The sequence below is a fragment of the Gobius niger genome, assembly GCF_951799975.1.
Source record: "Gobius niger genome assembly, chromosome: 1".
Lineage (NCBI taxonomy): Eukaryota > Metazoa > Chordata > Actinopteri > Gobiiformes > Gobiidae > Gobius > Gobius niger.
In genome coordinates, this window is record NC_136852.1 from 7743378 (window position 1) to 7858298 (window position 114921).

General features: G+C 41.2%; 7 protein-coding genes across 7 annotated transcripts; 6 read left to right on the top strand and 1 right to left on the bottom strand.

The window, feature by feature from the left end:
- Positions 1 to 2047: 2047 nt before the first annotated feature.
- c15h3orf52 (chromosome 15 C3orf52 homolog) lies at positions 2048 to 13743 on the top strand (the record flags this gene model as incomplete). The annotated part of the gene is made up of 6 exons (XM_079565282.1): positions 2048 to 2128; positions 7181 to 7264; positions 7344 to 7479; positions 8962 to 9125; positions 11413 to 11483; positions 13483 to 13743. The coding sequence occupies 6 exons, from the start codon at positions 2048 to 2050 to the stop codon at positions 13670 to 13672; spliced, it is 726 nt and encodes a 241-aa protein (XP_079421408.1). The 3' UTR covers positions 13673 to 13743.
- An 8600-nt stretch (positions 13744 to 22343) lies between these two features.
- Positions 22344 to 26629, top strand: guca1c (guanylate cyclase activator 1C; the record flags this gene model as incomplete). Its single annotated transcript, XM_079562880.1, has 4 exons — positions 22344 to 22538; positions 23289 to 23438; positions 24449 to 24536; positions 26395 to 26629. The coding sequence occupies 4 exons, from the start codon at positions 22344 to 22346 to the stop codon at positions 26529 to 26531; spliced, it is 570 nt and encodes a 189-aa protein (XP_079419006.1). The 3' UTR covers positions 26532 to 26629.
- Positions 26630 to 28681: 2052 nt separating this feature from the next.
- thrsp (thyroid hormone responsive) lies at positions 28682 to 29179 on the top strand. The gene has a single exon (XM_079576167.1). It carries the CDS (start codon positions 28688 to 28690, stop codon positions 29081 to 29083), a length of 396 nt encoding a protein of 131 aa, XP_079432293.1. The 5' UTR covers positions 28682 to 28687; the 3' UTR covers positions 29084 to 29179.
- An 11744-nt stretch (positions 29180 to 40923) lies between these two features.
- slc37a4a (solute carrier family 37 member 4a) lies at positions 40924 to 53653 on the top strand (the record flags this gene model as incomplete). Its single annotated transcript, XM_079574625.1, has 10 exons — positions 40924 to 41220; positions 42418 to 42518; positions 43715 to 43880; positions 48841 to 49073; positions 50152 to 50395; positions 51946 to 52101; positions 52183 to 52268; positions 52377 to 52490; positions 52574 to 52712; positions 53487 to 53653. The coding sequence occupies exons 3-10, from the start codon at positions 43739 to 43741 to the stop codon at positions 53651 to 53653; spliced, it is 1281 nt and encodes a 426-aa protein (XP_079430751.1). The 5' UTR covers positions 40924 to 41220; positions 42418 to 42518; positions 43715 to 43738.
- Positions 53654 to 54421: 768 nt separating this feature from the next.
- On the bottom strand, positions 54422 to 57453 carry trappc4 (trafficking protein particle complex subunit 4). The gene is made up of 5 exons (XM_079575160.1): positions 57268 to 57453; positions 56625 to 56799; positions 56449 to 56552; positions 54717 to 54843; positions 54422 to 54642 (listed from the first exon to the last, which is right to left on the bottom strand). The coding sequence occupies exons 1-5, from the start codon at positions 57440 to 57442 to the stop codon at positions 54564 to 54566; spliced, it is 660 nt and encodes a 219-aa protein (XP_079431286.1). The 5' UTR covers positions 57443 to 57453; the 3' UTR covers positions 54422 to 54563.
- A 205-nt stretch (positions 57454 to 57658) lies between these two features.
- Positions 57659 to 59626, top strand: rps25 (ribosomal protein S25). Its single transcript, XM_079572829.1, has 5 exons — positions 57659 to 57736; positions 58199 to 58288; positions 58376 to 58559; positions 59294 to 59398; positions 59479 to 59626. Exons 1-4 carry the CDS (start codon positions 57734 to 57736, stop codon positions 59392 to 59394), a joined length of 378 nt encoding a protein of 125 aa, XP_079428955.1. The 5' UTR covers positions 57659 to 57733; the 3' UTR covers positions 59395 to 59398; positions 59479 to 59626.
- Positions 59627 to 61607: 1981 nt separating this feature from the next.
- On the top strand, positions 61608 to 110484 carry sgcg (sarcoglycan, gamma). The gene is made up of 9 exons (XM_079574999.1): positions 61608 to 61684; positions 61770 to 61945; positions 77321 to 77522; positions 84819 to 84923; positions 89059 to 89146; positions 94307 to 94426; positions 96690 to 96762; positions 100360 to 100483; positions 110223 to 110484. The coding sequence occupies exons 3-9, from the start codon at positions 77328 to 77330 to the stop codon at positions 110388 to 110390; spliced, it is 873 nt and encodes a 290-aa protein (XP_079431125.1). The 5' UTR covers positions 61608 to 61684; positions 61770 to 61945; positions 77321 to 77327; the 3' UTR covers positions 110391 to 110484.
- Positions 110485 to 114921: the final 4437 nt, after the last annotated feature.

The following is a 114921-nucleotide window of genomic DNA, read 5'->3' on the forward strand; positions in this document are numbered from 1 at the left end:
CATTTCATACTTGCAGGGTCACTTTTCAGGGTCACTTTCACAAGAATGCTAGAAAACTCGCCTCCAAGTTCATGAAATTGCTACAAATGCTTTATAATTAGATCTTAAGTGTTTTCCCCACAAATATCTGAGTTTACAAAACAAATTTCATTCCATTAAAGAAATCAGGTATAGCTCCTTTAACCGAGCACTTTTTTTTCCAGTTTTACCCACATCTAAAAGCTTCTTGACCTGAGATCTAACAGCCTATAGGCCAGTGTAACGGCTGATGAAGATCTTCAAAAGTCATCTAAGCTTCTTCCTTGTCTTTGTTTTCATTTTTTCGTCACATTTTTGTCACATTTTCATTGCTTTTTGGCAGCGTCTTTTGTTGTTGTGTAATATAACTGTGATCAAGCCACAAAAATCCACTATTTGAAGTAGCCTTTGAAATGTTGTTGGTTAAAGGGATGTTGTTGGTTAAAGGGATGAGCGTCAAAGCAAATGATTTACAAAAGGCCAAAATAGAAACTGAATGTGCACTGGTTTGGAAAGTATGAGCAATCATTCTCAACATTCTCATCATTCTCATCATTCATCATCGAAACGCAGAAATGAAGCAAGAGAAGCCACAGAAAGCGTCTGTGTCTTCGGGTAAATTGAATGAAATAGTCCTGTGGTTTTAATCATTTGTTTAATCACGCCATTATTCTGCTATTTGAGGGTTGTAGCCTAAGGTTTAACCCCTTAACCCCCACCTGAACCGAGCACATTGTCTCCAGTTTGGCTCTACCCAAATCTAAAAGCTTCTTGAAACAAAAAAAACACGTCAAAATAGCAATAAAAACAAAAGGAAAACAAGGATGAAAAGGCAACAAAAAAGCAGCGAAAAAAGTGACCCAAAAAAAGGATGAAAACGTTTTTAAAAAGTACAAAAAATTTACAAAAATGCAATAAAAACAGAACAAAAAATTGACAAAAATGCAATAAAAACAGAACAAAAAACTGACAAAAATGCAATAAAAACAGAACAAAAAATTGAAAAAAATACAATAAAAACAGAACAAAAAATTGACAAAAATGCAATAAAAACAGAACAAAAAATTGACAAAAATGCAATAAAAACAGAACAAAAAACTGACAAAAATGCAATAAAAACAGAACAAAAAATTGAAAAAAATACAATAAAAACAGAACAAAAAATTGACAAAAATACAATAAAAACAGAACAAAAAAAATGACAAAAATACAATAAAAACAGAACAAAAAATTTACAAAAATGAGACCCCCCCCAAAAAAAGCAATATAAGAGTGGCAAAAAAGCGATGAAAAAATGGCAAAAATCCTATGACAACACGGAAACAATGCAAGGAAAAAGATCCATTCAGTTTGTAGATCTGTAGAGAGGCTGTAACCTTTTAGATTTGGGTAAAACTGAACTGGAGAACATGCACTGGAGAACATGCACTGGTCAAGGGGGTTAAAGCCAGTGTGATATATTTTTTTGTCTACAAACAATGCAAGAGAGCAGTAACCCTGTAATTACATATATACAAATGTTTTTTTAGGAACAAACCACAATACATTTTTAGGAACAAACCACAATAAAGGAGGGGTTGGATGAGTTGCCCATGTCAGTCCTGTCTGTGGTGGTGGTGGTGGTGGTGGTTGGTGTTGGTGGGTGTAAACAGGGAAGCAGCCTCTCGTGCGCGCCATGACTCCCACGGACCGACACCTATCGCTCTAGACAACGCCTTCTTCCTGCGTCAGCGTGTCCCGTCTCGATACTCACCTGGAAGACGCGCTACGGGACGAGCGAGCGAGCACCCCCCCCGCGTCAATGGAGGCGTCCCGGGAGAGAGTATCCCCCAAGCCCTTCCCGTAACCCCCCCTCAGATAAGGCGACGTGAAGGATTGTACGAATGCCTTTATAGTGAAACCTATCGCGCCCTGGATACTTGGAGACTCCGCGCGGCGCTACTTTACGCTTTACGCAGAGGCAGTTCCGGGTTCTCCGCAAGTGAAGGCAACTGGACTCGTGTAAATGACTCCCATTGGTGTCTTAACCATGGAGGGAGACGCAAATACTGACATTGAAATGGTGCCGATGTCTAATGGAAGTGAAGGAGCAGCGCTGGCAAATGGACAGGTGAGTGCACGCGCAGAAAAGCGGCTGTACAATATATTTAACTGGAGCCATGGGCAGAAGTGGGGAGAGCAGCCAAAATATGTACTCAAGTAAGAGTAATGTTACTTTAGAATATTTTTACTCAAGTAGGATAGAAGTAAAAAGTAGTGGCCCAAATATTTACTCAAGAAAGAGTGAAAAAGTATTTAATTTAACTGAACTAGTAACTGTTTGTGCGTAAAAGTCTGTCAATTATGAGAAAGAAAACACCATAAAAACAAATTAAAAGTATAAAAAACGAAGTAAACAAAACAAGAAATCATGGTGGCATTTTTACACAAGTGCAGATACTTCATTTTAATATTAAGTAGAAGTAAAAAGTAGTACGAAAAAAGGACTTGCAAAAGTACAATTACATCAAAAAGTTACCTAAGTATATGTACTTGAGTAAATATAACTGAGTACGACGACTACTCACATCTGAGCTGGGTAGTAGAGCTGAAAGATATATCAGTTTCAGTTTCAGTTTATTCGGTCAAAATTATGACAAAAGATTTACATTCAGTTAAGTATACTTCTTCATAACATAACATACAAAAATGACCGAAAAGGTATAGGCTGAAGCTAATGCTTATTTTGCCTACCCTTGTCTTTTTAAACTTACAGCACGTGTTTTTGTTAACTTTCCAACATAACATCAAACATTCATATATCGTTACCGTATCGATATGGAGATAAAAAGATTCAAAGCATTAAAATAGAAGAAGCAAAATGTAAACGATAGAGATTTTCATCAATAAAACTGCGCTCTTTTGTGTTATGTTTTTATTTTGTTGGAAAATGCTTGGTTTTTACCTAACCTATAGTTATATCGCATCGTATGGAGATATCTGGCATGAATATCGAGATATGAAAATGTGTCCATATCGTTCAGCCTTATTGGGTACTACCATTTACTCACAATTACTTGGGTAAGTTTTGAGGAAAATTGTACCTTATAGTTGTGGTAGGTACTATAGTTAGTATTATATATTTACAGCTTTTCTGGGGCTACTGGAGTAAAATTATTTAAAGTAGTAATTGAAATATATATGATTTCTGGTTGCTGTAATTGTTCAAGTGTAGGTTCAGCAACACTATGAGCCCAAAGAATGAGCTGAATACATGAACATGAATCACCAGGGGCCTCAGTTATCGAGCTGCTGCGCACAAAATGAGGCCAAAACTTTGCGTAGCCGCTCCTCTGCGCCAAAGTTGGTATTTATAGAAAGCAAACTGAACGTGAAACATTGCGCTCCTCCACGCAAACTAAAGAGCTCCCGTACGAGGTCCGCACTTTTCAGAAACACTGAGAGACGGGAGAGCAGCGACATTGAGGAAGTCAGGTTTGGTTTGGTTTGGTTTGAAATGGCTTGAATTTACTTTCTTCAGCAATGACAAAGATTAGAATGAAATAAGCAGCTTATCACGATGTTTGTGAATATTTGTGCGCACATAAAGCAGGAATGACCCCGCTGTCCTGTGCTTTGAGTCATCTCTGGACATAAGTCTGAGCAACTGGGTTTAGGTCCAAAGCTCGGGTCACATGCCCTTCAGACGAGGCGTCTTTACGCAGTGCGCACCGGCACCGCGGCTCTACTGCGCGCCCTCCTGAGACACCACCACTGACCTCTCCTCACTCACTCCACCCGGACACTGACCTCTCCTCACTCACTCCACCCGGACACTGACCTCTCCTCACTCACTCACACCACCCGGACACTGACCTCTCCTCACTCACTCACACCACCCGGACACTGACCTCACCACACTCACACCACCCGGACACTGACCTCTCCTCACTCACACCACCCGGACACTGACCTCTCCTCACTCACACCACCCGGACACTGACCTCTCCTCACTCACACCACCCGGACACTGACCTCACCACACTCACACCACCCGGACACTGACCTCTCCACACTCATACCACCTGAACACTGACCTCTCCTCACTCACACCACCCGGACACTGACCTCACCACACTCACACCACCCGGACACTGACCTCACCACACTCACACCACCTGAACACTGACCTCTCCTCACTCACACCACCTGAACACTGACCTCTCCTCACTCACACCACCCGGACACTGACCTCTCCTCACTCACACCACCCGGACACTGACCACACTCACACTCACACCACCCGGACCGAACCGCTGCTTCATACCACACAGAACATGACCTAATGTACAGCGTGCGCAGTCTGGAGTTTGACTGAAATGCTCCACAGTTTATCGTGTTTTATTGGCAAATCCAAATCTTGCTATTGGCAAATCTAGCCGACACTTAAGGCTCTTCTTTACCTTCTAAACATGTGTTTTGAAAAGTTTTATTGATACTTATATGTAGAAAGATGCCAATACGTGTGATCAGAGAAGCAGAGTTCACTCTTCAGTAAATCTCCTCGAGCCCGTGTCGTCTCTGCCCGAGCTGCAACTGATCAAGTCGGCTGCTCTCGTTGGGGTCTCACGATCTTTCCGTGCCCCACGTGCCCGTGACATCAGAGCCCGTCTGGAGCAAGTCGGACAGAAATCTAACCGGCCCTGTGCGTCTGCAGTCGGCTGTCAAAACTGCGTCCGTCTGGCTCATCTCAAACACACCTAATGCCAGGATTCATATGGCTGGTTCAGGGAGACATGATTTTCACTCATACAGAGTCCAGATCTGAACCCCATTGAGAATCTTTGGGATGTGCTGGAAAAGACTTTGCGCTGTGGTCACACTCTCCCATCATCATTACAAGATCTTGGAGAAACATTAACGCAACACTGGTTCTTTTGACATTGCAGAAACATATTTAAAAAAACGCCACAGCGAGCGTGTGCTGTAACCAAATATTAGAGCGTGTGACCTTATTTTTGTGGCAACTGTTTTTTGGTCTGGGAGTGTGTTTGGGTTTAAAGGCTTGTTTATTCGTACGACTGGTGACACTTTGGGTTCATCGTGTCTCAGGGTCATCTGCAATTGACTCTGTGCATAACTTCAAATCATAACAACGCTGCTCAAGAAGTGACTTCCTGTTTGGATCCAGCACGCCAAAATAAAAGCACACAGCTCGTCTCATTGATTAGTATCAGCGGGTACTTGCAACATAACAAGAATATAATTAAATACACACATTTCAAGTGTTTTGTCTGTTAATGGTTAGGCAGAAAGAAAGTTGAACTAATGAATAATATGGTGCTTTTATTTTGTCGTGCTGGATCGAAACAGGAAGTCACTTCTTGGGCAGTGTTGTTATGATTTGAAGTTATGCACAATTTCATTTATGTTTAGTCATGTGTTTAAATGTAGGCCTATATATTTTTCTGGATTTGTCAAATATTGGTTAAATAGTGGTTAAACATAAGCCGTTTATGGAACATTTTAACCTTGATTTAAACATTGTAGGCTGGGTTCTTGACTTTTTAACTAAAAGAAGTCAAAGAGTGAGAGTCAATGATGAACTCTCTGATCAGTGCACTGTTTCGACAGGCTCACCCCAAGGTTCTGTTCTCTCACCCCTGTTGTTTATATTGTACACTGTGTCAGAGTGACCATGAAAACCGAATCATCTCAAAATACGCAGATGACTCAGTTATTGTAAGTCTACTTCACAAAAATCAAAGTCAGCATGGCCCAGTTGTTGAGGATTTTGTCAAATGGTGTGATGAGTCTTATCTTCTCTTGAACGTTGCAAAAACAAAAGATATGATCATGGACTTTAGGAAGAGCGCTCTCCCACATGTTGTAACATATATAAAGGGACAACAAGTGGAGTGTGTGGAGTCCTACAAGTATCTTGGAACAATTATTGATTGCAAACTGAATTTTAATGAAAACTGTGCTGCTGTTTTTAAAAAAGGGCCACCAACGACTGTATTGCCTTCGGAAACTGTCCTTCTTTCATGTAGATAAAACTGTGATGACACTTTTCTATCGGGCATTCATGGAAGCGACCCAGCTCTTTGCCTGGTCGCCTGGTACGGGAGCTCTTCTGTTAGAAACAAAAACGCCTTGAATCAGCTCGTCAAGTGGTCAAGTAAAGTCATTGGCCTCAGACCACTTTGGACTTTCTGCATGATAGACAGTTAGAGAGGATGGCACGAAGCATCGCAAAAGACACAGAGCATCCTTTGCACTCAGAGTTTCGATCGCTTCCGTCTGGGCGTCGGTTTTTGATGCCAATGAGCCACACAAACCGTTTTAAGAAAAGCTTTGTTCCCGCTGCCCTTTCCTTTATGAACAAGTCGGGATCAAATTGCCCCGACACGGGTTTTTTATCTTTGTTACTGTCAAGTGGCTTAAACTTCAGTTGTTTTTGTACCAAAGGCACATCCTGTTAGTATGTGGAGCACTTACAAGTTTTATATTTTATATGTGTGATGTTTTATCTTTGTATAATGTGTTTTAATGCGTCGACTAGTTCTCAGAATTGCAAAACGAATTTACCCACGGGTACAAATAAATTAACCTAACCTAACCTAAATTTCACCCCTTGTTTAGACGAGGTTGACGTCGTGATTTGGAACTTGGAAGATCAAATATTTTATGAGATTGTACTTGAAGGGTTTAACAATGTTGAAATTAAATATTTTCCTCCCCCTACATGTTCCAGCCATGAATGAGCTCAGACCTGTTCCCCACAACTGCCTCTAAAATCCTGCACTGTTACTGTCATATGTGTTAATATAGAAGCTGCAGTTACACGTATGGCCTGAGGTGGCACTAATGAGTATAAAAATGGCCAACTTTCATCTAGCCCCTTTAATTTAAATATGTATGTAAATCTATTTTAAAGAAACCTCACTTTTACTCTGGTAACTGTTTCGGCAATACTCACCTCTCGTTATAACATATTTATGCCACATTACGACAACTTGCCTTTTCTAATCTAGCCGGACGTTCCTCAAGATGAAACAGATGGTTTTCCACGAAGGAGAGATGAGCCGGAAACAGAGAGGTTATTAGAGGTACGTGTTAACATATGTGGATCATAATGCTACTATTATTAAACTTTGTCTATTTCTTCTTCTTTTTGTAGAATGATGGCCACTCTAATGGAAATTCTGTGGTCTTAGACGGTAATCCTGACATTGAAGGTCAGCAGATACCAAGTCAGCAAAAGGTAAGGCAAAATGAGCATTTTACTTAACTTTAAATTCTTGTTGAACTAATCTCTTGTTATTATTATTTTATTTTTTTAGAAAAGTGCTGTGTGCCAAGTGAAAGAAGAGCTAACCCAGAAAGTCTGTAATAAAAGGCTTCCACTGTGGGTCGTCCTCATCCTCATAATCGTCCTCCTCATTGGCATCATTTTTGTATCTCTGGCTTTGTGCAAAGGTAAAGCGCTCAAACACACACAGAAGACTTCATGGGGTTATTTCTAGTAACCGAACAAAGAGAGTTGGAAGTAATGGAAGTATGTACAAGTTGAATAAGAGGGGTCCCAAGATTGACCCCTGGGGGCTCCACAGGTCAGGGCAATTTTCTCTGAGACACAGTTGCCAATTTCGACAAAGGTCCTCGAGGTAGTACTTGAACCAGTTTAGAGCATTTTCACCATTTTGCATTTAAAATAACTTATATTTGAGCAGCATCAGCTTCGTGGTTTTATAAGCTACGCAGCGGCGGAGTGATCTGCTAGAAAATAGTCCCTCAAAATGCGATCATTCGTGTGATGCAAGGTCAGTTATGTTCCAAAAATGGACATTTATATGGTTAGTCTGGCGTTATAAGTGATTTGCCTCAGGTGCACTGTGGAGCGGGGATGGGCGATACCACTTTGTTTGGAATCGATACGACACCGATACTTTTGGGGTCATTTTTGTCGATACCGATACTGGTCATTTCATATGGGTGAATGTTTTTCAATCAATATGCATTTCTATAACTGGTTATTTTATATAATTAACTGGTCAATTAGAATGATACTACTTAAACTGGTTACTTAAACAATACTAATGTGAAATTAAATGCATAAACAACATTTTTAATTAATACTTATATGACAAATAGAACCTAAACCAGAATGATATACCTGGCTCAGTTCAAGCCTTTGCTGCTGTTGTGGACTGTTTTGGCTCAGAACAAAGAAATAAATCATCCTTTTGTGTTGATAATTGCTGCCCCGCCTTCTTTTTACAGATGCAAATTAGTATTGCTACTTTTTGCCGAATATCGATACTTAAAAAGTAGCCGTATGGTATCGATGCATCAATACTTTGGTATCGATCCACCCATCCCTACTGTGGAGTGTGTAAGGCTAGCTGATACCATAGAAATACGCTAGCCTAGCACTAGCCTAGCGCCACGAAACTCGTCAAATATAAGAACTGCATGAATTACAAAAATAATATCTCCAGAAATCACACTCTGGATAATTAGGAAATGAGGCCCTATGTCAAAAATCCTGAAATATCCCTTTAAGAAAGAGGCAGAATATGATTAATCAACCTTAATCAAAAGTGGATTCAACTAATTTTTGAAACAAATGATTAATTCAGTTTGGACAGTGGGCTGCTGTGATTTTACTCTACCTCAACCCAGATTTTATGCCTCTTTAACCTTGAAACACACTAATTTTCACAATAAGGTGTTTACTTATCGCACTGAGGCACCGTTTCTCCATGGATCTAAATCGGAAAGACTCTCAATTAGTATAACCAGTGACTTATCTTTACAGAGAAGTGCATTGTGTAAGAAATGCCGGCATCTCAGGGTCAATTGGCCGGTCATGTTGCAATACTGTGTTGGTTGGGAATATCTTCTGTGCTTTTAGCGTTTAAAGGGAAGTTAATATTTCGCTTTCTTTTTCCATGACAGTGATTTACAATGATCCAGACGAGAAGTACGATAAAACGCAGTTCAACAAGCAGAGAAATTTCAGCGGAAGTTTCCGGCTGCCCAATGTGAACTTTACTGAAGAGCTGCTTAACCTGACGACCTCCAACGAGAGTCGAGCGCTCACCGCGGAACTCAAGAAGAAGGTTTGGTTTGATATCGCAGTGTTTCAGCCACAGAAATGACGAAAGTCCCAAATTTAGAATGTATGTGCTTATTGCTTGTAGTCAAAAAACATATACTTATTGATATACTTAACTATATACTAAACCATATACTTATTTAACTAGCAGAGAAACACCTCCCTGTCTGCGCTGATGAAGACCTGAACAAGATCAAAACACATTAGTTCATGTCTCGTCTAAAATCATTCTTTTCAGAGGAGACTTCTGTGTTTATAGTTGTAGCTGTTTGAGCCCTGAAGCTAAAGGCTAACGTTCATTTGATGTTAACGTAGCTCCATCTGAAATTACTTTTTGAAACACGCTCAGCTTGACGTTAATGTAAGTTGTCTTCTTTTTCTAGTTTTTCAAATCTTATTTTATTTTCAATTTGCGTTAAAATGTGGACAGGAAGTAGCCTTCACTCTCCACTGGCTAACAGGAAGTTAGCCAAAAACATTAAATGTCCAGAAACTATTAAAACAGGATTACTTTGATAACATTTTAGCAGCCTGGACAATTAAATTAAACGACAGACAAAGTGATTGAGGTACTACTAAACACAGAGCCTTTACTTTGTAAAATATTCTCAAATGAACCAGTATGACATCGTCCTGTCGGCTGGATGCATTTCTTTCAAAAGTATACAAACATCAGAATCTGTAAAATTGACTGTTGTTTTGGTCATAATTAAAATGTATAAGGTTTATTTAAAGGGGCTAGATGCAAGTTGGTAATTTTTATACTCACTACTGCCACCTCAGGTCATACGTGTAACTGCACCTTCTATATTAAGCTTGTGCATGCAATTCGGAAGTAACAACTTTTTGAGTGACAGTGCAGGATTTTAGAGGCAGTTGTGGTGAACAGGTCTGGGCTCATTCTGCACATTAGGACAGGGGTAGACAACGTCAGGCCCGGGGGCCAAATCCGGCCCTCCAGCATAGAACCTTTGGCCCACAAGATGATAATAACTTTACACAAATACGGTTACTACTTTAACCGTTGTAGAGTTTAGCCTCTTAACCCCTGCCTTAACCGAGCATATTTTCTCCAGTTTGGCTTTACCCAAATATAAAAAGCCTCTCGACTGCAGCCAATAGGAGTAATGCTTAGCTTAAGGGGGTAAGTACTGCAAAAATGTGAGAAATACTGTCAATTAATTTCCAAACAGACCACCAAATTAGGTCGTTTATATTATGCACAGCACTGGCATTTGTAAGCTTTACCTTTGGCTAAAATTGTCAGGTTCAGCCCTTGGTCTTTTTACAATGAAGAAAATCGGCCCTCCACTGAGAAAACTTGCCTACCCTAGCCTTAGGACATTGCTGGAACATATAGAGGGAGAAAAAATATACAATTATAGCATTTTTAAACTGTATAGTCCCGTTGATGTTTGTTCAACATCAATTTGTGGGAAAATACAGTATTTTACTTCATTTATTCATTATAAATTAAAATCTACTTTGGGTTGTGGCTTGCTAGTTTGTGGCACTGGGCCCATGTTCCAGACTGTTTCCATTCCAATAAACTCTGTATCGATGAAACATAAACAAGGCCCGTCTGCTGTGCTTGTAATGTGCGCTGTCACTATAGGAATGAATGTCCTGAAATGCAAAGTAGGTAAACAGAGCGACACAGGCAGCTCGAGGCTTAAGCAAATAGAACATGAAGGAAATGGCTTCTCAGTCGGGCTCCATCTGCCAAACGGTAAACACCCCGGCAGCAGCAAACATACCTGAGAGCACAAAATATTAACCCGCTCCTTCAAGATCATAATGAAGCTTTAGATATCGTCGACCGGACTATTTACTGTACATGAACGACAGCAGTATGTTATGTTTGTTCCTCAAGACATGATATTGTTCGTGGCGTTCCACAAGGCTCAGTCTTGGGGCCAAAGCTGTTTTTATTGTTTATTAATTAAATCTGTGAAGAATTGCAAAAAATATAAATGGTGATGGTCGCAGATGATAACGATGCTTTTTGTTCAGGGAAAAAATAGATGCATTTTTTGTTGAAGTCACAAAAGAACTGAGTAAAGGGAAACATTATACCTTTCAGGAAGTCGATTGAAAAACAGATCTTTAAAAACCTGAAATAAACTACAGGAACAGTGGGAATTACTTATAATGAGGAGTTCCCACCGTTCAGGGTCATCACTACTTTTCCAGCCAACGCCACAATGCTATGAATTCCAGGATAAAGTGTTTTGCAGGGCGTTTTCCAAAATATGTGAAAGCTTATGTTGTTTTTCCTCTCCCTGCACCAGCTGGACGACCTCTACAGGAACTCCTCGGCCCTGGGAAGATACTACTCCACAAGTCAAATATACAATTTAAGGTAAGCTCTTGTGAAGTTTGGGAATTATAGGGTTGTCTAATGGTTCCAAACGATAGACTATATATTGCTACATTAGCAGAAACATCACAATATTGTAAAAAATGTATAACTGCACAAGGCAATATCACTTTGGAAACACACACTGCAAAAAAACTACTGTAAAATAAGTAACATTTTCTTGAAATAACAATAATATGTGTAAGGTCAAGGAAATAAATATCAATGTTTCACTTTGACTTCCGTAAAAAGAATCTGTCAATAGAATAACTTGCGATTGCATTCTAAAATATGAATAAATACCTTTATAGCACTGTGCATTTAGATAGTAATGCATCTTATTTTACTTGAAATAAGAAATAAATCTTTTGTTTTTGGCAGATATTTCAAGTGGCTTATCAGAATTACTCAAAGTAACGTCAAATATTCTTAATACCTGTAATTTTTACCGTTTTTCTACTGTAATTTCATCGTCCGATCACTATTTACTTTTACAATTTCACTATGTACAGTTTCATTGTATTGTGAATGACAAAATGTATGGATCTGTCATCCTAAGATTATCAAACATAAAGGTCATTAGGCCAGGCAAGTTTATTTATAGAGCACAATTCATACAAAAGAAAGCAGATACAATAAATCCATAAAACATCAAAAATGATTAATTACAGTAAAAAGATCGATCCACTCATGGGAGATCACACTCGCTCATAGATAACATGTCTTTGAAAAAGCATGTATTCTGGCAGGCCAAGCGAGTAAAAAGCAAGAGTGCAGATAAAGTACTTTCAGTTGTCATGCTCAGGTAAAAAGAACTGTTTTCAGCCTGAACATTGTCAGTGTTGAGGCCTTTCTCACATCCAGTTTTTAGCTACATGAAACTGAAACGCAGCCTCTCCGTGTTTATTATTGACTCTGGGAATCACCTGGATGGTTCTCAGTTCTCATTACACATTATTATTATGTTACTTTCTCTGGTCCAGCTATTCAGTTCACAAAGACATGACAAAACACACAGAACAACACCTTAGTTCTACAGAGAGAAGCCTCTATATCAGGGGAAGGCAACGTCAGGCCCGTGGGCCAAATCCGGCCCTCCAGCACAGATCCTCGGGCCCTCAAGGAGATTTTGAGAAACATAATGACACAAATCAGAAACATTTTTTAGGTGAAATGGGAGAAATACTGTCAATTCACCCAATTAGGTCATATCATGTACAACTCTGGCATTTGTAGAAAGTGCACTGGAAAAAAATAAATACAAAATTATAGAAGAAATGACAGAAACCTACTTGACTTAAGAGATTCAATCTAACATTTGAGTAGATTTGGTCTGGTCTTAGATCAGATAAAACATCTTATCGCCAATGGAACAAGTCATTATTCTCTTAACAGATTATATTGTATAATTTCAAGTGAAAAACAAATCTTTTTAAAGGGACTATACAGAGTTTAAAAATGGTAAAATTATCTAATTTCCTCCCCCTAAATGTTCCAACAATGTCCTAATGTGTAGAATGAGCCCAGACTTGTTCACCACAACTGCCTCTAAAATCCTGCACTGTCACTCAAAAAGGTGTTACTTCAGGTCCGAATTGATGGTGCAGTTACACGCATGACCTGATATGGCAGTAGTGAGTATAAAATGGCTAAGTTGCATCTAGCCCCTTTAAAAGTAAAAGTTCATTTGTCTGATTTCAAAATGGGTTTTATGCTTGTTCCATTGGCATTTGTATCTTTATCTTAGATTTGTCCAAACAGACTCAAATTCAACATAAAGAATCTTTATTCAAGCAATTTTAAGTCATTTATCTCATTTAAGATGGTCATTTTTCCAGTGTAGTGCTTTACCTTGGCCTAAAACTGTCGGCTTCGGCCCTCAGTCTTTTTACAATGCCTACCCCTGCTCTACATAGTCCAGTGTCATGCCTCCCCATAACCAAAGGAAAACATTGGTGTTTGTTTTAAATAATATTGACAGTTCTCCTTCCTCTGCCCACAGCGATGATCCAGTCACGGCCTCGTTCCACCTGATGTTCCTGATGCCTGAGGCCGAGGAGAGTCAGCTGATCCGCTTCACTCTGAGCAGAGCCATGGTGTACAACGTCCTGAGGCAGTTCCTACTTGACCAAGAGGAAGACGTGTCTGACCGCGTCTACATACAGCCTGCTTCTCTAAACATGTCGGAGTAAAGCAAACACACGGGTCAGCAGGTCAGCGCGGTCAACTCCAAATATGACCGTACTCAAGTCTCAACAGGTCACGCAGTCGACCAGTCCTGAGAAACTGAGGCTTGAAACATGGATACTTTAAAATAATGTCTATGTGAAGAAATCCAAGTAAGAAGGGAAAGACTTTGCAGGTGGTTATGGAACTGACACATAAACAAATAGTAAAAAAGCTGTTTTTTAGTGAAGTGAATAGCGTCCTGATGAACAAACTTTGAGGGCCTGTTTGCTCAGAACAGGCCCAGTGATGGAGAACTGGCTTAAAAACATGGAGTACAGTTTTGTGTTCCATCTCCAACACAAAAAATCCAGGAAATACTTAAGAGAACACTACAGCAGAAGAGGGAACGACCAAGCTAGGTTTTTGGGTGTGATTTGTGTCTTTGAGAGCTACAGCAACATAATCCAAGGAAATAAGTGGATTACAACAACATTACTGTCAATTTTGCTCTTTTGAAACATTGGACAAAACTTAAAGGGACTATACGGAGTTTAAAAATGTTGAAATTAAGTATTTTTCTCCCCCTACATGTTCCAACAATGTCCTAATGTGTAGAATGAGCTCAGACCTGTTCACAACTGCCTCTAAAATCCTGCATTGTCACTCAAAAAGGTGTTGATTCGGGTCCGAATTGCCGTCATGAACGAGCTTAATATAGAAGCTGCAGTTACGCATAAGACCTGAGGTGGCAGTAATGAGTATAAAATGGTTGCAAGTTGCATCTAGCCCCTTTAAAGGAACAGGCCACCGTTTGTCCATAGTGAGATATGTTCTTACCTGAGCTTAGATGAGTTGATGTGTACCTGTCTGGTCTTTGTGATGTTGTTAGCATTAGCCTCTCCCAGTATATTCCTATGGCTCCAAACGGGGGTGAGGTTGGAAGCTACCACGCTCTTCCATGGGCACACACAAAGACCAGACAGGTACGTATCAACTGGTCTGAGCTCAGGTAAGAACATATCTCAGTATAGAAAAATGGTGGCCTGCAGCAAACTCTGTGGATATTTGATTCTTTTTTATATTGCTGTAACATTGTGCAGCTCATGTTGCTTTTGAACAGGACTGTTTTTAAAAGTCGTCGAGTTGTATTAATTGTCCAAGGTTATTGCAGTGTTTTGAGGCTTAACAGAATTGATAAATACAGGCATGATTAATCACATTTATCACAATCTCAGTTTGAGTGGCAGCAGTTTGGACATATTTAGAGTCTGGGAGCACAGTGTCCTTTCCAAACGACAACATATCCTGCCTCCATGAGCTCTTATTATGTTTAAGATTATATTCCTACAAACATGATCTGATATTTTTACTAAATAGAACCACATGACGAAATGTGGGATATTTTATTGCATTGTTTCTCAGTATTTTCTATTTCGACTACAGCTGACCACAAGTGTCACAAGCTCGTCACTCTTTTAACAAACCACAAGGGCTTTTCCCAGATATTTCTTCCACGGTATTTTATCAATTCAATTTTAAGGTGTTTTTTTAGGTGTTTATCTGATTATTACATTTTATAAGGAGGCAGTATGTGCAGAAAGGTATTTATTTGTGGTGTGAGGGAGCACTGACTTGATGAGTTAATCAGTATCATGTTTTGTGATTTCAAAGAATATATGGGATATTTTTATATTTTTAATAATTGTGTTTTTAAACAAATGTGAAAACTGTACAGAGAAAGACATAACTTTGTTTTTAAACCTATTCATATTTGCACATGAGCTAAATCCAAATAGACAAATATATGAATAAAAGGGATAATTTTTCAAATCTTCTTTATTATTTCTTGTGTTTGTTTGTAAGAGACAATTTTTTATGTGTTTTATATTTTACACAAAGAAATGTCAAAGTGGAAAACCTGTCGTTTACTGATCATCAGTGGTTCAACACTAGAGGGAGCTACTGATCAAGGTTCAAACTCTGCATTAAAAGAACTGTAATGTAAGGCTCTGTACCTGATATCTTTTCAGGTAGCAGAAATGAAATTGTTTTTTTCTTCCTAAATTGAACTGTGAAAGTGGACATTTGTGACAAGACACGGTTCATTTAATTATAATGTGTTTTTCCCCCTCAAGTTAAGTTGCTGTTATCATTATTATGCTGTAAACTCTGGTTATAAATTCATCCCTGTGAAGAACTGGGATGTTAGAAATACATTAGGAATGATAAGAATTACTTTAGACACATCTAACAACTCAAAATATACAAATAATGAAAGTGATAAAATCAGGCCTTTCAAGAAGAGGAAAGAAGAAGAAAAATGCCTCTTAGATTATGAATACAAGACTAACTTTATGTACAAAACATTCATTATAACAAAATTGTGTTCACTGACTCTCTGAACCCCCCAGAAAGTGACCTGAACATCCTGAATGACCAGGTTATTGTGTCCCAGGATTCACCGGGCTCATCAATGCAAGATCTTGGTGAAAAATAAATGCTCTGGATGTTTTGACATTGCAGAAACTTATTGAAACAACGCCACAGCGAATGTGTGCTGTGATCAAAGATAAAGGCGGTTCAACAAAACACTAGGGTGGCCAGGAAGTTGTTTCTTATAGGTTTAAAACAGTGCTTAAGTTTGCTGTTGTAAATGACAGATGTGTAAACAAACTACATTTTGGAATTTCTCGTCGGTGCACCAGAAAGTTCCAGTCTTTTATTGCCACTGCAGCTTCAATCTTAATTCAATACAGGGGTTGATGAACTGAACCCTCAACACATCAACCCCTGTATGGTCAATACCCTTATTTGCATTGCATGAGCCACATTTATGAGCACCAAGAATCACTTTAAAACAGTGGATACTCACAGCTAACTCTTTGTTTCCATACAGTAGCGGTAAGACCCTGTCCTTAAGGTAAACTGGATTAGCCTCACGTCGGTGTCTCGCGGCGCTGGCCTAATTTCCTCTCACACTTTTCTTTCCTCTCTGCTCTTTTCTCTCTTGTCCACATCAGAGGAGGCTCCGCCCGTAGGCCCCGTCAGCAATCCAACATTTCCCAGAAGAAGCCAATCAATTTGTTTAATGCCATTAGTCCATCGCCTGAGTGAGTGCGTCAGATCGTCCTATTGTTGGCAAATAGAAACCGAGATTAGGGCCACAGATAATGACGGTTAATGGCATTGTCGCCCCAAAAGTCTGCAGATATTGTACATGACCGTCCTTTATACGCACAGAAGGCAATGCTGGTGAAGTGTTTTGCCCAAGGACACCACAGCAGATCAAGCCCTCACTTTTGGATTGGCTGAGAGAAAATCGAACCCTCCCTAAATATCCCCAAAAACAACTGAAGGACTCCAGGGGTTGTGCCAAGTGCGTGAGCTAACTTTAGCCTTAAGCTGGAAAAACATCCTTGATACTTTGACGTAGAGACTTTAATTCTGCGAACTGGGAGTTAGGGTGTTTTTCTCTGTGTCTAATTAATTAATCTAGATTAAGATTTTAAGCCTTGGCTACAAAACGTCGAGGTCAGATGCACAATGGGCATTTTTTTATCCCTTAATTGATTATGACTTTGCTGAAATAAGTGAGCACATTATATGCTTTAAGTGTGATTGATTTGGAAGTGTCGCACTTAAAGGAACAGAACAGAGACTTTTTAACGTAACTGACTGTTTGTTTTCAGCATTTTTACTATTATAACAAATATTGAATCATTAATGTGTAAGACTCACTTTGGGAATTTGACATTTTGGCATTGGTGACGCCGCCGTACAAAATGTGCTTGTAACTGTGCATGATCATTTTAGCTTTAGCTGGAGATACAGTATTATCAGGCCCATTGTTTCCTTGTTCTTTATGTCCAATGCACTCATCATAAGCCTGTAATACTATGAGGTTTGTCGTATTTCAAGCCAATCGCAAAATACGCAAAGCACGGAGAGAAAGGTGGGAGAGGTGAAGCCATGGAGCGGGACTCGGGAGCATCAAAAACGCATTTTGGAGCTGGTGAATATCGCCCTCTGTGTTTCTTAAACAAGCTGAAAATGAGGAAATGCAGTAAATAATATATCTGAGCCGTAATATTTACAAGCAGAGGATGTTCTGAATAACTCCACTCAACATAACTGTTCCACGATTCGGTAATTATGTTTAGTTTAGCTCCATTTATCCTGTTGTTTCCTCATTTAGATAATAGGCATATATCTCTAGAAAAAAAGAGAATGTCATGAGAGATTTATTAACCTCTTGCCACCCGCCAAAACCAAATCCATTCCCTCCTCTAGCCATTGTCGTCACTTTTTATTTCCCTTATATGTTTTTGTCACTTTTTTATTACTTTTTTGCTGCTCTTCTGTCACTTTTTTGTTGGATTTTTGTCTTTTTTCTGCTGGATTTTTGTCAGTTTTTCTGCTGGATTTTTGTCATTTTTTGTGTTGGATTTTAGTCTTTTTTGCTGGATTTTTCTTATTTTTTTCTGCCGGATTTTTGTCATTTTCATTGTTGGATTTTAGTCTTTTTTTGTTGGATTTTAGTCTTTTTTTCTGTTGGATTTTTGTCATTTTTTTTGGTGGATTTTTGTCATTTTTTTCTGCTGGATTTTTGTCATTTTTTTGTTGGATTTTTGTCATTTTTTTTGTTGGATTTTTGTCATTTTTGCTGCTGGATTTTTGTCATTTTTTCTGCCGGATTTTTGTCTTTTTTTGTTGGATTTTAGTCTTTTTTTGTTGGATTTTTGTCATTTTTTTCTGCTGGATTTTTGTAATTTTTTTGTTGGATTTTTGTCTTTTTTTTGTTGGATTTTTGTCATTTTTGCTGCTGGATTTTGGAAATGTGACAAAAAAGTGAGAAAACATTGACAAAAAAGTGACGAGAAATGGCAAAAATGTCACAAGAAATTGACAAAAAATGGACGTGTTTAAAATGTCCACAGAGAAACAAATCGTGATCTTTAAACTTAAGTCACAAAACGTTTCCATGGGGCAGTGTAAAGCATTGACTTTCTCGATAGTTTAGTTTAGTTTATTGATGGAATTCCCCTTGAGATGGGCCATCTCTCTTTTGAGGGGGTCCATAAACACAAGACACGAACAGTTAACAAGACACAGGACAAGACAGGATACAGACAAAACAAACTTGAAGATACTTAGACAAGGTTTACAAAAAAAAACAGCAACAGAAATATAGTCAAAAGGAAACAGAAAACTTTGAGACAAGTAACAAAACAGAAATATACATTTTCCAAAAGATGAGCTAAAAGAACAAAATTACAGATACACAGTGGCATAAACAAGGAGCTATACCTGATTTTACTTCTAGAAATGGAATGAAACTAATGGTATCCTTCTTTAGTATATTGTAAACTCAAATGCTTGTAGGGAAAACGGCGTGCATCAAATTATAAAACATTTGTATCAATTTCATGAACTTTCAGGCTATTTTTGTGAACGTGACCCTGAAAAGTGACCCTGCAAGTTGTGAAATTTGCCTATAAACTTGTCCCTGAAAAGAATTTGCATGCTACAAATACATTAGGAAAGTTTCCAATGAGTTTGGACACAACTAAAATTTTAATGTAATGGCTTCACCTTTAATTGTTTGCAATAAAAAAAAAATCAGGTATACAGCCTTTAAGGTGAGAAAATGAGGCTCTAAACAAACCAAACAATGTTAAAGAACGAATGGATAAAGGTAAACTGTTCCAATCAGAGGGAGCTTTGAACTGAAAAACTGCATCCTATTTCTTTAATATTTGGGACAGTTTGTTAAACATGTTTCCAGGAGGCATTGAATCAAAACTTCTTTGAAAAATAATGACATTGTGTGATGTTTTTCACCATAAATTCATCAAAACTGCAACAAAAAAGGTCCAAAACACATTCAAATGCAAAATTTCTGCCATCCCTTTGATCCATTTATCAACTGTTTTGCTCAAAAGTTGCTCATTTTGATGAATGCACTTTAAAATATACTTAATTTACATCGTTCCACTGCTTAATCTAATGCTCACAAATCTTTAAAAAATACAATTGCATAGGTTTGACTTGTGCAGCCCTCATTGTAAACAGTGCGATCCACAGGGTTCCATTTGTTTATCCACTCTGGCCAGAATCAGCCGCGTTAAGCCGCTTTCTAAGGTCACTCAGAGTACATCGAGTGGCACGGCACCCACATGTTTTGTCTGACCGCGTTGGCATCACCACCTCGCTCCCGCAGACTCCTCCACCATCGCCGCCTTAGACCTGCCCCTGGTGGGTCTTCTTCGCCGCAGTCCTATTTTTAAGCTCCTCTAATCGTTTCAAGCCAGATTTGCTAATAAAAGCACCTCTCCCGCTACTACAGGCACTCCCTCTGCACGGGCCTTTCAGATCACTGCAGGGTGAGCCATAGGTCAAACTCCACCGTTTAAATCTAGGAATCAATCAGCAGCAAATATCAAGGGAAACAGGCAAAATGCAGACGGGACTAGATTCTTTTACAGTGGTGTGTGAAAGTTTAGGCAACCCCGGATCAAAACGTGAGCATGAGATGAAAAGGTCCTACAGATGTGACACTCGCATAACATTTCCAAACAAATCTGGAAACATTTTTTAGGTAGGACAAGGAAAAGATTAAATTAATTTCCAACAAATTATCAAGGAAAACGATTTTTTTTTTTACTGCAGAGAGTTCATAATGGTCCTGAAGAAAACAACTTTTTAAATGTCAACAAACAGCTTATGAGCAAAAGACATTTGAGACCTGCATGTTCACACCCCACTGTATGTGTTGGGCCCTAAATGACAACTACAAACAAATCATCATCGACTCTACTCTATAAATAAGTAGGTAAGTGCTTTATTTGTCATGTACAAGGAGGTAACCTGACTGGCTGCCTTCAGTCTCCTATGAAGCGGTGTATTGCCTCTTGGGTTTGTCCCTGTTTCAGAGCGTGGTGTCCTGCACTGGTCAGCTCCTCCCCCTCCTCCTTCTGCACAGCTCCCTCCGCTCAGCAACAGTCTTTCTCCATCTGCTGGGAAGAGCGTTTAATATGTTTTATTCTCCAGTGAACGTCCATTGGCCAGAACAATAGAAGGCATGTGTGGCTTTTCTGTGAGTCTTGCCCTGATACCTCCTTGTTTGTCCCTTTTCTTGTTTCCTGTAGCTCCTCTTGTGACGCCTCCACTGTTCTGCTGCTGTAGGGGGGCTCTTGGTGCCTCAGAAGGTGTCTCAGAAGAAGAAATATGCGCTTATAAGCTAGCTGTTTACTTTTAAGAAGCTGGACCATTATGGACTCTCTGCTGAATAAACTATAATAAACGTTTTTTGACCAGTAAAACAAGAGAATCATATTTAATTATGTTTGAAAATGAAATATATAGAGACAAATGTATTGAGAACCCCCAGTCTTTTCTGTACAGAGGAGGATCACCCTCGTCCATTCATAGAGGAAGGTTTTAGCTGCTACTCCTGAGAAGTGGGAGATTAACCTGGGCAGTGTGTGTCATGTGAAAATTGAGCAATGCTGGGATTTCTTAATCTTGATTTTCAATCTTTGCTAATTATGTAATTCTGGGAACAGACAGGGGTGTTGTGTAAGGCGTCCCTCAACTGTGGAACACACTAAATTTCTAATATTTACTTAAGTATTACACATATAGTTCGTCCAAAAGTCCAAAATTGCTCTATAAGTTAGTTTGGACGTCAGAAACAGAAAAAACGAAGTGTACTTGTCTGAAAAGTCCCAGTGAGTTGTGTTTGAAGAGGTTGAGGTTCTGAATTATGAGCCGTGACCTGGATCCTATGAGTCTATGAGGCTATACTTATCCCCTCTGCTCCCAAATTACACACGTTTGTAATTAACCTGGACAATAATAGCTGGTGTTTTATATATTTTATAAGGAGCTTAAAGCACGCGGCAGAATTGGAGTAACGGAAGGATTATACGGCTGTTCTGAGAGGAACTCCCCTTCGGAGTTTCCCCGAGGAACTCCCTCAGGGCGACCGCGGCTCAGGTCACGGGTCTGTCGGGTCAGCTCAGGATTTAAGAATGTGTATCTTTTATCTTTGAATAGATTCTTTCATCAGCCTAATTGAAACCGGGACAGACTAGTTAAGATGTATTTGGGCATTTTTACGAGATAATTTCACTTGTTCTGAGAAGTTTCTGACTTGTTTCAGCTAATTTTCTCTTTATTTGATATTAACTGATTTGCCAACGGGGCAGTTCTCGTCCTATTGGCAACGTACTGTCTCATTTCAACACGATAACCTTCGAACCAGGGTCACAAGCATATTCTTGGTCCGATCAGGAAAAAAGTCTACATGAGTTAAAACCGCTCAAAACAATTCTCAATTCAAGTCATTTAAACCTATGCTTGATGCCATTAAGATTCTCAATGGGCCTTTGATCTGGACTATGTGTGAAAATTATCTCTCTTTCACAATGTGAGCCCCATAAATCCTGGCATTGTCATCCTGGAATATGCCCGTGCCATCAGGAAATACGAAATCAAATTGCATGCAGTTGCTGTGGAAACTCCTGTCCGCTGCCGTTTTCTCAGAAGACTTATCCCATTAGGAGGTAATCTCTGCTTTGGGCGGGTCAGGACTTAAAGATTAGAGGTTGTTCCTGCCCCGAGGCTTCAGTCAGTCCTCAGTCACTCCTCACCTGCCCCGATTCAGAGCACTGCACTCGCCTCTGAGTCACCATGGGCGGCCACAGCTCCAGCCTGGACGACATCCTGGAGGAGGACATGCACCACTGGTACACCAAGTTCATGAGGGAGTCTCCGTCCGGCCTCATCACGCTGTTCGAGCTCAAGGCCATGCTGCAGATGACGGGCATGACCGAGGAGGCGAGCAGCTACGTGGACCAGGTCTTCTTCACCTTCGACATGGACGGGGTGAGACACACGCACACAGCACATCTGCAAGAACAAAGACGCTAATGCTAAATAAACGACCTTCTAGTGTAGTCAAAACAATGATCATGTTGATTTAAGGACAGAGATATTTCACATGAGGGAAAAGCTGTGCATGTTTGCATTCTTGTGTCGGTGCTTCAGACAGTTATGCAATCAGAAACTTAGGGTTATGCCACATCTAATGCTAAAACCAGTTTGGAAATGAGCATAAATGGACTCCCAATACTTCCATCTGACCCCAATCTAACCCCAGTTGTTAAAGCTTAGTCTTTCAAATGAGGACTGGCACGCTTACATTATAGTGAACTTGTGCTTGTGTCTTCATATAAGGCAACACAAGCTCTTTATAAGCTATTTAAAGCACAAAACCTGCAAACATTACCTTCAGTTTCAATGCATTGACAGGTCTTTTCTGCATAGGGAGGCTAGGTCTTGTGTAGAGTCAATGACATTGATCCTGCAGCAGGATTCAAAGGCCTCAACACTGATTGATAGATTATTTCCCCATTTTGTTCCTTTCCCAATAGGCTGAAAGCTATTGTGTCTTGTTCTCGAGTTTGAAAGTGGATTTAAAACAAAAATGAGGAGCATAGTACAGCAGAAACGCAGATGTACACCTTCACCTGTAGATTTGGCTTCACGATTTCCCATAATGTGAATGCCTTGATTATGTTTTTTAACTTTGAAAAGTCCTCACACTAACGATACTCTCCCCTTCTCCCTTCTCAGGACGGCTACATAGACTTCGTAGAATACATCGCCGCCATCAGCTTGCTCCTCAAAGGCGAGGTCAACCAGAAACTCAAGTGGTACTTCAAGCTTTTCGACCAGGACGGAAACGGCAAGATCGACAAGGACGAGATGGAGACGATATTCAAGGTACAGCGGATTTTCCTGAAAAAGGCCCTCAGATCGCGGGCCTTAATCAAAAGGTGTCGTGCCAAGCTCCCGTAGCTAAAGCTTAGTCCGTCAGAGAGCGGAATTAGCTTTAGCGGTGAACTAGACATGACTCTTAATCCCCCGTGTTCTTACCCAACCCCGGGCTCTAAATATGGCACGGCTCACACATACATAACCTACTTTACGTTTACAGCAAAAGGTGATTATATCTATATCTGTGCAAACTATATTACACACACTTAGACACACAGAGAAGCAAAGAGGTCAGTTTTCCTTTAACAAAGACCCTTAAAACCCTTATAAAAGCCTTAACTTACACATAGGCCTGTCACGATAAGAACATTTGAAATCCGATACATTGAGGCAGGAAAATATCGCGATAAATGATATTATCGATGACCTTTAAATGTCACAGAAACATTTCCACATTCAGACATTTTCCTTATCCTCATGTAGTAAAAACGTTGATGCAAAACAGATATATAAGTGCAGACATGGATAAGAAGGGCTTCCTGGAGTGGGAGGGGACAGGAACAGAAGGTAGAGGAGGTTTTAATGCTTATTTAGAAGGACAACATCAGTTGCATAATCATCATTTTATTTCAGTGAAGCAGCGATTTTAATGAAGAAATGTTGGGCAGAAAAGTTATTTTTAAGCTGCTGACGGGAAGTGACATGGATAAAGGTAAAGTTTCACAGGAGTTTGACTCATTTCCCATTGACTTTACATTGGTCGGCACGACAACAGTCAAAAATTGTTGTCTTTTATCTATGTCACTTCCTGTCGGTGTCCAATCAGGAAGTGAAAGTATAAACATCACAGAAATGGCCAAACTAAAGAAAGCGTCACAAACCCTGGTACATGTTTAAATGGGAGATGAGCTTTGTAACATGGGAGAAAGTCAAAATGAGTGCGTGATATCGGCCCTTTAAGGAGTAGCTTTGCTTGTAATGCGATGCTAATGTCGGCTTTCTTTGATCGTCTCCAGGCCATTCAAGACATCACGCGGATTTACGACATTCCTCCAGAAGAGATCGTGCATCTAATATACGAGAGGATCGACATACACGGAGAAGGTACAAGCGTTTTAATTTTTTTTTAAGGAACTCCTCTAGTGGTTCTCAAGCTGTGAAAGTGACTAGTGATCAAGATGCTTAAGTGCATAATTTAGCCAAATTTAGGTGTACTTTAAACCCTTTACACCTGGTTTAGAACTGGTTTCATCTTGATCTAGGCCAGCATAGGTCTTGGAGTGTGAAATATTCTATAGAGTGGCACTTGGTGCGAAAAGTGTGAGAAACACTGGGATCATCTTCTTCAGTAAGGTCTATGTTAAACTTTGTTTTCTTAAAGTGACACCATGTAACATTTAACCCATCCACCCACCCATCCATCCATCCATCCACCCACCCACCCATCCATCCATCCATCCATCCACCCATCCATCCATCCATCCATCCATCCATCCATCCATCCATCCATTTTCTTCCACTTGTCCGTTGCCGCAGCTGTTGGAGCTGCCCAAACCACACTGCACCAGCCCCTTATGGCTCCTCCTGTGGTGGTGGGTCCACGGGAGGACGGCCTCATGATTCTCAGGCCTGTTGGTCTCACATAAGGGGCTTCTGAACATTTACCCCAATAAATAAAATAAATGACAAGTATTTACTTTATTACCAATATTTTTATAGTTAAAAAATCCCCCGAAACATGTGTTTGCTGTAAGTGTCTCACCTCTCCTCCGACCTGACTGTACTACACTCTACACACTACACTACTGGGAGGCTCGTTTCCATGGAGACATTGACTAAACACAGTTAAATATGAGATATAGGTTAGGTCCTGATCCAAAACTATGCTTTGATTACCCGCTACAAAATGACAATTTTTTTGTGTCTCGCTGGTCATTGTTTTGTAAAACTGGCAACAATAGACTCCAACTGTTACGCAGTGTGCCTTTAAAACAAAAGGTATGGATGGTGTCAGCATTTACCTTGATGTGGTTTGCCGTTCCACTCGCCAGAAGCCTCATTTGACTCCTGTGACGTGCTGTTTATCACATTACGTTCGAGAACATCAGCTTAAACGTGTCACAGCAGTCGGATTCCCCTCCAAAACAGGTTCAGGTTATTGTTGACGGCACATATACCTTTTTCCTCAAGAGAAATCAGAAAGTAAAAAATTTGGCTTTGTATTTATCATCAGATTTTTTATACAGTATTGACACAACTGTTGTCATTTTAATATAATTCACATCATCTCATTTTAATATAAAATGTAAAAATGAAGAAAAGATTTGAGCAGTGTTTGCTTTCCAATACAGACCTCAACAACAGTGTAACATCTTTATTTTCCTTATCATGATTATAGACAAAATGTTACTGATCTTAGAGCTTTTCTTCACTTGATGTGGTGATACACCTGTTTCTATTAAAGCCACACCGCGTAGAATTTTACCCAATAAATAAAATTGAAATACAAGCATTTATATCATGACAGATATTTTCATCACTAAAGAATACCTCATAAATGTACAAACAAACATTTATGAGGCTCACCCCTCCTAAGATATACTGTAAACTTTATTGGGAGTGGGTGCGTCTCCAGCTCGTCTCCATGGAGATGTAACAAAAGGCAGTAGAATTTGAGAGATGTGTTGGTCATTAGGAGCATGTTTTGTTTAGCCGTAACAGTATAATCCAAAATGTTACACAGTGTACCTTTAAAGATAACCATAGTAGTAAAGTATCCATGGGTTTAAAGAGATGAAAACAAGAGGAAACATTGCCACAGTGATTTATCAGCATCCTCAAAGATAAAGTTTTGTGAATAACATCCATTAGTAGTATTCAGGAGTGAGAGCAGAGTTTATCTACTGTATCTATTGTACATGTTTGTACTTTGCCTGTGCTGACTGTGCTCTTGTTGCTGCAGGCGAGCTGACTCTAGAGGAGTTCATCAGCGGGGCCAAGGAGCATGACGACATCATGGAGATGCTGGGCAAAATGATGGACCTCACCCACGTCCTGCAGATCATCCTGAACGGACAGAAGAGGACGTCCGTCAGCTGAACACAACAGCCTGAACTGGACTTTGTTTTGTGCATTCCCAAAGCTGCCGGCCGGCCCTCATCGTGACAAAGTGACCTGAAATGGCCGAGGACGAGGAAGGTGCCAGAGCGAGCCGCGGTGAAGGGTCGGGTCAAGAGAGAGACTGACGCAGCTCGGACTGAATTCATTATGAGCTGATCGAGCGCTGACCTCTGGGTTTACAGAACTGTCCAGGACAACGTGGAGGATATGTCCTTGATGTCTTGGACAGCTTTGGAATCACTGTCATTTAGCTAGATTCATTTATTCAGTTTACTTGAGCAGCATAAAAAAACAACATCAAATGTTTACAGCAGGAAAAGGAGTCCGCTTGTTGCTCATGTAATGTCTCCACAGGAACCTTTGACATGTTGAAAAAACTCAGTGGTTCATTATACATCCATGTAGTACAGTTTGTCATTGAACAAAAGTGAAAGTTGCCTTATTGATTGATATAAAATGTGTTTTTTAAACCATGCAGTATTGGGACTGCTTCATTCATTCATTTGACATGCGCATTTTGTCACCTATGAAGGGTTTATTCTCTTATGAGCTCCAGCGTCATAAATGACATCAGAATTATGGCTCTATAAGGGGGGAGGAGGGACATGGGCCAAACAAAAACATCAGGAAGGGCAAATGAAGGCTGGTTTGTCTGAAACGTGTTGGAGGGCTATTGGCCCATTTTGACATGCTTTAAAGGGACTATACAGAGCTAAAAAATGTTAAAATACATATTTTCCTCCCCCTGCATATTCCAGTAATGTCCTAATGTGAAAAATGAGCCCCTGCCTCTAAAATCCTGCACTGTCACTCAAAAAGGTGCTCATGCACGAGCTTAAAGGGATATTTCAGGATTTTTAACATAGGGCCTCATTTCCTAGTTATCCAGAGTGTTGCTGATTTCTGGAGATTTTTTTTTTTTTTTAATTAATGCTCTGTTCTTATATTTGAAGAGTTTCGTGGCGCTAGGCTAGTGCTAGGCTAGCGCATTTCTATGGTATCAGCTAGCCTGCATTAAAAACAGTCTGACCCGCTCCACAGAGCACCTGAGGCAAATCAGGCCAGACTAACCATATAAATGTCTGTGTCGATAGAGGAATTTTTGGAATATAACTGACCTTGCATCACATGAATGATCACATTTTGAGGAACTATTTTCTAGCCGATCACTCCGCCGCTGCGTAGCTTATACAAACACGAAGCAGATGCTGCTTAAATATAAGGTATTTTAAATTTAAAATAAATTATTCTATCGACACAGACATTTATATGGTTAATCTGGCCTGATTTGCCTCAGGTGCACTGTGGAGCGGGTCAGACTGTTTTTAATGCAGGCTAGCTGATACCATAGAAATGCACTAGCCTTGCACTAGCCTAGCACCACGAAACTCTTCAAATATAAGAACTGCTTGAATTACAGTATTCTGGACATTCAGGAAGCACTTCTCTTTTGTGGGAAAAAAATGGAGAAATTGACACAAAAGGCACAAGACCTGTGCTTTACGCGACCAGAATTTGAGTGATAGTGAGTAGAATTTAAGTTACAAAATTCTTCACATCTGTTTAAACCCTTGAGACTGGTGGTCCTGGGGCCTCTGAGGTCTCTAGTATAACTGAGTGCCCTGCTGTGCCACGGGTATCTGGAGTAACCCTGGATGACATGACAGACAAAAATAGTAACAGCACGCTGTCAACTACTGATTTCCAGAGATCAATGCCACAGTGTAATCCAGTGTAATATTTGAAGTTCAGTGGGTGCTTGATAAAAAATGACACAATAGTTTGGCCAAGATGAAAGTCAATCAGTCTCAAAGATGCTCCAAGGGAAACTTTTATGAAAAGTCTATTTTATTAAACCTAAGCCAAAGTCAACTTGGCCCATCTTAGACTCAACAAAAACATTTCCCCCGAGGTCATTTAAAACCCATGGCCTGTTCGATTACACATTTACCAAAAGGCCACTTTAGTGCATTTCAGCTCGGTGTCTATAAAAGCGAGGTCACGTAAATCAAATAAAGATAAGACTTTGCCTCCGATGCTTTCTAAACATATCGGGTGATGTTCTGACGTAATTTCTACTATAAATCATAAGACCGTGCTGGTTCTTTGCCCTGCAACAACACCCAGCCTGAACCATGCAGTCGCCCGAGGCTCGACTCTACAAGAACAGCCTGGCGTTGGCTCTTCGGAGATACAGCGCGGCGGTGAGGGACATGGAGCAGACCGTTCTCCTGCCCAGCCTCCTGCGGGACGTGCCCTCGGATGAGCTGTGGGACTGCGAGGAGTCCTGCCGCGACCTGTACGAGAACTACCTGACGCTCAAGGCCATGAGGAACACCGTCGAGGGCGGCCTGGTCTCCCCCGAGGACAGGAAGGCGGCGGACGGGTCGGGTTTGGAGCCACTGCTGCTGGACATGGAGGGACTGTTCCACTTCCACCTGAGAGGACTGTTCTCCGTGATGAAGGATCTGACCACCAGGACCGAGAGCCTAACGGGGAAATACAAGGACATCATCGGAGTGGCAAACTGAAAAAAACAAACAAACAAAAAAACACTGTGCAGAACCATGTGGACATTGTGCTGTGTGTGAGAAATGAGAAGGCGGTGAATAAGAGTAAATATTAAAAGTGCATTGCCAAAAGCAGCCATGTGTGTGTGTTTTTTTTTTACTATTTTAAGATTTAGAAAAAAGTGTGTAAGATGATTAAATAAAAATGTAAACTTTCTCTAATCATTCAAAAACAACTTTAACAAATGCTGATTTATGAATATAGTTTTCTACTAAATAAAGAAACAAAGACATGGAGAGGCGCAAAGTGGTTCAACAGCCCATAAATACATAAAAAACGGAGAATGCTAACTTGATGCGACATGCTAGCATCGGGCTAATGCTAACGGTTAGCTAGCGTGAGCTACAACTGCCGTTTTTTCACTTCTACTGAACAATCTGCTGTGAGAAAATATCCACATGGGCCTGATTTACACTTGACTTTATTTATGTGTGGTAAATAAGTTCATATTCCACCAGAAAATGGCTTAAAAGAGTGAACAAATGTGTTTCTCTAAAGATTCTATTTTCCCCCTCGGCGAAGCCACGCCCCCTTCTATGACAAGATGCCGTCTGTATCTATGCTTGTTACTATATGAATACACCCTAACCCTAACCCTGACCCAATTTGTAGGTAATATTTCATGGAAAAATATATGGACACTTCCCAACAAATTTCTGATAACAGTAACAAAGTAAGAGGTTTCATACAAAATCATCCACAAATATTATCCAGTTAATTCTTTTATGACTAAATTCAAAAGGGACATTGATGTGAACTACTCTTTTTGTGGAGATCATCCTGAGACAATACAACATTTCTTTTGGACATCCCAAGAAATTTTGGAAAGACTTATGTACTTGTAGTGTACTCGGATGATAGGTGAAATTAATTAATCTCACGCTCCATTTTAAAAGATATATTTTGCCGTCTTTGTTTTTTTTTAAATATTTGCAAATGTCTTGGTACAGAACATATAATGTCCAGCGTGTCTTATTTGTCCTTTACTTTTGACAGTGGCAGAGCTCTTTGTTTAGTTCATAATAGTGGCTCATATAAGCACCAAAACAGTTTACTCACAATGTCGGTGGCTAATTTTCAGCCCTTATGTTTATCTTTGCAGCATTTGTTTTCAGGAAAAGCTCTTACTGAAGCATCCCAGTCGTAATGATGAAGCATACAAGTGGATCTCGTGTCTTTTTTCTTTATTTCCATTTTGTACAAAGTAACCACCGTAAGAGCTAAAAGCAAAACAATTTACGATATAAACATCCATACACAAATAGTACAAATACTCCATTAAATGAATCCAAATATTACCTTTTCCAACTTGGAGCTAAAAACCATAACCATAAGGTGCCATGTTCCCTCCCGCAATGACAATCAGATTTAAACACTTCCTTATTCAGCACACAGGATATTATATCATCAAACAGGAAGTACTTCAAAATAATTAAATTATTATCAAGTACATTACAACTACTATAGACTAAATTTGATAGATTGCAAAATGTAATCTATGATGGACAAGTAGAGGTGGTCAAAGTACTTCTTTTCATTTCTTCAGTTAAAGCATTTTTGTAGCTTAAAAAACACAGTTCCTGACCAGTTTCCAAAACCAGCAGCTCCCATTCATTTCCTCTGCAGGCCTGAGGTCTGAGGCCACAAGCGGCCGTCCTCGGAGGAGAGTGTCCCAACACAGGAGACTTGAGCCCAGACCGTTGAGCTGAAGAAACAACCTAAATGCAGGTGCACGGCGGTGCTGCCCGCGACAGCAGCCACAGAACGAGGTCCACTGCAGCTGCCTGGAGCCCTGCCCCGGGCCCTGCACACGGGGTGGTTTGGAGACACATCTGTACCGGAGCTGAACTCAGAAAAGCTAATCTGTCGCTGCCCAGTCCGTTAAGCGCAGTACCCCTCGCTAAGTTGCCCCGCGCAATGTCCTACCCCTGACGATTTTATCTCGCAATGTCCTACCCCTCGCTAAGTTGCCCCGCGCAATGTCCTACCCCTGACGATTTTACCCCGCGATGTCCTACCTATCGCTAATTTGCCTATAAAATCTCTAGCGAACTGAGCTGAGAGAAAGCTAATTTGATGCCATTGGTGTGAGTGAACCTCCCCCCCCCCCGCCCGGTCCTAAACCCACCACCCCAGCCCCACTCCCCCCCATCCTCTAACCACCGCCCTGTCCTAAACCCCCCCTCCTAACACCGGTCCTGTCACACCAATGGCAGCAGATTGACCGCTCTGATGACAGATCAGCTTTTCGTTGGTTCAGCTTCCCTCAGATGTTCCCCACCCCCCGTCGTGCAGGACTCCGGGGTCAGCGGCTTCCAGACGCAGCTGCAGGTCCTCGATCTGTGGCCCGCCGTCGTTCGAGCAGCATCGTCCTTGCACTTGCATTAAGTTGTTTCCTCAGCTCAACGTTGTCTGGGCTCTGGTCTCCTGTACGGGACGCTCTCCTCCTGGGACGGCCGCTTGTTGCCTCAGTGCTCCGGCCTGCAGAGGAAACAAATGGGAGGTGAAATATGTGTTTAGCCCTGAGAAGTATATTTTAGAAGGCACTGTTACTCATCCATCATAGATTACATTTTGCAGTCAAAGTACTTCTTTTCATTTCTTCAGTTAAAGCATTTTTGTAGCTTAAAAAATATGAAGATATACTTCTGAAGACAACACAGTTCCTGACCAGCTCTGCACATTTTTCATACATTCCTAAACTCTGTATAGGTTTGCAAAACCAGCAGCTCACATTAATTTCCTCTGCAGGCCTGAGCTCTGAGGCCACACTGCTCCCGTCCTCGGAGGAGAGTGTCCCGACACAGGAGACTTGAGCCCAGACCGTTGAGCTGAAGAAACCACCTAAATGCAGGTGCACAGCGGTGCTGCCCGCGACAGCAGCCACAGAGCGAGGTCCACTGCAGCTGCCTGGAGCCCTGCCCCGGGCCCTGCACACGGGGTGGTTTGGAGACACATCTGTACCGGAGCTGAACTCAGAAAAGCTAATCTGTCGCTGCCCAGTCCGTTAAGCGCAGTACCCCTCGCTAAGTTGCCCCGCGCAATGTCCCACCCCTGACGATTTTATTTCGCAATGTCCTACCCCTCGCTAATTTCCCCCGCGCAATGTCCTACCCCTGACGATTTTACCTTGCGATGTCCTACCCCTCGCTAATTTCCCCCGCGCAATGTCCTACCCCTGACGATTTTACCTTGCGATGTCCTACCCCTCGCTAGTTTCCCTCGCGCAATGTCCTACCCTTGACGATTTTACAGCGCGATGTCCTACCCCTCGCTAATTTCCCCCGCGCAATGTCCTACCCTTGACGATTTTACAGCGCGATGTCCTACCCCTCGCTAATTTCCCCCGCGCAATGTCCTACCCCTGACGATTTTACCTCGCGATGCCCTATCCCTCGCTAATTTCCCCCGCGCAATGTCCTACCCCTGACGATTTTACCTCGCGATGCCCTATCCCTCGCTAATTTCCCCCGCGCAATGTCCTACCCCTGACGATTTTACCCCGCGATGTCCTACCCCTCGCTCATTTGCCTATAAAATCTCTAGCGAACTGAGCTGAGAAAAAGCTAATTTGATGCAATTGGTGTGAGTGAACCCCCCCCCCCCCCCCCCCCCGGTCCTAAACCCACCACCCCAGCCCCACTCCCCCCCATCCTCTAACCACCGCCCTGTCCTAAACCTCACCCCCCTCCGCCTAACCCCTCCTGTCACACCAATGGCAGCAGATTGACCGCTCTGATCACAGATCAGCTTTTCGTTGGTTCAGCTCCCCTCAGATGTTCCCCTACCCCCCGTCGTGCAGGACTCCGAGGTCAGCGGCTTCCAGACGCAGCTGCAGGTCCTCGATCTGTGGCCTGCCGTCGTTCGAGCAGCATCGCCCGTGCACTTGCATTAAGTTGTTTCCTCAGCTCAACGTTGTCTGGGCTCTGGTCCCCTGTACGGGACGCTCTCCTCCTGGGACGGCCGCTTGTTGCCTCAGTGCTCCGGCCTGCAGAGGAAACGAATGGGAGCTGAAATATGTATTGTCCTGGGAAGTATATCTTCATATTTTAGAAGCCACTGTTATCATTTAACTGAAGACATTTTTATCCAATTTGTATTTTAAAGTACTTTTTAATTTTTTAATTTAAGTAATTTAGACCTTTTTACATATTAATTTGTTGAAAGTTAAAATAAAACAGCAGTATGGCCTTATAGGAGGTGAACTCTCACTGTCTTCACGTCTCTCTGCTTATTCTGGCCCTTCTTCCCTTTTCCTTGTGTTTTAGTGGAGCAACCACCGTCACTGACGGATCGTTCAGAACGCGTTCGAGCTCTGAGGGAAAATCCCCAAATGTGACCAACGTGTGGTTAGTGAGGCCAGAGTTAATGTTGGCACTTTCTGTCTCACAAACTTCTTTTACTTCAGCAGCTTGCTTATTTGCTTGCATTTTTCTGAGATTGTTCTTTCTTCTTTGGGTGGAGAACGTTTCAGACTTCATAACTGTCTTGGGATGTTCCTCAGAAGATCTTAATGGCTCCATTTGGACCACCGTCACTGACGGATCGTTCAGAACGCGTTCGAGCTCTGGGGGAAAATCCCCAAATGTGACCAACGTGTGGTTAGTGAGGCCAGAGCTAATGTTGGCACTGCTCATTGGCTCAGAAACTGTTTGTTGAACTTTGACTTCTCCTAACCTCTGCGTGTTTGAAGTCTGGGGGATCAAAATGTCAGACGTTCTCTGAATTTTGATTATTTGATGCTGCTTCTCCTCTTTCAATACTTTTAACAGAACCTCCTCCCGCGCTTTGGACTCTTGTGCGATGCTTTCCAAGTGTCGTATTTGCTGGTCATGTAGGACTTTCCATTCACAAAAGCGTCTTTGATTCTCTAACTGGGCCTCTGACCACTGTTTCTCTCTGGCATCAAACACAGACAGCCAGAGCCTGTCCCGCTCCTGTCGCCATTTTTCTCTCTGGAGGAGAATTTCTCTCTCGTCTCTCCATTGTCGTTCTCTGAAACGCAGCGCCTGTATCTCCTGCATCAGCCTCTCGTTTCCCCAAAAGGCCTCAGTGCTTTCTGTAGCGCTGTAAGACTTGTGGCTGTAGCTAATGTTGTCGGTGTTCGCTGGGCCAAAATACATTTGCTTAACCTTGACTTCTTCGAACCCCTGCGTGTTTGTCGTCTGAGGGATCACAATTTCAGAGTCAATTTCGATTATTAAATGCCTTTTCTCTTCATGCAACACTTTTAACAGTAGCTCCTCCCGTGCTTTGAACTCTTGTGCGCAGTTTTCAAAGTCTTGAATCTGTTGGGCATGTACGGTTTTCCAGTGAGACCAGCGTCTTTGATTCTCCAGCTGGGCCTCAGACCACTGTCTGTCTCTGGCTTGAAAGGTGGACAGCCAGAGCCTGTCACTGTCCTGTCTCCATCTTTCTCTCTGAAGGAGAACATCTCTGTCCTCTCTCCACTCTCTTTCCCTGGCTAGAAGCCCCTGCATCTCCTGGATCAGCCTGTCAGATCTTAGTGGCTCCATTTGGACCACCGTCACTGACGGATCGTTCAGAACGCGTTCGAGCTCTGAGGGAAAATCCCCAAATGTGACCAACATGTGGTTAGTGAGGCCAGAGCTAATGTTGGCACTTTCTGTCTCACAAACTTCTTTTACTTCAGCAGCTTGCTTATTTGCTTGCATTTTTCTGAGATTTTTCTTTCTTCTTTGGGTGGAGAACGTTTCAGACTTCATAACTGTCTTGGGATGTTCCTCAGAAGATCTTAGTGGCTCCATTTGGACCACCGTCACTGACGGATCGTTCAGAACGCGTTTGAGCTCTGGGGGAAAATCCCCAAATGTGACCAACTTGTGGTTAGTGAGGCCAGAGTTAATGTTGGCACTTTCTGTCTCACAAACTTCTTTTATTTAAGCAGCTTGCTTATTTGCTTGCATTTTTCTGAGATTTTTCTTTCTTCTTTGGGTGGAGAACGTTTCAGACTTCATAACTGTCTTGGGATGTTCCTCAGAAGATCTTAGTGGCTCCATTTGGACCACCGTCACTGAAGGATCGTTCAGAACGCGTTCGAGCTCTGGGGGAAAATCCCCAAATGTGACCAACGTGTGGTTAGTGAGGCCAGAGCTAATGTTGGCACTTTCTGTCTCACAAACTTCTTTTACTTCAGCAGCTTGCTTATTTGCTTGCATTTTTCTGAGATTTTTCTTTCTTCTTTGGGTGGAGAACGTTTCAGACTTCATAACTGTCTTGGGATGTTCCTCAGAAGATCTTAGTGGCTCCATTTGGACCACCGTCACTGACGGATCGTTCAGAACGCGTTTGAGCTCTGGGGGAAAATCCCCAAATGTGACCAACTTGTGGTTAGTGAGGCCAGAGTTAATGTTGGCACTTTCTGTCTCACAAACTTCTTTTATTTCAGCAGCTTGCTTATTTGCTTGCATTTTTCTGAGATTTTTCTTTCTTCTTTGGGTGGAGAACGTTTCAGACTTCATAACTGTCTTGGGATGTTCCTCAGAAGATCTTAGTGGCTCCATTTGGACCACCGTCACTGAAGGATCGTTCAGAACGCGTTCGAGCTCTGGGGGAAAATCCCCAAATGTGACCAACGTGTGGTTAGTGAGGCCAGAGCTAATGTTGGCACTTTCTGTCTCACAAACTTCTTTTACTTCAGCAGCTTGCTTATTTGCTTGCATTTTTCTGAGATTTTTCTTTCTTCTTTGGGTGGAGAACGTTTCAGACTTCATAACTGTCTTGGGATGTTCCTCAGAAGATCTTAGTGGCTCCATTTGGACCACCGTCACTGACGGATCGTTCAGAACGCGTTTGAGCTCTGGGGGAAAATCCCCAAATGTGACCAACTTGTGGTTAGTGAGGCCAGAGTTAATGTTGGCACTTTCTGTCTCACAAACTTCTTTTATTTCAGCAGCTTGCTTATTTGCTTGCATTTTTCTGAGATTTTTCTTTCTTCTTTGGGTGGAGAACGTTTCAGACTTCATAACTGTCTTGGGATGTTCCTCAGAAGATCTTAGTGGCTCCATTTGGACCACCGTCACTGAAGGATCGTTCAGAACGCGTTTGAGCTCTGGGGGAAAATCCCCAAATGTGACCAACTTGTGGTTAGTGAGGCCAGAGTTAATGTTGGCACTTTCTGTCTCACAAACTTCTTTTATTTCAGCAGCTTGCTTATTTGCTTGCATTTTTCTGAGATTTTTCTTTCTTCTTTGGGTGGAGAACGTTTCAGACTTCATAACTGTCTTGGGATGTTCCTCAGAAGATCTTAGTGGCTCCATTTGGACCACCGTCACTGAAGGATCGTTCAGAACGCGTTCGAGCTCTGGGGGAAAATCCCCAAATGTGACCAACGTGTGGTTAGTGAGGCCAGAGCTAATGTTGGCACTGCTCATTGGCTCAGAAACTGTTTGTTGAACTTTGACTTCTCCTAAACTCTGCGTGTTTGAAGTCTGGGGGATCAAAATGTCAGACGTTCTCTGAATTTTGATTATTTGATGGTGCTTCTCCTCTTTCAATACTTTTAACAGAACCTCCTCCCGCGCTTTGGACTCTTGTGCGACGCTTTCCAAGTGTCGTATTTGCTGGTCATGTAGGACTTTCCATTCACAAAAGCGTCTTTGATTCTCTAACTGGGCCTCTGACCACTGTTTCTCTCTGGCATCAAACGCAGACAGCCAGAGCCTGTCCCGCTCCTGTCGCCATTTTTCTCTCTGGAGGAGAATTTCTCTCTCGTCTCTCCATTGTCGTTCTCTTAAACTCAGCGCCTGTATCTCCTGCATCAGCCTCTCGTTTCCCCAAAAGGCCTCAGTGCTTTCTGTAGCGCTGTAAGACTTGTGGCTGTAGCTAATGTTGTCGGTGTTCGCTGGGCCAAAATACATTTGCTTAACCTTGACTTCTTCGAACCCCTGCGTGTTTGTCGTCTGAGGGATCACAATTTCAGAGTCAATTTCGATTATTAAATGCCTTTTCTCTTCATGCAACACTTTTAACAGTAGCTCCTCCCGTGCTTTGAACTCTTGTGCGCAGTTTTCAAAGTCTTGAATCTGTTGGGCATGTACGGTTTTGAAGTGAGACCAGCGTCTTTGATTCTCCAGCTGGGCCTCAGACCACTGTCTGTCTCTGGCTTGAAAGGCGGACAGCCTGAGCCTGTCACTGTCCTGTCTCCATTTTTCTCGCTGAAGGAGAACGTCTCTCTCCTCTCTCCAATCTCTTTCCCTGGCTCGAAGCCCCTGCATCTCCTGGATCAGCCTGTGTTTTGCTGAAAAGGCTTCAGCACCTTCTGTAGCGCTGTAGGACATGTTTTGGGCGTTTTCCATTTCACTAATGTCACAAACGTTCGTACAAACGGAACAAAACTGCTTCAAAACTGTTCGAGATATGCTGCACACAACTGCACTGAACGGCTCGCGATGTGAACTGAACTTTTGGGACAGCACATGTGACCAGGTAACTATAGCGATATACCAACATTCCAGTATGGAATTGTGTCATGTCATTTTGGAAAGGCCATATATGGGCACATATTGGAATTATATGTCCATTGTACTGTTGCTAGGTTACAAGGTAGATTCCACTTTCCCAGGTCAAAGGTCATGGTACATTATGTATTACACCAAATTTACATGGGATTTCAGTCGACAGAAAACTAGGCTAAAACTGAAAGTAATTATTTATTTTGATCAGGCCCAACCTGAGCGTTTTAGAGGAAGAGGAGACCGGAGTACTGCCTTCAGTGCTCCTCTGAAAATGTGCAACAAACAGCAGGAAAATAGTTTGTAAACGGGTGTATCTTGTGCAGAATATCAATAGCTTTAAAAACATTGAAACAGTAGCAAACAATAAAGTAGAAAGCCCTGAGTGCACCAGAATAGTGTTGCTGAATCTAGTTCTGACCAGCAGCAGCAAACCCAGATCAAAACAGTTTTTTCTTTCTTTTTTCAAATATATTTATTAAAAAATAAAACATATTTTTAAAAAAAATATATTTATTTAAAAAAATACAGTGATTTTAACATTTCTCTGAGTTTTTAAATGGTCAAAATCGGTCCAAGGACGGCTGAGAAACATCCTGATAAAGTCTTCAATCCGAGAACCAGGCTGTTTAAATACACACACGATAAAAGCGATCGATCTGTGGCAACACGTGGTGTTTCAAAACGTGTCAACAATGTCTTGAAAATTGACTTGAAACTGAGATATTTAGGCATTTGCCTCTTCACAAAACGTCCATCCAGAGAGGAGAGAGGAGGAGAGAGGAGGAGAGAGGAGGAGAGAGGAGTTAATCAGAAAGGAGAGTGTTGCATAAAACACTAATCATCTCCGAATCTCCAAACTTGCTGTGTATATTTGAGTAACTGAGCGTAAAAGTCAGATTTGTGTTTCAGTTGTGAAATAAATAATGAGACACAAAACTTGTCATTGATAATAAAGAAAATTCCCCAAATATGTATTAGAAATACAGATTTCTGAAGAAAAAGGGGCACAAACGCCAAAATATTTTAGGTCGACTTGACCTATATATATATATATATAGGATTTAGCTATAGAGTGCCAACAATCCAGACCATTTTTTCTTTTTTTCTTTTTTTGCTATGGCTCATTTGAAAGCTGAGACTCTAAGCTCTCCATAGGTGAAAACGGTTTAATTCTAAAGCTAAAGAGAGGCTAGTTTTGGTCAAATCCTAGATTTTTTTTCTAGCAATGCAATGACACTCAGCTAGGAAAAAGATATTACTCTTGCCTCGCTCTTATGTGCTTTTATTTAACATTAGGCTATTCTAGCGGACCTTAGATGCAACTGACAGTTAAACATGAAGTGAAGTTGTTATTCCCAGCACAAATATCCTATGTCCCATACCACATTAAACAGTCCTCCTGTTTAATGTGGTATGCTAATAACACATTAGATAGTACCACATTAGATAGTAAGATAGTTTGTACCCAGGGCCCAGGATTTTGTGCTACACCTCTGGTTCCACGCCTTTTTTACGCCTTTTTTTCTCTCCACTTTTTAATGTTGGTCTATGGAAAATCTTTGCTAGCACCAACAAACATTTTCTTTTACCATAACTTCTCATTCAATAATTCTGTAAGGCATGAAATTTGCAACCAAAACCCATCCTTTTCAATTCCACCTATTCAGAATTTCTCAATAAAACATGAATCAAAAAACTGAGAGGGTTAGAAAGAGTTAACGTCATACAGTTAAAGCAGTAACTCATGCCCCTAGAGGCCATAAGCGCAACTGCAGGTGTCGTAGCAAGTTGCGATTTTTTAACTTATTAATTGTCTGTGAGAGTAAATACTACGCTGACAGAAAAGGCGAAGGGAGAGATTTTTTAATTTTCACTCAAACTTGGCTGTAAATACTTTTTAAGTGGCGCTAGCCCGCAGTTAGCTTTGCCCATTAACCTCATTGACAGATAGCTTTTTTATTATTAATATTATTTTTTATTATTTTATTATTTGACTTCTTTTACATTGTAGCCTGTTAGCCTCTTCTTCGTGAGTTCGGGAAATTCTACAGTTACCATGGAGATCCGCCATCTTTGCAGCTGTTAGCATGAACTGTTAGCACACATTTTCCATAGACTTAGCTAAAAACAGTATAAAAAGTGGCGGAAAAGCCGTGGAACAACTCGGTTAGCTGTTGAGCTACTATGGGTAAATACATTTATTACACTGTGGTGTCCAAGTGTTTTAATGTGAACAATAACACCAGTATTTTACCTTTTAAAATCTCCATTAGTTTATTATAGGTGCTAATCCCCAGTGGCAGTCAAGTTGCAATTGTGGTTTTCTGGCTCGACACATCAGGGGGAGACGAAAAACCCTCCAATCATCCCATTAACACTTTTCCCCCGGACGGACTACGAAAAGGATGTATAGAGTTCGGGAATGTGACGTCATATCGCTAAGCATTATGGGATTAGCAGCCATTGTAAACTAATGGAGATTTTAAAAGTTAAAATACTGGAGTTATTGTTCACATTAAAACACTTGGAGACCACAGTGTGTTAGATATGTTTACCAGCAGTATCTCAGCAGCTAACGGAGTCGTTCCACTGTTTTTTTCTCCACTTTTTATACTGTTTTTAGCTAATGTTAGTCTATGGAAATGTATGCTAACAGCTGCAAAGATGGCCGATCTCCATGGTAACAGTGGACATTCCCGAACTCTATAGATCCATGGTTAGGCTATAGAATTCGGGAATGCGACGTCATATCGCTAAGCATTATGGGATCAGCAGCCATTGTAGACAAATGGAGATTTTAAAAGTGAAAATACTGGAGTTATTGTTTACATTAAAACACATGGAGACCACAGTGTGTTAGATGTATTTACCAGCAGTATCTCAGCAGCTAACGGAGTCGTTCCACTGTTTTTTTCTCCACTTTTTATATTGTTTTTAGCTAATGTTAGTCTATGGAAATGTTTGCTAACAGCTGCAAAGATGGCGGATCTCCATGGTAACTGTGGACATTCCCGAACTCTATTAAGGTAAACAAGCTATTTAGTATTTCTTTAATTTTACAGTCTATGGTTGCAGAAGGTTAAACGTTACCTGCTAATGTTAATGAAAATATATATATATGCTAAAATGTACAGCTTTACACATGAAATTACAGACTTTAATCCACTTCTTCAGGTTTCACTTTTCCAGGCAGCGTTGCGTGTGGACGGCGCTCTGCTGCCCTCTACTGGTTGTTCCTGTACATGCGCAGATGCAGGATCCAAACCTTCACGGATGAGAGGCGGGGTAAATATTCAAAAGGCATAGCAGACGTAACCAGGAAACTCCACCGGACTCCACGAAGAAAGTATGCGCACATTAAAGACTGTCCAAAACGCGGTTGGAGTTCAGGGAGTGTGAGAAGATGCGCATTTTGTTTACTCTGGCTTTGAAATCTCAGCCAGATCTGAATCAGGGAAAAAACCCGTGCCTTGAAGCGCTCTTCTTCCTCTTGCTAGCTGCTCAACTTCCAAGTTTGGAAAATCACGTCAATATCGAGGATGCTTCGAGAGACAGAAAACAAAACTGACTGAGCAAGAAGCAAGAAGAGGAGCAACAAAACATAATCTGGACAAATGCACGTATGTAGCCATTTGCTTTTAGTTTCCTACGGGTGATGTTAAATGATCTCACCTGTCAGTCAGTTAATTAGCTGGTAATTAAGTTGATAAGTGATGAGCTGGTAATACTTTGTTGTCTATAAATTATAATATACCCTTTAAATGTATGTTATGCACAAATAAAAGGCACATTATTATCTATGTAGGCTCGAGGTGCGTTGTGTCAGCTGCCTGTTGACTCTCTTAGATATGTATATATATTTTCCATTGTGTTGCCTATATATCCCAATTGACGACTATACGCACCTATGGCTCCAGACACATTTTTTGCTAAAACATAGTTAACACAATTATATTTAATTCTGTTAAAGATTGTACCCGGCTTTCTTTAATGTGGTCATTTTTGTGATGTTTATACTTTCACATCCTGATTTGACACTGACAGGAAGTGACATAGATGAAGGCAAATCATTTTACACTGTTGCCGTGCCAACCATGTTAAGTCAATGGGAAATGAATCAAACTGCTGTGGAATGTTACCTCTATCTACGTGTGATGCACAGGAGACTGTCTTGGTTAACGGTTGAGGCCAAACTACAGGCCAGTCTCCTCATGTTCATGCACAAAGTTGTGATGGACAAACAGCCCAGTTATTTGTTCAGCAAACTCTTATTCAGCGGGTTTGGTCACAGATATGTGACTCGCCAAGTGACGACAAACTCTTTGGTTGTTCCCAGACCCAAAAGTAACTCAATGAAAAGAACTGTTCTGTACAGAGGAGCAAACGCCTGGAACACACCTTAAGCTGAAAGTAAAAGGTCAATTAGCTCAGTACATGTGAGCATAGTCACCGTGTGTTATATGTGTCCTATAAGGTTGCATGATTATATGAAATGTGTAACATTCATGTATTCTATTTTAACTGTTTTGTAATTTTATATTGTGTCAGGACCCCAGGAAGACTAGCAATCACTTGTGGGCGCTAATGGGGATCCTAATAAAGAATAAAGAATAATAAAGAATAAAGAATGTCACTTCCTGTCAGGAGCTTAAAAATTCTAATAAACATTTCTTTAAAACTGCTGCTTCACTGAAATAAAAAAAGATAATTATTTACTTACAACAGATGCTGTTCATCGAGATAAGCCATATTTTCAAAATGCACTTTAACACATATACTACTTTATCTACATTTGTCATTGTTAATAATCTTTGCAGGTGGGGTTTGGTCCACCTCCTGGCTGGGCCTCACTGTGATGGAGCTTTGTGTGATCGACACTGGGCCACTCCACTGTTAACCAAAACCTACTCTGATGCAGGTAAGGCAACTTTATTTATACCACGCATTTCGTACACAAGGCAACTCAATGAAAAGTTTGCTTTCTTTATCAAACCCATCTGTCACCACTGACCATTGTAAGGTCAACTAAATGTTGTGGGCCTCCTTTTGTCACTGTAAGATTAGATTTATGACTGATACACATTCACAGCTGTGTGTGTATTGAAGCAGCTTTGTAAAAATAGATCTTGTGTCTAATATGAGACATGAGAATCTTTCCACGTGGTGTAAATCAGGATCTTTACTGTCAGAAGTGGGTAGAGTAGCCAAAACATTTACTCAAGTAAGAGTAACATTAATTTGAAATAATTTTACTCAAGTACAAAGTAATGACCCAAGCAATTACTCAAGCAAAAGAGAAAAAAAAACATTTTCTCCAACAGTAAATGTCACAGTTTCACAGTACCCAAAATGAAGGTTTATTTATGAACAGGTAGGAATGTTGTAGGCAAGGGCACATCTCCAAGCAGTTAGGCTGATAGGAAGGATGAGGTAAACACGGGTGTGGTGAGTTGGCAGAAAGGGAGAGGCTGACCCAGAGCTGGCAGGACCTGAACACAGGAGGTAAGTATTAGCAAAAATACAAAATAGAGAAGTGAACTTGGAGCCACAAACTTTGCAACAACAAACTGGCAAGAAGAAGATGATCACCAGGCTTTTTATTCTAGAGGCTGAGTGGTGATTGAAGGCAGGTGTGCCAGCAGCCACGCCCAGGTAGGTGGAGAGACAAACACACACAGAAGGGGAGGGGGAGAGACAACAAAGAAAACTGCAGATCCTGACAGTAAAACAAGAATAATTCTAAAGAACAAGGTGCACGAGATGAACTACATCTACTTTATAGATCAAAATGAAGCCCTAACCTGCCTCTGTTTACTATGCAATAATGTTCACAAACATCTTAACATTACACTCCTCTAAATTTATGGATTTGCTTTAACTGTTGCCACTGCCTACTTTGTAATTTGGACAGCAGCCTCCCCCTGGTCCTGAGCGATTATTGGACCAAACCGTCAATCATTAACCTCATCATTTGCAAGACTCCCTTCAGAGATAAACACAGGGGCTGGGTTCACGGGGCGTCCCGGCGGATCCCGAGGCAAAGTTCAGTGTCGCACGCTGCAGCGGCCTGTCAGCAAGTGTCTTTCTGTGAATCCCCTTTTCTCACTTCTGCAGGAGTAAAATCCCAAATCTCCAGTCATGGCGGACTACGGATACTACCGTGGCACGATATTCTTGGCCATGTTTGTCGGCTACACACTCTACTACTTCAACAGGAAGACGTTCTCCTTTGTTATGCCTTCAGTCATGGAGGAAATTAAGATGGACAAAGACGATTTAGGTAAGTGTTTTCTATCTCTTAGGCTAAAATCAGCCGTGTTTTCCAATGTTAATAGTAGTACTGTATGCCTAAGCTCATCATGTCAAAAAGTCCTCGATAAAAAGTCATTGATAAACAGTTTTTTTCAGACAAAGGTTCTTGTGCTGTCATCTGTACTTGGCAGTTAAAGTGTTGTGGGCGTTTTGGCTCGGATCGAAGAAGCCTCGTCAGCAACTTTCTTTTTGTGGCATCAGGCTGAATATCTATCAATCCACCACTGATTGAAGTTTGAATAAAAACAATTGTGATAAACTAGACTTAAATGTTTATAGTTGTTGATGGGAAATACTATAAGAAAATCTCCCAGAAAACTTTGATGTTGAAGGTTTTTGCTATTTCTATTTTGTTAGATCAGGGGTCCCAAAATGTTTAAATAGATTTTAATGGTTGCTGTCGCCAAATCTCAAAGGTAGAACAATATCTTTTGAAAACAACCAACAATCAGTCTGAAGGAATGTGTTGTTTTCCACTCGTCACCTTAAAATAATAGACAAGTATAAACCTCATGTACCATTTCCTGTTGTCTTTACCTTCTGTCATAGCAACACACTTCTCTGCATGTTCAAAACTGGAAGAGAAGTCAGGAAGTCAACGATACTGCACTATCGGGGGGTACCCCAAGACAATGAACAGAATAAAAATAATCATGCCCCCCTCCGACAATGGTTCAAGAAACCTGGACCTTTGTCATGTAATAGAGGGTTTTGGTGTGTGTTGGCAGTGGTATCGACAGTCCTCATCATCACTGGCTGGAACTTAGAAGACAGAAATCACTGTGAAAGTTTGGTAAAAAATCACCCAATCCCCAACCTACAGAAAGCAATGATTGACATGTGTAAAGAAAATGACAAAAACCCATCAAATACCACGGTGATGTATTGCAATCCGGATGGCTTGTTATAGGGATGTCACGGTAACCGGTGTTGCGGTAAACCCCGGTAAAAATTTTGACGGTGAAAATTACCGTCTTGTTTTGTGTTTTTATTATTATCTCGGTGAATAACCGCACCCGCGGTGTAGGCACGGTGAGCCTCACCAGCCACCGTCTCATCTGCTGCAGTTTCCGCGGCTATTGTCAAATATAAAGCTACAGGCATCACAAAACTTAGATCAGTTTGGTGCTCAGTCTCCTGCACAGTTGCGCGCTGTGTCGGCGTAGCTTTGTTGTGCAGATGCATTAGCCGCTCCCGCTAGCTACGAAGTAAAAGCAGTAAAAGTTCACTTGTCGTAATATAAAGCCGTATAACTTTCACCTCAGCGTCAGCGCGATGTCCTAGCGGTTCATCGCCCTCAGTGGTGCGTCTGTTAGAGCGGGGTTAGTTTAATATAATAGATCCATGGGTTAGCGAGTAGACGAGCTACAGTCAGCCGGCGGATGCGGGCGGCTGTAGCGCTGCTCAGGTGAAGTGAGGGAGCGAGAGGGCGAGCGTGGGGCAGCGGGGCTCACTCAGCCTGGAGCTGGAGGCTCCTACGGCTGAAGCCACGGGGAAATGGCATAATTGTATGTTATAGCAAGTAAGTTAGCGTTTTAGCTGAAATACTGATGTGGGACTTTGGGTTGAAGGAGAATGTAACGAGTCGCCTCATAGTGCGGCTGCAGCGCCACCGCCAGTACATAAACATGTCGCGGATACCTCCGCACGATGGCACAATGCGTTACGGGGCTCCCAGTGGCAGATTGCAATAGATTCACTCTCGCCGCAGTATTAGGAATTTAATAATGATGGTATTTTCCCAAATCTGCAAAGCGAAAGCTCACTGGAAGGACAACAACAATGTTCCTGATATAGACGGTTTATCTTCGTTTCTGACGCTATAAATAGTATCCAATCCAATCCACTTTATTTATATAGCACATTTAAACAACAAAACGTTTCCAAAGTGCTGCACATGCAACAAGTAGTACATAGTACATGTAATACCCTCGAAACGATCAACAACACATCGTTAGAGTTTAAGGCTGCAACTAACGATTATTTTTCTATCGATTAATCTATCGATTATTTTTTCGATTAATCGATTAATCTATCGATTATTTTTTCGATTAATCTATCGATTATTTTTCATGTTACCGATTATTTTTTCATTTAAAATGAAGAAAAAAACATTGATGTTTCCAAATGGCATGGCTTTTATATATTTATTTACTACTAGTCTATTTTCCCCACTTTTTAAAATAGTAAATAGCAAATGGGTCCATTCTCTCACTTCTGGCCCTGACCCACAGTTTGGGAACCGCTGATTTAAAACTAACTGAAACCTGCACCTGACGGTTATTTCTGTCTGACCACTGAGAATTAGCCTGTGAGTTGCCCAACCCGTTATAGACTGTGCACATTCAGAGAACCAGAGTTACTGTAAGTTACTGTGCTCGTGAGAACCGTGTGGATTCAACTCCTCTTTGAGACAAAAAGGCCACGGACACGGCTTTACTCTAGTCTATCCATCAAACTACTGTCCTGATTCTCCGCTAGACACAACAAGTAGAGAGTTTAAATGGGTGTGTGTCCGATGCCCCGAGTCCGTGCAGAGAAAACATGAGAGCTGCGCCCGGGACACGGGGACGGGATGCAGCCGCGCATGAGGGCAGCATGAGGCGAAGCGAGAACCAGGAGACAGACGGCCGAGCGGGGCACGAGCGGAGAAGCACTCGCGTGTTGGGAGAGACGGGGAAGGCGGTCGGTCTCTCCTGCTCACTCACTTGCAGACTGCTCCGTTTTGGTTTTATATGCGGCAAAGTGGGCGGAGAGTGAGTGCGCGCTGTCAGAGCCTGTCCCCGTAACAACGCGTTGATTAATCAGTGAAACAACACCGTAGTTTGACTGAGATGCGCGGCCCTTGCAGCCGCGGGTGTTTTCGTTTCACATGTTCGTTCATAGCCGTTGTGCTGTAGCCTGGCTAACGCCAGACTAAAATCACAAGTGATACTGCAGTTGGAAATGATTGGAGCGCACACAGCAGTCTGGCGTTAGCCAGGTTAGTTGTGCTGCTGTGATATGACATTTGCATACATACATCATGCATACAACAACATTATTAGGCCGTTTCTGGAAATACTCCCACACTTTTGACGACTTTTGCCGTGCTTTTCCCCCCTCGGTCGCAGCGTTTGCATTACGCGCAGCCACGCTGGAAGTGAAATGTAAACAAGCGACGCGTCGACGCACAAAAACGGCGTCGACGTATTTACGTAATCGACGACGTCGACGACGTCGACGCGTCGTTGCAGCCTTATTAGAGTTCCTTTACTTTGATGTGAAAAGGCTTTGTCTGTATTTTTTTATGTAACAAGCGCAGTTAAACTTTTTTGAAACGATTTCAGTTTGTGTAGGACTATCAATGCTTTCTGAACATATTAACACACATTTAAAAAAAATACCGCGATAATACCGAAAACCGTGATAATTTTGGTCACAATAACCGTGAGGTAAAATTTTCATACCGTGACAGCCCTAGCTTGTTAATGGTGAGGCTACGAGTACCAGTGTCAAAACCACAAATAAGTAAATGGCTCACCCTTTGTAACGATCCAGATCCAAAAACAGAAAAAACAAAAACATTACTGAATGCTGTACATTGAAGGATGTACGTTCTCTCCTCTTAGGCCAGTGTAACACCTCATTTGAAAGCTAAGACCAACAAAACTGATCTTTTTCCTCGCGTTGCTGTCACTTTTACCAACAACCAACAACAAACTGATCTTTTTCCTCACATTGCTGTCACTTTTTTCACATTTTCTTCTTTCATCTAGTTTTTGACACTATTTTGTCACTATTTTGTTACTTTTTTATTGTGTTTTTGTCACTTTTTTGTTGGGTTTACATCCTCGTTTTCTTCTCGTTTTTTTTGTTGCTGTTTTGACACTTCCAGGAAGCTTTTAGATTTGGGTAAAACCAAACTGGAGAAAATGCGATCGGTTCAGGTTGGAGTTAAAGGAATAGGCCACCGTTTTTACATACTGAGATATGTTGTTACCTTAGCTTTGACGAGTTCTTTAGGACCTGTCTGATCTTCCCCCCTGCCTTCAGTCATGTAAACACAGCGCAGACGGCGTTAGCATTTAGCCTCTCCCCCTCTCCTCTAGCTCCAAAACAGGTGAAGATAGAAGCTACCAAGCTCTTCCACGTTTTCCCTATTTAAATATGGTTACGTGAAGTGTTCCACTACAAAGTATAATTACACAAAATGAAACAATGTGGATTTTCTACGCGGATAAAAGGGGGGGCTATATTGTAAGGCGTAATAATACCAGGAGTAATTTGGCATCCGCACAGTAAAGTGAAGATTACTGCGCGGATTTCGAACTACTCCTGTTTTGGAGCTATAGTGGAGAGCAGGAGAGGCTAAATGCTAACGCCGTCTGCGCTGTGTTTACGTGACTGACGGCACGGGTGAAGATCAGACGGGTCCTAAAGAACTCGTCAAAGCTAAGGTAAGAACATATCTCAGTATGTAAAAACGGTGGCCTATTCCTTTAAGAAGTTAATTGATGAAGCCCATGATGGCGATTAATGGATTAACCGATTAACCGATTAATCATGAACATTTGCAGCTACAACCAAATCTCGCCCCATAACTAGAGTCTGTCCTGCTACATAACTCCACAGTCCTGTTGCACTAATGAAACATTTGTCATGGCCGGCGATTAGTCATGCAAAGAGCGCGTCCTCCAACGGACAAATGAGCTCCCAGACTGTAGATTCATTGTAGACAATCCTGAAATCTCTTATCCTACATAAATGCTCCATTGATCCAGGCCATGTGCAAATTTTCTGCTGATTTGTAGTCACTATAATTTGAGTAACGTATTCATATTGGCCTGGGATATTTGTAGTTATATTTAATGAAATCAACAATAAGTGAAAAGGAAAGCTGATGGATTCTGTTATTTGTGTTCTTCTCCCCATACGTGTTTCCTCAGGGATGATCACGAGCAGCCAGTCTCTCGCCTACGCCATCAGTAAGTTCATCAGTGGAGTTCTGTCGGACCAGCTCAGTGCGCGCTGGCTCTTCTCCATCGGCCTGTTCTTCGTTGGAGGCATCAACGTGGTCTTCTCCTGGTCTTCCACCGTGGCCGCGTTCTCCACCCTCTGGTTCCTCAACGGGCTGGGGCAGGGCCTGGGCTGGCCTCCCTGCGGCCGCGTGCTACGGAAGGTACTCGAGCATCGGGCTCAGCAATTTATCACATTCTCAATCTCAGCTATGGTCGATATGTATCTTGTGCTGATGATTACCAAAAAAAACCGTTTTGATCATGTTTTTGCTGCAGTTTGTCGGGTGTAGGTTCAGCAACACTTTCTTCAGGCTCACGTTTTCGCATATGGATTGGCCGCCACAGAGTCCAGATCTTAGCCCCATTTAGAGTCTTTGGGATGTGCTGGAGAAGGCTTTGCACAGTGGTCACACACTCCCATCATTAGAACGAGATCTTGTGTTTCTAAAAGCAGATTATAGCGTGACATTTTGCGCTTAGTAGGAGCGCACTTTCAGATCTTGCCACTCAATTTAAGTATGTGAGGTGGAGAAACACCCCATGACCAGTGGCGGTAAGCGGGAGGGAGAGGGGTTGTGGTGGTGAACATGTGCTTTTGTTTTGGTGGCGTTAACGCAATTCGGCCGAGCGAGGGCCGACCCGCGCCACAGCGGGACCGGCTGTTAGTGACAACTCTTTCTCTCGAGACACAAACATTGTTTAGCTTACGATGGGGTTAATAAAGTTTTAGTTTAACCTGTGAGAGCCTGTAATGCTCAAGTAAGAACACAAGGCAGCGCGATGTAAATGAGGAAATGAATGTGAGGCGGCCATGAGACCGCTCTCAGTGCTGTTGTAATAAAACGCGCCTCAGTCGACCTCCTCTCTTATTGTAAGTGACGCCCTCTCGCAGCAGCGCCACTCGGAAGATAACCATAGAACTTAAAGGAATAGTTCACCGTTTTTCCATACTGAGATATGTTCTTACCGGAGCTTAGACGAGTTGATGCGTACCTGTCTAGTCTTTGTGCGTGTGCTCAGTCACGCAAAAAGACCAAAGCTGTTGTTAGCATTTGGCCTCTCCCAATGTATTCCTATAGCTCCAAACGGGGGTGAAGTTGGAAGCTACCACGCTCTTCCACGGGCACAAATTATATATATATATATATATATATAATATATATATATATATATTTGGTGCTTGCATTTAGCCAAAAAGGCAGTTTGTCTCATTCACTGATTGGTGATTTTCTTGCGCAGTGGTTCGAGCCGTCTCAGTTCGGGACGTGGTGGGCCATCCTCTCCTGCAGCATGAATCTGGCCGGCAGTGTGGGCCCCATCATCGCCTCAGTGCTGGCCCAGAGCTGCAGCTGGAGGACCATCCTGTCAGTGTCGGGGGTGACCTGTTTGTTCACCTCCTTCCTCTGCCTCCTCGTCATCAAGAACGAACCCAAAGACGTGGGGCTGCCCAACATCGAGGCGGCGGCCAAGAAAAGCAAAGGAGGTGAGTCTGATAAAGTTGAGAGGTCTGACAGATTAATGACGTCTAAATAAAAAGGACCATTTTAAAGGGGGCATGTGCAGAATCATAAGAACCTTTTTGGAGCTTTGTGTGGTTATTAACTTTATAAGCCACAGCTCAGGCTCATGTAAACTGTCCATTCATTTGCAGAACATGTGTTGTGTTTATGAACCGCATGTCTCTCGTCTAAAGGTCAGCTGCTCTGTGGACTCTGACCTGAGCGTGCCCCGCACGTGCCGGTAACACGCTGAGACCCTGACAAACCAATGAATATGTACAATAAGGGGGGTGTTATTTCGAAACTCGACAATCTAATACACCCCAGTGTGATTTTGGGGGCTCTGTGATGAACAGAGCTTGTGAAAAGTCACGATCTGGACATTTCATCTGGGCATTTTAATCACAACACATCAAAAATGAACCTGCTCCTCGTTAGTTCATTGTGTGTTTTCAATGCCCCGCCCAGCGGTCCTGCAACAGCGCAGTGCTCAGAGAGAGGAGGAAGTGAAAGCAGAAGGCGGCTCCTGCACAGAACAACCTGTGCTTCAGATCGCTTTATATTTTAATCAGTCTGCCTCATAATCACGGACCAATTAGGTGAACAAGCCGACTGTTTTGTATGATCTAAATATAAACCTTGTGTCAGACGCGAGCGCCATTTACCGCGGGTCACCACCGCATCCTCGGCTCACGGCGTATTTTTCTCTCAATATTTCAGCTCTCTTAAAACTAAACTCATGCCCAGACATTCTCAATAGTCGATGTTCTTTTCTTAAGTCCCCGTTTTCAGCCAAAGCCCAGAAAAGGGTGAAATGAGGGAGACTGTTGCGTTTCATAAAACACGCAATATCTCAGATTCTAGAAAAAAAACAGTGATTTTGATCAAAACTAGCCTCTAACTTAGAATTTCTCAGGAACCGGGGCACGTACAATTATTCACCTACGGAGAGCTTAGAATCTCATCTTTCAAACAAACCATAGCATGTGTCCATAGCTATAACATAGAATACGCTGTGGTGCTACAAATATCATAAAAAATGCTCTGGATTGTTGGCACAGCTAAATCCCCAAAACAGCGCGGCCTCAATGTGTTAAATAACAGCTGCCAAACGGATTGACAAATCAGATGGATGTCTGTTTGTGTTCATCAATATGTGACACTTTCTCAATGTGTGATCCATCAGGGGGTTTTGAGGTGTCTCCCTTTGTATATTTTTTTAGAAGAATTGACTGTATTATCAATGTTTTTTGTGTACTTAAACAGGCATTTGATATCTGATGTGTGCGATAATAATATTTAATCTCGGGGGCCAGTGATTCTAAATTGGGGGGCCAGATTATGCCCATGGGCCTAACATTGCTTATATTGTTATATTATACTTGTACTACCTCAATTGCAGTCCTTGTAGTTAATTAATATTGCAAATAAGATGCCTTCTGTGGCCCTTAAACTTATGTGGTCTCATCATATAACACCTGCACAATATTCCTGATATCTCTGTAATGAATATTGTTTTTTTTTTCCTCCCCAGAACCGCCCAGTGAGAGCACGCTGTCCGAGTTCCTGTTATCTCCGTACCTGTGGCTGCTCTCCGTGTCCTACCTGGTGGTGTTTGGGGTCAAAACGGCGTGTAGCGACTGGGGCCAGCTGTTTCTCATTCAGGACAAGGGACAGTCAACTCTCATGGGTAAGAGTGTGGTCGTTTTCACTGAGTAATATGGTAAGAATAATGTTTTGAAAACTTTATATAATGAAATGTTCTCCATAGGTAGCTCATACATCAGTGCTCTGGAGGTCGGGGGCCTTTTGGGAAGTATAGCAGCCGGCTACTTTTCGGACAAAGCCGTGGCTAAAGTAAGTGCTAATTCGTGCTAGTGCTTTTCCACGTAAAAAGTTGCATAATGCACCTTTAAGTAAATTGACTTTGTTACTAACCACCTCTGCTTTTTGATTTTTGGACAGCAAGGTAGGATGATCTATGGAAACCCTCGCCACTTCATCCTCCTGTGCATGATGGCGGGAATGTACGTGTCCATGTACCTTTTCAGAGTCACAGTCACCCCTGACAGCTCCAAGGTATTACTGCTTTACGAGTCCTTTTTCCTTTTGCAAATTACAGACATTAACGTATAATATATATATTTTAACTTTTACTTTAGATGTGGATTCTGACTCTGGGCGCAGTTTTTGGGTTTTCCTCGTATGGACCAATTTCTCTGTTCGGAGTTATCGCCAACGAGAGCGCGCCGTCGAATTACTGCGGAACATCACACGCTATTGTGTCACTCATGGCTAATAGTAAGTGGTTTTCATTAGAATTGCACTTAACACTTGACCCCCGCCTTAACCAAGTACTTTTTCTCCAGTTCAGCTTTACACAAATCTAAAAACTCACAGCCTATTAGCCAGTGTAATGCCTCATTTAAAAGCTAAGACTAACAAAATTGATCTCGAAAGATCATTACAACATTTTAGTCACATTTTTCATCACTTTTTTTCACTTTTTCGTAACTTTTTCATCACTTTTTCATCAAATTTGTGTACATTTTTGGTCACTTTTTCATCACTTTTTTGTTATATTTTTGTCACATTTTCATCACTTTTTTGTTACATTTTTCTCACTTTTTTGTAATATTTGTATCACTTTTTCATCCAAATTTTCTCACTTTTTCATCACTTTTTTGTCACTTTTTCAGCAATTTTTTGTCACTTTTTGCTAAATTTTTCTCACTTTTTCTTATCCCTTTTTGTTCCATTATTGTAACTTTTTTGTTACATTTTTGTCACTTTTTCATCACATTTTTCGTCATATTTTTGCCACAATTTAGTGCCACTTTTTCAAGAAGCTTGTAGATTTCATTAAAGTCGAACTAGAGAAAATATGTTCGGTTCAGGTGGGGGTAAAGAGTTTAAAAAAGACCAAAACAGGACTTAAATGGACGTAAATTAGGAAAATCATGGCATTTTTCCGCATTGTTTTCAGCTGTCAGTCTGATGAAACCCCTCAGTGATCTCAGTGGCGATACATTGTGGCTTCAGTTTAAACAAAACATTTTCATTTTTCCTGTTTAGTTGGAGGCTTCCTCTCTGGTCTTCCCTTCAGCACCATCGCGAAGCACCACGGCTGGGAAATGGCGTTCTGGGTTGCCGAGGTGACCATTGGGCTCTGCACTGTGGGATACTTCCTGCTACGCAATGTCCGCACCAAGATGGGCGCTTTACCCAAGAAAGAAGACTAAAAACCTTTACCTCAAGACTTACAACGGACCAAAGGCACAGCTGTTTTCACACCGTTTGGGACCAATGTCATTTCTCAGGACTGTTTTAGAAAGAGTATGTTTCGACTACAATATGGTGCTTCTCTTCATTCCAACAAAACGCAATAAGACTGACTTTAGACGGTAAATACAGCTATTTTCTGTAAATCTGACAAGGTGTTACCAGGTGTTAAATTATTATTGTCTCATTTTAAGAGTTGTACCAGCAGGGGGCGCCAGTTCAATGGGAGCAACATCTCACTCATTTTGTCATTTGGATTTATCATAATTTGCTCTATTACTGTCACAAGCGGAAGTATTTTTACCTTGATCAGTGACTTCACTTTGAATCACTGATACTTCATTGAAGGCTCATTAGTTTCTGTTCTCATAATCCGGAGTGCAGTGACCTCTTACTGAATTATCTCTTTAATCTCAGCTGGTTGAACAAGCTCATTCCTAACAATTTATTCACATTTCTGAACAAATGAGCTCAGCCAGTGTTGAGTTGTGCTGTAGTGCATTGTTCACCACCAGATGGCGCTCACACAAACGCCCCATATCCAAAGCCCTTCTCACTGTGAGGCAAGAGGCCAACTTTGTTTAATTTGTCATGTGTGCAGTAAAATACTTGATTTAAACCCTTTTATGGAAAGGGTTTATAGTAACATGACCAAAGGCACCTCAGAACTGTTATAGCACACACAGATCAGTTTAGTTATATATTTGTGACAGAAGGTCGTCTTATTTAGTATGTTTATTAAACATTTATAAAACATTTGTATTTACAGTGTCTCTGAAGTCTTTCTTTTTCCAAAGCAACAAACAACAAAAAGCAACTCATGAAAACCGCAGATGTACAAGCTAATTTGCTGAGGGCGTTTTTCTTTGGTTAAGAACCTGCTCCAAAGTTTCCGGCCTTTTCTGCAACTTCCAGTGCACTCTTTAGGTTCTGGTCAAACAATTCACACCTGGAAATCACAAAGGATGTTGGTCAGATGTAGGATCTTTCAGAGTGTGTGTTTCTTTATAATGTTGCCGTTACCTAATGGGCATTTCTAGAGAATAGAAGGGGTTCTTGAGCGCGTAATCGGAATAAACTTCATAGATTTTCCTCAACAGAGCATCTATTCCAGACTGACGAGGGTCGGCTAGCACGATGAATTTAATTCCTGAAAGAGAGAAGAGCGATCAGAACAAAATCACAAATGAAGATTGAGTATTTGTCTTGTCCTAAATGAACACACACTAGTATAAAGCAACCTTTTCATCTTTCGTTCACCAGGGCAATTTGAAACGACAATTCACAGTCGGTGAAGATGACAATAGCCATATTTAAAGGAGCTGTCCTTGATTTTTTTATTTTCTGTTATTAGACTAAAATTAGTTTTGTCCTTTAGTATATGGTAAAAGCAGACATTTATCCAATAAACACTGGTTTTACAGCCTTTTAAACAGTCATAAAATGTCAGACTAGTAGGCATATTTTACAGTAAAGTGACAGTTTTCCTCCCTGAAAGTTGTGAAACCTGGTTTAAACTCAGTCCATGTGACAATGTTGATGTTGTAAATGCATTAGGAAAGTTTGAGATCAGTGAGTTTGGACCAGAAAATAGCAATTTGAAATTTGAGTGACCCTGTTTCTTTGTACAATCAGGTATAGCTCCTTTAAAAGGTTTTCAGCGAAATAGACAAGCCCTTAAATTGGTTAAGGGCATAGGCCAATAGTACTTAGAGGGATTACAAAGAGTTTAAAAATGTTAAATTATGCATTATCCTCCCCTTACATGTTCTGCCTAAAGTGTAGAATGACCCCAGACCTGTTCACCACAACTGCCTCTAAAATCCTGCACTGTCACTCAAAAAGTTGTAAATCCGGGTCAGAAGTGCCGTCATGCACGAGCTTAATATAGAAACTGCAGTTACACGTAAGACCTGAAGTGGCAGTAGAGTGTACAAAAATGACCAACTTGCATCTAGTCCCTTTAACCTCTTACCCCCCGCCTTAACTGAGCACATTTTCTCCAGTTCAGCTTCACTTGAGTCTAAAAGTTACAGCATCTAGGCCTCATTTGAAAGCGAAGACCTACAAAATAGATTGTAACTTTTTGGTTGTTTTCGCCGCTTTGTTGTCACAATTTTGAAGCGTTGTCGTGTTTTTATTCATTTTTTGTTGCTTTGTCATGGCTTTTTTTCATTGTTTTTTTGTCACTTTTTTGTCACACTTTTGTTGTATTTTTGTCACTTTTTAAAGTGTTTTAATCGTGTTTTTGTTTGATTTATTTTTCCGTTTTTTGTTGCATTTTCATCGCTTATAGGTGTTGCTTTTTTTTGTCACTCTTTTTTTGCGTGTTTGTCACCTTTTCATCACTTTTATGACGCTTGTGTTAAAGGGGCTAGATGCAAGTTGGACATTTTATACTCACTACTGCCACCTCAGGTCTTACACGTAACTGCAGCTTCTATATTAAGCTCGTGCTTTTTGAGTGACAGTGCAGGATTTTAGAGGCAGTTGTGGTGAACAGGTCTGAGCTCATTCTACACTTTAGGACATGGCTGGAAAATACTTAATTTTAACATTTTTAAACTCCGTATAGTCCCTTTAAAGTTGCTTTTCCAGCATGTATTGCATTGTATTGCGTTTTTATCCTCATTTTTTTTCGCTATTTTGACAAAAAATGACAATAATCTCAATTTGTCCCCCCCAAAAATATGCCACGAGGCCGTCCATCAACCACACATGCTGTATTAGAATCGCTTTAATTCCTGTTACGCACCTGTGAGAGTTTGAAAACAATGCAATTTGAAGACATCTGTTTCCAGCATCTCAATCCCGGAGCTGCCGACCTCTGGAGACAACTGTGACCCGATGGCAAACAACCTAACATGCAGAGATACACGTTACGTTAAACTAAAATGACAACCTGATAGATGGTTTTATCATTTGACTTACGAATGAAACATGGAGGCCAGCATCAGCTTCTCGTTGGAGCTCAGTCGGGCGCGTCCAAATCGAATGGACACTGGATAATTCGATGAATCTTTGAGGTATTCGAGGATGTCCTTTCCATCGGCAGTGTTCTTACCCATCACATCTACTCCGTTTATAGACAGCACAGCATGGCCAACTGGAAACAAACAAATAAACATTCACTTTAGTATGGGTTAATAGAAAAAAACACCATAGTGAGACGAGTTTTACTACAGTGCTAAATTTTGGCCCAAATGCAATTTTTGGACAATTAAAGACTTTCACTGCAGCCTCTTTGCAACATTCTACCATCATGCAAGACATCATTTGATTTTACTGCATAAATTCTGAGTAAAATGTATTCAAACTACATGTAATTTTGTGAACAAGTACCCATGTTAACTCAATAGTAGTTGTCATTCGAGGTATGACATATTTAGCAACAAGCAAGATGCAAAAAATCAGTACCCAAATCAATACAACCTACAAAACCAGGTTAGCCAGCTTATTCTACACTATCAGTCTACCTAATGTTTGTATTTAGTCATTCAGGACAAGCTGTACGGTCAATGAAGTGGAACATTACGCTAGGCTAGGTGAACCAGTGCAGTTAGCTATTCCTTACCTTTAATTCCATCGCGTTGGCCAAACGAAACGAGCACTTTCTCGTCGTGATGTTTCAACACTAAATCTAAAGGAAAACTAAAGGTTTTCTCGACCTCCGCCCTGGGGACGTAGTTGTCATACTGGTATATTAAACCACCAGCCTTGTTCACGACATAAACACTGAAGATCACCATCTTTGCTGGACTGACAGAATGGATCATGTGACCGCCGACCAAAAAAAAAAAAAAAGTAATTTAAAATTTCTTTTAGTGTTTTCATTGCGGTGGCTTTTGGATATTCTATAATAATTCAGGTTTAGAATATTGAATTTTCATGACGTGACAAAAAGGGATTTAATTTTGAGGTGTTTAAAAAAAAGCACTACATTTCCCACAAACCTTTGCCGCACTTCCGCATAAACGGGTTGTCTAACGGGCTGTTGCACGGGCGCACTTCCTTTCGCTCCGACATCTTGACGAGGAAACATGGTGAGGACAGTTAGCAGGCATTATTCCGAGTATTTTTGACAAATATACATTATTGTGAGCAGCGATACACGGTCGGAACGGTTTATAATACCACGAGGCATGTCGGGTCTTGTTAAATACGAATGAAAAGCATCGGGCATATGTTGGTTAGCTACATCTCTAATCGGCTAACTGCTTAGCTCACTGGCCTTCTGTGCCATGCTTTCATGTGCCGGAGAGTTGATACACAATCATGAGCTCTAAATAAAACATGATATCCAGTCTGCACATATATGATTACTCAATTGTTCCCTGTGTGCCTGAGCATGAAGTTAATTTATTCAAGACACTAGTACTAGGCTGACACTGTTCGATGCCGATGTTGCCACTGATGCAGCTGATTGTTAGCATGAAGACATGTTGGATGTGTCCTGTTATACAGAAGTTGAACAACCAAGTAATTTGCTTTAATCTCCTTTTTAGCCTCCTAAGCAAGACAAGAAGAAGGACACTGGGAAGTCCAAGAAGGACAAGGACCCAGTCAACAAGTCTGGAGGCAAAGCCAAGAAGAAGGTACATACACAGCTTCTTAATTTGTCATATTCAATTCTCTCCTAAGCATCCCGTTCATACTCTTGACTCCTTGTTGTGCCTGAGCAGAAGTGGTCCAAGGGAAAAGTGAGGGACAAGCTCAACAACCTGGTCCTCTTCGACAAGGCAACCTACGACAAGTTGTACAAAGAAGTCCCCAACTACAAGCTCATCACCCCTGCTGTAGTGTCTGAGAGGCTGAAGATCCGTGGTTCTCTGGCAAGGAATGCCCTCCAAGAGCTGCTGGCCAAAGGTGACTTTGACTAAATACCTAAAGCTGTGAATGACAAGTTATCATAACCAATAACAGCAGCTTATTGGGAATGATTGTGAATATATTCGCTGCATACGGCAAGCTCTCTCCACAAATGAGTGCTATTGCGGGTGTGCAAGATATAATTGATTAGATTTGGTGTAAAATCAACTTTGAAAACTCCCATGGTCACCATACAGTAGAAACATTAAAAACAAACCACACATTGGTCAATCATGACATCCAATGTTGTACAGACAACGTACAAAACTTTCTTTTCTAATTTTAAAGCACTTTGTCACACTTGACAGTGATTAGTTTTATCAGTTTGTCACAGAGTTGAGACTAATGAGTGAGGGAGGATGGTATGGTCCGTATTTGATCATAGGGCTACAATAGATTAACGATGCTCATTAATAAAATGGCATATCTTAACATAACGTTTCATCTTAACACTTTGCACAGCTCAGACCTAGTTGCTATGCAGTAACTTGTATTTAAATGTGGAAAACTTGCTCTAAAGCAGTGCTATTCTTTTTACTCCTTTCCGGTTTTGAGTTTTATAATTGCTACAAATATGGTCCACAGAACATCTGGCCCACTTATCTTTCCTTGGGCAGAACATTTTTTTAATAACTGTTAGAAACTGATCATTAGTGGGTTGAGCTCTCGCCATTTGGATAATGAGCTCAGTGTCACGCTGGTAGATTTTAAGTACTATGTTTATCTTCCAGGCATGATCAAACTGGTGTCAAAACACAGAGCTCAGCTCATCTACACAAGAAACACCAAGGGAGGAGATGAAGAGGCGGAAAAGGCAGCTGAGAAGGCATAAGCAGGTCGGTAAAGATAAAATGCAAAGAAATGAGCTTATGAATATTACATGTACTGAACTTGTTTTGTTTTTTGTTCTCTCTAGGTTTTCTTGGGATGGGCCATTTGTAATATGTGGTGAATAAAAATGTAAAAAAGTGAACTTCTGCTGTCCCGATTTTGTTTACTGCACTCTAGAATTAATCATTGGTATTGCAAAATGTTAGTTTTCCACAACATGAACTTGATATTCATACATGCGAAGCAGCTTAAGTTCTGTGTATAGATGCATCTACCGATATCAAGGTTTGAAGGACCCAACCAAGCTTCAGGGAACCTTTTTATAACATACGGCTGAATCAAGGCAATGTTTAGCCATATACCAATTCATAGTAATCTAAAATTGATTTATTAAAATTGTCATGATCGATTTAAAGATGGTTTCTTTGTCTAAACCTTTCCAGTTCAGGCTGTGGGCAGTGTTGACGTGGATGAGAGATGGCGTGCTCTTGGCATGAAAACACTGTCCATGATGAATGTTGTCAGATGTGACTGCAGTTTTACCTCGAGCACTTGCTGCATAAAATGAAGTGCGTGATGCTCTGAGCTGACAGATGCACTCTCCTCCAGCTCCCCGGGCTTCACTTCGAGACAACACACGGCCGATCCGACACGCACATGTCCACGGGCTTGTCCACCTTGGAGTATTTGTGTTTATTTCAGCACATCCTTTTTACACTGTTTTGTTTGTAGAGCTCATCCCGCATGTCTCTGGAATCCATTCTAGCCTTGAAGAGCTCCATTAATAATTAAAATCTACCTCGATATTTTATGAATCAGTTTCCACTTTCTACATCTCTGTTCACGTAACTGTAGCAGATTCAGCTCAACTTGTTTCTGCAGGATACAAAGTGCACTGTTAAATTATTCTAAGTTGATTTAAATATGCCACGGTATCCAAGATGAAATCCAAGCATGAAAGAAGTGTTAAAATGACAAAAATGAGACCAAAACGAGGATGAAAATGCATCCAAAAAGTGACTACAACATGAGATCGATCCATTGAGATGAGTTTTGTCGGTCTTAGCTTTCAAATGAGGTGTCACACAGGCTTAAAAGCTTTGACCTTATAGATTTGGGCAAAGCTGAACTGGAGAAAATGCACTCGGTTAAGCCAGTGCTTTCCAAAGTGGGGTTCGGGACCCCTTGGGAGGTCGCAGGGCTTTGGTTGGGGGTCCCCAGATTTGTGAGATTTTTTGTATATTTTTTTTAGATTAAAACAGCATATAATTTAGGAAATTCTTTCAAATATCCAAAATAAACAGTTTAAATACATATTAACTTGATTTAAAAATGTGTTTTTTTTCTACCCTAATGTAGCATAAGAGGAAATAACTTTATGTAATGGGGGTCCTGAGTTGATAACGTGTCAATTTTTTGGGTCCCAGCCAAAAAAAAAAAAGGAAACGCCTGGGTTAAGACAGGGGTGAAAAGGTTTTAATAAACAAATTTGCAATATATAATCAATGGTTTGCTCACTGACATATTACTAATCTGCTCGATACACATCGGTCTAGATTAAAACAAGGGTTGGCAACGTGAGGCCCCGGAGCCAGATTCGGTCCTCAAGGAGAGAAACTCTGGCCCCAATATGATTTTGAGAAACATTATTACACAGATCAGAGACCAAATAGTGAAGTATAAAGTAAAAGCTCAATATTCTTCTTGGCAAAACACACTATTAGAAAAAGATGCTTTGCGTGAGGCCTGGCCCTTTGTGTTTTGGCAATAAAGAAAATCGTCCCTCCACGATCCAAACTTGCCTACCCCATATCTAGACTATGTTATGGAATTGGTCGACTATTTTTATATAGCCATGGGTTATATCAAAACTGTGCCCTTCTACATTCAGTGTTTAACTGTTTCAGTCACACACAAACAATCTTATAAAAAAAGTGAACGTGAGACCAAAGATTTAGCCCCGCCCACAAGACAGGTGTAGAACTAATGAGCCAAAACTGCAGAAACTAGACCGTGCATTTTGAGTGGGGAAAACACACGACAGCTGTTGACCTATGCTCACATTTTGTTTCAGAATGAACTCATTCACCATCAATCAGTGCCGACTGAGGGGGAGCGTGTTTGTGTGGCTGCTGAGGGGCGAGGTAGCAACCGTGGAGCGATCTGAGGAGACAGCTTAACTTTGCGTCGGAGAAACCGTGTCAAAAGCTTTTTGGATCAAAGCGGACCGGGGCGCGCCTTGGGTTTGGACAACGAGAAATTACGCACCGGTTACGCGCGGCAAAGCACACGTCTGTATTCATTAACGCTGCTATTCATACACATATATCGCTTCTTCTCATGGTTAATTTCGCCGCTATCTCTCCCTCACATTAGGACTTCTACGGAAAAGGCAGTCAGTGAGTGGCAGCGCCGTCTCGTGGTGATAACGAGGCCATGTTTTTGGATTTATGGCACGCAGCTGTCGAGCGGCTGACAGACAAACGCGTGAGGAGCTGCTATTCAAGCAAGCTGTCTCCGCTTATTACTCTGGCGTAGAGGAGCAAGCAACGGTGAGTAGCCTTCCCACGTTTTGTTTCCTCATCTAAACTATTGTGCTTTTGTGTCTGCCTTTTTTAAAGTTTCTATCTCCCCCAAGAGCGCGTTTTTATTGGGAACGGTTAAGCTTAATGAAAATGCTTGAAACTTTTACCATAAATGGGCCGAGATTCTGAGAGCAGTTTCTTTTTTGATAAGCGCTTCCCCTTCATGGTTGTGCTTTACAGTTTATTGACATCGATTTTCATGCCATGTCCTGTCCGCTGCTTGTCTGTGTCCACCCAAATTTAGTCCACATTGCCAAGTCCTATTTTTAGTCGTGAGGACATCATAGCGGAGTGGAGACAGTGAGACGGACACTTCTGACCAGACAAACACAGGACAGTGAGTCTTTCCCCCCCAATAGCACTTGAAATTCTCTCAATGCAGTCAAACCTTCTCATCTGGATTACATGTCCTGTTTGGCTCAAGGCACTGGATTTTCAGTTGGACTTTTTTTGACTAAATGTGGGTTAATCCTCACGTCCAGCAGTGCCCTAACACTTTTCAACTGGTCAGACTGACTGAAAGGACATTTATTTACATGATTTATCTCTAAGGGCTGCACAATTTTGATAAAATGTGACAATTTTTGTATTACAATTGTGTTTTAAATTTTAAATTCAACCTTCAGTTCTCTGTGTGCACATTTTAAGCATGTCCAGGAGCATTGACATTGTAGAGAAGCAGGCTGCTTACAAATGTAGCCAAACTAGCGTGCTACATTAAGCGGAGACTCTAAATTACAGGATTAGCAGGTTTTAATCATAATAAGACGCCATGGAAACATTCTCCTGTTTGTTTTTGCACTGCCTTAAAGGAACAGGCCACTCTTTTTCCATACTGAGACATGTTCTTACCTGAGCTGAGACGAGTTGATGTGTACCTGTCTGGTCTGTGTGCCTGTAGAAGAGCGTGGTAGCTTCTAACTTCACCCCGTTTGGAGCTATAGGAATATACTGGGAGAGGCTAAATGCTAACGACATCTTTGGTCTTTTTGGCGTGACTGAGCGCACACAGTTCTTCCATACTGTGATATGTTCTTACCTGAGCTTAGACGAGTTGATGTGTACCTGTCTGCTCTTTCTGTGTGCCCGTGGAAGAGTTTGGTAGCTTCTCACTTCACCCCGTTTGGAGCTATAGGAATATACTGGGAGAGGCCAAATGCTAGCAACAGCTTTGGTTGTTTTGCGTGACTGAGCGCACACACACAGACCAGACACGTATCAACTCGTCTAAGCTCAGGTAAGAACATATCTCAGTATGTAAAAACGGTGGCCTGTTCCTTTTAATAATTACAGTCTTTGCAGTGTGCTTTTTTGCAAACATTTCAAATCAATGTTGATTATTCGCGCAGCCCTGAATGGGATGCCCCACATTGTTATCCCCCTAGTTAAACTGTATTTTGGTTCGATTGCCTTCGCACTATCCCCAGACAGCTCCAAGTTGAACATTCCTGGCACTTGCTCAGCAGCTGTTTATTTGGGTTGCTATGGAAGAGTCAGGCAGTGGCTCAAGGGCGGCCCCGCGCTGGAACAGGAGCTGAGAGATCCACCCTCAAAGCTGCTGCTGCCGCCTGTGTGTTCGCTCCGCTCCTAATGTACTCATTTACTGTAATGGCATTATGTCGAAGCAGATCCATTAGTTTTTCAATCTAAGCTTCATTCTTCCGTGCGGCTGAACGGCCACGAGCGCAGAGAGCCACGTGTTAATGTCAGCGTTAAGGGACGGGAATCGGCTCTAATTTCACACTCACTTGTGTCTTCAATCCCGGTTTGCGCTAATATGAGCAGTTTAGAGTTGGCTTCCTGAATGTGAACCAGAGGAGCCGAAAGTGTGGCGTTCGAGTTGGCCTGAGAGGTTTTGAGATTTGCAAAGAGTATGTTTTTTTTTGCACTGTACACTGGAAAAACTAATGAACTAGATTAGTATAAAAGTCTCAATTTGAGCAGAATCAGAATTTGAGATGTTTTGACAAGGAAAGATATAGTTGGGCTTTTGATCCAGATTATTTTACTTGCTTTGAGATGTTTCTGACTCGTTTCAATACATTTTGTCCTTATTTCAAGTAATTTTCTTTGCCAATGGGGTAAGAACATGGGACTTATCTCATTGGCAGTTTTACTTTCTTATTTCAAGTGAGATTTACCTCAGCACTAGTCGTAAACGTCCTCAAAAGAGCAAAGTAAACTTGGTCAGATCAGGGAAAAAAAGTCTAAATGAGTGAAAACTGCTCAAAACAAGTAACATTTTCTCAATTCAAGACATTTGAGCCAATGCTTGATATTTACTTTTTGCAGTGTAACTACAACATCAGGAGTTAGAGGGGAGGTCAAACTAGTCTTTTCAAGCACAACAACGGTACATTTAATGATGTCTGAAACACCTCTTAAAATCTAGACCCAGGTTTATAAAACTTTGAAGGCGAGACGCTGCAGGTGAGCAGGAGAAAAAAAATTAAACAGATTTCAAACTTTTGCTGAACATCACTGAGATAAATATTAAGGAAAAAGCACCTGAACCGAGCACACTTTCTCCAGTTTGGCTTTTACCCAAATCCGAAAGCTTCTTGGAAAAAGCACCAAAATAGCGATGAAAGTGAGGAAGAAAAGGCAAGAAAAGAGCAAGAAAAACGTGATGGAAAAGTGACAAAAAATGTGATGAAAACCCAATCACGTTGCTGTTTTGCCGTGAGTGGGCGGGCTTTACATTTGTCAAACATTTTATCAATACTAATGAACAACACCCGGTGCTGCTTCAAATCTTTCACAAATATGTCAAACACAACATATTTAATGGCTCTAGTGCTTTGTTGTTTTGAAACTTGGCCGTGATTGGTTGAAACGAGGTGCGCTTGATCCAATCAGCAGCAAATATACCAATATAAAGCCCGTCCTCCTTTAAACCGGCACTTTCCCAGATCGATATTACTGTGATAGTGTTATTTGCACTATATTGCCAGGTTAATAGTTTCCCCTACCACTAAAAACATGTACAATAGGCCAGGGACCAGTTCATTAACCTCTTAACCGAGTGCATTTTCTTCAGTTCGGCTTTACCCAACTATAAAGATCCGTTTAGATTTGAGTCGTGTGGGTCTTAGCTTTCAAATGAGGCGTTGCACTGGCGTATGGATTTGGGTAAAGCTGAACTGGAGAAAATGTGTTCGGTTAAGAGGTTAAAGGTGCATTACGGAACTTTTTATGCGAGAAAAAACTTGCTACTTGTGCTTGATTGGCCTTTTTGTGAATGGGTGGCCAGCATGGCGCCATTGCTTTCAAAGGTTAAGGCTGTTAATGAACACTTTATTGTCCTCTGCATTGGACTGGCTGGAGGATTCACCTATTGTACATGTTTTTAGAGGTAGGGGAAACAAGTTCCCTGAGGAAACGTAAGCAGACTCGGGGAGAACATGCAAACTACACACAGAAAGGCCCCGTCCAGGTGGGAATCAAACCCGGGACCTAGCTGTGAAGCACGAGCTGGTGAGAGGGTCTTAGAGCATCATAGAGGCCACTGTGATGGAAAGTAAAGGCTCCATGTTAACCACCCACACTGCCTCTGGGGCACGGAAAGGTCAAATACGCACAAATGTTAACTTTTTATCCCCCATAAAAAGTTCCATAATGCACTTTTAACATTTGAAATATTGTTGCGTTCGCAGTGTTTCCCCTGCCAATATTTTGACCCCGCCATCAGCGCCCCCCGCCGTCTCAGGATGGTTTTATTATGCAGCGCAAATCACCGATCATTAACCTCTTAACCCCCCCCTGAAACAAACCTAAAAGCTTCTTGAAAAAAAGTGCCAAAATAGCGACTAAAATGAGACGAAAACGAGGATTGTAAATGCAACAAAAGAGCGACAAAAATGTGACAAAAAGCAACAAAAGAGTGAACAGAAAAGTGATGAAAAAGTGATAAAAAAGTGTCAAAAATATGATGAGAAAGTGTCAAAAATATGATGAAAAAGTGACAAAAATATGACGAAAAAGTGATAAAAATATGATGAAAAAGTGTCAAAAATATGACGAAAAAGTGATAAAAATATGATGAAAAAGTGTCAAAAATATGACGAATAAGTGACAAAAATATGACGAAAAAGTGTCAAAAATATGACGAAAAAGTGATAAAAATATGATGAAAAAGTGACAAAAATATGACGAAAAAGTGACTAAAATACGAGGAAAAAGTGATAAAAATATGATGAAAAAGTGACAAAATTATGAGGAAAAAGTGACAAAAATATGACGAAAAAGTGACTAAAATACGAGGAAAAAGTGACAAAAATATGATGAAAAAGTGACAAAAATATAAGGAAAAAGTGACAAAAATATGACGAAAAAGTGACAAAAATGTGACGAAAAAGTGATAAAAATACGATGAAAAAGTGTCAAAAATATGACGAAAAAGTGATAAAAATATTACGAAAAAGTGACAAAAATATGACGAAAAAGTGACAAAAATAATGAAAAAAGTGTCAAAAATGTGACGAAAGTGACGAAAGCCTAACAAAAACCCCTGAAAACAGCAACAGAAAAATGGCAACAAACAATGAAAATGTGTGGGTGAAAATTTTTTATAAAAAGTGACAACAACATGAGGAACATTAGCTTTTGAATCTGGCCTATACTGTAGGCTGTAACCTTATAGATTTGGGTAAAGCTGAGCTGGAGAAAATGCACTTGGTGAAGGCGGGGATTAAGAGGTTAAAGCAGGCATCGTTACTAGAGCTGCTCAGCTAATCCTTATGAAACTCATGTATTCCCTGTTTATCAGATATACTTCGCTCACCAAACAAGTAAACCTAGCGCTGCATGAAAAGTCTGATAATCTCTGCTCTAAACTGCACTGAAGCTTGAAGTTTATGCGAAGGAGAAAATGATAGATGTTAAAGTTCAAGTTAAAGCAGTTAATTTAAGAAGAACATTTTATGCTTGAAGCTACTCAAATATTTTAGAAGCTTTATTCATTGTGACATCAAATTGACATTTTGAGCACTACTGGAGGAGCAGCACGGCCATGTTTCTGCCATAATACATAATTTCTGTGTTACATTCATCATCGAAAATATCAATCTTTCTGCTTGTCCCTGCAAGGGCACTGTAGTCGTCCAAGCTCTAGAATTGAATGTCCTCTGAAATAATTTGTAAGGAGTGCCCCCACCTACTGATGTCATGAGGTGGTGATTTGTGGGTTGTTGTTGTTTTTTTAAATGCAGTTTCGATGGACACAAATCATTTCAGCGCAATACAAGCCAAGAAGGTTATAAAGTATCAAACACAGATACTGAGGTGTCCAGAAGTGTTATGAAAAGCCCCCAATGTGCATAAAACCGGACATTTAAAGGCCGTCTCTGTCTCGTTGTGCAGCGTTTAGTGCGTCATCTCTATTTTGATTCATTTACTATTGGATTTGTTGCTCCAAGTCGGGAGACGGTCATGTTGGCAGAAAATGTAGCCTGGGGAAAATGCAGCCAGTTGTGGATAATAAACGCAATAAAAAAGTGCAAACATGGAGAATAACGCGGCTTTCCCTCAGGCGCAAATCTGCTGCTAAGTTTTTACGTGTCTTTTATGGCAGCTATTGTTGTAAAGAACGTGGCACCTCAAACGGCTGACAGAGGCTGGATGATCTGCTGATTTACAGATGAAGTCAGCGGTTTGGCGATGCTACAGTGCGGGCTTTGTGTTAAAGAGAAGGCTTTTCAGGCCGGCAGCTCCACAAGTCCAGATGTTTTATCACTTATTTAAATATGGTGATATAATACAACAGAGAGTAAGCAAAGAAAAACGATCCAAAATGAGAGCAAACAAACATCCATCCATCCATCCATCCATCCATCCATCCATTTTCTTCCGCTTTATCCGGGGCCGGGTCGCGGAGGCAGCAGTCTCAGCAGAGATGCCAAGATTTGTTCCTGATCCACGCGCCGCACACCTCCTCCAGCTGTTCTGGGGGGACCTCGAGGCGACACCAGGCCAGCCCGGAGACATAGTCCCTCAAGCATGTCCTGGGCCTTCCAATAGGACATGCCTGGAACACCTCCCGAGGGAGGCGACCAGGAGGCATCCGGAACAGATGCCCGAGCCACCTCAGCTGGCTCCTTTCGACGTGAAGGAGCAGCGACTCTACTCCGAACTCCTCCCGGGTAACTGAGCTCCTCACCCGATCTCGAAGGGTGCGCCCAGCCACCCTGCGAAGCAAACTCATTTCGGCCGCTTGTATTCGCGATCTTGCCCTTTCGGTCATTACCCAAATCTCATGACCATAGGTGAGAGTGGGAACGTAGATCGATCGGTAAATCGAGAGCTTTGCCCCCGACTCAGCTCCCTCTTCACCACGACAGACCGATACAGCGACCGCATCACTGCTGACGCCGCACCGATCCGTCTGTCGATCTCACGCTCCATCCGTCCCTCACTCGTGAACAAGACCCCGAGATACTTGAACTCCTCCACTTGAGGTAAGGACTCCCCACCGACCTGGAGAGGGGAAACCACCTTTTTCCGGTGGAGAACCATGGCCTCAGATTTGGAGGTGCTGATCCTCATCCCGGCCGCTACACACTCGGCTGCAAACCGCCCCGGAGCAGCTGAAGGTCCAACAGAACAACATCGTCCCCAAACAGCAGAGATGAGATCCTGAGGCTCCCAAACTGGACACCCTCCTGCCCCCGGCTGCGCCTAGAAATTCTGTCCATAAAGGTAATGAACAGAACCGGTGACAAAGGGCAGCCCTGCGGAGACCAACACGCACCGGGAACAGGTCTGACTTACTGCCGGCAATGCGAACCAAGCTCCTGCTGCGTCATACAGGGAACGGACAGCCCTTTTGCAGAGGAGGATCCGGTCGATTGTCGAACCTTGGATCCAGGAGGAGCAAAGCGGTTTTCCTCCTGGTCATGGCACACTGGACCAGCTCTATTCCCTTCATCGGGTGCTTGAGGGTTCGGCCGTGTCCCTCGTGGTGCCCTGTGGCGAGTGCTCCGGGAGTATGGGGTCCGGGGCCCTCTGCTAACAAACAAGAATGCTGACTATACTACACAGTGGCGCAGTGATTTGCATTTGTGCTTCACAGAAAGAAGGTCCCGGGTTCGATCCCTGGGTGGGATATTGCGTTGCATGTTCTCCCCGTGTCTGCGCAGGTTTCCTCTCTGCACTCCGGTTTCCCCTATACCACTAAAACATGTAAAATAGGAATGAAAGATGTGATGAATGATGATCTGGATCGTTGACCCAGATGTGTGCAGTCGCGCCTCTGTCAGTTTACCCCGGGGGGAAACTGCAGTGACAGACCACCACCCTGTGTGGAGAGAATGAAGCACAAATTCCTTAAAAATAACTGTGTGAAACGCTTTGGGCGACTGTAAAGCGCTAAACAAATAAGCTTCCATTACATTCCAAATATCTCAGAGCGTTTGTAGAGCCACATTATGCATTAATAACTCAAAATATCATAAATGTTAACATCTTTGTGTGATTAAAACGCATTTTGTAACACTTTATGATGATGAGTCCACACTATTAAATTTGTAAATACTCATTTTATCACATAGAAACAAATATGAGCAGCACGAGGAAGTATAGCCACACATAGCATAGAATTTTACCCAATAAATAAAATAGAAATACAAGCATTTATTTTATGACAGATATTTTCACCATCGAAAAATACCTCATAAATGTACAAACAAACAAAAGCACTCCTCATCATAGTTACTTATTTATATGCAGCTAAATATTTATTGTACACGCCCAAATAGGGTTGTCACGATAACTACATGAACTTGTTGTTTGATAAATGAGATAAACGAAGCAATTTTGGGCTCTATATTTATCATCTGTACATTTATTAGCATTTCCCTCCCATTGTGCTAGATTATGTTTCATGTTTTTGCAGTTTGTGTGGTATTTTAGGGTGGGATTAAGCACTTTTAGAACACAGGTTTACTGTCATTTTCATCTGGTATCTTCAGAGTCGATATTATCGTGATATTTTTCCTGCCTCACTATATCGAACTTCAAAATCATGATTGGTCTAATTGCAACTCATGTGTTACAAAGGAAAGGTTACTTTGTACTTTCTGAACAAGGGATTACAAAGATTTCCATTATTTTTGAGCTGGTTTCAGCGGCATCAAGTCGTCTGCAATCATATCGTTTATCGCGATATTTTCCTTCCTCAATATATCGACTTCGATTTTTGTTATCGTGACAGGCTACGCCCAAACCGTTTTCCTAAACTTAAAGGGATATTTCAGGATTTTTGACATAGGGCTTCATTTCCTAGTTATCCAGAGTGTTGCTGATTTCTGGAGATATTTGTTTTGTTATTCAAGTAGTTCTTCTGTTTGAAGAGTTTTGTGGCGCTAGGCTAGTGCAAGGCTAGTGCATTTCTATGGTATCAGCTAGCCTGCATTAAAAACAGTCTGACCCGCTCCACAGAGCACCTGAGGCAAATCACTTATAACGCCAGACTAACCATATAAATGTCTGTGTCCATAGAGTAATTTTAACCATTTTGCATTTAAAAGACCTTATATTTGAGCAGCATCAGCTTCGTGGTTGTATAAGCTACGCAGCGGCGGAGTGATCTGCTAGAAAATAGTCCCTCAACATGCGATCATTCATGTGATGCAAGGTCAGTTATATTCCAAAAATTATTCTATCGACACAGACATTTATATGGTTAGTCTGGCGTTATAAGTGATTTGCCTCAGGTGCTCTGTGGTCAGACTGTTTTTAATGCAGGCTAGCTGATACCATAGAAATGCGCTAGCCTTGCACTAGCCTAGCGCCACGAAACTCTTCAAATATAAGAACTGCATGAATTACAACAACAAAAATATCTCCAGAAATCAGCAACACTCTGGATAACTAAGAAATGAGGCCCTATGTCAAAAATCCTGAAATATCCCTTTAATATAGAGGGTGCAGTTACACGTATGACCAGAGGTGGCAGTGCATTGCTAACAGCTTGATAGTGTGAGTCAGCTATTACAAAATGCGGCTTAAAGGGGCTGCACCGAATGGTAAAACAGTGAAACCAATAACAATATACACTGCGTTCCAAATTATTATGCAAATGACATTTTTCTAAGATTTTCTAAATTGTCAACTCAAATGAGAGTCAGCATAATTTTTAAGTCTTTACCTGGTAGAGGATCATTTAAATGTGGTGGAAAAAATTTCCTAGTGATAACAGTATTTTTTTCAAAAATAAATATAGTAAAAACCTGAAAATCCACTGTTCCAAGTTATTATGCAACTCATCGTTTCAATACATTTTAAAGCTTGTAATTAACTGAAAATGGTCATTTGTTGTAGTTGTAGCATTAGGAGGTCATATTTACTGAAATCAAAAGCTATTTCAATCAAAAAAATATTAACAGGTCAAGTTATATTTTAACATAGGAGCCCTTGTGTGACAGCAGCTTCAAAATTCTTAAATCCATTAAACTTGTGAGTTTTTGGACAGTTTCTGCTTGGATTTCTTTGCAGGATGTTAGAATAGCCTCCCAGAGCTGCCGTTTGGATGAAAACTGCCTCCCACCCTCATAGAAGTTTTTTTTGTTGAGGCTCCAAATGTTCTCAACAGGGTTGAGGTCAGGGGAGGAGGGGGTCCACATCATGAGTTTCTCTCCTTTTTTGCCCATAGCAGCCAGTGATGCAGAGGTATTCTTTACAGTATGACATGGTGTGTTGTCATGCATGAAGAGGATTTTGTTAGGGAAAACACGGCTCTTCTTTTTGTAGCATAGAAGACAGTTGTCAGTCAGAAACTCCACATATTTTTCAAAGGTCATTTTCACACCTTCAGGAAGCCTAAAAGGGCCTAATGGGGCCGACCAGCTCTCTCACCATGACTCTGGCCCAAAACATGACTCCGCCACCTCCTTACTGACGTCACAGCCTTGTTGGGACATTGTGGCCATTCACCAACCATCCACTACTCCATTGATCTGACCATCCAGGGCTACACGGCACTCATCAGTGAACAAGACTGTTTGAAAATGAGTCCTCATGTATTTCTGAGCCACTGCAGCCGTTTCTGTTCATCAGCATTCAATTAACCATTTAGGGGAGGCCCGGATAGAAGGTTTATGCACAACTGCAGCTTCTGGAGGGTCCTACACCTTGATGTTCGGGGGACTCCAGAGGCACCAGCAGCTTCAAATACCTGTATGCTGCTTTGTAGCATCTGTTCTCCTAATCTGATGTGTTTGTCTGGCTGAAACCGTCCATATTGTGCCTTTATCGGCACAAACCCGAGTGTGCTCTGAATCATCCACAAATCTCTTATCAGTATGATGATTACGCTTAATCTTTCATGAAATATCGAAGGTTTTCATACCTACACCAAGGCATTCAACTATTTCACGCTTTTCATCAGCAGAAAGTCCCTTTTTCTTTCCCATATTGCTTAAAAATGATGATCTGCATAATAAAGTGGAACACCCTTTTTCAGTAGTTTTTCCCTTAACTGGGCTTAACCCGACAACAAATCGTCCCAGGTCTCTGAGATTAATGTCAGTGATTCATAGAGCCCCAAGACACGATACCATCCATGAGTTTCATTATTATTATTTTTTTTTTTACCTTTTTGACACAAAAATCCAATTTGCATAATAATTTGGAACGCAGTGTACAAAGTTTATTCCAAAACCTTCACAATTTACGATTTATAGACTTATAAATCCACTGCACAAAACGGTATCGATATGTCTTCATATGAAACTGTTCACTCCTGGCATTGTGTGTGTTTTAAAAAGAGTGAGACTGTGCCTACGCTGTGACAAAGCCAGAGTAACCTTTGGGAACTGTGTGTGCAAGGTTTTCTGTTCAAGGTTTTCTGAAAAGACTTCACTCAGTTTGACATCTTGGCGCAGTCAGTGCCATTTACGGTCTTATTATCAATTGGAGAAAAACTGTGCAGCCTTGGCGGGATAATGCACGGAAGCAACGAGACCCCAAAATACTGTACTTTTTTTGTAAGAAGTGATGGTGGAAAAAAAGTCAGTTTAATGATATATCTGCTCAGCATGCTTGTCTAGTCCCTGCAAATCGCGCCCCTGAGCTCCTCCGCCGCCCCACTGTCAGATGGGCCAAATGTGCTGACTGGGACGCTCTATAAAAACTCATACGTTTGGAGCCGTTATAACCCAGGCAGCTCCTTTTCGTGCACGCGGAAAACGATCACTGCTTGTGTAACTGTGGCCGGAAACACGCTGACTCTCATTCTTTTTTGGTTTGGTCGTCATCGATAGCCAGAGAAGAGCGGCCGCTTTAATGAGAGCTCTTTTCCTTCTAAAACCTCGTGGATCATCTCACTTTTTCCATGGAAGCACACGGAAAACGCCCTGTCGGTACAAGCTTGAAACGGTTTAGGAAATAGAATAAGAGTTGTGCTGGGGTGTAGTTTTCGACTTAAAGTGACTCCTGTTGCATGAGTCGGAGAGGCCAGTGCTTGCGTAGGAAAGTTTTATTGGTTGCTTGTTGGGGAAGTCATGCGCTTACTCCACAATAAATCAGTATTTACTTCCCTCTCAGTGCGACAAAACAATAATGCTTTCCACTAATCATAACTGTGAAAGGAAATCAGGACATCCATCAGCAATGACTGTCTTTTAAAGGGGCTAGATGCAAGTTAGTCATTTTATGCTCACTACTGCCACCTCAGGTCATACATGTAACTGCACCTTCTATATTAAAGGGATATTTCAGGATTTTTGACATAGGGCCTCATTTCCTAGTTATCCAGAGTGTTGCTGATTTTTGGAGATATTTTTTTTTTTGTAATTCAAGCAGTTCTTATATTTGAAGAGTTTCGTGGTGCTAGGCTAGTGCAAGGCTAGCGCATTTCTATGGTATCAGCTAGCCTGCATTAAAAACAGTCTGACCCGCTCCACAGAGCACCTGAGGCAAATCACTTATAACGCCAGACTAACCATATAAATGTCTGTGTCGATCGAGTAATTTTAACCATTTTCCATTTAAAATACCTTATATTTGAGCAGCATCAGCTTCGTGGTTGTATAAGCTACGCAGCGGCGGAGTGATCTGCAAGAAATTAGTCCCTCAAAATGAGATCATTCATGTGATGCAAGGTCAGTTATATTCCAAAAATTACTCTATCAGCACAGACATTTATATGGTTAGTCTGGCGTTATAAGTGATTTGCCTCAGGTGCTCTGTGGAGCGGGTCACACTGTTTTTAATGCAGGCTAGCTGATACCATAGAAATGCGCTAGCCTTGCATTAGCCTAGCGCCACAGAACTCTTCAAACATAAGAACTGCATGAATTACAAAAAAAATATCTCCAGTAATCAGCAACACTCTGGATAACTAGGAAATGAGGCCCTATGTCAAAAATCCTGAAATATCCCTTTAAGCTCGTGCATGACGGCACTTCAGACCCCGAATTAACAGCTTTTTGAGTGACAGTTCTTGATTTTAGAGGCAGTTGTGGTGAACAGGTCTGGGCTCATTCTACACATTAGGACATGGCTGGAACATGTAGGGGGAGGAAAATACATTATTTTAACATTTTTAAACTCCATATAGTCCTTTTAACCTCTTCACTCCCACCTGAACCGAGAGGATCTTTTTCCTCATGTCATCAGATTTTTTTTCCATCATTTTTTTGTTGGGTATTCAACTCATTTTTGTAACTTTTTTTGTAACTTTTTTTGTTGTTTTTTGTCACATTTTTGTTATTTTTTCGTCCATTTTTTTTCATCACATTTTTGTCACATTTTTGTCATTTTTTGTAATTTTTTTTCATCACATTTTATCACATTTTTGTCAGTTTTTTGTAATTTTTTTGTCACATTTTTGTCATTTTTTGGTCTTTTTTTGACAATTTTGTGTCAGTGTTTCGTCAATTTTTGTCAATTTCTTGTGACATTTTTGTAACATTTTTGCCACTTTTTCATACATTTTTCATCACTTTTTTGTCAATGTTTTCTCACTTTTTTGTCACATTTCTATCATTGTTTTCGTCTCAGTTTTGTTGCTATTTTCACAGCTTTTTGCCTGAAGCTTTTGGACAGGGGTAAAGCCAAACTGGAGAAAATGTGCTCAGGTTCAGGTGGGAGTTAAGGGGTTAAACTTGTTCTCCTGTATTGTCCATTACAGGGCTTGCATTCAGCTGAACCTTTTGGAGCGTTTAATTATTCTCCCTCAGGACAAAAAAAATACCTGGAGTCAAAACACTCGCTCCTCACAGGCTGTTGTGTCACACGATCTCGGCAGTGACCACAAAATCAAATGGGAACTTTTTTTCTCGGTAACTGGAAAGTGCCGAGTTCTGAGTGACTTCATGACGACAGGGACTCGGAGTCTGACGGGACCAGTGGTGGTCAAAGTACAAAATACAAAAAATGTGCCAAATCCCTCTCCTGTATGGCAGCAGTTCCCAGTCCTTCATTTCTACTCCAAGTACCCCCTAAACTGTTCAGTGCAGCCAACTGTTTTGAAAATAATCTGCCAAACTCGGATCTATTATTAGTATTTAATTGTGCGTTGTTTTCATTTTCATTTTTGTTCATTCAAGCAATGGCACGGAGGAATACAAGGTAGACAATAATCCACTTAGTGATGTCATGTAGTACAAACGACAATATATAACATGTAGATATGAAGATCAATTCTGCCTTAAAGGAACAGGCCACCGTTTTTCCATACTGAGATATGTTCTTACCTGAGCTTAGACGAGTTGATGTGTACCTGTCTGGTCTTTGTGCCCGTGGAAGAGCGTGGTAGCTTCCAACTTCACCCCCGTTTGGAGCTATAGGAATATACTGGGAGAGGCCAAATGCTAACAACATCCTTGGTCTTTTTGTGTGACTGAGGGCACACATAAAGACCAGACAGTTACGCATAAACTTGTCTAAGCTCAGGTAAGAACATATCTCAGTATGTAAAAACGGTGGCCTGTTCCTTTAAAGCAGTACTAAGTAACTCTTGCCCCTAGAGGCCATGAGCGCAACTGCAGGTGTCGTAGCAAGTTACGATTTTTTAACGTATTAATTGTCTTGGAGAGTAAATACTACACTGACAGGAGTCCCCCAGAGGGACTACGAAAAGGATTTATTAAGGTAAACACGTTACTTAGTACGGCTTTAAAGGACTTATTTTATCCCACCCCCAGATCTCACTCAGTAATTACCATATTGAGCTTCACTGTTGTATTAAAAATGAGCAAAAACACTATGAAATTTAAAAAAAATTACTGCAAATTATCATTAAGAATAAGTTTTCTAGTAAAATATGTTGAAAAACTGTCCAACAGTCATTGTATATTATATTTATTTCCAGGCCCCCCTGCTAAGTGCTCGCTCCCCGAACTCCTGATTGGGAAACACTGCTATGCTGTACGGCAACACCACAGGGACAAACCTTGTTTTTTGTCATGAATCAATGACTGTACAACTGCACAGCGCCACCTACTGTTCATATAGTGCGTATTTTAAGGCTTTTGAAATAAACAAAACATATGGACAAATTGACTTTTACTTTGGACAAAAGAAACACTACTCAAGTACAGATCCTAAAAACTGCAGTTAAGTACAGTACTTACAGTAAATCCATTATGTTACTGCCCACCTCTGGAAAGGACTGCATTTTCTTCATTTTAAAAAGTTGCTGTTTACCACCCAAAAAAAACCTGTGCATGACTATGATTACTAAAGTTAAAGGCGAATAAAGGACCCTTTCCTGAAAAAAGAAAACTTGATATTTGTGTGTAATTGACCTTTGTGTACCTAATGGCTTTATGAATGGTCAGCATGGCGCCTTTACTTTCGATCACGGTGGCCTCTACAACGCTCCAGGAACAGTTGTTTTGTAGGTTTTCTGGTCTGAGTGAAAACTCTAAAAACAGTTGGTCCTGGAGTGTTGCAGAGGCCACTGTGATAAAAAGTAAAGGCACCATGCTGACCACTCATACAGCCACTGGGTCACTGAAAGGTCAAATGTGCACTAATAAAAAGGTTTTTCCACATAAAAAGTTACATAATGCACCTTTAAACGTCTTACATAATAAATTCAACAAAACCGACTAAAGCAGAGAGAAAAACTGTTTATTTACACAGCACTTTAACAACTACTCCCTGCCAAAGTGCTTTCCAGAAATGCACCAATATTCCCTCCATTACTCTAAGCCAACGTCTTCTGAATGAAACATCACAGAGATGCAAATTCTTGATGTAAATTTATGTTAATGCTGGTGGCACATGTTGCAGCACGTATGTTCTCCGAGCTGCTCTTAAACTGCTTTTCTTTTTTTTCTTTCCCAAACTCGCACGGCCTCACTTTGACAACTGCCCTTGTGTTTTGCGATGTTGCAGGCAGCAGATGGTTCGGGAGCAGTATGTCACCTCCGCCCCGGGCCTCGGCCCCCCCAGGGCAGGGCCGGACCACGTCCACAAGATCGGCATCTACGGCTGGAGGAAGCGCTGCCTCTACCTGTTTGTGCTGCTGCTCATCGTCATCCTGGTGGTCAACTTCGCCCTCACCATCTGGATCCTCAGGGTCATGTGGTTCAACTCGGTACATCACTCTCTTTGTTCATCAGCTTCAGTGGTGACTTTTAACATGCCGCAAAAGGCCGCACTAATTATAGTCGCAACATGTCGTCTGCAAACTACAAAATATCCCGTCTCCATGAGCTGTTGTTGTGCGTGAAACCTGCAAATCCTGTATTTAAGCCCTTCACAGACATGTTCTGAGACGTGACTGATGCTTGTGCTGGTTAGTTCAGCTCATCTATTTCAGTGTTTCAGATGTTACAGGGAAAATTAACTTTGTTGAGCTCATAGTCATGCTCCAACATGGTTCCCTGTTTGTTTTTCTTGGCTCTTGTTGCGTTATAGTCCATATAATTGATTTTATTCAAACTTTATTTATTAGCCTACGTAACTTGTTTAGCTTAATAAATACTTTTCGCAGTCCCTCTGGGGGTAATTCAAGTGATAATGGGATAATTGTGGGGTCTTTCATCTCCCCCTGGTGTCTCTGGCCAGAAAACCACAATTGCAACTTCGCTGCCACCGGGTCAGAGCCACCAATACACACTAATGGAATCTTGAAGAATAAGCCAACAGGCTAACGGGCAAAGCTAACTGCGGGCTAGCGCCACTTATAATGTATTTGCAGCCAAGTTTGAGGGAAAAATGTTATGTCTATTAGGAGTGTGACAATATATCGATTTTCCGATATATCGCGATGTTTTGCGGTTTGTTTTTTTGTTTATTCCGATATCGATGCTTTTGATGACGTCATGCATATTAATGGCGCAGCAGTGCTTCACTATTTTCACAATAGAGGCCAACAATGATCAAGAATTCAGTCAGGACAGCAGGGGGCAGCACTACAGCTTTAACCACTTGGACCAAACACTGTCACACAAATAATTTACTTTTAATGATAGTTTTTGGGACAAGGCCTCGTGGAAGACCCAGGACACGGTGGTGGGACTATGTCTCCGAGCTGGCCTGGTGTCGCCTCGGGGTCCCCCCAGAACAGCTGGAGGAGGTGTGTGTGGATCGGGAAGTTTGGGCATCTCTGCTGAGACTGCTGCCCCCGCGACCCGGCCCCGGACAAAGCGGAAGAAAATGGATGGATGGATAGTTTTTGTATTTATATATAAGATTAATTTGGGGTTTATTTATTCCTTTTTAAATATGATCTGTGGTTTCTTGTTTATTTAAATGTAAATGAAGTCACTGACAGGTTAATGACCCATTTTCAAGTCGGGGATCATTTATAGACAGAAAAAAGTGGTACGAAGCACATGAAAAAAAATGTAAATGATGAATAATATGTGGTATGTTAAAATGAAGGTTAAAAGTAGAATGTTTTTTTAAATCAATATCGTAGGTTATTTTTGTGCAATATATCGTTTATCGCAGTATCGGCGTATCGTGAGATAATCGTTAAGCCATGTATTGCGTATCGAATCGTGAGGTACCCAGAAGTTCCCACCCCTAATGCCCATTGTGTAATTGGATGTACAATATCCCTCTCTCCCCTTTGTCTTCTCTGTAGTATTTACTCTCACGGACAATTAATGAGTAAAAAACCACAACATGCTACGACACCTGCAGTGGCGCTTATTGCCTCTAGGGGCATGAGTTACTTAGTTCTGCTTTAAATTAAAACTAGAAACTTGTAAGATTTTCTTTAAGACACAACATGTGAACTGCTGCCTGCTGAGGGTGTGAGTGCATTGGTCATGCTTAAGGCGACACCCAACATTACACTTTTGCAATGATGAGATGACATTAGATGCACAACGTGAGGAAAATGGCACTCACCAAGACGAGGCCACTCTGGGATTTTGCCATAACGGCTGAACCGGTTGCAGTTTGGCACATTTCAAACAAGTTATTTTTTCAAGAACTAAAAAAACATAGTAACAGTTTCTTTCTGTATATCGGCTTGATCATGTTTTCCAGGCGAGGCTGGCAGTATTTTGCCCTCGGGTCTTGGGTACTTTGCCTGGAAACCGTGACTGTAGCAACTCCATTTCCACTGAACATACGCAAGCAAACAGGAAGTGAAGCAAACAGGAAGTGGGGTAAACCAATCAGCGAAGGGCGGGCGTCTTTTGTATTAATCGCACAGGATTATGAATCACGAAACTCACCTACTGTAGATGTATTTTTGGTCATTTTCACAGCCGAAAAAAGCTCTCTCTCCAGTGCAGCATCCGTAGATTGTTATTGAGGGGACTTCCGTGAACAACATGTGACCACAAATACACAAATCTGATAGCACGGACTCGTTTGAGTTTTCTGGCGTGGGTCCCAGACTGATATCCCTCTATATAAAAAAAATACAGAGAGGTATCATTCTGGTCTCGCCAGGATATTAGGAACTGTCTGCCACAGGGGTTCGGCCATATTGACAAAAATGAACATCTAATAATTTTGTTCACTTTCTCGATACCGATGATGAAGCCATATTTTTGCAAACCATTAGAAATATGATAGCGACATCGACATTTTGATGGCTTTGTCGCTTTAAAAAGATAAACAAATAACCACAAAAGTGCAGGGGAATGAAAACACTTACTTTCCTTTTTGAGAGACCACATCAAGTATACTTTATTTGGATTTTAGCATCCATTTTTGTAACTTTTCTTGACATTGGAGATAAACTGGATATTGTAAATTTGCCCCCTTCCATAGGCTGTAAGCTTTCCAGGCGAGAAGCTTTTAGATTTGGGTAAAGCTGGAGAACTGGAGAAAATGTGCTCGGTTGCAGTGGAGGTTAAGATATTAACTTGAAAACACCTCCCACCCACTGCACCGGACTGTAGAGGAGCTGAGCAGCTCTTTCAGTGGCAGGTCCTTCATCTGTAAAGTAACATGTGCAATAACCGTCCTTTGCAAAACTATGTGCAGTAATCTCTGTGTCAGCGCCGCTTTATTCCCTGTACCAGCGTCACTTACTGACAACCTGCACCTCGATATTCTACTTTTTATAATCTGTTCTAATTTTTATTCTATTTTTATTTTATTCTTATTTCCTTATTGTTATAATTCCGCCCCCTAGGATTTTTGCTTTTACTGATTGTACATTAGGGCTGGACGATATGGACTAAAAGTCATATTCCGATATATTTCGGTTGAATGTTGATATACGATACATATCCCGATATTTTCTGCAAAGTGAGAGCTATGAAATAAAAAGTTAAATCAAAGTCAAAGCCAAATACGAGTAGTTTTATTGAAAACTCACTATAAAATGTAAACATAAACACTGTATAACAAAGCACCGTATGGTGCACATGTAAATAAAAAATATCTTCAAATAGAAATAGGATAGAAAATGAAATAATCTTTTTCAGCGTTTATATATAAAGAGATAACAAAATAAAGTGCACAGTTTAAGACACACTTTTTAAAAATCTGCTTGATATTCTTTTTGTTAACTTAATGGCTGATCTGAATTTGAAATATCCAGATATGTGCGATATGATCTATTTCCATATCTCATTTAAAGCAGTACTAAGTAACGTGTTTACCTTAATAAATCCTTTTCGTAGTCCCTGTGGGGTAAATACAAGTGTTTATGGGATGATTGGGGGGGCTTCCATCTCCCCCTGGTGTCTCTGGCCAGAAAACCATGTTTGCAACTTGACTGCCACCAGACCGGAGCCACCAATACACACTAATGGAATCACGAAGAAGAAGCTAACATGCTAACTGACAAAGCTAACTGCGGGCTAACGTCACTTTAAACAGTGTTTACAGCCAAGTTTGAGTGAAAATGTTTTTTCCCATTGTATAATTGGATGTACAATATCCCTCTCTCCCTTCGCCTTTTCTGTCAGCGTAGTATTTACTCTCCAAGACAATTGATTAGTTAAATAATCGTAACTTGCTACGACACCTACAGTTGCACTTATAGCCTCTAGGGGCAAGAGTTACTTAGTACTGCTTTAAAAATATATCGATATATCGCCCAGCCTCACATAAGATACCTCTTTTTTCTACTATTTAACTGTTTGCACATTTCCTGTCTGTTTTGCACACCCAGAGTGATCTTATTAAGTGCCGAATGTAACAAGTGAATTTCCGTTGTGAGATCAATAAAGGATTATCATATCTTATCTCATCTTAAAAGCTTGAGATTGACAAGGTCTCCGGATGCTCTAGTCATTTATCATTCGCCACAGCTGCCCTGGGGTCGACTGAAATGAGGTTGTCAATCTGCGCCGGTATCACTCACGCACTCACGCACTCACGCACTCACGCACTCACTCACTCACTCACTCACTCACTCACTCACTCACTCACTCACTCACTCACTCACTCACTCACTCACTCACTCACTCACTCACTCACTCCCGCTCTACCGACTCTCCCTCCCTCTCCCCCCTCCTCAGTAATCGTTGTCTCCATAATTCCTCAAACCATTGACTTGATTTCTTTTTTATTGCTTGTAAGTTGTTGATTGTGTTTCTGTTACGGTTTTCTCTGCTTCTTCAGTGTTTCCAAAGCCCTCCAAGCCGCCGCCGCCGCCGCTGCCCAGAGTTTAGTATTTGCGCAGCGGTGTTGTCCATAAACGGATTCGGTCGCTGCCTGTCCAAACACAAGGCTTTATGCTTTGGTTGTTTCATCGAGTCTCGTCAGCTCTCTGTCTGAGGTCCAGATGGCCACTGTGGATTTATGCTCAAGAGCCACCGCAAAGCCTCGCACTTTTCACTTTCCACACACGCAACTGGCTCCGGCTACACTAACATCAACGCCCGAGCACAAGCCGTATTTCATAACCTGCCGCTCTATTATTTCTGGATCGATAAGGCCGACCGCTGATTGAACTCGTTTCTCAAAATCACGACTCTTTTTGTTAAAGCCTTGGAGCAGAAATAGTGGTTTGCACACAGTTCCCAGAAGCTCAGTGTCTTTGTCAGAGCGTTGGGAACATGTTTCACAACAAAAAACTCACTTTCCTGAAGTTCAGTACTTTGTGAATTTATCTTAATAAGAAGAAAGCTGTGGGCACTGATAAGGGGAATGTGCCTAAACTAGGGCTGAAAGATATATCGTGATCTTACCGATATCGAGATGTGAACATTCAACATATTAGCATCGAAAAAGCGTATTGATGTCGAGATGTGAACATTCAATTCGAAAAAGTAAGATATAAACCAGGGGTGCCCAAACTTTTTGTCTCCGAGGGCCAAAATGAAAAAGTGAACGTGAGTCACAAACATAAGATTAGGGCTGGACGATGTGGACTAAAACATGGCGATGTCAAGCACGAAAAACACATTTAACTGCAAATTATAAAGTAGTAGCAGTAACTTTACCTCATTCGTTACCTCAAAGAAAATGCCACATTAGATTATTTTGAAAGTGTCAGTTCAGCATCAATTGTTTTATAAGTCAATTTTTAACATATACTGTTGCTGACGTCAACAACCTTTGCAATAAAAGTTGGAAAACTGTGAAAGTTGATGCTACAACGCTCTGTAATTGATTAATACCAAGACACCACAACAGTGTTTACTTAACTTTGCGAAAGGAGTGAAACAGCGCCCCCAATTTGACGCTTGTGGTCAAAAAGCGTACTGCATCCTTATTTACCATTGAGAATGAATGGAAGAGAGTTGGTGTTAACCACATGCAGCCAAAAGTAAGTCACTCTCTGGCGGGACAACAGAATTGGGCCCCACTTTGGGCACCTGATATAAGTGATATAGATTTTCATCAACCGATTTCGGGAATGTGACGTCTTATCGCTAAGCATTATGGGATTAGCAGCAATTGTAAACTAATGGAGACTTTAAAAGTTAAAATACTGGAGTTATTGTGTTGTATTGCAGCTAACGGAGTTGCTCCACGGCTTTTTTCTCCACTTTTTATACTGTTTGTAGCTAATGTTAGTCAATGGAAATGTATGCTAACAGCTGCAAAGATGGCAGATCTCTATGGTAACTGTGTAATTTCCCGAACTCTATAAAATTGCACTCTTTTGTATTCTGTTTTTATTTTTCTGAAAAATGCTTCTTAGTTAGTTTAGTTAGAGATCGGTGGTCATACCGCCTTTGCTCTGCCCATTCCCACCAGACCTTGGAAGCTAAGCAGGGAAGGGCCTGGCAGGACTTGGATGGGAGACCGTTTAGTAACACCAGGAAGCCTAGCGAATGTAGTGTGTGGGTGAGTGGTTGGTGGTGGTCGGAGGGGCCAATGGCGCAGACTGGTTGCCTCGCTTCCGTCAGTCTACCCCAGGGCAGCTGTGTCTACAATTGTAGTTTACCACCACCGGGTATGGAGTGAACGAATAGTGCAATGTAAAGCGTCTTTGAGTGTCCAGAAAAGCGCTATATAAAACGAATGCATTATTATTATTATTATCTGGCATGAATATCGAGATAGGAAATTTTGTCCATATCGTTCAGCCCCAGCCTAAACATGTTATAATGTTTATCTCTCATGAAAACCATGTGCCGGTATCTGGAGTTGTGTTTTGTTTGATTCATGCATGATATTCAGTAGAGCGGAGGACAATGTGCTTTTCTTCTCATTTTTATTCCAATATATGAGGCTGATTCATACTGATACAGAACACCGGGGATAGGCAAGTTTCTTTGACCTCGCCAATTTTAGCCCAAAGTAAAGCACCACTTTCTACGAATGCCAGGGTTGTGCATAATTTATGAGCTAAGTTGGTGTTCTGTTTGGAAATGTTGAAGAAATTGAGTAAGTGCATTCGCAAAAGGAAACTTTTTGTGTACCTTTCTCCCAAACCTCATTAAAGCAGAACTCAAGCCCCTAGAGGCCGTAAGCGCCACTGCAGGTGTCGTAGCATGTTGGTGTTTTTTTACTCATTAATTGTTTGTGAGAGTAAATATTACGCTGACAGAAAAGACAAAGGGGGAGAGGGATATTGTACAACCAATAACACAATGGAGATCATTATTTTTCACTTAACCTTGGCTGTAAATACTGTTTAAGTGGTGCTAGCCCACAGTTAGCTTTGCCCGTTAGCCCGTTCGTGATTCCATTAGTGTGTATTGGGGCCGCCGACCTGGAAGCAGGGAAGGCGCAAGGGTCGTTATCTGGCCAGAGACACCAGGGGGAGATGAAAGAGCCTCCAATCATCCCATTAACACTTGTATTACCCCCAGAGGGACTATGGAAAGGATTTATTAAGGTAAACAAGTTACTTAGTTCTTCTTTAAGACTGAGAGGTTTCTAGCTTGCTGGAGTTAGATCATCGAATAAGAATCCATTAAAATGTTCTAAAACAACAGACCAATTAAAGAGAGTGCGGCGCTATTGTGGGTCATTTTCTGAGGGTTAATACTTTTGTCTTTATTTCCTCCCACAGGATGGAATGGGCCTCCTCCAGGTGAACTCTGAAGGCGTCAAGCTGGACGAGGGAGAGTCGGAGTTTCTCTTTCCAGTTTACGCCGATGAAATCCACTCCAGAGAGGTAACTAACTACCAGCACTAAAAACACAGAGCATGAGGGTTTTCTAATCACTCCAGGGGGAACCTATTGAACATGTTAATAATGCAAAAACATTTTATTTATGATTGTAGATATTACACCGGTATATGTAAAAGCATCAGACGTCATGGAAGGAACTGAGCCAATGTCTAAATGTCATTTAAATTGGATTAAAACGAACACTGATATGCATTTTGTGTGGAAAATAATGACATCGCTCAACTATCTTTACTACAAAAGCAAAAAGTATGGTCAAAGTTCATTCAACAGTTCTGGCTGAAATAATACACACCTTTTGTTTCAGCAGCTATTGCTATTCTCAACAGGTTACCCCACAAATGTATTATTTATTTTTGTCTGTTCACTCTTTGTGTTGCCTGTTGAAAGCTGTGGTGCTGATTTCCAACTCGACATGACAGTCTGTGGAAACAAATGGGACAGAAATGATCAATCTATCTTTTTTGCTTGAAAGTTGCTTGTTGTGTCCAATTTGATTTCGAATATCCAGATTTATCATGCCTCTGTTTGATGGAATGTTTGCACATCCTGGGAAATAAAACATGCGCTGTTTTATTTTTTCGGGGGGTTGTGTTTGTGGCAAAACAAATTTAGGCTATATCCACACGAAGACAAAAAGCTTTTATTTTCGGAAACCTTCTTTGTAAGCGCGAAGCCAGCTTAGTAAATGTGTGCGTCCACATGGGTCGACTCAGGTCTGTGAAAACGGCGCAATTCATCTTCCAGGCCTGTGTGAGGCGCTGTGACGCTAACACAGATAATAGAACAAGATATAGATGCGCAGTAAACTTTTGTGGAATGTAAACAGTGAAAATTAAACCGATTTAAAGGGGCTAGATGCAAGTTGGCCATTTTTATACTCACCGCTGCCACCTCAGGCCATACATGTAACTGCAGGTTCTATATTAAACTCATGCATGACGGCACTTTGGACCCGAATTAACATCTTTTTAAGTGACAGTGCAGGATTTTAGAGGCAGTTGTGGTGAACAGGTCTGGGCTCATTCTACACATTAGGACATGGCTGAAACATGAAGGGGGAGGAAAATACAGAATTTTAACATTTTTAAACTCCGTATAGTCCCTTTAAGGATTTACGATCTACAGAAGAGATGAGGAAACAAGTTTATTATTCAGACGTAACGGGACTAAAGCAGAAAAACCTGTCAGTGACTTTTACTGTCAGTCCAAAAACACAGACTGACTCGTGTTTTTCTACTTGTCACCTGTGGCTTGTGAACTGCAGTGGAGCAAAGAGGAGCGGAGTAAAACCATCATAGATCCATGAGTAAAACTCATTACAAGCTCAGTAGATTATGGATCACAGACACCACTCTGGTGCTGTGATGTCATCGTTTTAGTAAAAGTTGGGGAGACGTCGTAACAACAGCGTCACGTAAACGGCGTTTTGAGATCTTTCCACTGGGACCTAGTTTGGAAAATGTTCGTTTACAGACCCCCAAGACGCCGGGTTCGTAGGGACGATGCACTGGATTGATGAAATATCTTGTGTTTGGTCCACAGTTTGACTCCGTATGGACAGGGCCTTAGTGTTTGGAAATTGAAGTGGCATTAAAAATAATTAAACCTGACTTTCTGCTCCCTGTAGAGACCCTGTATCAGGATTCTTCATTATAATATAGGAGTAGTTCAAGTCTAAAACCTTCCTGAACTTATGAATGACTTCAGAGTTTTGCTTCGTGGATAGTTTTCCATTACGAGACTTTGTGAATCTGTGGGTAGAGTTTCTTGCCACAGCCGGTGAATGCTTCATAAATGGACTGTGTGAGTGACAAGTATTTCCCAAGGACAAAGCGCTGCAGGTCATCGCCCTCTTTGTTCTACGGCTCTCGTGATCGATAAGGTCACGGCATCGCGCTGGAATTCGGTGCGACTTTCCCCTCGCCGATGTCTCCACACTCCTTTTCCCTCGGGCGAAAGTGTGTCGGAGCAAACTGGATTTGGCAGTCCCACACTGAGCACGTGGTGGTGCAGAGAGCTCCCCATTAACCTCAGGGATATTGTGGTGGAAAGTAGTTTATGGCCCGCCTGCCAGCAGCAGATGGGAACACTTTTCTGCAGTTGTTTACATGTTATGGCTTTTCTGCTCATAGCTGCATTTGTAAGCATTCTCTCCTTCTTTATGGCCGTTATCAAGGACAGAATGTATCCGTCTTTGTCGCTTCAATGGCATCATGTTGCTACGCGTTCAGAACATAATGCATGACAGCTTTGAAGGCTAATAAATTCAGAAGCGTTATAAATGTACACCCTCTCTCGTGATCGGACTGAGCACGTACGAATCCGCTCACGGCAATATTCACATAGGCTTTAGAGTTATTATAAAACCATCACAGAAAGTAATTATCGTGTCACACAGCTTTGTAAATGGTTATGAGACTGAAATGTATACACACACTGTCACAGTAATTAGCCACTCAAATGGAGCATTTATAATGGTCCTCATAATACAGATTGGGATTTTATACAGTACGGACATTCATTTCAGATTGCATGACCGGTTTGGGAAGCACTGGTTTTACATAAACGCTTCATAAGGAAGGAAGGAAAGGAAGGAAAGGAAGGAAAGGAAGGAAAGGAAGGAAAGGAAGGAAAGGAAGGAAAGGAAGGAAAGGAAGGAAAGGAAGGAAAGGAAGGAAAGGAAGGGAAGGAAGGGAAGGAAGGAATGAAAGTGAAGGAAGGAAGGAAGCGAAGGAAGGAAGGAAGCGAAGGAAGGAAGGAAGCGAAGGAAGGAAGGAAGCGAAGGAATGAAAGTGAAGGAAGGAAGGAAGCGAAGGAATGAAAGGGAAGGAAGGAAGCGAAGGAATGAAAGTGAAGGAAGTGTAATTAGGGTAGGAAGGAAGGAAGGAAGGAAGGAAGGAAGGAAGGAAGGAAGTGTAAGTAGGGTAGAAAGGAAGGAAGGAAGGAAGGAAGCGAAGGAATGAAAGTGAAGGAAGTGTAAGTAGGGTAGGAAGGAAGGAAGGAAGTGTAAGTAGGGTAGAAAGGAAGGAAGGAAGGAAGGAAGTGTAAGTAGGGTAGAAAGGAAGGAAGGAAGGAAGGAAGTGTAAGTAGGGTAGGAAGGAAGGAAGGAAGGAAGCGAAGGAATGAAAGTGAAGGAAGTAAAGGAAGGAAGCGAAGGAAGGAATGAAAGTGAAGGAAGTGTAATTAGGGTAGGAAGGAAGGAAGGAAGTGTAAGTAGGGTAGAAAGGAAGGAAGGAAGGAAGCGAAGGAATGAAAGTGAAGGAAGTGTAAGTAGGGTAGGAAGGAAGGAAGGAAGTGTAAGTAGGGTAGAAAGGAAGGAAGGAAGGAAGTGTAAGTAGGGTAGAAAGGAAGCAAGGAAGGAAGTGTAAGTAGGGTAGAAAGGAAGGAAGGAAGGAAGCGAAGGAATGAAAGTGAAGGAAGTAAAGGAAGGAAGCGAAGGAAGGAATGAAAGTGAAGGAAGTGTAATTAGGGTAGGAAGGAAGGAAGGAAGGAAGGAAGGAAAGAAAGAAAGAAAGTGAAGGAAAGAAAGGAAGTAAAGGAAGGAAGGAAAGAAAGAAAGTGAAGGAAAGAAAGGAAGTAAAGGAAGGAAAGAAAGAAAGTGAAGGAAAGAAAGGAACTGAAGGAAGTAAAGGAAGGAAGGAAGGAAGAAAGAAAGGAAGTGAAGGAAGGAAAGAATTAAAGGGAGTGAAGGGAGGAAGTGAAGGAAAGAAAGAAGTGCAGAAAGAGAAGGAAGTAAAGAAAGTAAAGAAAGGGAAGGAAGTAAAGGAAGGAAGTGCAAAAAGTGAAGGAAGTAAAGGAAGGGAAGGAAGTAAGGAAAGTAAGTGAAGGAAGTGAAGGAAGTGAAGAAAGGAAGGAGTGTTTTTGCATTTGAATTTTTTAGACCTAAACTAAAGTAGAGATTACATTTCCTGAGGTCTCAGTCAACATCAAAGGATTGTAACAAAGCCAAATGTTGTCTGAGGTTAGAACAGTTATTGTCCATTGTTTAAGCTCTACATCAGCAAAGGCTTTGGAGCTTCCTTTATGTTTGGACTATAACAATGTGTACCTTTTTATATACGAAGAGATTGTTCTCTTGTCACATCAGAATAATGTCTCCTCTGTTGCTGTTTTCCAGGACTCGTCTCTCGTAGCACATTCGACAGAAGGCGTCTCCCTTAATGCTCGCAATGAGAACGGCGACGTGACGGGGAGGACGTCCGTGGGTAAGAAACATTCGCCCGCACAGACCAATCACACGAGTCGTCAAGTACAGTGATCGTCAAAAACTGTAGTGATCTGGTCCAATGAGAGTAAGTTCAGAAAGTTAAAGTCAAAGTAATTACCCAGATGCATTATTTGTTCCTTTAAGGCCCTATACCAGGTTTTGCTTCTTGTGGTTCCTTTAGTATAATATACAAATGTGCATCTAAAGTCTGAAGAACTGGGATGTTAGATATGTGTTACAAAAGCCAATGTCAACTTTATTTCTATTGCACATTTAAAATGCAAAAGGCCCAAAGTGCTTTAGAAATTGACAGGAAAAACACAGTAAAAAAAACATGAGCACAAATGTGTGTGTACAAGAGGCAAATATCAAAACAATAATAAGTAATTAATTCAGACTTATGTTAAAATCCAGTGAATAAAGGTACGTCTTAAGGAGAGATTTAAAGTTCTCTGACCCACATAGTCAGACTGTTCCAAAGCCACAGAGACGGCTCGGTCCCATTTACTGGGACCTGGGAATATCAAGGAGTAACTGAGAAGAGGACCTTGTGGTTCTTACAGGAACATAAACAGACAGTAGTTCGATCAAATATAGGGGAGGCAGCCCATGAAGACATCTAAAACCCATAAGCAGTATTTTATATTGAATTCGGACTGGAAGCCAGTGCAGTGATGCCAGGACTGGAGTTATGAAGTGAAGAAAGAGTTTAAACCACAGTTACAGTAGGTTATAGGTTAAAAATACGACATTTCATGTCTTGAGTAAAGGTGCAGATCCTCCAAGTTGAATATTGCTCCCATAAAAGTAACTTAACTTATGTTTTAAAAAAAATCAACTTTTGTGAGCCTTAAAGAGACTATACTGAGTTTAAAAATGTTAAAATCAAGTATTTTCCTCCCCCTACATGTTCCAGCAATGCCCTAATGTGTAGAATGAGCTTAGACCTCTTCACCACAACTGCCTCTAAAATCCTGCACTGTCACTCAAAAAGTTGTTAATTCGGGTCCGAAGTGCCGTCATGCACAAGCTTAATATAGAGACTGCAGTTACACGTAAGACCTGAGGTGGCAGTAATGAGCATAAAATGACCAACTTGCATCCTAGACCCTTTAAGAAGGTGCATTATGCAATTTTATATGCAAAAGAAAAGTTAATATTTGTGCATATTTGACCTTGTAGTGACCAAGCAGCTGTATGAGTGGTTAACATGGCGCCTCTACTTTCCATCATTGTCGCCTCTAGGACGGTCCAGGATCGATTGTTTTGTTGGTTTTCTGGTGAGCTGGTCTGTCAGCTGTGAAAACCTTCCTGTAGTAGAAAACTGATGTTCCTCTGACTGATTCAAACATAACAAATATAGGCCTAAGTGCTCTCCCATTGAATATTAGCTGGTTTTGTTCTAACAATGGCATGATTCTGGTATATTCTTATCTGTTGGACACAATAGCACCTCGTCTGCGGCATGTGAGGCACGTGAAGCGGGCGGATCCCATTAAAAGCGCTTGATAAAGCCGTGAGCGCTGTCCTGTTCCCGCTGCAGACGTACAGTGCGTGTGATGTACGGGCGACCACGGTAAAAACCACTCATGCTCTTGTCCTGAAGCCACCGCTCACGCCGGATCTCCAGTGCTAAAAGTCATCGGTCCATTTATAATCTGCGCCGTTTCCATCTAAAATCCATTAAACGCCACATTCCCCCGCGCTGCGATACCACTGCGCGCTGCACCTCGAGCCCGGGGCCCCGCGGAGGATCACATTCGTGCGTCTTTATGGCCCCTCGAAAGGCTGCACCGAGGCGCTTTCTCGTAATTAAAAGGCCAACAAATGACCGGGCTAATTGCAGAGCTCCACCGCGCCGTCATGTGTCCTTGGTCATTAAGCCGTAAAAATGCGGAGCCTCCGAGTGAGGGAAATGTCAGCGCTTGTTAAGTTCTGCACGGCGGCGCGCAGATGTAGCTTCTGAGGTGGCTTCACATCCACCTGCTTCACGCTGAGAGGAGAAAACGACAACAAAAAGCAAAAATGTGCGGTTTATCTCACGGGGCAGTCATTTGTGAGGCGTTTTCTTTTCCCTGTAAGCAGCGCTGTATCCTGGCATGTAGAGTGACTTTAATGATGTACGAGTCAAAGAATGAAATGAATCCTCTGAGGACAGAAAGAACAGCCTATTGTCAGAACTAAAGCATTAAGCTGCTCTGCAACAACGATATGGCTACAATGAAGCGTCTCTCACAAACCTTTATACACAAGGAAGGAAGGAAGAGAGGAAGGAAGGAAAGAAGGAAGGAAGGAAGGATGAAAGAAAGAAAGGAAGGAAGGAAGAAAGGAAGGAAGGAAGAAAGGAAGCAAGAAAGGAAGGAAGCAAGCAAGTAAGGAAGCAAGGAAGGAAGCAAGGAAGGAAGGAAGGAAGCAAGTAAGAAAGGAAGGAAGCAAGCAAGAAAGGAATGAAGAAAGGAAGGAAGGAAGCAAGAAAGGAAGGAAGCAACCAAGTAAGTAAGTAAGGAAGGAAGGAAGAAAGCAAGGAAGCAAGAAAGGAAGGAAGGAAGGAAGCAAGTAAGAAAGGAAGGAAGCAAGTAAGGAAGGAAGCAGGGAAGGAAGGAAGGAAGGAAGGAAGGAAGCAAGGAAGGAAGCAAGGAAGCAAGCAAGTAAGAAAGGAAGGAAGCAAGCAAGAAAGGAAGGAAGCAAGAAAGGAAGGAAGCAACCAAGTAAGTAAGTAAGAAAGGAAGGAAGGAAGCAAGAAAGGAAGGAAGCAAGGAAGGAAGGAAGCATTTCAGAAAGGAATGAAGGAAGGAAGCAATGGAGGAAGGAAGCAAACAAGTACGAAAGGAAGGAAGCAAGAAAGGAAGGAAGGATGAAAGAAAGGAAGGAAACAAGTAAGAAAGGAAGGAAGCAAGAAAGGAAGCAACCAAGAAAGGATGGAAGCAAGCAAGTAATTAAGGAAGGAAGGAAGGAAGGAAGCAAGTAAGTAAACAAGAAAGGAAGGAAGCAAGAAAGGAAGGAAGCAAGAAAGGAAGGAAGGAAGCAATTAAATAAGGAAGAAAGGAAGCAAGAAAGGATGGAAGCAAGCAAGTAATTAAGAAAGGAAGGAAGGAAGCAAGTCCGGAAGCAAATTTGCATTTGAATGAAGAAACAAGAAGCTTTTTCTTATTTAAAGCAAATTTCCATGTGGCAGTTTTTTTTTTTACTAAAACAAAAGTAGAAACTACATTTCCTGAGGTCAACGTTTTATTCACACATGAAACCTCTAGTGTTCTCACAAAGCCACATGTTTTCTTAGGTCAGAACAGTTCAAGATTCTTGGCTCTTGTTCTCTTGTCACATCAAAAATATAGATCTCACAGGGCAGTCATTTGTGAGGCGTTTTTTCCCCCTTGTAAGCAGCTCTGTATCTCGGCATGTAGAGTGACTTTAATGATGTACGAGTCAAAGAAGCAACGCGTCCAATGAAATAAATCCTTTGAAAACCGAAATAACAGCCTATTGTCAGAACTAAAGCATAAAAGCGATATGACAATGAAGCGTTTCTCACAAACTTTTATACTTCATAAAACCTTTGACAAAAATGTTCAATAGCTCTTCTTCTGCCGTGATGAAGGTCTACAAGAGCTGAAACACGGAGGCCATGTTTTTAATCTGGCCATGCTCAAATAAAGGTCTTTCAATCATTTATTTCCTTTGAGGACCTCAGTTTTATATCTCTTTTAGCTCTTCATGCGTTTGCTTTCTGTAGCAATTTACAGAAGTGGATTCCATGGTGATATGATGTTACCCACAATAACCCGGTACAGATGAATACTTTGGACAATCTTGGCTATAATAGAAAACTCCTGGATGGCTGAGAGTTTAAAGGGACTATACTTCATTTTAACATTTTTAAACTCCATGTTTTCCTCCCCCTACCTGGTCCAGCGATGTCCTAATGAGATATTTACCACAACTGCCTCTAAAATCCTGCACTGGAAAAATGGCTACTTCGGGTCCAAAGTGCCGTCATGTATGAGCTTAAAGGGATATTTCAGGATTTTTGACATAGGGCCTCATTAGTGATCCAGAGTGTTGCTATTTTCTGGAGATATTTTTTTTGTAATTCATGCAGTTCTTATATTTGAAGAGTTTCGTGGCGCTAATGCTAGGCTAGCGCATTTCTATGGTATCAGCTAGCCTGCATTAAAAACAATCTGACCCGCTCCACAGTGCACCTGAGGCAAATCACTTATAACGCCAGACTAACCATATAAATGTCTGTGTCGATAGAATAATTTAAAGGCAAGTTTATTTGTAGAGCAGTTTTTTTGCCATCTGAATAGTTGTGGTACGACACATTGTTGCTGTTTATTAGCTGACCCAATGGAAGCATGTACAAGTTGAATAAGAGGGGTCCCAAGATTGACCCCTGGGGGACTCCACAGGTCATGGCAATTTTGTCTGAGACACAGTTGCCAATTTCGACAAAGTACATCCTGTCCTCGAGGTAGGACTTGAACCAGTTTAGAGCATTTTAACCATTTTGCATTTAAAAGAACTTATATTTGAGCAGCATCAGCTTTGTGGTTGTATAAGCTACGCAGCGGCGGAAGGATCTGCTAGAAAATAGTCCCTCATTCATGTGATTTTTATTCCAAAAATTACTCTATTGACACAGACATTTATATGGTTAGTCTGGTGTTATAAATGATTTGCCACTGTGGAGCGGGTCAGACTGTTTTTAATGCAGGCTAGCTGATACCATAGAAATGCGCTAGCCTAGCACTAGCCTAGCGCCACGTAACTCTTCAAATATAAGGACTGCATGTATTACAAAAAAAAATATCTCCAGAAATCAGCAACACTCTGTTCTATACTTAATTTCATAGTTATATGATTAACCCAGAGTAAAGAGGACGCACAGGTAGGATTTTCTTGGTAATAATATGGAAACTGAGCAGCTAACACAGTATCCCTCACTATATGTTTCGTATTTCCTCCCTATAACCAAGCTATTACTGTGCTTTAAAGAGAAGTGTGACCTGCTCTTCACATTCTTCCAATTCTACAATCCATTGTGTTTGTAAAAGCTGACACATTTGGGAACAGAAGGCTGGAGATAAGCCTCAGAACGGCGTCGGAGTGATCCACGGCCAACACTTCTCCTCAGGTGTCGTCTTTGTCTCGGCAGGTCCAAAGGAAGCGCAGGGACACGCTCAGAATCTGCTCATTAACTCGCCAAGTGACGCCATGCTGTTCAGCGCAGATGGCCAGCACACGGCCATCGGACCAGACAAGCTCCGAGTCACAGGTACGGCAGCGGCGGCGCCCGCCCACAGAGCCCGCCCTCAAAGCCCACCGCCAGAACCAGGAGCACGATAAAACCCGAACAACCGCCAGGCGCTGTCCCGGAGTCTGAGGCCACTTTTACACTTTGCAGACGAGCTTACAGACAAACAGCGGAGGCATTTTCCTCCTTTGTGTTTGTCACAGGGGGGTTGACTTCTTTGTGGATGATGTGTGTGGAACGAGCAGTGAGTCTGGAAGAACGAGAAGGAGAGGGAGGAGGTGAAGAATTAGGAGGAGAGGGAGGAGGAGAAGAAGAACTATGAGAGGGAGGAGGAGGAGGAGAAGAAGAATTAGAAGGAGAGGGAGGAGGAGAAGAAGAACTAGGAGAGGGAGGAAGAGGAGAAGAAGAATTAGGAGGAGAGGGAGAAGGAGGAGAAGAAGAATTAGAAGGAGAGGGAGGAGGAGAAGAAGAATTAGAAGGAGAGGAGGAGGAGAAGAAGAACTAGGAGAGGGAGGAGGAGGAGAAGAAGAACTAGAAGGAGAGGGAGGAGGAGAAGAAGAATTAGAAGGAGAGGAGGAGGAGAAGAAGAACTAGGAGAGGGAGGAGGAGGAGAAGAAGAACTAGAAGAAGAGGGAGGAGGAGAAGAAGAATTAGAAGGAGAGGGAGGAGGAGAAGAAGAACTAGGAGAGGGAGGAGGAGAAGAAGAACTAGAAGGAGAGGGAGGAGGAGAAGAAGAAGAGGGAGGAGAGGGAGGAGGAGGAGAAGAATTAGATGGAAAAAGAGAAGGAGGAGAAGAAGAATTAGGAGAGGGAGGAGGAGAAGAAGAACTAGAAGGAGAGGGAGAAGGAAGAGAAGAATTAGGAGAGGGAGAAGGAGGAGAAGATTTAGAAGAATAAAAAGTAGAAGAATTAGAAGGAAAGGGAGGAGAAGAAGAAGAAATAGAGGAATAAGAAGAAGTAGAAGAAGAATTAGAAGGAGAGGGAGAAGGATGATCAGGAGAAGTAGGAGAAAAATTAGTAGAGGGAAAAGGAGGAGAAAAAGAAGTAGAAGAAGAATTAGAAGAAGAGGGAGAAGGATAAGGAGGAGAAGTAGGAGAAAAATTTGGAGAGGGAGAAGGAGGAGAAGAAGAATTAGGAGAAGAATTAGGAGAAGGAATTAAATGAGAAGAAGTGTGTCTGTGCATGTTTTTGGTGGTAGAGGAAATGGGAGAACCTGGAGGAAGCCTATGCAGAAATGGGGAGAACATGCAAACTCCACACAGATAAGCCCCGTCTGTTTCTTGCTGTCAGGCAAGGGAACTAACCACTAAGCCACCGTGCCATTTATGCCTTTACCGTCTTAAACCAAAACCAAATAATATGGCAGGTACAACACAATTCTTCAAAAACCCACAATATGTGTTAGTTTGTTTACAGGCATTAAACCAGTGTGTGCTCTCCTGTCTCAGCCACAGCTCACACTGAAGTCCTGAACTACAATAAAACACAGCTAAGCCTTGTAATAATGTCAATGAAATCTTTGACTCGCCCCAAAAATGGCTAATCCTCTTTTGATGAATTTTCTAATACGTGTTGTATGAAAACTAAAGTCACAACAGTGCATTAGCTTTATCTCTGATCACAAACACACATTTTTACCGAGCAGGGGAGAGTCACTTTGTCAAACGAGCCACAGAAGCCGCTTGTTCCTCGGCTGTGCTGTAAAAGCGTACAGTGCATCAGTGTTGCCCCTCCAGCCCCAGTGTCCGGGTTGTGGACGGGCCCCACGCGGCGCCTCCGGCTGATTAATGTTTGAAGGCACTGGCGGCTGATAGTTTCACAGCGCCCAGGGTCGTCTGATCTACACCGGAGCGGGGCAGAATCGCCAACACGGGGCGGATTCCAGCAACACCTTTAGGCCTTTGGCGTCTTCTTTGATTTCAACCTTCAAGTTTTTCCTTCTACGTAGTTCACATTTCTAGTGTCACCTTTAGGATCCCTGAATCCCAACACTTTGCTCTTATCTCTGCATTAAATTAAAAGTAGTTCATAAGACTTAAACTATGAAATATCCTCGACTAAAAACCTTCTGAAGGAGCCCCATATCATTAAATTAAAAGTCACAGGGACGAGTCTGGTCCTTTGCAACTTTACTAAACATGTTTAAATAAAACACCACAAATGTAAAGTTGACCATATTCATATTCTAGTCTATTATATTTTAACACCAAGGGTTTGGGAGCAAAAGAATTTCGATTATCAGTTTTAAAGTGTCAATAATGTGTAATTTTTGCCTTTCCTTTTAGGGCCAGAGGGGGCGCTGTTCCAGCACTCGGTGGAGGTCCCGTTGCTCAAATCTGAACCACTGAAGGACTTGAGGTGAGTGTTACTGTTTATGTAAGACACTTAGGTGCTAATTTCATCAGTTGGGCCTATTGACAATTATAGAATAGATGTCCGCGCATACAGCACCGTGGGTCACTCAGGCTAGTTCTAGAGCTCCTCTAATCTGCACAACAGTTTCAGCATAATTGTACTCTCATGATTAGCTAATGGTACGGTAGTGCAGCGGTTAGCGTTCTGAAGGAGTCGCTTCACAGTGAGAAGGTCCAGGGTTCGATTCCCACCTGGACGGGGCCTTTCTGTGTGGGGTTTGCATGTTCTCCCCGTGTCTGCGTAGGTTTCCTCCGGTTTCCCCTACCGCTAAAAACATGTACAATAGGCCAGGATGAATGAAGTGTGTGAGTGAATGTATGGAGGTGGTCAGAGGGACCGTTGGCGCAGACGTGTGCAGTCACGTCAGTCTCCCCCAGGGGAAACTGAAGCGACAGACGTAGCTCACCACCTTTGTGACCATGTGTGTGAAAGGCGCTATATAAGTAAAGATTTTCCTCTAACACAGTGTACCATTAGAACACTGGAGCGATGGTTGCTACAAACCTACAGTATGAAGTGTTCCATTAAAAATCCACTGTTTCCAGCTAGAATAGGCATTCACAACATTAACTGTGTCTAAACTGTATTTCTGCTTCATTTAATGTTTCCTCATTTTAAAAAAATCTGTGCTTTTCTTTCAAAAATACGGACGTTTTAAGTGACTCCAAACTTTTGAGCGGTAGTTTCCCTGTGTCCTGATGAAGACTCGGTCGAAAAGTGTTGGCGTCTGAATAAATAAAAAAAAAAAGAACAGGGAGTTCCTCGATCTTGTTTTTTATTCATATGAATAAATACAACAAAAGCCAAGTAAAAAGACAGAAAATAAAATTAGACTTTACTTTCCAGTGGAGTCCTGGCCCCAGAGGGGAACCTGTTGTACATGTTTTTAGTGGTAGGGGAAACCCAAGTACCCGCAGAAACCTACAGAGACACAGGAAGATCATGCAAACTCCACATAGAAAAGCCCCGTCCAGGTGGGAATCAAACCCGTGACCTTCTAGCTGTGAGGCACGAGCGCTAACCTCTGTGCCACCACTGTGCCACCGCGCCGCCCTGTTGTAGAACATGGAAAGTTTATGGAAAGTGACTAAATGTAAACAAAACTTCAGCATAGAAAGTGGAGGCAGATGGCAGAACAATCCTGGTAAAAGGGTAAAAACCGTCTGACTAAAAATAATAATGAATAATTCATGAAAATATGTGTTTCTGCAGATGAAGGACATGGGAGAGAGAGCAGAGATTTATATGTGTCTTATTTATGTATTCTTTTTCTTATCAGTTTCATCAGTCAGTACCACAAGTCCTAATGTACAACTCCTTTCCCTGGTTTTGACAAGACGAGTGCAGTTAAAGCTTCTTCAACCACTTTCCCCTCACACACAGAGCAAATACAAATCTAGTGTCAATGATCTTTTCCTTGATAGACAGACAGTGTACGGTCATGGGTTCAAGTCCTTTTGTAATAACACGGCATTATGTAATAACAGTATAAAATGTTATTCATTATTAAAGCATTTGTAAATACTTATTTGATCATTTCTAAAACATTTCCAAAGCTTTCCTCATCATTTCTTACTCATTTATATGATTGCCTTTATTGTTCAGTCAATGAATAATGGTGCGTTCCTGGCAACAGTTTTTTTCCCACTTGTAAATTATGACTTGAATAAACTACAACAGTTAGCTAGTAAGATGCTAACGCTACATGAATGTTTCTCCACAAACATATAATTCAAAACAAACTAACAAAACCTCAATATAATGTTATTTAAAGTTTATGATTAGCTGCTCCTCCTTGTATCTGAACTCAGAGCTCTCTGGACGTCTCCGATTTTTCAAGTTGTAATCACCAGTTCGAGCCAAAGCACTTTTCCTAGTGGGAGGTCAGAAATTTACCAGTTGCCTGGATAAATTTAGACTCAATTACACAACATGCCCGAACCATTTCCCTGAACTTAACCATTTTCTGACTTTTTCTAACTGCTTGACTCTTACCACCCGCCTTAACCGAGCACATTTCTTTCAGTTTTACCCAAATCTAAAAGCTTCCTGCCTTCAGAGCTTACAGCCTATTGGCCAGTGTAACATCTCATTTGAAAGCTAAGACCTACAATTTAGCTTTCGTGCTAATTCCAGCATATTTATGTGGAATCTGTTGGCCGACACATTGATTAATGTGTACTGTCCTAATACAAAATAAATAAATGAAATGAAAAAAAAAAAAACTTACGTTCTTGTCGCTTTTTCGTTGTTTTTTTGTGGCTTTGTTATTGCGTTTTTGTCACATTTTTGCCTTTTTTTTGTTGCACTTTCATCGCTTTTTTGTCACTTTTTTGTCACTTTTTTGTCTTGTTTTTTGTCACTTTTTTGGATACATTTTTGTCACTTTTTTGCCACATTTTTGTCTTTTTTTGTCACTTTTTGTCATGTTTTTTGTCATTTTTTTGTTACATTTTTGTCACTTTTTGTCATTTTTTTGTAACATTTTTGTCATTTTTTGGTTGCATTTTTGTCACCTTTTTGTCATGTTGTTTGTCACTTTTTTGTTACATTTTTGTCATTTTTTGTCATGTTTTTTGTCACTTTTTTGCTACTTTTTTGTCACTTTTTTGTCACTTTTTTGTTACATTTTTGTCATTTTTTTGTCATTTTTATAACTTTTTGTCATGTTTTTTGTAACTTTTTTGCTACATTTTTGTCCTTTTTTGCTACATTTTTGTCCTTTTTTGTCACTTTTTTGTCATGTTTTTTGTCACTTTTTTGTTGCATTTTTGTCACTTTTTTGTCCTTTTTTGTCATTTTTTGTCATTTTTTTGTTGCATTTTTGTCATTTTTTTGTCACTTTTTTGTTACATTTTTGTCATTTTTTTGTGTCATTTTTATAACTTTTTGTCATGTTTTTTGTAACTTTTTTGCTACATTTTTGTCCTTTTTTGTCACATTTTTGTCATTTTTTGTTGCATTTTTGTCACTTTTTTGTCATTTTTTTGTCACTTTTTTGTTGCATTTTCCTCTTTTTCCTCTCACTTTTGGAGCTATTTTGACACTTTTTTTCAAGAAGCTTTTAGATTTGGGTAAAGCCAAACTGGAGAAAATGTCCTCGCTTCATGTGGGGGTTAAGAAGTTAAGACTAAATAAGGTGAAGTTATTACAAAGTGTCACTGAGAGGTTATTACCTAATTATGATGTTATAACAAAATGTGTCTTAACACTCATTTGCTCTTCCCTTCCTTTCACTCTGAACTGTCCAATCCTCCAGAAAAAAAAGAATCCATGACCGTAAATGAGAGAAACAGCATCCATGCTGTAGCAAAAGGTTGAGTTTGAGAAGCCAACGCTGCTTGTTTGAAAATGTTTTCAGCAGAACATCTGGAACTGGTGGGAATTAATAACCGAGGGACAGAGATAAAAGCCGCCATAGGATTAGTCACATTTATGCAAATCCCCTCTGTGTCGCACGCATCCTACAGAATGTCTGCTTCAGTAAACAAAAAAAGGGAGAATAAAACCCACCCGGTGCTTCTGATATTTCTGTTCCAGGCTGGAGTCTCCCACGCGCTCCCTCAGCATGGACGCTCCGAAGGGGGTCCACCTGAAGGCCCAGGCCGGGAACATCGAGGCGGCCTCCAACATGGACGTGCTCCTGGAGTCCACGCTGGGGCTGGTGAGACGAACATTTTTCTTCAAGAGCTTTTTTTTTCCTTTTTTTTTTTTCTCGAGGGATTTGCGCTTCTACCAAAAGATGCTGCCTCACGCGTCCGTAATCTCCGAGTCACACCTGGCAGCTTACACTACAAGAGCGAGTGTACTTTTGACAGCAGGGGAAATTTGATTACAAAATTCCAGGATTTTCTTTCTACGATTTGGCCTTAAGTAAACCCCAGACGTGTTTTTTTTTTTTTTTTTTGCACGTTTCTGGTCAGAGTATTGAGGCTCGTGTTTAGAGGCGGTTGGAAAACTGCGGTGCGTTTAAGTGCCTTTCATTACAGTCATTTCCGACACTGTGCTATGTTTTAATAAAGAAGTTCCCTCCTTGTAATTATACTTTCAGGGACGGCTTTTAATCCACGCTTTTTTCTCTCAGTGAAAGTACACTGGGTCATCCGCAGTTTTAGACTCTATGTATTTTAATAATAGTTTCATGTACACTTTTGTAATGAATATAGGTTTGTCGTTTTTCAGGTTTATACACGACTTACAGCTTAGACATTATTTAGTCCGACTTAGAGAGAGTGTTTGCAGAGACGGGTAGTGCTCACTTACACTTTTTGAAGTAGCCAGGGCCGGACTCAGCCAATTTGGCACCCTAGGCAAAGAAAAAAACCTTGATACATTGTACCAAGCTAAGTTTAGTACTGTAGTGCTCTGTAAGTACACAATGGAATAATGAGTATTTGAACATCGGAGGTACATAATTTATTAAAGGGATAATTCAGGATTTTTGACATAGGGCCTCATGTCCTAGTTATCCAGAGTGTTGCTGATTTCTGGAGATGTTTTTTTTTGTAATTCATGCAGTTCTTATATTTGAAGAGTTTCGTGGTGCTAGGCTAGTTCAAGGCTAGCGTATTTCTATGGTATCAGCTAGCCTGCATTAAAACCAGTCTGACCCGCTCCACAGAGCACCTGAGGCAAATCACTTATAACGCCAGACTAACCATATAAATGTCTGTGTCGATAAAATAATTTTTGGAATATAACTGACCTTGCATCACATGAATGATCGCATTTTGAGGGACTATTTTCTAGTTTTCTCACTCCGCCGCTGCGTAGCTTATACAACCACGAAGCTGATGCCGCTCAAATACAAGTTCTTTTAAATAAAAAAAATGTTAAAATTAGTCTGGCGTTATCAGTGATTTGCCTCAGGTGCACTATGGAGTGTGTCAGACTGTTTTTAATGCAGGCTAGCTGATACCATAGAAATGCGCTAGCCTAGCACTAGCCTAGCACCACGAAACTCTTCAAACACAAGAACTGCATGAATTACAAAAAAAAATATCTCCAGAAATCAGCAACACTCTGGATAACTAGGAATTGAGGCCCTATGTCAAAAATCCTGAAATATCCCTTAAGGGCTTAAAGTAATAGTCTGGAAGTTCAAATGTTTTACAAATTTCACAAAATATGTAAAATCAACCACCTGGTCTTGTATTAAGATGTTCAGTAAGTAATGATAGATATACATTATTTTTTGTAAAGTCCCTCCTTCCCGGATCTCAGCTAATCAGAGTCTAGTATCCTCCCGCGTTGACCAATGAGACGAGCTTTTCCTGTGAACCAGCCTGTCAGGTCCAATCAGGAGGGAGGGGGAGGAGCTTGATCTTTTACTTTTGAATATTCTGTTCCTGCTCTCCTCACTTTGCAAACTTAGACAACTTACATTTTCCCCGAACTACGACGGGAAAATAGAATCTTTTGGGAAACACAATTTTTCACTCTTTGTTCTGTAGAAGTGAAAAAACTGCAGTTGTAGCTAGCGCCAGCTAACCGTTAGCATTAGCCAGATGCTAACATGTAGCATTTTTTATGTATTTATGGGCTGTTGAACCACTTTGCTCCTCCCCATGTCTTTGTATCTTTATTTAGTTGAAAACTATATTCATAATTCAGCATTTGTTAAAGTAGTTTTTGAATAATTAGAGAAAGTTTTTTTCAAAATTGTTTTCCCCCTTAACTGTTTTCAGACATGACCATATATGGACGATTCCAGAGATGCCGTCTGTATCTATCGCTTTGAGGTTAGGGTTAGAGTTAGGGTCTTATGTTATTACATTATGTACCTCCAAACTAATACTTACTAATACATATTATTACATTGTACTTAATGTGTTAGGTACAATGCATCAAGGGTAAAATAAAGTGTTACCAAAAAGGATACAAAAAATTGGAAAAATAAACCATTGATATTATTTTTCTTTAATATTTTAATTTACATTTTTGTGTTTCTTGACCCAAATCGCATGCTACTGTTTTTTTTTTTTCATTCTTTTTTTTTGTCCACCAATACTTTGACACATTTTGAGTATGGAAAAGGCTAGTTTCATTTTATTTTATTATGATTATCTATTCATTAAAAAAAAAAAAGAAAATCAGGGCTTGTGCTTCATGAAACGAGCATAACAGTTTGGAGGAGGAACCTCTACTTCTGAAGTAAATTTACGACTCTTCATGGCGATGTTACGTGGCTCCCCGGAGACCGAGAAGCATCAGAAAGGGCTCATTTGAAAGCTTGAAATCTCTAGAGCAGTTTTATCATGAGGTACTCTTCACTTCTACTTCTTTACTTCCAACTTTGTTTTCCTGTTTCTTGCAGAGTTGGCGCACATCCCCAGAGATTACTTCAAGGCAGTTTTAATAGTCGTTAGATGTAGATGATTATAACTTCAGTACATTTTAGTGCGGGGAAAGAGCTGCATTAAGCTTACAAGCCTAAATAATGATGTGGTGAAAGCGTCCAATTGAATCTTTCACTGCATTTCCATGGCGTCAGTGTTAATTTTGACAACATATTTTAATTTAGTTTTAGTCTTGGTCTTTTGACTAAAATGTAATGTAATTTTAGTCGAGATTTAGTCGAAAAAATCTTTTCAATTTTAGTCTAGTTTTAGACTAGTTTTGCTCGAGTCCTGACAAGAACCAGGAAATATGACCATATTAGTCCAGTGCTCCGGTCTCTGCACTGGCTTCCTGTCACTCAGAGAATAGACTTTAAAACAGCTCTGCTCGTGTACAAGTCTTTTCATGGTTTAGCTCCAAAGTACATCTCTGAAATGTTAGAGCCGTATGAACCATCTCGGGCCCTGAGAACTTCAGGGAGGGGTCTCCTGGTGTTTCCCAGAGTCAATAATAAACACGGTGAGGCTGCGTTTCAGTTTCATGCAGCTAAAATCTGGAACAGTCTTCACGAGGATGTGAGACAGGCCTCAACTCTGACAATGTTCAAATCCAGGCTGAAAACAGTTCTTTTTACCGATGCATATGACTGAAAGTATTTTATCTGCACTCTCGCCTTTTACTGTAATTGATTAATTTTATGTTGATGTTTTTATTGATTCTATTTGTTTTCAACTGTGAAGCACTTTGAATTGCCTTGTGTATGAATTGTGCTCTACAAATAAACTTGCCTTGCCTTAGTCTGCTAAAATTGCATGTCAATTTAGTCGACTAAATTTAAGACTAATTAAGTCGACTTTGCATTGATAATATTCATAATAATCATATTTAATCTTGTTCCTCAGCTTCATGGAGCTGCTCCACATGAACAAAGCTCAGAGCTGATCCTTCGGCAGTGAAATTACATGATCTGAGGCTCTTTCAAACTGTCAATAGAAGTTTGGATGATTTTAGTCTCTCCCTTTCATTTTTACTTATTTTAGTCGACTAAAATATCTGGACATTTTAGTCATAGTTTTAGTCTCATGAAAAACGTTTAATTTAGTTTTAGTCCAATTTTAGTCGTCAAAAATATCACTTTGACTAAAATTAAGACTAAATATTTTAGTCGACGAAATTAACACTGCGTGGCGTATACTCCTGAATAAGTGAAAACACCCCTGATCTACAAGATAATACGGTTTGGTCTCGTGACCCACTTTCTGAGTCCCGACCCACCAGTTGAGAACCCCTGATCTGGTCAATGGAGATGTGTCCAATGCAAGACCGGTTCATTATCATCAGGACAGGCCTGGAGACGACCTAATGAACATTGACTTAATCTCAAGAAGAGATTTAAATATGATGAGCCGTGCAAACCAAGAATGTCAATAAGACTGCAGTGAATGAGCGAATGTTCGAGGCCAGAGAGAGACGACATTACGCCATGAGGGGATCGTTATGTAAGTTAAGGACGGATTCTCTCAATGACAACGACTTAAATGCCAGTCAGGCTCCAGCGAGACCGTATCATGCCAAGAGGGGGCAAATACAAGCTTTTATTTTATTACAGTTGTTTTTATGATCAAAAATCATTAAAAAATGACCTTGGCTTTACTGGGAGCGGGGACGCCTCAGCTCGTCTCCATGGAAACGTCGACTAAAGGCATGAGATTTAAGTGGGTTAAGTCCTCATCCAAATCCATCCTTTGATTACCCACCGGAAAGTTGGCATTATCTGTGTCGAGCTGGTCATTAGGAGCATGTTTTGTGTAATCCAAAATGTTACAGACTGTGCCTTTAACCTCTTAACCCCCGGCTTTACCCAAATCTACAATACGGATCATTTATCTCGCGTTGCCGCCGTATTGTTGACACTTTTTTTCTTTTCATTGCTTTTTTGTCACACATTTTTATGGCTTTTTTGACGCTCATTTTTGTCACTTTCCTGCCACTTTTCTGTTGTTCTGTTGTGGCTTTTTTGTGGTGTTTTTGTCACACCTTTTTGTCACTTTTTCATCACCTTTTTGTCCACGTTTTTGTTGCATTTTTGGAACTTTTTTCAGAACGTATTTAGATTTGAGTAAAGCCAAACTGGGGTTATGAGGTTAAGAAGTAACTCTTTGTATTCAGACCTATTTCTTGCTCCTGATCATTATTCTTGTTTTTTGAACATTCGTAAAAGTTTAGGTCGCTGGTAAATACAGTATAATTGCCCATGATACAAAAGGTTTGACGTGTATGTAGATGTTTTTCCAAGAATATAATGATATATATTTTGATCATTTTCAGTATCGGATTTCACATGGGGATGAAAAGCGTGGAGGTCTTTCTTAAAGGAACAGGCCACCGTTTTTCCATACTGTGATATGTTCTGAGCTTAGATGAGTTGATAGGTACCTGTCTGGTCTTTGTGCCTGTGGAAGAGCGTGGTCGCTTCTAACTTCACCCCGTTTGGAGCTATAGGAATACATTGGGAGAGGCCAAATGCTAACAACATCTTTGGTCGTTTTGCGTGACTGAGCGCACCCACAACAGACAGGTACGTTTCAACCAATGGGCGAGGAACTTGCTTCTGTATGGTCCTTATGGTGGGGAGCTGACCTTGCTGTAATAATGAATCAATGCTCCCAAGAGACACTGGGAGCTTTGATTCTAATGGGACTTCAAACATCCGAAGCCTGGCTCCAAAGAGTTTTTCTTTTTCTAGAAATCGCTATGACCCATGTGACTACGCTGGGGGAGGTGAAATATTTTTAACCATGCTTGTTTTTGTTTATTAGCCCGAAATTTGGAAGCATTTTGTTAGCCACATACCATAATTGCCTAACTCATTTTTGTTTTGATTTTAGAAAATATGTAAAAAGACGTTTTATTGGAAATACATTGTTTTTCTCTTATTGCCATTTTAACAACACAAAATGACTTAGGCAGTTATGCTATGTGGCTAACGATTTTTTCAGTACAGTTGACTGGCTCCAAAGCCTGTCAATCAAGCTCTGGAGCTCTGTGGAGGCTCCGCCCTCCCCGTGAGTGCAGGGCTTCCCGTCTTTTTGCCCTTTTAAGGAACAGGTTGTGTAGGAGGAGACCGAGCAGCCATTAAAGTGCAACTAAACAGGCGTGGCAGAGCCTTTCCCCACCCACAAACTAAAGTCAAAAATTGCTGAGAAAGGGGTGGTCTCGGAGGCTTTGGGGGAGACGAGGGGGGTGAGTGTGTAGGCGGGGTCTGCTCTCTTGACAGTCTCAGAACAAGCCCTTCGATCTGACAGGACTGACGGACTGCTATTACCGCTGTCACCACTGTGCGCAAGCTTTATTTTTTCGTAGGAGAGTGGGTGCATTCTCATGACTTGTGATTACTTGATGTAGCAACTAGTGATGCGCGGGTCAGGGTTTTTTTCAACCCGCGGGTCCCGCATTTGGAGCAGGTTCTAACCCGACCCAGCCCGCCCCGCAACGTTGTTCTATTTTTACAACCCGCCCCGCCGGTTGCTACGTGACGGAGGCGGAGGCGTGTGTGGGCGGGGCCACAGAACCACGGGCAGAACTGATGACGTTTTCTGGACGCCGTGGACACACTCTCCTCCAATCGCAAAATATCAAATGTAGTTGCTGCGTGAAACCAGTAGAGGCGCTAACCCTGCGGTTTTAGACACAAAAGTGAGATTTTGAACAAATTTGCACTAAATGTCAACATAGTGACTGGGACATGTAGCTAACTCTATTCAACAACCATTCAGACCGTTTATCAGCAAAAAAAAGTGGATTTGGTGTTTAGTTACTCTTTAAGGTTCACACAGGACTCGGGAACCTTTTCTGTGAATGGGGCTGAATAGGCATTAATCTATGGTATCAACTCATCTAAGCTCAGGTAAGAAGATAATTATGTCAGTATGTTAAAACGGTGGCCTGTTCCTTTAAACACTTTCAAAGCCCAAACCCAGTGACTCAATGTGTCACCAGTGAATTGTGGATATTTTCCATATAAATCTAACATTTCTTCTCTGTGCGAGTCGAAGTAGATGTATCTTCAGTGCAGTGTCACGTGTGAGTGAACATGGAAAGAGAGTATTTTACAAGCTCCTACTGCGTTTTCAGAATACCACAGTTTTCCAGCCACTAACCAGATCTTTCCAACCACATCTAAAGCTCTCGTGGGTCATTTTTCCCAAATATGGCTCAGTAGCAAAAACAAACAGACTTTCTGCTACTTTATAAGACTAGAACGGCAGTAGGAAATAGAACTATCAGAGCTACTGCAGTTAAAAAGATTTCTTTCTTACCCTCATCGTGTGTCTATAATGGAGCAGAAAGGCGTAATCGAACTCTTTCAGGATCTTGAAATCATTCGTCGTAGTGAAGCTAAATAATCGACTGGACTTGGTTGGTTGAGTTGAGGATGTTTCGCTCCTAGCTCTTGTGGTCAGAAAGCCACTAACCACACTTTTGAGGATCAAGAAGTTAAAAAACTATCCAGGGAGAAGAGGTGGTTTGAGAGGGGAGTAAAAGGAAGCTATTTGTGAAACAACAGAAGCCTCAGTCTCTGCAGGGGTGGAGGAACGATGCCTCTCTTTCCTATAACGGCCCGTTGTTAAGGCTAATGGGTCGTCTCTGCCCTCTGACTCAGCAGCAGATTCGAACAAAGACTCGCTAATTGAGTGAACTGTAACCACAGTGGTTCCCAAAGTGGGGTCCGGGGCGAGCTAAAGGGCCACAGAGGCAGTGCAGGGGCCCCCAGAAAGTTGCCTATAATCAGTCCCTAAAAGGATTCTCCAGGAACTCTGAGAAATCAGTGCAACTTGTCCCTTAACCCCCGCCTGAACCGAGCACATTTTCTCCAGGTTACCCAAATTTGAAAGCTTCTTGAACAAAGTGTGAAAGTAGCAACAAAAATGAGACGAGAACGAGGATGAAAATGCAACAAATGAGCAACAGAAAAGTGACAAAAACGTGACAAAAGAAAAATCAACAAAAAACAACAACAAAAAAGGCCACGAAAGAGCGACAAAAATGCGATGAAAAAGTGACAAAAACACAACAAACAGTTAGCATTAGCTTTAAGGGTCTTAGCTTTCAAATGAGGCATTACACTGACTGGCCTCTAGGCTGAAAATCCCAGTCCAGAAGCTTTTAGATTGGGATAAAACTGGAGAAAATGCGATTGGTTAAGGCGGGGGGGTACAAGGTTAACCCTGGAAGTTCTGCTACACTTAAATGAGTTTCTGATCAGTTGAAGGGACTATGGGGAGTTTAAAAATGTTGAAATTATGTATTTTCATCCCCCTACATGTTCCAGCTCAGACCTGTTCACCACAACTGGCTCTAAAATCCTGCACCGTCACTCAAAAAGGTGTTAATTCGGGTCTGAAGTGCTGTCATGCGCAAGTTTAATATAAAACCTGCAGTTATGCGTAAGACCTGTGGTGGCAGTAGTGAGTGTAAAAAGGTCACCTTATCTAGTCCCTTTAAATACATTTTACCTGTTATACCTGCACGTAGGAAGTGGTGTCTAGTGCAAGTAGAACTCAGCGAGGACTTTTGCCTCTGCTCTCCGCCCTCCTCTCACTCGCCTGGGTCTAACTTTACAGCGAGATCCCCAGAGTCTCATTGGTTTAAACTGATGTAGAAGATGAAGATGAGAAGATTGATTTTGATGTTAAATATATATTGTTTTAAGCAGAAAACAATCACAACTTTTCATTGCAACTTCTGAAAAAATGGCCCACAAAATCAGGCGTTTTAGTTTGATTGCAAATGTGTGTGGTTTTGTTAAAGCGGTGCTAAATAACTTGTTTACCTTAATAAATCCTTTTTGTAGGGGTAATACAAAAAATGTTAATGGCATGATTGGGGGGTCTTTCATCTCCCCCGGTGTCTCAGGCCAGAAAACCAAAATTGCAACGTCACTGCCTACGGGTCGGAGTCACCAATACACGCTAATAGAATCACGAAGAAGAAACAGGCTAACGGGCAAAGCTAACTGCGGGCTAGCACCACTTTAACAGTATTAACAGCCAAGTTTGAGTGAAAAAAATTATCTCCATTGTGTAATTCGATTTGTGATTTACATTAGTGTGTATTGGGGCCTCCGACCCGTAGGCCCTAATACACACTAATAGTATCACAAAGAAGAAGCTAACAGGCTGACGGCCAAAGCCACTTAAACAGTATTTTCAGCCACATTTGAGTGAAAAGATAATGATCTCCATTGTGTAATTGGATGCAATATCCCTCTCTCTCCCTTTGTCTTTTCTGTCAGCGTAGTATTTACTCTCACGGATGATTAATGAGTAAAAACGCAACATGCTACAACATCTGCAGTGGCGCTTATGGCCTCTAGGGGCATGATTTACTTAGTTCTGCTTTAAAAAGTACAATTGAAGTGTGTATTTAGCCTGAAGTAATAGCTACTATGTGTGGTTTTACGTGTCATTTTAAGCTGTACACAACAAAAAGTAAATATTCTTGCATTGGCTTAAATGACTTGAATTGAGGAAATGTATCTTGTTTTGAGCGTTTTTCACACATTTAGACACTTTTCCTGATCGGACCAAGTTTACTTTGCTTGTTTGAGGACATTTCAGACCAGTTCTAGGGTAAATCTCACTTGAAATAAGAAAGTAAAATTGCCAATGAGATTAGACCAATTTTCTTACCCCATTGGCAAAGAAAATTACCTGAAATAAGGACGAAATGTATGGAAACGAGTCAGAAACCTCTCAGAACAAGTGAAATAATCCAGGACAAATGCCCTAGAACTTCTTAACTAGTCAAAACAACTAAAATGTGGATTATTATGCTCAAATTGAGATGTTTATACTGATCTAGTTAAATACTTTTTGCAGTGTAAATCATTACTGTTTATTTTGAATAGAGTGAATTATTTTTATTTGGGGACCCCCATGAGACCATTCGAATTAAAGAACTCTCTATTCAAGTCACACACAACGTACTTACTTCTATTTTAAAGAAACAGCACCTTTTACAGTGTGGCCTTCTCCTCTAAACGCCCTCCGTTTCCCTCGCAGCTGGTCCTGGACGCGGAGACGGTGCGCATGCCCAGGCTGCCGCTGAGCTCGGAAGGGGGGCCCGGAAACGAGCAGGGGATGTTCGAGGTGTGCGTCTGTCCCAGCGGCAAACTGTTCCTGTCCAAGGCCGGGGACCGCTCCACGTGCAGCGAGAGCCAGGACTGCTGAGCGCAACTGTCTGTCATCGTCAGTGAGGAAAACAAGCACATTCATGGTTTCGAAAAAAGCTACCCAGGGGGCTCCATAGATGATCGGCATTTCGTCCAAAAACGCTAACGTTACGGTCATGGTAGAAGCTGCCACTGTCTCACTGGATTCAGCCGCAAGCAAAATGTAAGGCTTTTTAATTTCATTTTCATGCCCAAAAACAAAAATGTCACATGAGCCATTTCTTTTTTTTTTCATTTATGTACTGAAAAAGCATAGAATCACTTTAGAGTCTGTTAAAATAACTGTTATTGGGCTGTTTTGATCATCATTTAGGCTTTTTTGGCTCCTTTAAAACAATTATTGACATGAAAAATACAGTATTTTACATTATGTATTACAAATTCAAGTCTTATTGGTGTTATTAGTCTTTATTTGGGTCACGGCTTATCATCCCGAGGTGATGGTGGGTCCAGACGCCATTACAGAGAACTTATAATGCACATCATTAAGTCCTCGCTTACCAACATTTATTCATAGTTTATTGTTAGTCCTAACCTGGCTAACACCATGCTGCTGTGTGCGCTCGAATTATTTCGAACTGCACAACAGCCTGGGGACCATGGCCGAAATCTCCGGTGGATTTGGGAACCAATCACAGAGCGAGGAGGGACGGCAAGACGATGACGCGCTATTCGATATATGGAAGCTTGTAGATTATTTACGGATAATAAAAAAAAAAAATTATTTACGGATCCAACGTGACAGCAGCAGACACGATGGTATTTTTTGATCAAGCTTTAGACCTTGTTCTAAATAATTTAGCTCAAAAGTTTACAGCGGGTACGTCATACGTCATCTCATACGATGATACGATTGGCCGTGGCTACGTGCAGACGCATGAGACTTTTTTTTTTTTTTTTCGTATCGCCCAATAAACGAGTATGGACGATCGTAAACCACACCTCTCCTACGAGAAAATGAATTGGTGGTCCCCAGACTAAATATCACTTGTGATTTTAGTCTGGTGTTAGCCAGGCTATGTTAGTCCATTATTGGTTAATGATTAAGTTGTGTTTGCAAACGCAACAGTGTCACCAGTCAAACTATATATTTTGTGATCATAATCAGAACAATTAATGAGATCTTGATCTTTTATGGAGCTGTGCCGTCAGGACCCACAATCGCCCACTATATTGTAAAATATTGTTTTGTTTTTTTCTCATGGGAAACAAAATATGATAAAAACAACCTGATACCAGTCATTTTAACAGATTCAAGCAGTGAGTCAGGCCACCGTTTTTCCATACTGAGATATGTTCTTACCTGAGCTTACACGAGTATACGTACCTATGTATGTAAAAAGGGAGGTCAGTTCCTTTAAGGAAGAAATAACATAAACCTACTTGGATGAACAGATTAAATCTAAAGTTTGAGTAGATTTGGTTTGATCTTAGATAAAACATCTTATCCCCAATGGAACAAGCACATGTTTTCTTTTTTCAGATTATATTTTGTATCATTTGAAGTGAAAAAGAAAATCTTATTTAAAAGTAAAAGTGAATTTGTCGCACGTGGGATTTCTGCTCATTCCATTAGCATTAGTTCAAACCAACTCAAATTCAACACAAAGAAAGAACTCACATTTTAAGTAATTTATCTCATTTTAGATGGTCATTTTTCTTGTGTATATAAAAAAAAATAAAAGAAATGTTTTGTGGGAACAGCTCATGACCCACAGAAAACAGTTCCACTTTTGGGTCCGGACCCACCAGTTGAGAACCGCTGCTATAGAGGGTGTGCTGATGATGTCACAGCATGCCAACAGAAGCCAAAGTGCCAAAATGTAGGTTCTAAAAGATGTTTTTTTTAGCTAAGCATGAACAGCATACCCTCTATACAAAACATAACCATGATGCACCAGAGTAACCGTGGCAACTGCTTCCCCGTGGACGAAATGCCGAGAGTTTATAGAGTCCCGGTAACTGGAGGGAAACGAGCCCGAAAAGGCTGAATCGCCCCCGGCTTGTTTAGAACCGAATCAGAAAGTGCCTGCTGGACACTACCTGGGATTGTCAGAGGAGGCTTTCTCCGAGAGGCATCTGTGGATTTCCAACTGTTCGTCTGGAAAGAAATCGGCAACTAAAGTTTTGTTACATTTTTTCATGGCTGGGCAATGAGGAGCTGGTTTACAGCTTACATCCTATGCAATATTACTGTGGTGCAATAACTAATAGTATAGTCAAGGGCTTTAAGAAATATGGTTGTACATAAATATTTATTTTGGTTTGTGGTTCAAAAGCCCTTGGTGTGTGGTGTTTGTTATGCATGTTTTTATTTGAGAGAATTGGTTTATATTTATAATTATGTCACTTATTCAAATATCTAGGAATTAGGGCAGCACAATATGAACTAAATTCGAAAAAATCATGATTAAAACCGGAAAAAAAATGTCAAAATTGAATAAATGTATAACTTCCGACATGGATATTGCATCGCCTAGTGTTACTTTAATGATTTTTTGATAATTTGTTGATTTATTGTGCAGCCCCTCCTAGGAATTGTGTTCAAATGAGTTAAAACCCACTGCTAAAACGATTCATAATGATCTGCTGCCTTAGTGGTTTTATGTCACTTTCATGTTTGTTCACTGTCAGCATTCACTCCAGTACAATTTGATAAGAAGTTGCATATTTATTGAATTTGTACAGAAAAAAATAAATAAACAAAAGCCTATTCTTTTATTTGGTCTCTGTTCGTCTGTGTATCTGGCCTGAGTTACCGTTTGTTGTGCTCTAGCGCACTCTAGTGGAAAGGTCACGCTGCTGCATTTAAAAAAAAAAAGAGGCTAGAATTCAGTTGTGTGACGACTCCGTACTGTTATAGAAAAAGTGAGCCTAGTTGTGGCACGGAGGGCCGGACTTGATGAAGTAAACTTTGAATCTACCGTGGTTGATTGGCTTGTAAACCATTTCATTTGCTGCTATGTTGCTAAAACAGATTTTATACCCATCTGAACTAAGCACATTTTCTCCAGTTCAAAATAGCATCCAAAACGATGTAAGTGAGGATGAACACAAAAAAGATGCCCAAAAAGTGATGGAAAAGGCAACAAAAAAGCCAATGAAGACATGATGTAAAAATAAAAGCATCAAAAAGGCAAAAAATCTCATTAGTTTTGTAGGTCATAGCGTAAAAATGAGGCATATCACTGGCCCATAGGCTGTGAGCTCTCCAGTCGAGAAGCTTTTAGATTTGGGTAAAGCAGAATTTGAGAAATTGTGCTTGGTTAAAGCAGTACTAAGTAATAACTCTTGCCCCTAGAGGCCATAAGCGCAACTGCAGGTGTCGTAGCAAGTTGCGATTTTTTTTTACTTATTAATTGTCCATGAGCTTTAAATAGTAAACTACGCAGACAGAATAGGCGAAGGGAGAGCGGGATAATTGTAAAATGGAAATATTTTTTCACTCAAACTTGGCTGTAAATACTGTTTAAGTGGTGCTAGCCCGCAGTTAGCTTTGCCCGTTAGCCTGTTAGCTTCTTCTTTGTGATTCCATTAGTGTGTATTGGTGGCTCCAGCCCGGAGGCAGGAAAGTTGCATTGTGGTTTTCTGGCTGGAGACACCAGGGGGAGATGAAAGACCCTCAAATAATCCCATCAACACTTGTATTACCCCCAGAGGGACTACGGAAAGGATTTATTAAGGTAAACAAGTTACTTATTACTGCTTTAAGGCGGGGTTTAACCTCATACCCCCCGCCTGAACCCAGTGCATTTTCTGCAGTTCGGCTTGACCCAAATCTAGTAACATTTGAAAGCTAAGACCCACAAAAGCGATTGTAACTTTTTGTCACGTTGTCGCATTTTTGGCATAATTTTCTTGTTTTTTGTTGGTTTTTCATTACTTTTTTGTGGCTTTTTGTTGTGTTTTCGTCACTGTTTTGTTGGTTTTTCATTGTTTTGTTGTTGCGTTTTTCGTCACTTTTTTTTTTTTTACTTTTTTGTTGCGTTTTCTTCTCTTTTTTGTTGTCTTTTGTCATGGTTTTGTTGGTTTTTCATCACTTTTTTTTTATTGCTTAATCATTGTTCTATTTGGTCAGTTTTTTGTCATATTTTTGTCTCATTTTTGTTGCATTTTTGTTGCTTTTCCTGCACATTTTTGCTCCGTTTTCATCCTCGTTATTGTCTCTATTTTGATGCTTTTCTTTTAAGCTTTTAGATTTGGGTAAAGCTCGGTTAAGTCTGGGGGTAAGAGGTTAAGAAAAGACTTTGTGACTGAAAATGGCATAGAACAGGTCTTAATATATTCCAAACCTTCCAAAGTAATAGGCTATTGTTCAGGTATTCCCAAGATTTGACTTTCCAGATAAATGAGACATGACTAAAAAGAGGACAAGAGGAGGAAAGCTCATTTCATCAGTCGTTTATTTGGCCATACATACGCTGTTCAAAGTGACAGTTCTCCCACATACAGTTAAATCCAGATAACTCGCATCTTGGCGCAAAAAGCACATTTCCGATAAGTTAAAGATGTAACATGGTATAGAAATG

Bases quoted from the DNA above. Each gene is read 5' to 3' on its own strand.
- thrsp (XM_079576167.1), top strand. From the start codon at position 28,688: ATGCAGTCGCCCGAGGCTCGACTCTACAAGAACAGCCTGGCGTTGGCT.
- trappc4 (XM_079575160.1), bottom strand. From the start codon at position 57,442: ATGGTGATCTTCAGTGTTTATGTCGTGAACAAGGCTGGTGGTTTAATA. The intron at 56,800-57,267 runs GTAAGGAATAGC...GTTTGTTTCCAG, and splicing joins CCAACGCGATGGAATTAAAG to TTGGCCATGCTGTGCTGTCT. The intron at 54,844-56,448 runs GTGCGTAACAGG...TCTCTCTTTCAG, and splicing joins TTGTTTTCAAACTCTCACAG to GAATTAAATTCATCGTGCTA.
- rps25 (XM_079572829.1), top strand. The intron at 58,289-58,375 runs GTACATACACAG...GTGCCTGAGCAG, and splicing joins GAGGCAAAGCCAAGAAGAAG to AAGTGGTCCAAGGGAAAAGT. The intron at 58,560-59,293 runs GTGACTTTGACT...TTTATCTTCCAG, and splicing joins CCAAGAGCTGCTGGCCAAAG to GCATGATCAAACTGGTGTCA.
- sgcg (XM_079574999.1), top strand. From the start codon at position 77,328: ATGGTTCGGGAGCAGTATGTCACCTCCGCCCCGGGCCTCGGCCCCCCC. The intron at 77,523-84,818 runs GTACATCACTCT...TTCCTCCCACAG, and splicing joins GGGTCATGTGGTTCAACTCG to GATGGAATGGGCCTCCTCCA. The intron at 94,427-96,689 runs GTACGGCAGCGG...CTTTCCTTTTAG, and splicing joins AGACAAGCTCCGAGTCACAG to GGCCAGAGGGGGCGCTGTTC.